General features: G+C 35.3%; 1 protein-coding gene and 2 long non-coding RNA genes across 3 annotated transcripts; 2 read left to right on the top strand and 1 right to left on the bottom strand.

Moving 5' to 3' along the window:
• Nucleotides 1–479: 479 nt before the first annotated feature.
• Nucleotides 480–115,706, bottom strand: LOC121726460 (hemicentin-1-like). The gene is made up of 17 exons (XM_042113845.1): nt 115,535–115,706; nt 83,410–83,542; nt 82,691–82,899; nt 76,613–76,723; nt 56,468–56,671; nt 55,532–55,683; nt 45,766–45,907; nt 38,858–38,988; nt 35,072–35,231; nt 32,566–32,722; nt 30,547–30,686; nt 28,763–28,896; nt 28,188–28,350; nt 18,487–18,631; nt 12,691–12,845; nt 3,636–3,727; nt 480–633 (listed from the first exon to the last, which is right to left on the bottom strand). The coding sequence occupies exons 1-17, from the start codon at nt 115,674–115,676 to the stop codon at nt 523–525; spliced, it is 2,481 nt and encodes an 826-aa protein (XP_041969779.1). The 5' UTR covers nt 115,677–115,706; the 3' UTR covers nt 480–522.
• LOC121726461 lies at nt 17,855–34,615 on the top strand. The gene is made up of 3 exons (XR_006035536.1): nt 17,855–17,930; nt 34,380–34,385; nt 34,604–34,615. It is a non-coding gene; the product is annotated as an uncharacterized LOC121726461 (long non-coding RNA).
• Nucleotides 97,902–119,432, top strand: LOC121726462. The gene is made up of 3 exons (XR_006035537.1): nt 97,902–97,913; nt 111,369–111,372; nt 119,352–119,432. It is a non-coding gene; the product is annotated as an uncharacterized LOC121726462 (long non-coding RNA).
• Nucleotides 119,433–121,896: the final 2,464 nt, after the last annotated feature.

The raw sequence follows: 121,896 nt of genomic DNA, 5'->3' as shown, positions 1-121,896 counted from the left end.
CAACAAGGATCTTTAATTATTATGCTAAAAAAGGAGAGGAAGGAAAAGTAACTCCGTCAAAAAACATGCTCCACAATACTTTTCCAAAAAGTGTACCTTAGGTACACATTTCAATACATTTGGTGACCTTGAGCGGTACTAGGCTGACGTTACATGACAGATCAAAAGGTACCAAATTTAAAACGGTAATAGTATGGGAGTTACGATTCCTTAGTTTTTATTATTCGCAGTTATTATGTTACTATTTTAATGAATTAAAATAGAAGAGATTTAAGTCTTAAGCCCGATTGAAAGAAAACAAGACAGTTTCTATCCTTTTCACCTCTCACATGCATTGTACTAAACAAAATCAATTTCCCTTAAAGTAACTGAAAGAATATTACACAATACTATACCCACCTAACATTTTATCGTATCGATCTGAATCCGATCAATCAAAGACGAGTTCAAGGTCGCTAAGATATATTGCGACGACCAAAAAATCGTTAGGTGTGTTGCAGGTTTTAACACTTGACATACCATCTATATACAACTCTCGCGCACCTGTCTCGCAGCGGTGACGACCTCGAGCGGGCGCGCGGCCGCGATGTCGGCACTCCGCGCTGTCACGCCGCGGTTCACGAACGGCGTGCTCTACGTGACAGAACGTTGATGTACCATTAGGGTCAATTCAGATCGAAACGCGACCCGTAGATGCATTTCTGTGTTGAATTGACAGATTTAAATTGCGTGAGACGTCTTCCGAATCTGTCACATCCATAAAAATTTAGAAATACATCTACGCGTCGCGTTGCGGTCTGAATTAACACTTAAACTATTTTCAATTATACCTTTTTTAAGGCAAAAAAAAAAAGTAGAGCGGGATGAGACTAAAAGCATTGTCTACTAGACGTATGAGATAGTAGATGTTTGCAAGCAGTTTAATGCGGCAGTCCCAGGTCGAACAATCGACCGAAAAACATCGAAACTGCTAGTTTCAATGTTTTTTTTAGCTTACAATAAAATCTACATCCATTTTCATTGGTACCAATAAAAATATTCAGCTGGAAAATTCAGTCAATCAGTAATGCTCTTCGATATAAAAATTTAACCAAAATATACGAAGTCTATTGTTTTGGTATGTCTATGGTTACCAACGTCAACGTGTTAGCCCTAACCTATTTATGTACGTTAACAAGCGTCTAGAGAAATATTTATGAATAAAAGATATTACACAAGGTGTAACAAAACTAAGTGATAATACTTTAGGGTGTGTACGTGTTCTTTGTTGAGAGTTTACTGTGAAAGTAGCAGCTCTGAAAGACCAAAAAATATTTTCACTTTTGTATGGGAAAACTCGTGACTCTGGGGCGCTTGCCCATACAAAAGTGAAAAAAAATTTGGTCTTTCAGCGCTGCTACTTTCACAATGAACTCTTTACAAGGAACACGTACACACCCTAAAGTATTATCACTTAGTTTTGTTACATCCTGTATAAAACGCTACCACACAAAAAATATAATTAAAGTATTATTATAACGATATTAAGCGATAAAAAGATGCACATTAAGCACGATGATAAAATGTTTTCAATATTGTTATAAATATATTTTTAGGGGCTCCGTACCCAAAGGGTAAAAACGGGACACTATTACTGAGACTTCGATGTCTGTCCGTCTGTCCGTCTGTCTCCAGGCTGTAACTCAAGAACCGCTAAAGGTATACTTCTGATATTTTCATAGATTGTGTATTTCTGTTGCCCCTATAACAACAAATACTAAAAACAAAATAAAATAAATACTTAACACGTTGATCGCCAAGCTCAAAGACAGTGTTTTTCATTTCTTTGGACATATATATTTTTTTGTTAAATCATTTTATAATGTGCTCTGGTACTATATTACGGTAAAATATAACAGTATTTTACTTGATTTTCCCCCATTTTCCTTGTGTGCCAAAAACATACACAAGGCCTCTGAAAAAGTTTTGTGTAGAAATTGTGTAGAAATTTTCATCAGATGCCGTGTGTATACTTTCGGAAACACATTTTCCTTTTAAGTTTTTTTTTGCCTTTTTCTTCGTTATTAATTTTTTGTATACATATATTATACAAGAAAAAAAAGAATTTCTATTGATTTAGCATGCTAAAAAACGATTATAATTAAAAAGAATTAAAGTATTTTTTCTGTTAAAATTTATGTTTTTAATTTTTACCATAATTTTCGACCTGTAAGTCGGACAGAGAACCCACTCAGACTGAAACAATGGTGGAGGCCAGACAAATCAGTTTCCATTATAAAATGTACTAAAATGTGTATCCTGTTGGAAACACTGGCCCCGCAATGAAGCGCTGCATGTATTTCCAAAAAAATAAACGTGGCCCCAAGAGATGGCACTTTGTGTTTCCAAATGGCGCTCAACGTGTTAAATCCCATACAAAAAACGTGATTTTTTTGGCCATTTTTGCTCGTAATTAATAATGGTAGCAGGCACTTGAAATACTCAAAATATTCTTTATTATATTTGTACTTTAATGATTAATAATAAAATTAAAATAAAATAATAATTTAAGGGGGCTCCCATACAAAAAACACAATTTTTGGCCTATTTTTCTTCTATAACGGCACGGAACCCTTCATGCGCGAGTCCGACTTGCACTTGGCCGATTGTTTAGATGTTGCCCGCAACTCCGTTGCGATGAAATTCGCGAGAGGACCAGCTGCTCTTTACAGCAGTTCACACGTAAAAGACACAAACAGACACACTTTCACATAATGATTATCGTATATAAAGTGAGTACCTAATAAATATTAACGTACCAACGAAGAATTTGATTCATTGGCAGTTGGTCAAATAATATCAATTCAATATCTTATCTTATATCTAGCAATTCTTGTATATTTATGGAATCTCGGAATCGACTCCAACGATTTTCATGAGTATATAGGGGGTTTCGGGGGCGATAAATCGATCTAGCTAGGAATCATTTTTAGAAAATGTAATTTAATTCGTATTTTATCGAATACCGAGCAAAGCTCGGTCAAATAGCTAGTTATAATTTATAATAACTAGCTATTTGACCAAGCTTTGCTATATATTATATACAAGAATTGCTCGTTTAAAGATATAATATACTCCTACACCGGTTTCGGTGACGGTGGCTAGTTTCATTGAAACCAGGCCTGTCACGCAGGAGTATAGTTTTATTGTGCCCAAGTATGTGCGCAGTACTTACACAAGAGCACTCTCTATTCCTTTCACTCTCATAACCTATTGGGACGGAACCGGAGACCGACACGACTGGCGAGAGGTCAGACGCAGGACCGACTTTTTACATGCCCATCCGACGCATGGATCATCTTACTTGTCAGACAATCAAGTGACCAGCCTGCATTGTCCTAACCAAACATGGAAATAACATGTTTCCAACGCGGGATTCGAACCCACGATCTCCGGAGAGAGCCACGCTCTAACCACTAGACTATGGAGGCGTTCAATATATTATAATTTTATAATTATACAATTTATAATAGTAATCCGTCGGCTTGGTTTGACATAACGCGACCAAGTTACGTATCCGTAACTTGATCCGCCATCCGCCATATTAATCCCGCCATAATTTTCATCCCGAGTAAGCTTTTCTGATAAATACTTACTTCTCTATTAGGTGTTGTTGTCATCTCGTTGTACATTCTTATTGTATCACCCTCTGCCCTCGTGTGTGAATACACCTCATCGACTTTTTTGTCTGTAACAAAATAATTGTATTTAATATTTAATATAATATAAGGGTCAATTCAAACCCCAACGCGACGCGTAAATGCATTTCTAAAATAAGTTTGTGTACATTGAATTGACAGACTTCAATTGCGTGACACGTCAATCGTCATGCATCATGTCAATTCAATTGCGTGAGACGTAGCTAATCGTCATGAATCACGTCAATTCAATAAAAAATAAAATGCATCTACGCATCGCTTGTTGAGCTTAACGCATAATGCTGGATTTACACGGGTGACTATAGCCGCACGATTTACGCCGTACGGCGAAAATCGACTGTCTATTGTCTAATAATAAATATAATAAAGCGAAACGTTTACAAGTGATTATATTGGTACGGGTAAAATTAGGTTTCAAAATCACGTGACCCTGGCGACGACGTGGGAATACCAAGTACACTCACTCTGGGAAAAAAACACTGTAGAACTAATTCACTTAAAATTGGCACATAAAGTTGACTTATACACCACTATAAGGTCAAGTAACAAGGTCAAATGGTACTAAGTGCATTTCGTTCTATACTTGCGTATGGTGTATTACTGGCGTATGACCTTTTAGCGGATTTATAATTATATTTTCTTGTAGTCAATTACAAGTATAATTTACTGGAGCAAGTTTTCTCAAGTATATTTACACCTTTGAAATATATAGGCCATCTTAGCCTATACTGCGCCTATAATCTCGTTCTATACACGACTATAATATAAGTCAACTTATAAGAACGTCTACTACAAACCCAAACGAACTCGGTGTTATAAACTTGGTAGTAAAACCTGGAACCACTAAGAGATAGTTACTAGTGCTGCAAGCCTATAAACTGTGCACTATAGGAGAACTTTGTTACTTGGGTGATACAGTAATCAATGTCTGAAGTCCATTTATAAAGTCTTGAATTTAACATTATTTTCGCTATTGGCACACAGAAACAAAAAAAATACAGGTAAAAATGATTAAAACGCAGCATTTTTCTCTTATCAGTAGACACTTTTGACTTAACAATAACTTTATTGAAATAACCAGAGGACCTTTTCGCTTAACCGCCATAGCTTAACTTTTGAGAGAAAGCAAAAATTGCTGATGCGCCATAGTAAACAATACCAGCTAGTGGAATAATCACTTAAGTGTTATTCATGCTCCAAATAAGTAATGGAAAAATAACTTAAGCGACATAGGTGTAAAAAAGACCGTTTTGAGCGTCGTTCAGTGAAAAGATTTATAAAATAATGCCAATTTTCATTTTGCTAACTGGCCACAATATATATATATATATATATATATATATATATATATATATATATATATATATATATATATATATATATATATATATATATATATATATATATAGTTCATAACTCTATATGAACAAAATGGCGTTTCAGCGACTTTTCCTTTCCAGTGTCGATATATACATATATACAAGAATAACTCGTTTAAAGATATAAGATATGACGTCCGCAAGTCGTAACCAGAGTAGACAGAATGATAGAGTATGCCGTCTTAGAACTGATGTTGAAATTTTTAAATTTGACCTATTATGACGAAAATCGTCGCTAGGGTTGTTAACTTGTCACCTACGAATTTAAAACTATGACATATTCGCTGGACGTGTTCCTCTTTGGTCGTATTGTTGTTTATGTTTTGGCACATGCGATTAAAATTGACAGAATCTAATTTTGAAATCTTTATTTTAAATATTTAAAAATAAATTATATCAGCCAGCGCGAGGCACATTCCGTTCATAATCCTAGTGAAACCCGACGAATTTGACAGATATTGAAACCTGTCCGTCTCTTTGCAGTCGAACTACTGGTCGTTATGTCTATTGTGTCGTAACTACGTTCCGCCAAAATCCGTTGATCGCGATTCGCGCAGGAACTATCGAATAAATATAATCGAATAAATATAGTATCGAATCAATCAAATCAAGGTACTTCATATAATTTTATTACTTTAATATTAATTTACTTAAACTGTCATTGATCGATACAAAATTATTATACTTACAAACGTTGTTATTTTAATAACTAACAAAATCATAATATATTATTTCGTGTTCAATTATATTTTATTAAGTGCCAATAATAATAATGTCTGAATAATAAGATATTATTATTATTGGCATTCATATTTGGAATAGATCTTGGATTGTTAGAAACTGAGGTTAGAAATGTTATTGTAATAATCCAGCTTGACCTTTTAAAATGTGTCAAATGTGTTTATATATAAATTATAACATTTATTTATTGTTGTACTAAAAAAATATAACAGGACTACCTGAATTGGCTATTATAAATGCTGTGTCACCTTTTGTTGTCCTTACAACAAAAAGTAAATAAGGCTTTCCCCAGGGTTTCTTATTTATAATGAATGTATGGAATGTACAACTTGTATTTCAAAGTACAACTTTGAAATACAAGTTGTACTTTGACTTTGTTTTTCAAAGAAAGTAGGTCAAATCTGTAAACATAATTAAAAGAATTCAATAACCTCTTGTTATTTCACGGCCCAGTTATACTTGTACAATTAATTGAAGTGTCGTCTCGGGTAAGGGTAACACAGATATTCGATTCGCACTAATAATTACACCGTATTTTGTAATATTTCTCCATTTAGAAAACATCAGTACTATTCATTTTTAATACAGTAAGAAATAAGTAAACACTTTTAATTGATTTATAAATACATTTTCAAAATAAAGTGTATTTATGAATACATACGCTGTAGGGTCCTTCCCGTTTCATACCACTTATTTTTCATACCGCGGTATGAAACAGCGAAGTACTGTTTTTGAATTGCCTGTTTCGTACCGCGATGCTTGGAGTGGTATGAAACGACGAATTCTTTTTTGGTATGGGTGGATTCGTACAATTTATTAAATATTTTTAGTCTAATCACTTATTTATACTTTCGTATAGAAAAGTGGTAACAAGAAGAAATAAAAAAATATTTTGTATAAAGAAATGTCATTTCTTTCAAAATCAAAAAATATAATATATACTATCAGACTTCTAACAATAGAATCACAGCTTGATTACACGTAGAACTTTAAAATTAACCTAACACTATATTATAATTAATTTTAAATTATCAAAAAGAATATAAATGTACTTATGGTCCGGGAGCTGTCAATCTCAAAAGTATATATCATAGTATGCATTGATTTTTTTGATGAAAATAGATAGTTTAGAAAATACAAATAAAAAAAACGGCCAAGTGCGTGTCGGGCCACGCGCAATATATGTAGGGTTCCGTAGTACCGCTAGTTTTTTTAATTTTTGTATGGTTGTGATGTGGGAGAGCCATGCTTCGGCACGAATGGGCGGGCTCGATTGGAGAAATACCACGGGCTCACAGAAAACCGGCGTGAAACAGCGCTTGCGCTGTGTTTCGCCGCGTTAGTGAGTTTACCGGAGGCCCACCGCCCAATCCCCTACCCTATTCTCTTCCCTACTCTCCCCTGCCATATTACCCTATTCCCCCTTAAAATGATGGCAATGCAACTGCAGCTCTTCTGACGTTGCGAGTGTCCATGGGTGACGGAAGCTGCTTTCCATCTGGTGACCCGTTTGCTCGTTTCATATTCTTTGATTTATTTCAATTGAATGTGTTGATCTTTTTGAATTTTTTACATCATCTGGTTTTTTTAATAAAGCACAATAATACTTGGAGTCTTTTCGTATACCATCAATAAATTGCCCAATATGTATTAGGTTTCTCTGAGATAAATTTATTTAATTTAAATAATCAAATAAAATAATAATATGTAATAAATAATAATAATACTAAATAATAAAATTAAATTAAATAATTTATTATTTTATAATTTATATAATATGTATAGATATTTTGAGCTTGACTGTACTAAATCGACTAATTCAAAAAAGGTCTTCGCTGTTTCGGACGCAGGAATGAAACAGGCAATTCAAAAACAGTACTTCGCTGTTTCATACCGCGGTATGAAAAATTTGTGGTATGAAACGGGAAGGACCCACGCTGTATTTTAAGAATTGTAAGAAACGTATTCCTTAACACTCCTAAAATTTTCTTTCTTTCTTTCTTCTTTCTTTCTTTCTAAAAGGGAAGATGCGATATTTTTATTTTTGTGTTTATTTTAAAGAACGTCATGTAGAATAGACCACAAGTATATTAAAAAAATTAAAACACTAGAATTTACTGCAAAAAATGCCGCTTAGAATCGTCAATTTAAATTTTGGCGCCAAAACGGATCCATAGTCTGTATGACGTCACTACTGTTTGACAGTTATTGACAACCCACCTGATCGTACCTCTCAAAAAGTTGTCTTGCTCCGCGTTCCATTTAGCGTTAAAAACGATCAAAACGATCAAAACGCTCAAAATGGAGGCATTTTATGTGATAGCATGTGTGACGTCACTGAACGCTGATTGGTGTTTCGAAATTCGTTCCGTTTCAAGTTACTTTTAATTCGTAATTTTTGTAAAAAAAAGCAATATTTTATAAAATATTAACCTTTTAAATATAAAAGAAATAATTAATATAAAAAAATCTTCTTATCTTCTTTATATATATTAAACGAGCTTTTGCCCGCGGCTTCGCTCGCGTTATATATACAAACTTTCATCCCCTATTTGAACCCCCTGGGGTTGGAATTTATCAAAATCCTTTCTTAGCGGATGCCTACGTTATAACATCTACCTGCATGCTAAATTTCAGCCCGATCCGTCCATTGGTTTGGGCTGTGCGTTGATAGATCACTATGTCAATCAGTCAGTCACCTTTGAGTTTTACATATATATATATATATATATATATATATATATATATATATATATATATATATATATATATATATATATATATATATATATATATATATATATATATATATATATATATATATATATATATTCTCGTGTCACAGTGTTTGTGCGCGAACTTTTCCAAAACGGCTCAACCTATAAATATATTAATAAAATTTTGTATGCACATTCGTTAGGCTTGAGAATAGTAATTTATCTACGTTTTATATTGATACTAGAGATAATTTATATGGCAAAACAGCGTTTGGCGGATCAGCTAGTTTAATATAAACAGAACTTAATATTTTTCGTCTATATTCTAATTATATAATAAATTTTTATTCGGTTATAACCTACGAATAATGAAACTATATAAATAAATTTATTCGTAGGTTATAAGTTATAACATATCTTATATAAACTGAAAAATATGACTCTTCCTGACATCTATTGGCGAATAATAATACTATTTTGTGAGTAACTAATTGCTTTAACGACACAACAACAGCTAAAGCTATTCCAGCAGATGGCGTTGTTATGTAACACGAAGTCAATGAGTATTTGGCACTATACCGAGCTCGGTCATCCAGGTACTTTGTTATAACATAAAATTCGCTACATCGATTCGTAGCTAGTGCTACAACTAGCTACGAATCGATGTAGCGGTCTACGTCGTAGCGCACCTACGAGCGTAGCACGTGACCTACGAGCTTCATACGTCTTGTTAGCAAGTATTTCATTGTTTGCTGTTATTATTGCTTGATTGTTATCCAGTACTATTGTTATTGTATTGTTATTTTATAGCAAAAAATCGTGAGTTCCTTTGCTGGACTTCATAAACGTAATGAAGCGTTAAGTCTTAAAATTCCTATCTATATTCTACTAAATAGTATGTATATAATATGTTTTGTATTCAATACCGTTCACAATAGTCTGAACGTTCACGTGACCTCCATAGTCTTAAATAATATAAATATTAGCCTTCAAGGTCCAGTGGTTCAGAGTATGCAGGCTCTCGGAAGTCGTGAGTTCGATTCCCGCGTTGGAAACATGTTATTTCCAAGTTTAGTTAGGACGATGTAGGATGATCACCTGACTGTTAGACAAGTAAAATGATTGATGTGTCGAAGGGACATGTGAAAAAGTCGGTTTTGCGCCTGATCTCACCAGTCGTGTCGGTCTTCCACTGGGTTATGAGAGTATAGGAAAAGAGAGTGCTCTTGTGTACTGCGCACACGCTTGGGTACTATAAAATTACCTGGCATGGTAATAAGTCACTGGCATAACCGGTGTGGGAGCTATAATCTTATTATCTTATATCTTTAAACAAGCAATTCTTGTATATATCTATATATATAATTGGAATCTCGGAATCGGCTCAAACGATTTTCATGAAATATAGCATAGGGGGGTTTCGGGGGCGATAAATCGATCTAGCTAGGAATCATTTTTAGAAAATGTCTTTTTATACGTGTTTTATCGAATATCGAGCAAAGCTCGGTCAAATAGCTAGTTATTATAAATATTAGCAATTGTTTCACAATAATAAAATTCTTCGTACAAAACACACAACTACAATCGTGGTAGTTAATTGGAGTGCGAATTTCCTCAGCTTTGAGATGCACTCGTTAAGCTCTCGTAAGTGCAAAAAAATAAGCAATAAGAAAATATACGAGGGCGAGCTTCTAGCATTACGATAGTACATTACGACCAATGATGATATATTATATGAAAAACTCAAAGCAGATATGTTACTACCGCGCGCGTTGTGAAGCTTCAAATACGACCCAATTGGGTCGTCTTTTATTTAGTCTGTCTCTTTTATGTAAATGGCATTTCGTCTCTTTTGTTTCACTTATCTGTCAAATTTGTCAATGTGGTTCGGAAGAGATTTAAACCGGAAAATAGTATGCACGTAACAGATCTGTATAAGTAGAATATCATTGATTACGACGAATTTCTCATAGGTTTTTTTTTTAATTATTTAATACACGTTTTAAATAAATAAGGGACACATACATATCCTTAATTATTATCATTTTGTTCTGTTACACCATACATAGCGAAGAACTAAGTTAAGATTTTAGCTTGTCATTACACTGGTACATCATTTGGCTAACAAAGACAGCAAACTTTAAGTGGTTATATGGAGTATAAATATATTTACTAGTTAAACAGTGATGGAATTAACTATAGTATTACTAGATGACGCCCGCAACTCCGTTGCGCCAAAAGTCGCTTATCGCGTGGGAACCGTAATTGTTTTCCGGGATGAAAATTATCCTATATCTTTCTCCGGGACTCAAAGTATCTCCATACCCAATTTCAGCAAAATCGGTTCAGCGTTATGGGCGTGAAGAGGTAACAGGAAGACAGAAACATTTTTTTTTATGAAATAAGGGGGCAAACGAGCAAACGGGTCACCTGATGGAAAGCAACTTCCGTCGCCCATGGACACTCGCAGCATCAGAAGAGCTGCAAGTGCATTGCCGGCCTTTTAAGAGGGAATAGGGTAATAGGAGAGGGTAGAGAAGGGAAGGGAATAGGGGAGGGTAGAGGATTGGACCTCCGATAAACTCACTCACTCGGCGAAGCACAGCGCAAGTGCTGTTTCACGCCGGTTTTCTGTGAGAACGTGGTATTTCTCCGGTCGAGCCAGCCCATTTGTGCCGAAGCATGGCTCTCCCACGTTTAAAACGTTTTTATTATTAGTATAGATTCTAATTGAAGGTAGAGAGACACGATCGATAGACTGTGTTCAATATCTGTGAACTATTCATACCCAGTATTTATCATTTGCTTGAAATTCAGCTCATAATTATTGCATCCAGCTATTTTGTGAAGTCACAAAGGCGACGTTCAGATTACCAGTTGCTTAATTAGACGCCCATACTGATTGCGTTAGGTTCGTCAAAAGCAACGCCAAAAGAGGCTGACTTAACGCGCAGTGAAGTTTTTAATTTAGGAATATTTTCTCGAATAAATCACTGTTTCAGCCCGAAAATGGGGAGGGAAATTAATTAAACGTAGCATTAGAATTTTAGATTTCGGTTTTGTTGAGTTTTGCATGATAATTGTTAGGTCTCGTAGGATAGAATCTGTTTATTCTATCCTACGAGACCGAGATAAAAAATTTTGATTTTTGATAGTATATAAATAATATACTATCAAAAATCAAAATTTTTTATGAAATAACGTGATCAGACTCGATCAGACTAGAATTTTTTGCTTGAAAACTGACATGATCGAGAGTGTTCTAAGCATAAAGTCAGTATACCTAGGAATAGAGAAGCAAAGGCCTGAGCAGTCGAGATGTGACTAACAGTAACACTGCGTGGTAAAAAGAGACGTGTGATACATGACAGCAGAACTCTTTTTTGGCGTCCAGTCAGCAATTATCGGCACGTTGACAATTTAATCTCATAGAATTCATGTTCAATCAAGCTTGTGTAAGTATATACATACATGTATTTTTTTAGTAATCCAATTTCGGTTTCGTTTGACAGCTCGAGATTGTTGCTCTATTCCGCTAGGTATATTAACTTTATGTATCTAAGTTATTACAATTCATCATCGTATTTAATTGTCTATAATAATAATAGCTCCCACACCGGTTTTGGTGACCAGTGACAGGCCAGCTACGCACGAGTAATTTTATAGTGCCCAAGTGTGTGCGCAGTACACAAGAGCACTCTCTATTCCTTTACTCTCACAACCCAGTGGGACGGAAGACCGACACGACCGGCGAGAGATCAGGCGCAGGACCGACTTTTTACATTCCCATCCGACGCATGGATCATTTTACTTGTCAGACAATCAGGTGATCAGCCTGCATCGTCCTAACCAAACTTGGAAATAACATGTTTCCAACACGGGAATCGAACCCACGACCTCCGAGTCAAGAGCCGCGCTCTATACCACTAGACCAAGGAGGCGTTAGAATTGTCTTTATCATCAAAGGTTGTAAGCATTTTCAAGTAATTTGATCGGTTCAATATTTTTTATTATGATTCCTGATGTTTTTAAGTACTTAAAACGGAGGTTGTTTTTTACTTTCTTAACTTAAAATTATTGTTTAAAGCAAAACAATCTAGATTCTAGATGGTAAATAGTAAATTAGGGTTCTAGAAAATATAGCAAATATCTTACCGTATCGCACAGGTATAATGTCCGGATCTTCCTCCATTTCGGCGTCCATTTTCAGCTCAAATTGTCCACTATAGTCGACTTTCGGCGAAGCGGTATAAGTGTTCATGTCCCTTTTCGTAAATGACTCCATACTGTCTTCCAGATACAGAACGTTACTGAAAAGATACACACTCATTTAACCATGAATAGATAGGGGAAAAAGGGATTTGGTATAGATAGATAAGGAAATACACAAATAATACGCCAAGAAATTATGAGAGTAAAATATGATAGTAAATTTTATTTGTGTAATAAAATAAACCAAAGTTTCATAATAATATAATAGTGTACACAATTTTTTGCTCTTCTTTAGTCATCCGATCCTTGTATTATACGGGTCTTCTGAAAGATACACAGAGTAATACCGAAAATAATTTTGTAAGCCATTTAAGGTCGATACATTGATAAATTGTTAAATATAACTTTTTTTTATCGTTGGGCCTGGGGAGGACCACCGAGGTATGTGGGACTCCCCGGGGCGGACGTAATATCCGCACCCGGGACTACCCACTAGAACCCCAACGGTGTTCCTGCTCCTGAAGGTGGGACTACGGGAAACGCGTGATACACGACCGCAGCCCCACCACCTCTACCTCTTTGGGCTCCACTGTGGAAACATCACATTCCACACTCCGCGACGATGCGCTGGTACACCTATATCAAGTATAACTTAACAATGTATTTAATTTAAGTTTACACTTCTATATTACAATCTAATGATAAGTAAATCTTTTGGTTTATTACTAGATTACGCCCGCAACTTCGTTGCGCCAAAATTCCTTTGTCGCCTGGGACCTGTAATTTTTCCGGGATAAAAAGTATCCTATGTCCCTTCTCGGGACTCAAAGTATCGCCAAACCAAATTTTACGCCGCCGTGGTCTAGTGGTATAGAGCGCGGCTCTTCCCTCGGAGGTCGTGGGTTCGATCCCGCGTTGGAAACATGTTATTTCTAAGTTTGGTTAGGACAATGCAGGATGATCACCTGATTGTCTGACAAGTAAGATGATCTATGCGTCGGATGGGCATGTAAAAAGTCGGTCCTGCGCCTGATCTCTCGCCGGTCGTGTTGGTCTTCCGTCCCACTGGGTTATGAGAGTAAAGGAATAGAGAGTGCTCTTGTGTACTGCGCACACACTTGAGCACTATAAAATTACTCCTGCGAAGCTGGCCTGGTCTCAATGAAACCGGCCACCGTCACCGAAACCGTTGTGGGAGCTATTGCACCAAATTTCAGCAAAATTGTTTCAGCGATTTCGGCGTGAAGGGGTAACATATAGACTCACTTTCGCATGTTTTATAATGTTAGGTATAAATTTATGATATCGTAATTTTATATGAATGTTGTTCTTAAATAACTATAATGAAAGAATGTAACAACGGCCGTAAGATTTTTTCAAGAATCTCATCAGAATTACCCCGGAGTCGCCGGAAGCTTTTTCGTCGGAATGTTGCTAATTAAGAATGCTAAAAAGTGCCCCGAATTTTCTCAGAACGTCCCTTTTTATATCTTATTATATCATTCGACAATAGCTGGGATTACTTTAAGTGGAGTACGGTATTTCAGAGGATTTAAGACTATAATAGCATTTAATGAAAGTAATATTTAAATAGCAAAAACAAGTTAGTAGTTTAAAAAGCTTTATCCCGACTACTACTACATAATATTTGAAATGTGCTAACAAAACTCTTTCATTTGATACCCCACATGCGCCGTCATTTTTTAGGGTTCCGAAGCCAAAGGGTGAAAACGGGACCCTATTACTAAGACTTCGATATCTGTCCGTCTGTGTGTCTGTGTATCTCCAGGCTGTAACTCAAGTACCGCTATAGCTAGAGTTCCCAAATTTTCACAGATTGTGTATAATATTTGCTGCCGCTATAATGGCTCGTTAACTCGTTCGTTATACAGCATGCGGGCAGTCCCCGCGGCCGAGATAACGACCAATGAAAGTTACAAGTCGATACGTGTTCGTTACACCGCCTGCGGGGATTGCCCGCATCCTTCATACCGACCGTGATATCGAGCAATGAAACTCATCGGTCGATATACAGCTTGCGGGACGCGAGTTGCCACGTTTCCGACAGTTCCCAATGGCCGCCATACTACTGCAAAGGAGATTTTTTTTTTATTTCTACCACCCTGAAACTTTTTTAACAATGTTTCTGACGCGCCATGCCTGTTTCTATTTTTCAGTAAAGTTCGCACCCAAAATCTTTTTCTCTTCTCCTTCAGTGACGCCAATAGTTTCTTCTTCAATAAATCACAGACAGTCAAAATAAACGATCAGACATGCCTCTCAAATTTGGTATTATTACAGGACATTTAAAATTTATTTTAGGACATTATTTTACATTTGACATTAATTATTTTGTAATTAGAGATTTTATAAACTGACATTGGCATTACTTTGACATGTTTTTATCAATTTATTATGTTGTGACATTATTGACTTATTTAAAGATTGACGCATTTTATGAATTGTTATTATTATTATATTATTAATTATGGTTATAGGACATTTAATTGATTTACTGATATATTTAATGTAATTATTGTTTTTAGTTTATCAATTTTATAGATTCCAATACATTTAAAAAATAATTTGTAATTTTTGGTAGAAAATATTGTTTATGGTATAAAATGGTACTGAATGGTAGAAAAATTTCGTGATGCTGACAACCCATTATTTGTTTACAATTTTTTTTTAAATTTAAAATTACCTGCAGTACACCTGATGATGATTTTTTCGAAACCGGTCGTGTATTTTAATATATTTACTACAATTTTGTAATAAATATATTAAAATAAAGTGGAATAAGTGCAAGGAAAGTGTATAATTATTTAATTGCAGTCAAAATTGCTCCGCGTAACATCAACAATTTGTTCCATGGCAAGAACGACTGTAACTGGCGACGAACACAGAGGTTCTCCCCAGCCCTGCGGGCCCTATCGACTAATGAAAACGGTTCCCCGAATGCGGGCCCTGTGGCACGTGTTCCAGAAATCTCCCGCACCCCGCATGCGGGCCCTGTGGCATGCGTTTCAGAAATCTCCCGCACCCCACATGAAAATGAGCCATAACAACAAATACTAAAAACAAAATAAATTAAATATTTAAGCTGGGCTCCCATACAACAAACGTCCAAAAACAACATTTTTTTGCTATTTTTTGCTCGATATCAATAACGAAAACACATAGGCACTTGAAATATTCACGAAATACTTAGTTGTTTATTGTACTTTAAATAATAAATAATAAAATTTAAATAAATTAAATAATTAAGGGGGCCTATTTTTGCTCTATTGTGGTACGGACCTTTCGTGCGCGAGCCTTACTCGCACTTGGCAAATTTTTTATGTCTTTACTTTATGTTTCCTTGTGGGAGCCATTATAGTCAATTTAACACGACGTCATAATTTAGCCTAGCTATAATTACTATCGGACAAACATATTGTTTGTTTATAGCTTCCAACGACGCCTCATCTGCCAAAAGATGTTATGAGGTAACAGATAAATAATATCTATTAGTTTAGATGTTATGAGGGAACAGATAAATAATATTATCCATTCAACGAACATACGTGGTAGAGCCATGCTTCGGCACGACTGGGCCGGCTCGACCGGAGAAATACCACGTTCTCACAGAAAACCGGCGTGAAACAGCGCTTGCGCTGTGTTTCGCCGAGTGAGTGAGTTTACCGGAGGCCCAATCCCCTACCCTATTCCCTTTCCTACCCTCCCCTATTCCCTTCCCTTCCCATCCCTACCCTCCCCTATTACCCTATTCCCTCTTCAAAGGCCGGCAACGCACCTGCAGCTCTTCTGATTCTGGCGACGGAAGTTGCTTTCCATCAGGTGACCCGTTTGCTTGTTTGCCCCCTTATTTCATAAAAAAAAAAAAACTGTATGGACCTGTATCCATACAGGTTAAAATCATACCCTCCTTTTGTTTTAGTAGGAGTCGAATAATAATGTACATATCACATTAATGTATCACAATATTAAATTGAAATGCATAATCAATTATGATGTTAATATTATGCTGAATCAATTTCTTTTTGTTTTTGCTAAACAAATTAGAACGAAATTATTAATTATGTAGATGATAAAACTACACACAAAACAAACGATATTTTAATCCAATTAAAATGTTTGTGTTGAATGCTACTAGATGAATATCATACGTAAAATATGAGGAAACTTGATCTTTATAACTGGTAAAGCGCAAAAGTGATAAATGACGCTTTCTAAAGAGGAGTTAGACCGTGCACTACCCAATTTATATTTAGATTGCAAACACTATTTTAAAACAAGATGAGGTTAGAAGAAGTTGGTTTTGCTTTTAAATAATATTTTAGTTAATAGTTAAAACCCCTTACCCTAAATATTTTTTAGGGTCTTCGCGGATAGTAATCTTAATTTTCTATACCTATACTGTATACAATACCAATATTACTATACAATATGTGTATGCATAATACCTAGTATTTCACTAGTTTAATAAGGTTTTGCCCTTATTTTTTTTTACAAAATACGAGAAGCAATTGGGAGTTCCGAATAACTTTTAATCATTGCATACTGAAATCCTTACAAACGGACATCAGCTTCGGTAACAAATACCTGCTCTTTTTAACGTTTTTCATCGTGCGCTTTTCAGCAAAGTGATAGAAATTTTATTTAAAAGTAAGCAACAACAAAACAAACTAGTGGCAGAGCAGCCGACAGGCGACAGCAAACAGCAAATATTTGAATCCATTTCAGTTACGTAATACTTTTTTAAATTATGTTTAACCGAGAAAATTAATTTCCTGCTGTTAACTTGAATCGCTTCTTTCTAATAAATTTTTTATAATTCATGTTTAAAGAGTTTTTGCCGGGATAAATGAGACGGAATAAATACTTATCCACTTTAATTAAGTATCGAATAATCTTGGATGGAAATTAATGAACATACCGTCAATGCAATAACATTAATTTGTTATTCTCATAGATCACACACATGTAATTAAAAATATAATCTCCATAAACGTTTTGTCCGAAGTGTATGGAGTATTATTCTATACTTATTAAAAAAATATCAGTGGTTATAAAATATTACTATTATTTTAGAATTATTTCCTTGGTTATAACACGGTCACATTAACTAGACGCACGGTTTGATGACGTCATTACGGAGCGTGCATGTTATTGCATTCCAAGTTAATTTGACCGTATTGTATATTATTATTTGTTTCTGCACATGTTCTTGGTAAAAGTACGATAAATACATTTCAGATAGAGAGGTCTGAGTAATCCAGCTGAATACCCAATCAATAGATTTCCTACGAAGAATGCCGATACCATAAATTTAATATATCCAATACACAACAATACCAAGAATCCTTTCACGCCAAAAATTCTTCAAAATCGTTTCATTTATGTTTATTCGTAATTTCGCGTTGTAAACGTTTCATATTGGTATAAAATTATTGTAGCCAGGCGTTCTGTACGTACTCGGCTTACAAATCGACAGGTTTTATTATTTGTATCCTGTATTCAAGCGCCCGGAGTAACGAAATATTGTGAACAAAAAGTTTTTTGTAAATATTCGAAAAATACAGTTTTTTGATTTTGTATGAAACAATGATATAATAATAATTAATATATAGTTCTGTACGATATTTGATTGACACAAAAATGCTTATTTTTGGCATGAAAGAACCGACTTTTCTACACATTAAATATAATATTAGTTTGGATTTGGATTTTACTTACGTAGAAGGCGGTTGTTTCCGGTTGTTCCTGGCGAAGTGTCGTCGGTACACCGCCGCGATGATCGCGCAGACTGATGCGCTGAGCAGCGCGATGGTCGCCAGGAGAGACGCTATCATCGGAGACAGAGAGAACGGCCCAACTATACCTGTCGATTTACAAGATAGATCAGCAGGCTTAGCATGGTCACCATAGAAACAATTTCTTTCTATAATGTACTCGGCGAAACGAGGCGGTAGCGGTCATTGACCTTTTTAGTCTAGGCGCTAAATGAAAAATGCTCGCACTGTATTTAGAATATTTAAGAATAAAATTGATCTCTTATAAAGACACAGATTATCACAGACTCATCGGAAACTCTCTTGGTAACTCTTAGAATGATAATCCCCAACTTTTTATGACTTCGAAGTGATTATGCTTCATATTCAGTTCACATCGAGTATGCAAAATACGATATCGCCCTGACTAGGAACATCTGACACTTCATTGTCAATCGCGGTTTTATATAGAAAATTATGACAAGTTTTTTGACAGGGAGTCAATGACTGCTACTGTCTCGATTCCCCGAGTACACCCTAGTCATACGGAAGAATAGATAAAGTGAGAGATTGATAAAGGGAATCCGCCATTTCGTCACTAAAATCTGTCAGTATGTCCAATTTTTCCCGTTTCTATTGTTGTTTTGGTAAGCCTGCAATTTCACAATAATATTTACTACTTAAAAAAATATGAGTCAAAATTTGTTTATCGCGCTGGAACCGTACATTTTTTACGGATGCAAAGCATCCTTTGTCATTTTCCGGAACTCAAAGCTTCCGGAGCTCATACCAAATTTCAGCAAATCTAGTTCAGCGGCTTGGGCGAGAAGATCTGGTAATGTTACAGCATAAAATGAAAAATAATCCGTACAGATATCAAAATTTCCGATTTCGATTATAAAGGGGTTTTCATACGTACGTACGTATTAGATAAATAAATCGCATACCGAGAACAACCTGAAATCGTATTTCGAAATAACATAACTATGAAAACGGTACCGATAGGCTTCAAAATTGTAGGTAGACCTGTGTTTACCCGTTATTCTGGCGCTCAAAATACGACGTATATTCAAACCTAAATGGATCAAAGCACAGCATTAAAGAGGCCTTACCTCTTCACAAATTCCTAAAATAAAACGCATTTTCCTATTTAATTAAATAGACAAAACAACTGGGGTAGATGAACCGTTCTATTAGTAAATAAAACCTTCAGTATTTTTAGCTCCAGTTGAAAATTCGGTAAAAAATAAACGTGCCAAAATGTAAGTTGAGAATGGCTAATGCTGAGTCAGCAAAATACCAAGAATCCTTGATGATGACGGCGATGACTCAGGGGAAATTTGTGTTTTGCATTCAGAATAAATTATGACCGAGAAGTGTTTAATTAGACATTGTTTTTGTATTTAATGGTGGACCCTTGTCATAATTTCCGCAAGAGATCTCCTTTGAATCAGATAAAAATATAATTAGTATACTTATGTTGAGTGGGTCATTTGATAGAGTGCCGTGATTAAGCAAAATCAAATCCTTAAATTCCTTGTAAAAGAATTGTTATGGTAATCTGAGGCTTTATTAAATAGCCTTTTACTCGAGGTAGAAGTTGAAGCAGTAAAGTGAAATGTTTGATACAATAACGTAAATCATGCAAATAAATAAAGTTACAGAATAATTATCTTATATCTTTAAACGAGCAATTCTTGTATATATATAATTGGAATCTCGGAATCGGCTCCAACGATTTTCATGAATATTAAGTATATAGGGGGTTTCGGGGGCGATAAATCGATCTAGCTAGGAATCATTTTTAGAAAATGTCATTTTATTCGTGTTTTATCGAATACCGAGCAAAGCTCGGTCAAATAGCTAGTAATCTATTAAAAAGATAAAACCGACTTCAAAATAAACGTGTAAACAGTAGACGTAAGCAAGGTGTGCCCACCGGGTCCGTGTACGGCCCCGTCGGGTACACCATGCATGTGAATGGAGTGGTGAATATGATAAGGAGGTGTATGGGATTTATGTATGCGGATGACATGTGTGTGGTATATGCCTCGAAAAATATTTCAAAGGCTAGAGAACATATACAGGAAGATTTAGAAAATATAACTAAATGGGCACACGACAATGGAATCATCCTAAGCCTAAAGAAAACTAAATGTATGCATCTACACTCCCCTCATAATCGGAAAGCTAGTGATAGTGAAATAAAAATAATAGGACATTCATATGAATGTTTGCATGTAAACAAATCGGGCTGCAACTGTGCTGCGATCTGTTACGTGGATAATTTTAAGTATCTAGGTCTTAAAATTGATAAACATTTTAATTGGGCACTTCACGTAACTGACGTATGCAATAGATTAAGATCTGTACTCGGTAAATTTTATCAGTTAAAAAGAATACTAAACATAGAGACTTTGGGTGAATATTCGTAACATACTTAAACAGTATTAAAAAATTACAAATAAGACTTTTGAAATATCTAGTTACCAAAAAAGATAAATATGAGTGTAGTATAGAATATGAGAAGTTATTTAAAGTTTGTAAGATTTTACCGATAGACAAAAATACAGAGTACCTAATAGGATTACAGTATTATTATGATAACGAATATAAGGAAACAGTAGAAAATAAATACAACACTAGACGAGTTAGAGAGCAAAGACCAAAATAACCAAAAATATATAACTATTATGGGGAGAGGACGAATAAATACATAGTTCCTAAAATATTTAATAATTTAGATGTGTTAAGAATTGAAGAAAAGTTGTCACCACCATTAATTAAGAAGAAGTTGAAGACTGTATTAATTACTTAATATTAAGTTTGTTATAAGAAGTATAATTTAGTGTAAGAATATTAGTTAAAACATACTATTTTTATATTTTCATACTATTCTTACATTTTTATATTTTTCTTATTTTCTTGTTTTGTAACTTTTAAGTTCTTTAGATTAGAAGATAATTTTGTTTACGTATAGTTCATTATGTATTTTAGCATATATAACTTTATTGATGAGCGCATCTCGTCGTCAAACAATTAGTTTGGTGAGATTTAAAATGTAACAATAATATGTAGATTTTTTATGAATAAATATATTGAAAGAAAAAACTACTGAACCAATTTTCATGAAACTTGCAGTATTCCCTAAGTAGAACCATACCTAGTACAACAAAAAAAGAATTACTAAAATCGGACTTGCAGTTCCGGAGATATGCGAATACAAACATAAAAACATACATACATATTATACACTGTATAATACATACATATTATACACTGTATAATATGTATGTACATATACATACATACACTTTTGAAATTCGGCACATTTATTCAGACGCTGATATAGACCGATGATATAGAACATATACGAAAACTGGGCAGTTCTGCAAATATTACATACATACGCGTCTAATTATTGATAACCTTCTTTTTTTGAAGTCGGTTAAAAATTAGCGAAGGTACGAACAACCCCATTTTAGATTAAAATAACTAACAAAGGACAATACCTCTAATATTGTAGAGGCTCAAGTTCATACATAAAATGCTCAAAATAATATGACAAAACTGCTTAATAATTAAAATCAGCGAGCACTGGTATTTTTATTCGTCAGTTTGTGAAACATTGCAATGCACACGAATAAAGTATATCGGTATGCGAACAGAGCGACACTGAAGAGGAGGTAACTGAGGCCGTATCTCTTTCCACTGCTACTGTAGTCATAAATAATTTTATGGTCTAAAGCCAGATATCCAGCCAGAGCCAGTCAGAACATTTTATACTTTCACATTTAAATTTTGGACCCATCTTTGCACCTTAGAAAATACTTTTTACTACGACAAATTTTGCATAGCCAACTTTTTTTAAGTAACGCAAAAACATTACTACGCAAGGCGAACTATAAAAAATCTTAGGTATTTTGCTGTGCTGCAATTATTTTGCGAAACAAAAGAGAAAACGTGCTGAATTCGTTTGGTTTTAAAGTATTTAAGAAATAGTCTGCGTCGCTTGAAATACAATTAAGGAAATGCGCGAATGCTTTTAATATTAAACTTAAAAGTAATTCCGGAGCACTCAACCTCAATCACTATTAACCTCCTTCGAAACAGAAAACCTTTAGCCGCGACTATTTTTAGCGAAAGTAAAACTTGTTTCCATTGTATATAGCAAAAACATTCATTACCCCTTCAAACCGAAACCTAAGAAAATTGTTACAATTTCCTTACTTTTTCATATAAGTATTATTTTCAAATTATTTATTTGCACATTTTAAGTAATATTACAAAACAATAACAACACAAGGTTAGGAACATACTTGGTAAATAGGCGGCCTTACTTATTCTTTTTTATATTTTTCTAATTTGCTATAAGGACTCAGTCAAAAATATAAGGACCCTGAGCCATTTAAGGCCATGTTCCTTTGAAGGCCAACTGCTAAAAAGTCGTAGTTATCGTCATGGTAAGACATATTCTTTCTACTACACACTTAGATCCATCAAACTTAAGGCCACAATCGCGGCGGCGAGTCGATCGCGCCGCAATTGTGGCAGTGAGATCTCACTGTTTGTAGACTTTGGTTGTCGAGGCTACAATTGTAATTTCCGCACCCTGAAAAACTTCATTTTTTAGTTACATAACCTATATCTATCTCAAATTTAATTACAGGGCATTGTCGTATAGGGATATATGTACAGTACTTATAAAAGAAAATCTACTTATGCCTCGATTTAAGTTAAAATATTGGTAATGTTCCTAGGAAGGCGGTGGTTCCTTATAAGACCCAACCAAAGATTTGATAGTTGGCCTTGCTAGGGAACATGAACTTTACAAGGAACATCTAAAAATCATTAACATATAAACAGTTATTTTTAGTTATAAATGCGTACCTACCGTAAGAATTAAAATAATGTTGTTTTTTATAACATCTTTACTTATTAAGATTATTAAACTTATACACGCATATTGAACATTTTGGCCTTATTGAGAACGGGCCCATAAGAAGGCCATTTAAGATTAAAAAAAATTTGATTGCATTATAAAAAGCATTGTCAATTAGTTATAAGGTGTCAATGTGATACTCATTACTACAATTTTGAATAATTTCCATTAATATACTCTTAGTTAAAAGATGATGTTCAAGCAATATTCGTTATAGTTTTTTTTAAATGATATAAATAATATATTGAGCATCTTAATTGAAAGAAATTATAATGTCATTTTAGTAATAGCAAATAAATAAATACTTGTAACTCTATTTTCAAGCTAAACGACTGATGTATTATAATATTGGCCTTGTTTGGAGCTGTGTTCCTTGCAAGGCCATTTGGAAGAGCTTAACAAAACTTAAGTTTAGACGTGGGAGAGCCATGCTTCGGCACGAATGGGCCGGCTCGACTGGAGAAATACCACGTCCTCACAGAAAACCGGCGTGAAACAGCGCTTGCGCTGTGTTTCGCCGAGTGAGTGAGTTTACCGGAGGCCCAATCCCCTACCCTATTCCCTTCCCTACCCTCCCTTATTCCGTTCCCTTTGCATCCCTACCTTCCCCTATTACCCTATTCCCTCTTAAAAGGCCGGCAACGCACCTGCAGCTCTTCTGATGCTGCGAGTGTCCATGGGCGACGGAAGTTGCTTTCCATCAGGTGACCCGTTAGCTCGTTTGCCCCCTTATTTCATAAAAAAAAATGGCTATTGAAGCTAGGTTAAAAAGAGATTTATAATATAATACCTTATAAAACAGAGCATCACTTGATAATTTGTTTTCTTAATTTATTTAGTTAATAAACGAATAACAAGCCCGTTTTCCTGTTAGAGTGGCCTTACATGGCTCAGGGTCCTTACTTCAGGTTTGTATGTTAGTTTCTCATAATATGAGCACAGATTCGACGATGTTTTCTTAAATTAAAAATACAATCTGCCGCCCTAGCACGGGTATCACGCACGCGCCCTGCATAATACTCGAACTGAGCCAAGACAAACAATAATTGACACAACTAAAACAAAGGCGTATTATAACAGACTCAATTACTCCGTAATATGACCAACCTAATTCATAACGAGTTTCGGTTTGTGTTGTACCTACTGTATTTGTACGAGACCGGGAACATTCGTATAATGAAATGCCGTAGCAAATAACTAAGTTTGTTTATTTGTATTTCGCGATTTCGTGCTCGCATTACGGTAACAATCTTATTGACATTGCTTGTTTTGACGTTTATGTGATTAATGGCTGCTTTCACCACTGATTCACCACTTCCTTATAAGGTGCCAGATAGGCTATACACAACTTATTTAACAGATGCTCCATACTGTCATGCATAGCTAGCACGGCGTTGCCCAGTCGATTCTTCGAAAGAAAGTAATGGCAGTTTCTTTCCCATGTATATCTTTTTCCCGAGCATTTCGTTACCCATCGACTCGGGTTTGACTGGACAAAGACAAGAAACTCTTTCCATAGCAACCAACATAGCAACGGTAATCGTACCACAGACTCTAATATTTTCAGATGTCAAAGAAGCTACACTCTGGCTAGCGAGACTTGAAAAGGCGGACGTGTAGTAACCCTGTCTATAGCCGGAATTATAGTTTTGATCTACGAAATACGAATAATAAAAACTAAGGAACTTTATTATCCGTAGTTCGTAGATCAAAATTATAATGCCGGCTATAGACAGGGTTGCTATGCATCGATTTTTTTAATTTGCCGCTATTTACTCGACACTGACCATGGTTTTATAGCCGAAGTGCCATAATAAAAAAAAGAATCAAGAAAGTAAATGTCAAAAGCGGATAAAAATGGTCGTCATGCTTGACATATAGATTTTCAAAAGCGGAAGAAACATTTTCTCCAATGTTTTTCCGGTAAAACTGTCAAAATAATTTAGATTCTTTCGTTTGTCTACTGACGGTATGCTAAAGCAGCTGATGATGCATCCAACTCTGTCACGTTAAGTGGTGGATAGCCTATCCGGCACTTATCAGGAAGTGGTGAAACAGGCCTTTATTATCGTAAAATGTCAACGTTTTTAATTGGGCCCATACAGTCTTACTGAGGTCTTACTCGAACTTGATGTTATTACTAATTACGAGTTTTTAACGATCAGTCAAAAGTTGTTGGGTGGTAATTTACTGAAATGTGACAACTTTTATATTTAATTAAAAAAGTTATCTGATAAGCTCCAAGCTATTAAATAATTTTATGTAATTTAGTAAGTGACAAGTAACGTTAGTAATAATAAATTGATGAGCGCATGAATAATAATTATTACTATCTTTCTTTTTTGTAGCAGTTATTGGTTATATAATATTAAGGTCTTTTGTATATAATAGGGATCAAATAATAACTTAGCGCTCGATACCAAGTAAAAATATAACTTTATAAATAATATTATATCAAGGCTAAAAGAACCCTAAACATTCTTTTAGTAACGAGTATCTATTAAATAACTTCCACATGGCTGCACTTATGAGTTGTACGAATCGGCGATTCGGACCTCTCAAACGTTTCCATGCCCAATTTGACGATATTCTGTATGCGTTTAATACAGAAGTAGCCCGAACGTTTCCAGAAAATATTGAATATCTCCAAATACTACGAATGTGTACTTACATAATATCAGCTCCGACTAGAGAAATTAACTGCTGCCGTACTCCCGATAACATCAGAATCGAATTAGCTCGATCTCAACAGGTTTTGCTACTTCAGACATAATATACATGTGAGAATATAGTGGCGGCCACAAAGGAAGATGTTCCGACCGAGCGAGGTATTATGCTCGGTCAGCCCTCGTGATTGATTTCAGCTGTCGTATATATACCGACGCACTTATAAAACTTCGATAGCGCGATGCAGGAATGTTAGGCTAATTGTGGGTACCGCGTACCGACTACCGCCACATCCATAATACTGTATAGGTACTAGCGCAAAATCTTGATGTGGCTCAATTTGAAACGAATTCGATCTCAACGGTTATCCCCACTCCTGACACCTATACAAGCGCACGATCGTGCTTCGGGTCGATTTGAACCTAATTTGACTCGTAAGTCAAAATCGTATCAGTTTCGGGGTAAGGCTGCATTTCTACTTTCAATATGTTCAAAAAAAGGTTCATCATGATTAAAAACCTATGACGACGTAGATAAAATGGTTGGGGATTTCTGGTTTCAGCACGATAAAGAGCTAAGCTGCTCGGGCTTTCACACAACTCCCACTAAACATATGTTCAGTTCTCTTTAGAGCGTCAATTGATAGTGGACGAAATCTAAATCGATATCGTGAATCTAAACCATCAAACCTTTGAACACATGTGTCTATCTAGTATAGCTTATTCAGAGTATAATGTCTACAATTTATTCGCAAAGAAATACGAAATAGGGAAAAAACAATGTAGCGATTCCAAATCGCCATGGAATAATTTACTATTATAGCAAATCATTTTTCAATTAATGCTTATTTGAAAGTAAACAGAAATCTCTAATTCCATAATCGAAACAAAAGTGATCATAACTCCCCAGTGATGTTGTAAGCACCAATTAAAAATTACGAATTATCACCAACTTGTAATTGAAATTACAAGAACGGGCGTCTGTTTATTATCTGCTTTTCAAAGTGTTTACAACTTAATTTTACCTCGAAATTCCTTGGGAAAACATTAAGGAAACACCTCGTGGAAATTAATTTTAACTCGCCTGTATTGTAGGTTTTTGCCTGTTAGAAGAAAATATAGAAGGAATGAGGTGAATAAAGGCTACTTTGTGAAGTTATAAATACCCTAAATGTCATGTGACTCAGACATACATAAGCTGTTTTTGCATGACATTATCACAATACTATTCTGAACTCTGAAGTACGCAATAGGTATTGACTATGTGGAGATAAATTTTCATGTATGGAAAGGCGTAGTCACATGTTACATATACGTATACTTACCTACCGTAGCACTTTGACAACGTGTGACTGCGGTTTTCCAAACATGAAAATTTATCTCTACATAGTGAATATTGCATACTTAAGCCTACTTTAGTATTGTATGACATTATTGTCAATTTACAACGAAGGCATCTTGGTAGAGTCTACTGTGTCCATTTACTTGCAACTACATTAGCAACTTTGTTCAGTTCAGTATTCTGAAAATCTTGTTTTATACTTTTTCAGCGTCGTTTTTTGTCGTAGTTGGGTTTTAGTTTTTTACTTTTTATGATATTTGTTCTAATGAGTGTTGTATGGCGCTAAGTAGTAGTACTATGTCAATTGTCGTGTTAAACAGCTGTTATACGTCACGAAATAGCTTCCACATGTCACGATATATCTGTCTTATGCCCGATATTTGACTTGACAGACCTGAGGGCTACCTAGGGCCATATAGTCCTCATATTTTGGCTACAATTTAAACAGTCTTGTGAGCCTCATAAATAGATTTAATAATAATAGAGATTACACAGAAGGCATCAACAGTAAAATAAGGAGAGATGTTGTATATTTTGTATTACAAGATTTATAATATACTTCTATCAAACATCTTTCTTGTACGTAAACTATATAATTGTGGTGACGACATCTGTGGCTCAGTTGGTGGGATGTTGGTAGCTCAAGCCGATGTGGTGTGAAGCGTCCATAGATATTATTATTATATTATATTTTTAATGAAAGTATATCAACTCGCCTGTATATTTATCTGGTGGTCTAATAGCAGCTGTAGAGAGGGTTGTTTCTTCACTCCGCCCTTTAGCGTTGGCCGCGTATATGTTGAGCAAATAGCTGAAGCCAGCATCGAGAGCTTGAAGTGCGAAACTTGGGGTAGAGTTAGAGGAGATGTTAGCTCGAACCTACAAACAAAGTGGAACATCTTAGGGTCAACGCAGACCGCAACGCGACGTGCAGATGCATTTCTTTTGCATGGATTTGAGAGACTTCAATTGCGTGAGATCTCATGCAAACAGTATATCGCGCTGCGGTCTAAATTATTATTTACGTTAAAATAATTTAAAATAACCTCCTTAGGTTATTTTAAATTATATATATAAAAAGTAAGGATGTAAGCTGAGTCAAAAAAATCTCTTTAAGTAAATATAAATGCTAACAAAATGCAATTACAAGTAGCTTATTTACTTACTTAAATTTATTTTAACTCTACAATAATTTGTCCTTCTACTATTATATTTTGATGTCTGAACCTCCATACAATTTATCATTAAAGAAAATTTGATATCAGGCATCATCTTACTCAATTATACTTACAATCATTGAGGGTAATTCAATAACTTCCATGAGGAACCTTTGAGGGAGGCCTCCGTCGTAGCCCTCGAGGCAGTCTACTACTAAACCCTCATCACTTTGGTTCACCGTACAATTTCTTAATGAAGACGGCGAGCCTATCAACAAAAGGTATAAAAATCATACTTTAATAAACGATATTTTATCATAAATTCTACAACATAAATAGAATCGCGTAGAGCAAATATCAACCAAAAGTTGTTCGGTTAAAAATGTCCGAATCATTTTACACGAGCGATTAAATATTCGCATTTTAAATTCGGAAAATTTACACATGTTATGAAATTGAAACTATTGTTTAACACATTTTGTAAATTTTTACGAATATGTGTAAAATAAACGTTTAAATTTTATGTTACTTTGCACAAACTATGTACAAAGTTATTAAAGACGAGAGGTTCCGCGCGGCTTCGCCCGCGTAAATTACGCGGGAGAGCCATGCTTCGGCACGAATGGGTCGGTTCGACCGGAGAAATACCACGTCCTCACAGAAAACCGGCGTGAAACAGCGCTAGCGCTGTGTTTCGCCGAGTGAGTGAGTTTACCGGAGGCCCAATCCCCTACCCTATTCCCTTCCCTACCCTCCCTTATTACGTTCCCTTTCCATCCCTACCTTCCCCTATTACCCTATTCCCTCTTAAAAGGCCGGCAACGCACCTGCAGCTCTTCTGATGCTGCGAGTGTCCATGGGCGACGGAAGTTGCTTTCCATCAGGTGACCCGTTTGCTCGTTTGCCTCCTTATTTCATAAAAAAAATCCAATCAAAACTGTATACATCAACATGTAACATCGAGCGTATAAATTGTCCAATATATTTGCGCCTTTGAAGTGTTACGCCTTGAGGTATATCCAATACAACATTTCATGATGGTCTGCGTGACAAAGCCCCGTAAGTTTGGCAGGCGTTTGTTCGGATTAGGGTCACATCGTAACAATTTGGCATGGCATTCCACTGACAGTACCTACTACCTACTGACACGCTATTGACATGGTTGCACTTGCAGTCTTGTGTACGCATGTGAATACGACTTCCTCTAGGGTCAGATTTATCTGGTCGGTACTAAGTTTGCGCACGTTTATTAAATGTTGTAACCGAATCAAACTCAAGCAACATAACTATAATATTAGGATCTACTTCATTTTATTAGGATGATAAATATAATATTATAAATATGTGAAAAGAAACATTTAGTATTTTCTTGTCGAGATGATAAAGTTTAGACGACATGCGACTTGTTGACACGAGTCACGACATACAAAACCATTTTTTTACTTTATTAGCTGATCACTTAGCCTAGATGCCTAATGTCTACGCTAAGAATATCAATGTCAAGTTCGAAATCAAAATTTTATCAAAAAACCATATCTTATCTCATCGCTTAAAGCTTAGGCCAAACCTATGCGACCAGGCGACTGCGAAGCGGAGCGTCAAGTTGTCAAATGTGTTTTTTGTATAACAAAACACACATTTGACAAACCTACGCGACCAGGCGACTGCGAAGCGGAGCGTCAAGTTGTCAAATGCATTTTTTGTATAACAAAACACACATTTGACAACTTGACGCTTCGCTTTGCAGTTGCCTGGTCGCGTAGATTTGGCCTAAGCTTAAATATTAAATGCGAAGCTTTGTGTCACACCACATTTGGTACTTTTGAACATCTTATCCTTTTCATGAAATGTAATGGTTTTTTCATTTGTGTACAACACAAATATCCTCAACAAAGATAGAAAAGAGTAAATTATTTACCTGCCGCCACAAGTTTATAAACGCACGGTGTTTCTTGTTTGCCCACAGAGTTCGAGGCATAACAAGATAGTTCGCCGAAATCTCTATCCTCAGACGGAGTAAACTTCAGCACCGACTTGTGACCTGACGTCTCGAATGAGCTAAAAATAAAAACAACTTTACAAGATCCAAATAGAGCAGCCAAGTTTGCGCCAATTTGTTTGGAACTCAGGAACATTTCGATAAATTTAATCATATTAATGTATCCGAGCTCGAAGTTTGTAAGTATATTGGTGAATCCTCCTTTTGCACGGATCTTATCGATACACCTACGGAAGACGGGACGTATATAAAATGTTGGTAATTTAAAGTCTTCCCGCTGATATTTGTTTTTGTGTTGCTTTTTCGTATGAAAATTAGAATTATTGATACATGAATCTGATATCTATTTTATTAAATCTATACATATTATTGTCGCTGTTATTCATATTCACATAATATGAACTCATTACATCTTAATGGAGGGTCAAATTGGTTGCACCCGCGATAGCACTTCAAACCTGTTTTGTGGCCCTTCATACACTTGATGAAGGTTTTCATTAATTATAAATCATTGTTAAACTAGTTAAAATGTATCCCTTCATTCAAGGGATATTTTATTCATTCATGCTTCATTTTGCCTGTAGGACGTCACATTGTTACACCCGCGATAGTGGAATCGCCCACGGACTAGTATGTTCAATTAAAATTCTATGACCCCCATAAAATAGGATTAACACCTACTAGGCTGCGTTTCCACCAGAGATGAAGAGGAATGTGTTTTTAAGATCCAAGAAAATCGCTACGCCGAGCGAGGTCACGTCAATAAAGCGATTCTATTGGTTCTCAAAAATACATTCCTCGCAACACATCTCTGATGGAAACGCAGCCTTATAGCTTCTATTGATTAGAGCTGATACTGATGAATAAACAAAAGGTACTCGAATGAGGGCTTGAAACAGTATACTTTTGAGGGATATATTTGCACTTACAAAAATTACAGCGGCATCAGTCGAGCGTGCCCTCATTAATTCACCCTCACAGCCACATGTATCATGTACCATGCATGATCACGGCATAATATTATTGTTATGACAAAATAAATGGAAGCCGTCAGATACAAGTAATAGTATAAATACGAAGGATTTATTAAACCAGCTTTAAATAAGATGGAATCATGTAAACTGACCCGCGAAGCTGAAACCGAAAGTATTTAGGAAAATTGTTGATACGAAGAGATAAGACTGTTACTTTTGGAAACAAAATTTAAAATTATGTAGGTACAGTGTTCTCAACTTATTATCTATCTATCTATCTATATCTATACATATAAATAAAATTGGAGTGTCTATTTGTAATATTAAAATAACCGGTTTTTACTACATGTATAATTATGAATATTTATACGGTACTTACACCAAAATAACAATTTTTAGAATTTTTGTCTGTCTGTTTGTTCCGGATAATCTCCGAAATGGCTGGACCGATTTTGACGGGACTTTTATTGGCAGATAGCTGATGTAATAAGGAGTAACTTAGGCTACGTTTTAACCGATTTCCAAAAAGGAAGAGGACATTTTTTTACTTTTTTATTTTTTACCTATGTATTTAACATTATGTTGACGCGGACGAAGTCGCGGGTAACAGCTAGTATTATATAAAACTCAAAGGTGACTGACTAACATGGTCTATCAACGCACAGCCCAAACCACTGGACCGATCGGGCTGAAATTTGGCATGCAGGTAGATATTATTATGACGTAGGCATCCGCTAAGAAAGGATTTTGGTCAATTCCACCTCCAAGGGGTTAAAATACGGGAGGAAAGTTTGTATATAATATTACTTCTTAACGCGAGCGAAGCCACGGGCAAAAGCTCGTTGGGTAATAAGTTGGGAATCCTGTAAGTTAGGTTAGGTAAGAACTAAACTGGAAATTCCAGTAACCTTGTGACAATAATATCAGATAATCCTTCATTAAGATACCAGACAAAATACATTACCTGGGTGGCAAAACAATGTCTTCGCCGGATCGATTCAAAATCCATTCGAAGCTCGATGGCTCGGGGTTTGAGTCGATGTCACATGTAAATTCTAACGTACTATCCTTCATCGCGCCGTGTACTTGAGCATCTTCTTCCGACCTGCATTGGGGCACATCTGCAAAAATAAATTATTTAAATCTTTGATTTAACTTTAGTTTCTTATTAGTTATTGCCCTCGACTTCATCCTAATATGCATCCATAAAAACGGCCGTAATTATTTTCAACGGCCTTCTTAATTTTTATCAAAATATGTTGTGCATTCACTGTGCCTGTTTGGTACAAAAAGAAAACAAGCAGTTTATTTTACAATTTGAATAAATTATAATGTAGAATAGAATAACCCTTTACGCAGTTTTAGACAGCCTGTAATAATTTTACTAAACGTACACTATACATAAAAAGAAACAATTTCAAAAAAATTGTGGCTTAAATACGTACGGCCATTTATAATAAGACTTCTCTAACTTGCACTATTAGTTAGAGCCAGGCGTTGCACCTTACGTCCATTAACCCAATGTAGGCTATCACGGTAATGCATGCAGTTAAATGTGTAATAACTTTTCTTGATTCATGACGTGGTAACTACTTATTATATTAATCAGAGCCTGTTTTTATGATACTTCCTTGTTTACTTCTTCATATTTGGACCACAAAAAAATACGTTTTGAGTTATGAATGCATGATCATTTAGAACAAAACTGCATTCATAAGTCATAAAAAATATGGGTTAATTATTAATACACAAATGCCTTAGGGCCTGTCCACATGTCGACGTTACGACGTCGTCAACGTGGAATGATATTTTGCCCTTATTACATCGACCATTTCTAGAATAAGGACCTGTTTCACAACCTATTGTGGGATGTTTTCGCAAGCTTTATTTTCGATTCGAGCGAAAGACACAAAATATAGGAAATGACTAAAAATATTCATTGTTTTGTTACCAGTAGATCGTTAAAAAGACCGTAAAAGCTATATCTGAAGATAATCAATTTAAAATTGAAAAGATGAAAATCCGCCAAAACAATATTCGACGCTTGGCACTGCAGGCAGGTGCAGACTAAATTTCATTACGTAACACGATGGAATCATGCGAACGACCAATTATCAGGAAGTGTCATAAAAGGCTGATTAAAAACTCTCAGGGATGCCATGCTACTTGAAAGTAATTTATTGATTAAGTGTGCCCGGCGGTAGCCAGCGTAAAATATTTTTCCAGTGCATTTCACGGGATGTCAGCGCAATTTCCTAAGTCCTAGTTTTTATGAGCTTAAGCGCTAAGATTAAGTCCTGGCAAATCTTTTAGTCTTAAGCCGTACTGTAAAACTTTATTTAAAGAGATGTTTTAAAATGCATTACAGTGAGACGAAAAAGAAGTAATGAAAGCAAATATGCCAATGCGAGATACATTTTCGTTGGAATCGTAGGAGACGGGCAATGCTGTGCTTTCTGTCACAATTTACAGTGAAGAGCGAAAATTTAGAATGAAGGCTGCCGAAAAGGTTTTCTTTGCGTTTCGTACATTTCGGGTTTTACTTTTTATGCAAATTGTAATAAACATAAAAAGCTAACTGGCGCACTCAGAGTGGAACATTAATTACTTAAATGTAATTAATTCATAATTTTGACATATGCCTCATACATTATCTGTCAAACTCTTCATTACATTGAAGCTAAATCCTCATTAAATGTCTCTGAGTATGGCGGTTAGAGTTTGTACCAATGAGTTTCTAAAATACTAGAGTAGCAATGTCTTACAAAAGATTCTCAGAAATGCGTAACCACTTTTTTGTTCAAAAGACAATGTCAAGTCATATATTCGTTATGTCATTATGTATGTGAGATATGCCTGCAGGCATCTTCGAAGTGGCAACGCGTTGCTACCGTAAACTTCCAATCTAGTTACGTTAGTAACATAGAATATCATTGGTTTGTACCATCAAAGAAATTGATTCATAGGCTAGATATCGGACCTACGTCATTCGGCCGGATTAGGTCAATTTAATGAGCCGTGATTCGTGAACACGCCGTGATCGTGATCTGACGGTTGACTTTGACATAAAACGACCAAATTAACAAGTCCGCCATCTGCCTATGTAAACAACTTAACTAATAGCACAAGATAGCACAATGTTTGTCCCATAAGCATAACATTAAAAAACGAATTATTGTTATGAAATCGAGATGTAGTCATATCGGGCACGAGCAATGAACTTTTCTTGTCTGTGGTCCACCATTTCGATTCTTATTAATTAAAAAATATATACATCCAAAAATTAATGTAAAGTATACTTGGCCGTAAAAGAAAACAACCATGTGCTGTAAATCCACTTCTCATGGTCATTTTCAGAAATTTGGATGCGCTTAAGTGAATGCCAAATAAACAATTTTATCTGCCGTACCTAGCTTATAGTATTAAGCAGTATTTACAATAAATAACAGTTTCAATCAACGTATACATACACCGAACTTGCAGCGTAAGTGCATTAGAGGATGCGGCACCTTCGCTATTCTGTGCGAGGCAGCTGTAATCCCCTGCAGCCTTTCTAGTCACGTTGCGGAGAACTAGGGTCAGATCGCTGATCAACACACCGGCACTCGAGTTCTGGTGTATCTCCTTCGACTGCGGAACAAAGGGGGTATATCGCACCGGGAGAATACAATCCCTATATCGTGTCAGAAGAAAAAATAAGTAGTACTTGTTACTTGCTTTTTCTTTTTGTTGAGTTAAAGAGAAAAAAGAGTTAAAATTTATCCTTAATTCTCTTTATCACGATATCGTGTAAGAACAGCTGGAGCGATTTTGATAAAATTTTCAGTTTACCTGCGATAAAAATCGCTAAATACACCATTCCTGTATGCACGATTCCTGCAGGATTTTACTTTGCGCGTACGAAGTCGCGAGGAAAGCTATTCCTTCCTAGGAAAGTTCGAGTATTTTTTTTAAAGTTGATATCGATATTTTCAAAGTAGCCTACGTTATGTTTAATATTATTCACTATTACGATTATAGACAGCACAGCGTAAAACTATTTACAACACGGTCACATTAAGGCGCTGTGGTTGTTGCAACTACGTAAAATGGTTTTTTAAAACACGTTTTTCGTAAAGGAAATGTCATTATTTAAGTATAAAATAAGTACCGTTTTAAAATTGAGAAAATTTCTTTTACGCAAAGGTATAAAATTCTGCTCGATAGAAAAAAATCTCAAAGATGACTGTTATAACCATAGACATAATATATAGGTTTATGGTTATAACACTGTTTTTCATAATTAAATCACTTTATGGCTAAATTGGCTAAATTACACACTTTTTAGAAAAAACAAAAAATGTAGTATATGTGTCGTAACCTAACGTAAACGATTTGATATAGGTATTTGATTTGTGTAACACTAAAAACAAAAGGCTTTTACTCCTATTTTCTATTATCAAGGCACGCGGCGAGCGCGTAACCGCCACTGTACAAGGCGCGCTGATATAAATGTTATTTTAATGTCCTTAACATCGATATTCGTACTGACAGACATCGACCTGCTTATTTTAGGAACTACTGGGCCTTAACTTGACGCTCGACATAATATTATATAAATAGAGTTCGTCCAATGGTCGAAATTCGACCTTAGTTTCAACGGTATTAGGACTACTACCTATATTTTGTAAAAGAATATTGACTTTATCATATTTTTTTCAACTTTTGTCTCTGGGACTCAGCTGATCTCAGACTGATCGTGTAAGCATTGTCTAATAGTATCTCAGATTCAATAAAAAAACTATAATCCATTTTCAATTTGTCAACTTCTTGTCAACAGACTTCGACCATGAATAAAAAAGTATAATTCGTATGTATAGGCTTGTCAATCAAAAATCTGTCATCTTCTTAAGTGTGCATATTGTAGTGTGTGTAATGTTTTATTTGTTAAAAAATGTATGATAAAAGCATAATTTCAAAATAATATTAGCTCGATGCACTCCTTCACCATATAAACTATAACTGTGCAAAATTAACCGTTACCAAAGGATATTTGGATTCATTTTAACCGACTTCCAAAAGGAGTAGGTTATTATTTAAATCTATTATAGCTATAGAGCGATGAAGTGTTTTTTTTTTGCTAGAGTCTGTTAAAAATACAGACACATTTTAGCACATTTTAGTGAAAATTATTAATAGTTCTCTAACGAGTGTTGGATAAGACATTTTACATCGAGTTAATATAAATTATACGCTTCTCAAGTTGAAGTTAAAACGTGAAGCTAGGACAACTTTATATCTTAAACGAGCTTCGTTATAATTAACTTCTGGTGGCACATAATTTTAACATTGATTTACTTAAATATTATAATTAATCGGTCATTTCTTATTTCTAGTTAAAGCAACCACGCCTTAACCCAAAACTTTTCGTAAATATTTTTTACGTTTTTCTCTTTATGACATAAACTATATTATAATAACCTGCAAACCTTCAATAAGAGAGCTTGTTCCCTCTTAAAAGGCCGGTAACGCACCTGCAGCTCTTCTATTGTTGCGAGTGTCCATGGGCGACGGTATTTGCTTTCCATTAGATAACCCGTTTTTATTTATTAAACAAAGAGCAACAATGCTGTATATAAAAATATTGTTTACCTCGAAAACAATACAGAGGTAGGTAATTATTATTTCTGAAAAACAGAGGCCATAGAAATACGACAAAAAGGTAACGTGTCTTTTTTCTCGTGTCAGTTTATCCACCTTAAGCCCCCCTACATTGACACGATCCAGTGAGGCTAAGCGTCAGGGAATCACATCTTTATTATCGCGGTGTGGAGATTGTGGGAACCATCTTATCGCGATCTAGGCGATGGCGTCGTGCCAATATGGGGAGGCCTTTACTTTTTACGGCGCTGAGAGAATAAAAGTAAACTTGTGTACGTAATCTTTCACGAGATTATTTTTAAATAACTTTAATGTTTTTGATTATAATAAGAATTTTCTTTCAAGTATATATTTGCATTGTACTATCAGAGAAGTTGATTCCTATGCATATCGGGGACCTAAGTAAGTTTGGTTGCGTAACGTCAAACCTTGCTGACAGATTACAATTTACATTGAATTGACATATTCGACCAAATAACGTTGGTCTATCAATTGCATAAGAATCAACTTCCTCGATGGTACATATAACCCTAAAAGGCTATTTTGGCACGTACACAATTTGATCTAACACCGGCATAAAGTGCGCTTGACAGAATTTCTCACACGACGTCTTATGAATATTATGCATGTAATATTTTGTACTAGATGACGCCCGAATCTCCGTTGCGCAAAAATTCGTTTATCGCACGGAAACTGTACTTTTTCCGTGACAAAAAGTATCCTAAGTCCTTTCCCGGGACTCAAGTATCTCCACACCAAATTTCCGCAAAATCGGTTTAGCGGTTTGGGCGTGAAGAGGTAACAGACAGATAAACATTCGAATTTATAATATTAAGTATGGATGGATGTAGTAAAAAAGAAATAAAATATTATTAATTTTTATTTTTGAGTGATAGAGCCGGCTTCGCGCCTCATGACAATATCATCCACGTGCCATCAGATCCTTGTATGTTTAGTTTCAAAATAAAATTGCTGGTGATGATGATATGTGATAAATATGATGAACAAAACATCTCGATAGGTCCCTTGGTCCCAAACGTGACGGTAAGTTTCAACTACTCTACAGAATGGACATAGCGAGCGATAAATTTTATACCCGGAGGGTTTTTGTTATCTTGTAACTATCAGTATCGTATGACGACAGCTTTATTTTATTTTCTTAATATAATATACGGTTATCATATCACAAAAGATGATAATATTAATATATTTATATATTTTGAAAGTAGATTCTTTTACTTCGAAGAAAAAGTAAGGTATATATTATGATTATAAAATTATGTCAGGCTTATAAAATACAAGAATACAAGCTGTCTGTCCGTCTGTCCGTCCGTCCGTCCGTCCGTTTAGAGATATAAGATAGGCGCTCACTAATTACTCGCTGAATTAAGGTTAGCTTAAATTATCTGGACTTACCGTATATCCGAACTGACCCTGATCACTACATCTGCATATAAATACACTAATAAAAATTAACTACATCATAAAATCAACAAAAATTTTGAAAATGCAGATATATTCTTGCACTTTGATCTTTTAAATATTGTTCAAAACAAAAATCAATAATAAAGTTTTATATTCAGATGTATTTAATCATATTATTTTTATGCACTTACCCCTTTATACCATGTCAGTTTAGTTGCAGCAGGGTTGGCCTGGACGCTGCACTCGAAGTAAACGTCATCGCCTTCTTTTATGTGGTTCGAATTCAAATTAGATCCCATTTTGAGGGTCAGTATAGGAACATCTGAAATAAAGTCTTTATTTTAACACTAATTACGCTTATTGAAAAATAACGTAAAGACCATTTGCACCAGTCTAAATTAAAGTATACGTGGGAGAGCCATGCTTCGGCATGAATGGGCCGGCTCAACCGGAGAAATACCACGTTCTCACAGAAAGCCGGCGTGAAACAGCGTTTGTGCTGTGTTTCGCCGAGTGAGTGAGTTTACCGGAGGCCCAATCCCCTACCCTATTCCTTTCCCTACCCTCCCCTATTCCCGGCAACGCACTTGCAACTCTTCTGATGCTGCGAGTGTCCATGGGCGACGGAAGTTGCTTTCCATCAGGTGACCCGCTTGCTCGTTTGCCCCTTTATTTCATAAAAAAAAGTTAACCCTGGGTAATATTATGTTTTTTCTCTCGCTCCTCGTATCTATGAAAGAAAAGACGCTAAAGCCTATGTTTAAGTGACCCTAGGTAGATATTATGTTATTTCTCTCATATCTGGAATTTATAAAAGACAAGGCATGACGCATAGGGTCCACGTAATATTCCGAATTGTCAGTACATTGGAACATTAATGAGTGAAAACTCGTGTACCAAAAGAAGAATGACAAAATCACAATGCTTTTCATGATGACAAATACGAAAACGATATGTCTGGTTCAATCTCGGAATATTGTTAGCAAGCAGATATCGGACATACTTTCATGTCGTCACATTAATTAACGGGTAGATTACATTGTGACAGACAGCCAGACAGAATAAATACAATTAGACATGATATCCTTTGTATGAGTAAGTATTGTTTTGATCAACGGGATTCGGATTCGCTCATTTCATGATTGATTTTCTGTTTTTGTTTACTCTTATCTCGTTTTGAAGGTACAAGTTTTATGATTATGATTAGTCTTGTTTATCCATTTATTATCTCGTACAGAAATGTCACCAATATAAATGAAAAGATTAATGCGAATCACCTCAATTTATATTTCGTTTAGGTCGTTCATCTTATTCTAACTTCGTCTATTCTTAGAATATCCACGAGATCTGGCATAACAGAATGTATCTAGCATTGTCTAAACTCTAAGTTCTATATATTTTTCTATATATTTTATGTAGCATATGACCTTCCATTTGAAGTGTCTACTGCAGTGATGACGAATGTGCAAAAAAATTTAAATTAAATAAAAATATTGCAATGGACCCTTTATATTTTGAAAATAATAGGAAAATATTACGCTATTTGTTTTTTACGAAAATTTAATTTTAAATCTTATATGATAAAAGAAACATGTGTATTGTGTACTCGTATAATATACCGTACTGTCACTTTCCTGACAATGTCGTTTAATTATCAATTTGCACGTGACCAAAATAGAAAGCGTCATCTAATCTCACAACAATGCCCTCCACGTGCCAACATCCCCTCGTATTTCTATACTCTCATTATAAACATAAACATGTAACAAATTTCATGAAATCATTAATAATTTCTATCGCAGCGCGCCATCGCTTTGAGCTCTTTACATTAGAGTTAAGCGGTAATGAAATAATCTTCCATAACGCGCCGAACACACGTCGATAATCAACGTGTATAGACAAACATTCCCGAACTGTGTGTTTAGACTTTAGTGTAATCCTTGTTTGATTATATTTCGGAGGTGTCAATACAATTTCGTTTAACTACGAGATGACTTTGTGATATTATAGTCAAATGTTATCTAACTTGAAACTATAGACTAGTTAAACAAAATTTCACCAACGTTAACATAACTTTAGTCATTCTAGTTGCGCGTTCCGGAGATGGAAGATGAAGTTTACAAAGAATAACATGATTAGTAAAGGCACGTGTTATGATACTTTCTTCGCGATAGAAACGAGGTGAAAGGAAAAAATACATTTTTTTTATTAAATAAGGGGGCAAACGAGCAAACGGGTCACCTGATGGAAAGCAACTTCCGTCGCCCATGGACACTCGCAGCGTCAGAAACGCTGCAGGTGCGTTGCCGGCCTTTTAAGAGGGAATAGGGTAATAGGGGAGAGTAGGGATGGGAAGGGAAGGGAATAGGGGAGGGTAGGGAAGGAATTAGGGTGGAGGATTGGGCCTCCGGTAAACTCACTCACTCGGCGAAACACAGCGCAAGCGCTGTTTCACGCCGGTTTTCTGTGAGAACGTGGTATTTCTCCGGTCGAGCCAGCCCATTCGTGCCGAAGCATGGCTCTCCCACGCTTACAATTATTAGATGGTTCAGCTCTATGCAGGCCACTTCTATTATTCGTTCAGTAGAGAGACTCACAATATCCTTACGTTCCTTAAATTTAAAATTGTTTCTGATTAAAATTAAAGAGCCGCCTATAATGGCATTTTCTCTACTGAACGAACTTGCTATCTGGTGATCATTGAAGTTGAAAATGAGTTCATGTGATCTAAACCAATGTTCAGATATACACATAATATCAATGTTAAATTCCTTCAAAAATAACTCAATTTCAAGTTCTTTACCTACCATACCTTGTAAATTCTGATGCACCAGATTAATTAAATTACAATTATTTTCACTTACTATATTTGAATCTATTAAATTGGTAGGATTTTGACTATTTAAAGGTAATTTATTTCTGCAAGAGATTTCCTCCATTGTCTTATTATCTAATTTAAAGAAATATTTGGAACATATTCCAATTCGTTCAAAATATGACTAATATTCTGCTCAATAAAAGCAGTAGTCGAGGAAGCCAAATACTTGGCTGATTTTATAAACAAAAAGTTAAATAGCAACTTGGCTATACGTCTTTTATAAAAATGAGATAAGAAGTACTTATCTCTTTTCATAGTAGATAATTTCAAATCTAAATTATTAATATCTACAACCTGACATTGTGTATGCGAGTCATTTAAAATAATATAATTATTATTTACAGCTGTTTACATTAAGCTATTCAGCTGATACCTGGCTCACGTATTAATATATAGATACTAAAATATGATCGCACATTTATCAGCATGCACACGCCGAACGCGCCGCATTTTAGAATTCTTGGTATGAAATGATGTGTATCACATCATTTCATACCACGAATTCTAAAATGCATCTCATACCTCGCTCGTTCGTCTGCACCGTACGCGCCGCATTTCCTATACTACGCGGTGCGTTTGACGCGCGGCGTGTACGGTGCTGAGTGCTGACAAAATTTGTCAGAACCGTATGCGCTGTACGAGTTAATGTGCGATCAGCTTAAATTGATTGCTAATAAGACTCATGAATGTTAAATAATACTCATGGATATTTTTAAAAGCTTTTATTTAACTTGCTCTGTATGTATGTAAGTATGTATGTTCGGGTGAAACCTTGGAACTCAATTTTGGAGTAGATATGTTTAACCGATCGAGTTGAAATTTTGCAGGCACGTTTAGTTTGGATGACAATACATGATATTGTATGTGACATCACTCTCAATCCAATATGGCCGACCATCCAAGATGGCGAAATAGTTATTTTCTATGCAATTCTACAATATGGTTATTAATTGAAAGGCTTTTTGAGAGTAACTCGAAAACGAACGTCATGTCATACTACATCCAATATCGCGGCTTATCCAAGATAGAGGTATAGTTATTTTTAATGCACTTCTGCAATATGGGTATCAAATGAAAGGACTCATTAAGAGTAACTTCGAAACGAGTGTAATGTCATTCTACATCCAATATGGCGTCTCATTCAAGGTAGGAAGATATAGTTATTTTAATGCACTTTTGCAATATGGGTATCAAATGAAAGGGCTCATTGAGAGTAACTCGAAAACGAATGTAATGTCATTCTACATCCAATATGGTGGCTCATCTAAGATAGGGGAATAGTTATTTTTAAAGCACTTCTGCAATATGGGTATCAAACAAAAAGGCTTATTGAGAGTAAATTGAAAAGACATGTCGTGTCCTGTCGTGCCGTGTCGTGTCGTCGTCGTATCGTGTCGTATCGTAACATGACGTGACGTGTCGTGTCGTGTCGTGTCTTGTTATGTCAAGTCAAAACCAGCCGAGCATTGGAAAATGCCTGGTTGAATCCGGTAAGTTTTGTTAAGTGATATTTAATTTTTAAGTCGTAAAATTAAGTACGATTTCTTAAAGACTTAAATTAAGTTAATCAGATTTTAACAAATTCTTGAAACAAAACAAACTACTATCAAGCAGACTTAAGAAATCTAGTCAGAGATTTAATTAGGGTAAAAGCACTAATGGCAGACGCTTTAAGGAAACATGGAACATTTGAATGTTGTAAAATATATATTTATTAAAATAAAGGATTGATAACTTCTTCCATGTCTTCAGTAACTCTTACAAAATAAAACTATTATGATTATTCACTGACAAATCAAGAAAAAAATAAATTATTGGTCTTTTTGTAAACTTACTCACAACAACTAATAGATGACATCACAGTAAACGAACATCACTAATAGTAGACACCAAAATGAACTAATAGTTGACATAGAACATTACATCACATTTAACTTTTTTCCTATTATTAGGTCTTTATTTGCCGTTTTTTCATTTACTTCATATACTTCATCATAGTAACTATATGCATATGAAATATTATCCACGTTGTCTCCAGATTCTTCGTCCATGCTAAAACTATCTTTCCTTTTATTTTTATTTTTCATATATTTTTTCCTAGCAAATTTATTTTCAGTCTTTAGTCTCCATGCTTCTTTTGCCTCTTCTTTTTTCTTCTTTCTTTTCTCAGCTCTCCTTTTTCTTCTTTTTACTGCTAAAAAACTAAAGCAATCGAATTTTAGATCAGACAAGGTCTAATATGTCAATTTTTAGGTACAGTAGTTCTAATTTGTTAGCTTGTTAATAGAATTATATTTTCAGATATGTAATATTAATGATATTTGCAGTAGAATAAACTACAAAATAACTTTAGTATGTATTGCAAAATGATGATATGAGTTCCATGTCATCTATGAGGTTTTTTACATTTTCAAGAACTAATAGTAGACACCCTTTATATTGTTAGGGAAAATGGATAAAAAATCATAAATAAACATTAATTAGTGTAAACAACATGACCATTAATCCAATGAAATCAATAGACATTGCAAAAAATCAAATAAATGTATTCAAAACTTACGTGCAAAATTTCGCCTTCCTTAACCTATTTGCTAAGAAACTGCCGAGCGCGTGTTGACGTGGTCACATTTTTTACGAAAACTGATCCCATTTTAAAATTTTGTTCCCTAAGGCGTCCCTAATATATTTTTTCACGTCAACAGAATTTGTAAATAAAAATAAATTTTATAAGCTTCTCAAGCTAGAAGCTTATAAAATTTATAGTGTTGAGAAAAAATTAGACTAATTCTTATTTTTATGGTATTTTTGTAGTAAGTGTCATCTATTAGTTCCGAGTCTACCATTAGTGCTTTTACCTTAAAAAACAAAAAATAAATTATAAGCAAAAAACTTTTTGAAAAAAAGCTTTTATTTAATTATACTTTAAAAAGAAGAAAATAAATTTCCCCTTGAAAATTCTAATTATAACCTCAGTATATTATACAATTTGCATTATTATAAAAGCTTGAAACATTCAAAAAGTTAGTTTTAATATATTATAAACGGAGAGAATTTTCTGTATCCACGCAGAAACCTATTCGAGAAACACAAAACCTCTTTCGAGACTCAAATATAATGACTTACAAAATAGATACCAGCCATGTCCACGACTATTACAGGAATCTTCTATGTGCAGAATATGTCCCTCAACTTACCTAAAGCGTGCGAGTAGCTGTGTTGGTTATCCATACTTCCATATCCATAGACTATATCCATACTCTTACTAATATTATAAATCCAAAAATGTGTCTGTCTGTCCGTCTGTTACCTCTTCATGCCCAAACCGCTGACCCGATTTTGCTGAAACTAATATTTTAAATGCGAAAGTGTGTCTGTCTGTCTGTTTATTACCTCTTCACGCCCAAACTGCTGAACTGTTTTTGCTGAAATTTGGTATGAAGATACTTTGAGTCCCGGGAATGGACATGGGATGCTTCTTATCCCGGAAACATGTACAGTTCCCGCGCGTTAAACGAGATTTGGTTCAACGGACTTGCGGGGGCCATCTAGTTTAAAATAAATTGTATTTTGGTTTTAGCTTTGTGAAGTAACTTTTGTTTTCATTTTGCTAGTAAACCTCTCAGAAATTTTATAATAATTCCATCACGCTACATACTGACTAGAGACATAATGTTTCTAAGTGCCGAATTCCAATAACATCCACGAGGTTTATTTAGAGGTAAACAGAAGTATGATAATATCTTAATGCTTTCTTGAAACACCTTAGTTCATTTATGTTTGCAACATAAATGAACTAAGGTGTTTTAAGACCTCAAGTCCACAAAATCAGACAAGAATTAACTTTGATATAATATTGTGTATTACAATATAATTTCAACAAATAATAATAAAACATAATGTTCAGTTTGTTGCAATATCTTTAAAGCTACTATGTCAAAATTGCATTCAAAGTTTCGCTCCGCGCATTTTTGCCTGTCCTGTAATTTTTTTGTTTTGGCAGTTAATGTTGTATACCTCTGAGGTACAGAGTTTATTATTAACAAATCACGCGACAAGCTTTTATTATCATGCAAATTGTATAATATATTGAGGTTATAACTTAATAGTTAGAATTTTCAAGGGGAAATTTATTTTCTTCTTTTTAAAGTATAATTAAATTAAAGTTTTTTTTCAAAAAGTTTTTTTACTTATAATTTATTTAGATTAAGATAATATACTTACAATGTACATTCAGTTTCCAAGAATCTTCAATGACTGAGTCAGGTATTCTGGGGTTTTCGGCCCGGCACAGAAGCTGGCCCTCGTGGTCCTCAGCTTCAGGGATGAAGTTCAGCACACTGGTCGTAGAGTTGGTGTCCGAAAACTGCAACAGATTATACTATTTTTAGTTGCCTAAAAAGTAAAGGTTTAAAAAATCTTTGATTAGCCACTTTTAAGGAAAATATAAAGTATTTGATGAAAATGGACACGTTTTATTAAGGAATCAAAGAAAACGAGCCGAGATTAAGGTTAATTAGTGATATTATAAATTATTATAAAATACGTAATACTAGCGACCCGCCCCGGCGTCGCACGGGTACTTATAAAATATATAGCCACTAAAAAAATGATTAAAATCGATAGAATATGATCCTTCACGTGGTCTACTTCTTATCTGTTCCAAATAACATAAAAATTGCTCCACTAGTGCGCGAGGTAAGCCCTTTCAAATAATTTCCCTCGTTTTTTCACATTCTCCTATTAGTATTAGCGTGATAAAATATAGCCTATAGCCTTGCTCGATGAATGGGCTATCTAACACTGAAAGAATCATCAAAAACCGTTGCGTGGTTTTAAATATTAAAGAGAACAAAGGGACATGAGGGAAAAAAAAGCGATTTTGTTTTATAATAAGTATAGATAGATAGAAGATAATCCAAGAATTTTCCGTCTAGAGATAGACTCTAAATGGCAAAAATTGAAATCTAATACAAAGTCTCTTCAGTGTCTCCACTAAGTTACTAAAAGGTTCTGTTTGATTTTACCCCTTCGTTCCGGCATAGTACAAGGAGGGGAAGTAAGTTATCTTCATACAAAGGCACCGCGCGCGGCTTGTACTATGTGTGTGCCATAGCATCAAGGCGTCGCCACGTACGGCACACAACAAAATCTCGGCGGTACCAGCCTCTAAAACTCGCCAAAACACCAACGTTATTTTCTATTCGAGCATAACACATTTTGAATTTCTTATGACACCTCTGCCGAGTCGAGCGTAATAAAAACATAAATGAAATTACAAGGTGCCGCGTCCGCACACTTCAAAAACTTTATCTTCATGAATTCCTAAGCATCTAGTTATTTCTTAGAAAATTTATTTGAATATTCATTTTGTTAGTTTATTTCATGTTTCGTAGTAGTAATTATGAACCATGCTGCAATATATATCGGAATTACTTTTTCAAACTTTGATTCAATAATATGTAATCTTATATAAGTACTTAAGTATAAAATTCTCGTTTCACAATGTTAGTTACCGTACTCCTCCAAAACGGCTTTACTGATTTTTACCAAATTTTATATGCCTGAGAATCGGCTACTGGGTACTTTTTATAATCATTAGTGCATTTGTTGAATAAATAATAGTAAATTATTACGACTCGAGACTGACGTCGGCCATAATTGTACGTGATAGCGATGGACGTTGCCATGATGATATACTTATTTAGTCACTTCAATAAAATAATATGGGTGAAATACTTTATATGACAAAACAACGTTTACCGGGACAGCTAGTATAAATAAATAAATTAATAAAATATCTTTTTATTCAAAATGGGTATCATGATACACTTTTTGAAAGTCGAACGAAGAAACTACGTTGCCTACCACCGGTTCGAGAACTACCCTATATTATTAATACCCTATATTATTAATACCCTATATTATTAATAAAACAATAATAGTTATTGTTTTAGAATTATTAAAGAACAGTAAAATACAATAAGCTCGACACAGCTCGTACTCAAGTCTCAAGTAACAAAACAATCATCATCATCATATCAGCCTATAGTCGTCCAACAAAACAATACATAATAATATTTCAGCAATATTTTCACCCCTTTTGCCTACTACATGCACCTTAAGGCGAGGATAAACCCCAGTTTGTTATTCCGTGACTCCCGGTTTACCTAGTTCCAATATAATAACGAAGTGTTAAAAAATATGAGATATAAAGCACAATATTTAAAATACCTTACACCATAAACATTTTAATAAAACGTAATACTTTGGCTGTAATTAATTTACAAACTCACCTCTGAAAAAACTCTATTTCGTCGAAATATAAGTATTAACTAGGATAATTATACATTTTATTTGAATAAATTGTTAGTAAATCTATATTAAAACTTCTTTAACCGAACAATTTTGTTTCTTAATATTTATTTCCAAAGATATTTAAAAAAAACATGAAAAATAGCGAAGATCCGCCAGAGTTGTTACAGTTTTATGCTAAGCTAAAATGAATCTTATTGCGATGCGTATACGCTTGGTCTTTGGTTGTGTGCAAGGTTGTCGTTTTTGATTGAGATTAATCCCTGCCTTAAGGCCATTCCCTGAGCAAACGACCTTGACCATACATTTGCCGCATTGCTTGCCGATATCGCACACAAAATCCTATTTTTTTACTTATCTTAGTTCAAAATTGACCTAAAAAAATCAAACGGCGAATATGTTGTAAATGAAATTGTCGATCTATTGGCGTGTGTTTCAAATAAACTTAATTTGTAAATACTAGGGAGATACTGAATGTATGCTTGAATTTGTCTCTGAATTCTGAAAGAATCTCGGAATCGGCTCCAACTATTTTCTAGAAAAGGAAGGAAAAGGAAAGAAAGAAGAATCATTTCTAGAAAATGTCATTTTCATCGGATACCGAGCAAAGCTCGGTCAAACAGCTAGTTGTTATTACTTTGGAAGCTGATATCATGAGTATAATAAACAAAAATAGGAAATTAATAACAGAGAAAGGAATGTTCATATTATGCTGAAGATAATTGCTGTATTTTTATTATAATTTTGTAGCTTTTAAATTATGAGTTAATAAGACTCTAAAAATGGTAAATTACGACATCTCCGTACCCGGAGCGCCTTAATTGATACTTTCTCATTTACTCAGCACTCCTAAAATGGTAGTTTACAAACTTGGCCGCAGAACTGCCGTACTTACATTTGCAAGTGGTAAATTGTCGTGAAGTATAAATCAACGATTCTGAATTGCTCCTATGCGCCAAGTAATTCATTTTTATGGTCGACTCATGCAGAACTCTTCAGTGCATATATGCATTTATTTGCATTCATAGCTGTGCCACGGCCGGTTGGATATTTGAAATTAATTTCTGTTGAGGTAATTTATGCAGTGGGATATAGGTTAATGAATTTAAGCAGGGTTTTGTCTTAGTAGGTTATTAGTAGAACTTGATTTATGTACATTTTTCCGAGACAGAGAGAGAAAAAATATCTGTTAATAATAATAATATCTATGGACGCTTCACACCACGTCAGTCTGGCCCCGTGCTAAGTACCTGAAGGACTTGTGTTACGAGTACCAGACAACGGAAATATATTTAATACTTTTATACTATACATATATTTAAGATTTTTATTATATGATACACATATTTAATACACATCCATGACCCAGGAACTTTGAAAACTTTTTGTTCCATCAGCGGGATTCGAACCCGCGACCCCCGGCTTGAGCTACCAACAGCCCACCAACTGAGCCACAGAGGTCATCAAGTTAGTAAATACAAATTGGTTTTAACAAGTCTGAAAATATTATATCTCTACAAGTCTCATCAAAATCGGTGCACGCTTAGTGTCTAAACACACTAGGCTGAATTACGCCGGCGTAAATTCCACCGCGTTTACGCCGCGTTTCAAACTCATACAAAATACGGGCGGAACGCGAGAGACGTCACGACACACTTTTCCGTCGCGTATTTGTATGCGTTTGACATTTGCGGCGGAATTTACGCCGGCGTAATTCAGCCTAGTGTGTTTAGACACTTAGGGTCAATTCAGACCACAACGCGACGCGTAGGTGCATTTCTAAATTTATATATGGATTTGACAGATCAGCAAGACATCTGACGTAATTGAAATCTGTCAAATCCATACAAAATGCGGTCTGAATCAACCCTTAGGGTGAAGCCAAACGAGCGTAATTTTGTGAGTCGTGAGTCGCAGAATTTCTGCCGCGTTAATATCTTTTCATACAAATCATGACTCACAAAATTACGCTCGTGCGAATCAAACAGGACTATTGTATGAAACTGAATGCAGCAGAATTTCTGCCAGCCGAAATTCTGCGACTCACAAATTACGCTCGTTTGGTTTCACCCTAAGGAGATTATCACACTGGCGATTAGCGAGCGATTTGAAAGCGACGCGACTGCGCAGCGCACACGCCGCGATGACGCCGCGTTTGCGCGGCGTGCACGCAGCTTACCTTCGGCGTTTTGGACACTCAGCAGCAAAATGGATTCTGACGTCACTCCCTAGACGAGTCTACTATATATAATAATAATCTGTGTAGACGAGTGTACAAAATGGCGTCCACGCCACGCTGCGCTGTCGCGACGTGCAAGCCGCGCAATCGCGGCGTGTGCGCTGCGCAGTTGCGTCGCTTTCAAATCGCTCACTAATCGCCAGTGTGATAAGGCACTTAAATTACGCTCGTTTGGTTTGTGGAAAAAAAAAAGGAAATAAGTTAGGAGTGTGTAAACAATCCTATAATTCCATCAAAAATAAATAAACTCACAATAAAAAAATACTGATTGACCGATCTCGATAAATTTTATGTCGGTTTCATCAAATTCATGCCCACAAATAACAAAAAAAAAAAAACGATGAAAATGTTCAAACAATAATACTTACGTTTAAAGTACCCTGGGGTACTGCAGTACCCCATAAGCAATGTACCGCTTCCACTTGCAAGCAAGAACTTCGCCCGACTGAGGTATCAGCGCATCACCCCGTCCCACGTAAATACACGGACGAAATTTTTGTTAATTTTTTAATTTGTACCCCAGGGTACGGTTCTAGGGTTAATATCAATAGACGATCTGTCTGAAAACCCTAAATAATATTATGTTAACTACATTCAACAAAATATACAGATGTAGAACACAAATTAAGGCCAAGTTACTCCTCTGATAAAGGTAATTTAGGAGACCCCTTACGGCAGCTACGACCTCCACCCGATGACTGGCCATACTGCCATTACATTATATTATATTATGTACAGTAGTCATACAATATACATAGAATACCCCTATAACAGTAATATACCTGTTTAATGCCTATACTACGAAACGGTCTGCTTCTACATAAATTTAAATTTAAATTCCGAACCAGTAGGAAACTAAGTCGGTGAGTCCGCGAGTGTTGTTCGCTATTGTCGGCGCTGTATTTGTTTCAGCTTCTGTTTAAACTTAATCTTGCTTCTGTAAATTATAATACTACACGGATGACGGAAGTAAATTTAATTTTGCTGTTAACGGATGCGAAGCAACATCACGGATCATAACATAGAATTAACAAATCTCTAAAATTCACTTTGTAAATTTCATTTCAAAAATGAAAATTACGCGATAATTAAATATTATTTTGACTCGGATTTGTTTGCGATGCCAATTAATTGTTGTTTGAACGTCATCCGAGCGAACTCTTCACGCGCTCAAAGAAGTAAATAGGACTTTACATTAATTTCGAGAAATTGTGGATGTAAAAAGGTAATGAGAATGACAAGTGCCATTTGTGTATTTAATTTGAGGCCTCTAAATTAATTTTCCGAAATCTAGGGGCACGGCAGTGCCCCCGCCAAGCTTTTTAGCAAAGGCACGGCCGTCCCATACTTTTCTCGAAGCGGTTCGCGGCTATTTCATGACCCCTTTATCTTCGATGTCAACAAAGCTAGGGATATAGAATTTCGGCCACTAGGAGCAAGTATTAAAACTAGCTTAACCTCCAAATTACATGAGATTTCGGTGAATAGCTTAATAGTTACCGATGGTCAAAGATACTACATTTTGTCACTCACTGATTGACAGATCATCAAAATTCTAGGGTACTTCTAGCAGACTTAGAACCTTGAAATTTGGTATCCCGATAGGTCTTTATTCACAATGAAAGGAAAAAGTATGAAACTGGCCAAGTACGAGTCTGACTGACGTACATAGGGTTCCATACGGTACCGTAAATTTGTATGGGAGCCCTCCTTAAATAATAAGTTTTAATAATTTTTATTAAAAATTATTACAGTAAAGATACAACAGAGTATTTTCTGAAATTTTCAAAAACCTTGATGTTACCATTATGGATATAGAGCAAAAAAGGGAAAAAAATAATCGTGTTTGTTGTATGAGGCCCATTAATTATTTATTTTATTTTAATTGGACTATTATTTTTTATAACGATACCAGAAATACATAATTTGTGAAAATTGCAACTATCTTGCTATTGCGGTTCTCGAGATCCAGCCTGGTAACATACGGATTACAAAATAAGTTGAAGGCTTGCTTCAACTTATTTTGTAATTTAAATCAACATTCAATAAATGTATCAATAGTTTTCTTTATTTTATAATTATTATAGTAGCTTGACAATGAGCACTAGAGAAATAATCAGTGACTAATTGGATTTATTGGGTACCATTGGCCACATACGTCGTTACATACTAAAACTTAACTACGCTTGCCGTCTGTGTAAGTATGTTACTCCTCCAAATATGCAGTTATATATTTTGTTTCTCTTGTGCTCATTGCCAAGCCACTATGATAATTATAAAATAAAGAAATCTATTGATACATTTACTGAATGTTAATTTAAATTACAAAAAAAGTTGAAGACTTGGCTTGAATGTGATCTGAAAACTTTTTGCGACAGAAGTATTGTATAGCTATGCAATATTTTGCTTGGCTCCTTTTACATTTCATGTTTTTGGTGAGATAATATTAAAGGAAATTGCAACAATTACTCAGCGCCTTGCTCTATATCTTCTCAATATACAAAATGGCGATACCACAATGGCGATATTTACCCCTTTAAAACTTTCTTCTATGCATGGATTTTAATAGTTTAAAAAGCACTATTCAAAATGAACTATAAAATGTATTATTGTACAAATTATTTTTCCACCTCAATAAACACTAAACTAAACTTATAGCACAGAATATATATTTTTCATTTGTTTTTAACGAGGTAACTGATATTTTATCAATTATTTCGGGAGAGGCAATATTTTCCCCGATTTAATAAACGTGTAGCACATGGTCTTTTCAATATTTATGTAATGGCTGATATAAAAATTTATCCCGAGCTAGCTTCTGCTGATATATTAAAAGTCCATGGGACTAGGACGCCTTTTATTTGCACAGGATAAGAGACCGTTGAATATTTCTATTCGATATTTTCATTTCTGTTTGTTTATATCTTTTGATGTAAGTACAAATAAAGGATATTGATATATTCTGTAGCATTTCATATCTCTACTGCCATAGCTTATAACTTTTTATTGGAATTGTTTCATGCTATATGAAAGTGTGGTATCCTGACAAAATTCAGAAATAGGCAGATTCTTCATGTAATGTGTGATCTACTAGTAAACAAAATAGCTTAGCGTTGCCTTAAAAGTCGTAAATGAAAACATGTATTAAGAGGGCGACTAACCCAAAAATCAAACATCGTCCTTCTCTCTTCACACTCACGCCCGTCTTTCATATGCCAGGTGAAAAAGAACGACGCGGATTCATCGCCAAATTAGTTTTTTCTCAATAACTCGATAAATATACAACATTTTAAAAATCCGCTAGGTCGATCTCTCAACGATAGAATTTTATACAATGTGTTAAAATATTAACTTAGTTCAATGCACGGTTATGGCAATAAATGACAAATTTGTGAAAATTAGATGCATCTTTGTGATTTTTTTCTATCGAGAAAATTTTAAGATATCGTGTTTTTGCTCAGATCGAATTCTCGGAAATATAATGTACCTAGTATCCAATTTTAGTAAATGAAACAATTCGGGGCTTATTATTTAAAATGAATTATAAAATCGACACTTTAGGGTTAGTCGCCGCCCCAGCTGGTCAATAGTAGTATAACGTAGTTCCTTACTAATATTATAAATACAAAAGTGTGCCTAACTGTATATTATGTGTCTGTGACCCCTTCATGCTTAAATGATGATGAATGGCCTAGATGCCTGATATAAATGGTAAAATAAAAAAATTAAACCGTTGAACTGATTTTGATGAAATTTGGAATGGAGATAATTTAAGTCCCGGAAAGGACGTCGGATAGATTTCAATCCGAAAAAATTTACGATTCCCTCACGATAAACGAATTCCTGCGCAGCGGAGTTGCGAGCGTTACGGCTTGTCCACATCTCTACGTCACGACGTCGGCAACGTGGAACGGTGCAGTAACGTGGCACGTTACGTTGCGCGTTGACGACGTCGTCAACGCGGAACGATGTGGTAACGTGGCACGGTACGTTGTCGTGATGTGAAAATTTACATCAACGTAACGTGAAAATGCACGTCACGGTGTAACAAATTTTTACGTCTTTTTTTTCTTAAATCTCTCTCTTCGTCTTTTAACAATAGCAGAAGCAAAATACGTATTGTGCGGTCCATAATATCTACTTAGGTAGTGAAGAATGTAGCAGTTTCACAAGGCATGGTGACGTACAATGTTGCTACATCGTGACGTGCATTTTTACGACGTTGACGTAAAAATGCACGTCACGTCACGACAACGTACCGTGCCACGTTACCGCACCGTTCCACGTTGACGACGTCGTGACGTGGAGATGTGGACAGGCCCTTATCTAGTGATTGACGTTGTTTACAAAAAACAACGTCATTCAATTTATAAGAAAAATATAATTAATAGCATTTTCTCTGTGTATTGAAATACTATTATGTAAACCAATGGAATATTTACAATACCACCGTCTGATTGAAAACAAATATACATCCACGAGAAAGAAGCGTTTTAAAATTAACATAATATAATGTAGACAGTACTTTGGGGGAGGCCTTTGCCCAGCAGTGGGACAGCATAGGCTTTTAATAAATAAATAAATAAATAAATAAATAAATGTAGACAGAAATTGTTTTTTTTTTTTTCACTAACCGTATAGTTTTCAAAACAAACTAAATTAACAAGGTATTCGATTTCGACGTTTTATATTTTAACGAGCTTTTGCCCGCGGCTTCGCTCGCGTTAAGAAGTATTATTATATGCAAACTTTCATCCCCTATTTGAACCCCTTGGGGTTGGAATTTATCAAAATCCTTTCTTAGCGGATGCCGGATGACGTCATAGATCCGTCCAGTGGTTTGGGCTGTGCGTTGATAGATCACTATGTCAATCAGTCAGTCAGTCACCTTTGAGTTTTATAAATATAGATTTTTTTAATGAAAACAAATATCTGGAGAAATACCACGGGCTCACAGAAAACCGGCGTGAACCAGCGCTTGCGCTGTGTTTCGCCGAGTGAGTGAGTTTTTTTTTTTTTATTAAATAAGGGGGCAAACGAACAAACGGGTCACCTGATGGAAAGCAACTTCCGTCGCCCATGGACACTCGCAGCATCAAAAGAGCTGCAGGTGCGTTGCCGGCCTTTTAAGAGGGAATAGGGTAATAGGGGAGGGTTCCGTCGGCGACGGAACAAAAAGTTTTTCAATGTTCCGGGGTCATGGATGTCATTATTAAATGTGTGTATGATATAATAAAAATCTTAAATATATTATGTATAGTATAAAAGTATTAAATATATTTCCGTTGTCTGGTACCTGTAACACAAGTCCTTCAGGTACTTAGCACAGGGCCAGACTGACCTGGTGTGAAGCGTCCATAGATATTATTATTATTATTCGAATCAAATATATTAATGTAACTATCAATTATCAAAATATCAGTTCTAAGTACTTACAGTTTTCGCTTTTCGTCTCAATGGCTTCGTTCCTTTCAGCCACGTGATTTGGGCCTCTGGCCTGGACCCTGTGGCCCTACACTCCACCTCGTAGCTTCTGTCAGCTGATAGCTGCCGGTTTTTATTGACAATCTGAACCGTAAGTGGTCTTACTGCAACAAACTGCTATGTATGTATTTGATGTTAACAATTAGTCTACAAAGTATGTTTTATGTCCACCGACGATAAACGTAAGAAGTTGTCGTAGTTCTGAATTTAACACTTCTACATTTTCAGGCTCCTTTAGTGCAAACGAACCTTTATGAGAAGTGGTAACAACTAACACTACAATACTACCATATTGTGTCAAATATCTTTACTATTATTTTGTGAGCGATTGATCAGTAAGGCTGGTTTTATAGTTATGCGTTTCGCAGCGCCGTTGGAGCGCGCGCGTTCAAAACGTATGGACGAACGGCGCTGCTCAAGCGCGCGACTTTAAAACGCAACTACTACCCCCATACATCTTCGAACGCGCGGCGTACCAACGGCGCTGCCGAAACGCTTAACTATAAAACCAGCCTAAGAGCTGGTACACATTGGGCGTTTTGAAGCGCGCGATAGGCGCGCGCTTTGCTAATGCGCGTTTTGAGAACCCCGGATTCCATTGAAGCGTACACTGTATGCAAGCGCGCGTTTGACGCGCGCTTGCATGTGTACGCTTAGTAAAGCGCGGGCCTAACGCGTGCTTCAAAACGCCCAATGTGTACCAGCTGTAATATTACGATCTTGAAAAAAAAAAATTAAGAACATATTATTTAAAAGCCAATTATTATTGTGCGTTTACATTGGAGTCGTTCTCATTTAATTCTAAGCACTTTCAATCTACCTACGTATAGCTACCAAAATCCGTCCGTTTAGTTGATAACAAACACTATTACATTAGATTGTACTCACGGTTGATATCCAATATCAGGAGCTTCGTGAGTGGCTGGGCCAGATTGGTATTCGTAGCCTGGCATATGAGCCGCGCGTTCAGATGCTGTCGACCAATGCTGGGGAACTTTAGCGTGTTCACAGTCACTCCATTGGATCCTCGCTCGAAGGAGTCGTCGATAACCGTATTCTCCAAATACCAGATCACAGTTGGTCGCGGGTCACCTAAACAGAAGTTAAGCTTTAATACACAATATTGGGTCAACGCATTGAGCCAGCGCAATGGACCAACGTGTTGAGTACGGAATGCCGCTACCAACTTACCGCCTAGTACTCCTCAAATGTGGAGTCTGTCATTAATTATGGATTAAATTGCTATGGGTTAACGTTTAAAACGTATATAGAGCAAATTAAAAATATACAAATAAGGTTTTTAAAAATAATGGTAGACAAAAGAACAAAAAATAAATACAAAGACGACTATTGTAAGCTATTCCAGGAATGTGAAATTATACCAGTAAGTGAAAAAGTGAAATATTTAATTGCGATAGAAACATATTATAGTGATAAATTTAAAATAAAGATAAATCATAAATATAGTGTTAGAGAGTCGAAAAAAGGAAAGTTAGAGCAAATAAAAGTAAATAATTATTATGGGGAAAGAACTAGGAAGTATATAGTGCCTAAGTTATGTAATAAGTTTAAGTTATTAAGAGAGGAAAAGAAAATAAAGTGTAAAAAGAAATTAAAACAAAAACTCAAAGAAATGCTTGGATATACTAAGAAAATGTAATAAAAAAAATGTAGTCTCATTCTCACACACAAATACCGACACACACACACAAACACACACACACACACACACACACACACACACACACACACACACACACACACACACACACACAGAGAGAGAGAGACACACGCACACACACGCACAAACACACACACACACACACACAAACACACACTTTTTAGTTAGTTCATAATTATGTTACTTGTTAGTATTATATTTTGTGTAATTATTGTATTACAATTGTAATTTTTTGTGTTTGAGCGGAACGCCTACAAACTGCTTGTTCAGTTTGGCGTATTAATGTATACTGTAAAACAATTGTAATAAAGTGAATAAAGTATTTAAAAAAAAAAAAAAAATGCGCTGGCACAATGCGTTGCCCTTTATGTGTGTGAATGTGTTAATAATAAATATATTAGGATAAATATAGTTTTATATTTAAAGTTTGTATATATATCTGTATAATATTTTAGATTGTATTGTACTTAGGGAATGCAATCTCGTTCTCGCAAGATCTCGGCCTTTTTAGCGACATTGATCTCAGACGAAAAAAAGGCGAGATCTCGCTAGTTTGACGAGATTGCACTTGAGCATAAAAACGTCTTATTTGAAGCGCGGACTGACACGGACGGAGTTGCGATCACGAAGTTAAAACAAAGAGGAGCTGGCCTAAGCAACTTTGCACTGTGATTCTCAACTAGGTCCTGAACGTAGGTCCTGAATTTTAACTTCTCTTTGTTTTGTTTGTTATAAAATAACTATTTTATTACTAAAAGATTTGTGTTTGATAATACGCTTTTATAATTCTGGACGTCACGTTTTCGTGGACGCCGGCTTCCACGATAAAACGTTGGGTAATGGGATACGTTAAATGCCCTTTTGATTTTACGCACCGCGGACGTTTTGTGCGGTTCAGAAGTGTAAACGTTGTGATGTCCTCTAACGTGCACAATAAAAAGTTATCGTTGACGGAAATTTAAAAGCGTCTCCATATTTTTCCATTTACTTTACTTCCCTATGTTATCGTTTTACCGCGGATGGCCACGATATTACCCCACGTCTAAAATTATAAAAGCGCATTAGAAGAGAAGACTGGCTGTTTCTATAATTTGTTATTTGATAGATAGTAGATACGTATGTCAAAGTTTACTACTTAAAAATTATAGAGAGATACTTACATCAAACAATGTTTGATGCATAAAATTCTATTGAAAAAAGTCGTGAAAATGGATGTTAATCTTATAATACTTATAATATTGTTACCTTGTGTGTGATATTATATAAATCCCCTACTCAATACTAGATGGCATGAGGTGCGCAAGTACATACTCGAACCTTCTAGAAAGGTCCAATGTTTGTTTACGTGTTTACCGTTTTTTTTTTGCGTGTTTACGTGTTTAGTTGTTTGTTTTTATTGTGTTACATGCTCGAGCCTCCTAGAAAGTTCCCACGGTTGTTTACTTGTTTACGTGAATCGGGAACTTTCTGGAATTCGTCTCGCCATATAAACCATTCTTAGGTACCATCGAGGAAGTTGATTCCTATGCAATTGACAGACCAACGTTATTTGGTCTAATATGTCAATTCAATGTTAATTGTGATCTGTCAGCTGGGTTTGACATAACGCAACCAAACTACTTAGGTCCCCGATTTGCATAGGAATCAACTTCTCTGATAGTACTCTTCTTTAAAACTTAATTTCAAGATCAATCCTGACTTTAGTCACATTTGCTATGACAATCTTTTTTTATTGCTAAGTTATGGTAGCAAATAAAAGTATTTTCTCAAGCATAGTTAACATAAAAAGTACAAGTTTATTTATTTATCGTCGATGAAGACACATACAACGGCGGGTATTTATTACATATTTAAGCCATAGAAAAAAAAATCACACATGAATCACAATACTATGTTTTATAAAACTGTAAGTAGCGAGACCTGTTTTCGTAGAAAGTCTTTTTGTGTAGAGCCAAAAGATATTATCTTTATCATTCCATGTTCATTTCATTCAATTTTCTATTTTATCTTAGAGCCTGGGGGAATAATATTCAACGAGACTATAATACTTGAGACAACATATAATTGAAAAGGGAGTCGCCCTTTGCGTATTGACCGATGAATCTGAGGAATATTTCTTTTTATGGCCCTACTAAAATGAGTTCTTCTTTATTTCGTCGGAAGTTGGAGGCTTTAGAGAAATAAATAATAGACTTAATCATATAATGTGGAGTGAAAGGTCACTGGAATAATTTCGAAAATGTTTAGTGAAAAAGAAAAAGAATAGAAATAATAACAGGTTATGGTCAATAGTCGACATTCTGTAACTAGTACAATCAGACAAGTTGATTTATAGGCAGTTGGCGGACCTACGCGGTTATTTGGTCGCGTTATGATATTGCCGCTGCCGCTGCGGGGCCGTGTGTAGGGGCCCATAGAAATACAAGGATAAGGACCTGTTTCACCACTTCCTGATAAGGCTATCCACCAATTAACTTGACAGATAAAGTATGGAAAACCTGTCAAAAAAGTTGTGAATAGCCTTTTAGGCAATTTATCAGCAAGAGCAACAGGCCCTAAGTACCTATTGCAGCGGCGTATGTGTAAACTACAGTCAGCCACAGTGTAAACAGCCTCAGTCATGGTTTGGGCTGGGTTTGACATAACGTGACCAAATCACTTTGATCTGTCAACTCCCTATGAATCATTTTTTTCGAAAAAACATGTTTTAGTCGTATTCAATTATTCATATTATTACTGCACGGGAACCGCGAGGTTCCCGCTGTGTCTGAACAAGCACTTACTCTTAATATAAGTACTTAAAAATAAATAATTAAATCACGTAGCATAAAACAAATGAGTACTTACTTAATTAATTATTTATAAACATAACCCTAAAAATATGAAATTAATTAAGTAAGTACTCATTTGATACCAGAAGAGACCCGAATCCGTCTGTTTGTCTGTCACTAGTTTGTAACCTTGAGGTATGAACCTCGAGGGCGAGAGGAAGAGGATAGGGTAGACGAGACAGCGAAAATCTAATTTGAATTTAAAAAAAATCAAAAACTTTCTCAAATCACGTCACATCAAAAATACATGCCCATACAATAAACGCAAATTTTCCGTTCGGCACGGAACTCTTCGTGCAAAGTTCTATACTAGACCAGTTTTATTAACCAATTTAGTTTCTAAAATTTAATCACACCGCCTCAAAATAACTTTCAAATTGACGTTTGATAAAGGTTGTTTTACTATTGACTTCGAGGATCTCGTTTTTAAATGAGACTCAATTAAATTGAATCCTTTGTTCTTATGTAAATAGTAGCGAATTCCAATTATTACTTCATATAGACTAATTAATAGCTTTTTATCGATATTCAAATTTGATATAATATTAGAATTTAGATTTATTAAGTTTTCATAGGTGATTTACTATTGTTTACTGAAATATTAAATTTATTTTCTGCAATTTGAAACTAATTTAGTAATACTAACAGAATGAAATGCCAAGATCGATTGAAACGTACCTATATTATGTGATAATTCAGAGCCTACAAAATACTACCATTCCAAATTTCTTTTAAATTTGTCCAGTAGTTTTTGTAAAATATATATTTACACTGTGGTCGAGTAAAATATTATTCCATGCTTATGTTACTACTACTATGTGTACTAGTATGTTCTTCTTTTACAATATTATCTGTTACTAGATAATCCAGTGTATCCTTATAGTATCAATTACCTCCTAATATACAGTGTGTAACAAAAATAAGTGATAATACTTTAAGGTGTGTACGTGTTCCTTGTAGAGAGTTCACTGTGAAAGTAGCAGTGCTGAAAGACCAACATTTTTTTTCACATTTGTATGGGGAAACTCGTGACGCTTGGGCCCTTGCCCATACAAAAGTGAAAAAAAAATTTCGTCTTTCAGCGCTGCCACTTTCACAGTGAACTCTCTACAAGGAACACGTACACACCCTAAAGTATTATCTCTTATTTTTGTTACACCCTGTATAAACCTTCTCTGGACTTCCAGTTTCCAAGACTAAAATGAGCTCAATCGGTTCGGCCGTTTTCAAGTTTTAACGAGACTAACAATATCGAAAGTTAATTTTTATTTACATAGATCGCGTGGGAACTATACATATTTCCGAGATAAGAAGTATCCTATCCTATGGCCTTTCTCGATTTAGTGGTTTGGGCGTAAATAGGTAACAGACCGACAGACAGATTAGATGGACAGGCAGATAAACTTTCGCATTTTTAAAATAATTAAGTATGGTATTATGTATTATGTATTATGGATATTATATGGAATATGGAGAAATACCACGTTCTCACAGAAAACCGGCGTGAAACAGCGCTTGCGCTGTGTTTCGCCGAGTGAGTGAGTTTACCGGAGGCCCAATCCCCCACCTTATTCCCTTCCCTACCCTCCCCTATTCCCTTCCCTTCCCTACCATCCCCTATTCCCTTCCCCTCCCTACCCTCCCCTATTACCCTATTCCCTCTTAAAAGGCCGGCAACGCACCTGCAGCTTTTCTGATGCTGCGAGTGTCCATGGGCGACGGAAGTTGCTTTCCATCAGGTGACCCGTTTGCTAGTTTGCCCCCTTGTTTCATTAAAAAAATGGATCTTAATTCAATTAATGCTCCTATTTCTTATTTTATAGCGGCATGTTTCTGTTTTCTACGTAATTAAATTAAATGTTGACTACGAAAACTAGATTTGCCCTTCCGAATCACTAATTTGAAATCAGTCAGGGCAATTATATGGACATTTGTAGACGGATTACAAAGATCAAAGTCGGAAAATCCGTTTACTTGATGTAAGGATCAAAGATTTTCGATACACGATAAACCCTGCTCAAGGGCGCACTTTGCGAAAAAACAAATTTCAATACACAGCGGGCTATGTCAACCAAAAGAGTAAACATCCCTTTATTTAGTATATCGTTTCTCGCTTTTGCTTTTAGAAATGTACGCAGCCCTATAAATATAAAATATATAAAATGCAAGGATTTTATAACACGTTTTTCATCAATGTTTTTTGATCATCAGTCTATGCCAGGGGTCACCAAATGGCGAACCGCGGTCCGCATCCGGACCGCCGACCCATTGTGTGCGGACCAAGCATGATGTTATAAGATGTGTGTGTGATGTTATAAGTGTTTTATAATAATATAGCCTAAATACTTCCTCGATAAATAAGACTATCCAATACAAAAAGTATTTTTCAATTCGAACCAGTTGTTGCACAAGTTATTCAGCTTTATAATATACAGTGTGTAACAAAAATAAGTGATAATACTTTAGGGTGTGTACGTGTTCCTTGTAGAGAGTTTACTGTAAAAGTAGCAGCACTGAAAGACGAAATTTTTTTTTCACTTTTGTATGGGCAAGGGCCCGAGCGTCACGAGTTTCTCCATACAAAAGTGAAAAAAAATGTTGGTCTTTCAGCGCTGCTACTTTCACAGTGAACTCTCTACAAGGAACACGTACACACCCTAAAGTATTATCACTTATTTTTGTTACACCCTGTATAAGTACATAGATATGATTATCCCAAAATTTAGACCTGCTATTATAAATAGGGGGTTTAAATTTTGGTAAAATGATAAGTCGTACGAAAAAAAAGTGTTTTAATATTTTTGTAGGAAATTCTATGATCTACAATCTTGTTCTATCTTAGTTTATGATAAAATATACCGTTTAAAAAAAACGAGAATAACCTAATTTTCGTGACTTTGAATAAAACTTTTAACAAAGAGAATTGCCGGGGACTTTGAAGGTTTTACTTGTATTGGTGTACTAAAACGTCTCTAGAATTTTTCAGCTCTATGCGAATTATTCCTAGGTCGAAAGTTTCTTTTCCTGGATGGGTTTATACTTTATAATATTATTGTCATGACGTGTACGCGTACATTCCATTTTGAGTAATTTAATAATTTTACGAGATTGACCCATATGTCGTCGGCGTAAAGCTGATGCCAGCTAGGTATAATAAGCTTGTACAATTATGCCAGTGACGTCACTCTACCAAATGCTATTGGATTACGACATCCCGGCAACTGGCGAGCCTCCGGTGCATGACAGCCGACAGGTGAAATATTAGTTACCCGGAAGTTCCTTCATCAGTTGAAATGTTAGATGATAGGATGAAATACTAGAAGACATTCTTAATTATTTTAAACCTAAAAACATTTTCTTCAATACACGGTACACTGTGTTTGAGATATTGTTTTGATTTAAAAATCTCATAAATATCTTATGACTTGATTTAAAGTAACTTCAAACTAAAATCTTTATTAATCTTACAAAACATACTTACTTAATTCATGTAGAAGTTAATAATGATTAATGATAATTATGTCAGAATTTTAAGGCGACGCCTTGATACTTTGGCTGTAGCAATATCGATTTTTCTTAGCAATGACTAAAGCTAAGAAATTAAAGTTCATTGTCAGCATTCATCATGTCTTTGTATTTGAATTACTCATAGCATAACACGATTGGTCAACTTTTATAACACAGAGTAATCAATTACAAAGACCTCTGTAAAAAAAGGGATTCTAATTTTGCCAACAGAGGAGAGTGATTTAGCTCCAATTTCACCAACGACTGTTAAAGTTAACGCCGGAATTAGTATCATGTTACCTCTTTCGATTTTCATATGAATAAAAGAGAAGACATTACATTTTAACAAGCTGTTAACACTAACAGACGTTGGTGAAATTGGGGCTTAAGCTTCCAAAATGTGTACATAGATTGGTTCAAGCATACACTTTAATTTGCCTATAATAGCTTATATGAAAATATATTATATTTAGGGTTTTTAAATTACGCGACAAAAACCATTTTGTCGCTTACGCCCTTTCCATTTCTTGCTGTTCCATTTCTAACCTTCTTTCAACAGTATTTTTAGGGTTCCATAGCCAAATGGCAAAAAACGGAACCCTTATAGATTCGTCATGTCTGTCTGCCTGTCTGTCCGAATGTCACAGCCACTTTTCTCCGAAACTATAAGAGCTACACTATTGAAAATTGGTAAGTAGATGTGGTCTGTAAACCGCATTAAGATTTTGATACAAAAATGGAAAAATTATTTAAAAAATTAGGGGGGGATAGGTACAACTGAAACAAAAAATATTTTTTTCATCTAACCTATGTGAGATATTAAATTACGTGTGGGGTATCTGTGGATAGGTCTTCAAAAATCATATTGAGGTTTCTAATATAATTTTTTTCTAACTTGAATAGTTTGCGAGAGAGACTCTTCCAAAGTGGTAAAATGTGTGTATGTCCCCCCCACTCTTATTATGAAAACTATGTTGTATCGATGTACATTATTATAAAATCTACCAACAAAAATTGGTTTGAACGAAATCTATCATGTGGTTTTTTTATACGTCATAAATGGTAAACCTTAAATAAACTTTCATTAAATCAACTGAAACATAAAAATAAGTCAAAACCCTTTTAATTTCATAAAAATAAACCTTATTGCTGCGGCGGAACCCCATCATGGGCGAGTCCAACTCGCACTTGGCCGGTTTTTTACTTAAACGCGGCGTCACCTTAAATTATGATATTGTAATGAGTATTTTGATTTTTAAAATACAATTAAAATTATGAAACATTTTTAAATTGTCGTTCTGTTTTACATTGTTATGATTTTGATTGTCTTTTATTATATTTTGTGATAAAGAAAAACTATTTAAGTAACTTAAGTTTTCAATTTGGTTACCGGAACATAAAAGGACATACGGATATAAAATGTATCGCAAAGATAAATTTATTGAAATATAGTAACGAATTGATGTATTCATAAAATGGTTCATGATTTTTCATCTCCTTTTTTCTGAATACTGAGTTCGTTAATGAAGCTATAATGAAAGCATAACGAAGTTGCAATGATCAAATTGTTGATGATTTTCTGTGCTATTATGACTTTCATCAAATGTTTTTGGTCACCGTTTAAATCTAGCCTTATAATACAGGTTATTGAAACTACAAGCCTGTAAACTGGTATTGTATTCATTATTTATCTAATTAAAAGTGTTAATAATCAAGATATATTAACCATGTAAGGATAGCATTCCGATTTTCGTAGGACGCGACCGCGACCGAATAAAATTATATTAAAATGCCACTTTATGAAGTAGGCAATATGCTTCATTTTCTACCGACATTGCATTGGTGTAGCATTCGAAGAAGCCGCTGCTTTGCGGCAGCGTAGACCAAAATTAATCCTAAATCATTGTATTAAACAATTTTATTAAACTATATTAATTAATTATCTATTAATTACTAATTTTATTATTAAAGCATTTCATTAGATTTTTATCGGTCCCAGTCGCGCGATTCTGAGACCGAAATGCTAACATTATATTTTCAATTTCTTATATCACATGTGGTATACAGCAGGGCTCGGAAACCGGTTGCAGAAAAAAACCGGTTTCGGTCATTGACCCCAAACTGAAATCGATTTCGGTTAAAGGTTGCACTTTACCGGTAAAAACCGGTAAACGCAGAATACCGGTGTTTCTTTAATTTCGGTTTTGGTATTGAAAATTAACCGGTAATTTGCCGCGCGCGACGTTGCCACCCCGTGCGCAAGCGAAAAGTAAGATTTTGCATCAAGGTATACCATACTGTATACCATGGTTGAGAAGGTGCTGACGGAAATAATTCCTTATAGATATAAGTTTGGGGGTTTAAGCGTTGTTTTAAGAACGGAAAGTATATGTTAATGTGCAAATTATATTCATCAGAATTCAGTAATAGTAATGGAAATTCAAATTACTATTTAGTATGTATGTGTGCTGTAGGATGAATATTATGATTTATGCCTGTTATCGGCAACCATCTCGTTTTTACAAAATGATTATACAGATTTTAATAGGTAATTAGTTTTCTATTAGGTATTTAGCAACTATCCGTTAAAAAATGTAGTGTTTATTTTTTATTTTACTCGATTTAAAAAGTGTATTTGTTTTATAGTCTAAGTCAGCGGCAGGCAACAGGCGGACCGCGAAAGGTCGAATTTCGGACCGCGAAATATTGCAAATATCAATTTAAAATTTTAATAACTTATGGTGTATTCCGAACACTTTAAAGAATTTGCTCCCGTTGGATATTTAACTTAAAAAAAAATTAGTTTGTTATTATTTTTAGCAATATTCCAGGAAAACAACTTCCACCTTTAAGTAAATGGGTGTACGCATAGGCATGCGTACAGCACCTCCCTCCTCCCACACTGCCTATGCGTACACTCGCATGCAAGAACTTGCAAACACCACCACCACACAAGCAATAATGTCGGCAAATCCGTGCAAGGCCCCTCACCACCATGCAGGTTGAAAACCTCGACGCGCGTTTCGCCCCAACACCGGAGCATCCTCAGGATGTGGACTCTACGAACAACGTCCGTTAAGTGCCGTTGTTCGTAGAGTCCACATCCTGAGGATGCTGAGGGAGGTGCTGTACGCATGCCTATGCGTACACTCACTCATTTACTTAAAGGTGGAAGTTGTTTTCGCGGAATATTGCTAAAAATAATAACAAACTAAATTTAAACTATGGATTTCCGCAAAGTAACGCCTGATTCCATTAACAATTTAACTTAAAGTTAATTTTTCAACAAATTAGACAAATGTTAACTAACGAAATTTTTTTGAACTTCCGTCCTCATTGTATATAAAAAAAAATGTTTAAATAATTTTCGTAAAAATTTTTCGCTTCGTGGAGCCCTCAAACATCCTACTTCCTACTAATATTATAAAGGCGAAAGTTTGTTTGGATGTATGGATGTATGAATGTTTGTTATTCTTTCACGCAAAACCTACTAAACAGATTCTAATGAAACTTTACAATAATATAGCTTATACATCAGAATAACACATAGGCTACAATTTTAACCGACTTTAAAAATGGGGGAGGTGTCATGTTCGTTTTTGTATGTTCAACGATTACTCCACCGTTTGTTAACGAATTTTCAAAAATTTTTTTTTTTGGTATATAGAGTATCATCTCAATTTGGTATTATATTCACAAAAGTGGTGATCTGATTAAGGATCCATGGGCGATTTCAAAAAAACGTGTACGGGGTATAAAATTTCATTTTAATTTTTTTGTCGGTTTTTTCTTTTTTTCTATAATTTTTTTTCTATAATGTACTTAATAGGAAATTTAGTTTATTATACAAAAAAACAAAAAAGAACGCGGAATTTAAGGCATTTTCCCGATAATATCAAAAATGACCGTAAAAAAAGTCACCCAACGAAGGTCACATAATGCTACCTTCTTGTTGTTTTAAATTATTTAAAAATTAACTATCTTATTTAGCACTAATACATTTTTGGTATCAAATACTATACAAGTTTTGCAATGTGTAAACAATAACAATAATCAAAGAAAAGTGATTAATAACAGTAAAACTTGGTCACATATCTGAACAAAGAAATTGAAACACCTGCACTTCAACAACATTTCCGCGCTTGTCACTAGTTAGTTTGCCAGTAAAAACAAAAAGACGTACCTATCGATGAAGTACATACGTTGTTTTGCCAGATCGTGCCGAATACTTTCTAGTATTAGATGAATTTTTGCAGAAACGAGCGGTCACAAAGCGGAATCTTCCGGAAGAGTAAAATTTTCGTTTTAAATTCAAATTAATTTTTAAAAGAAATTACATATAAAAATATATAATTGATACCTTCAACTGATACATTTGACCTTTGAGATTTTAAATTATATATATAATCACTACCAATACTGGATATTTTTAAAAATCAATCATTATCTGATCTCAGTTGGGAAGGGGACAGGTATATTTGATGGTTTTCAATACTTTAAAACCTTCGTAAGTTTTTTATTTAGTAAAGTAACAACAATTTATATATGTATTTAAAGATATACTTTTTTCACTTAAATTAATATATTCTGTTAAAAGTTATTTATCTCAACAAAATAAATTAACAAAGTCGAGGGACAAGGCAAAATCAGGGGGTACACATTTTTTTGAAAATGCCCCCATAAGTAATCGAGGGAGCTCCTCAAAATTTATAGGAAAACATGTGGTGACTTCGGTTTCGTGAAAAGTATTCTAAGCATATGCTACAAAGAAAGTAAGATTTTGCACCGAGGTATACCTGGTATACCGTGGTTCAGAAGGTGCTGAAAACTCCTGATTCTTTATAGATACAAGTTTGGGAGTTTCGGCGTTGTTTTAAGAACGGAAAGCATAATATGCTACTATTTAAATTACATTCATCATCGTCCCATGATTATGAGCCTATTATGACCCTGTTATTGGTACTTTTCATAGTCTTTTAGATCGAGACTCGAATTTATCAAGCGATAATTAAAAAAAAATCTATACTTTAATATTATAAACCTGAAGAGTATGTTTGTTTGAACGCGCTAATCTCAGGAACTACAGGTCCGATTTAAAAACTTATTTCAGTGTTAGATTGCTCATTAATCGAATAAGGCTATATATTATAACGCTAATCTAATACGACCGAAGAAACTCAGGAAAATGTGGGAAAAACGGGGGAAATATTAGAAAGGGTTTATCTCACGAACTACTGGAGCAATTTTTATGGCAATATTTACGTGAAGGGAGTATAGCTATTTTTTATGGGAAAATGTACGGTTTCTGTAAAATTCCTAACTATCGCGGGCTAAGCCGCGCGGGACATCAATTTATTATACAAACATACTTAATAAGATCACGCCATAAAAGTAAAAAAAAATAATACTTTGTTTATAATATTTTTTTTTACTTAAACAAAAAACTATAAATTCAAGTAATATTGTCAAAAATAATTTGGTTTCATTTATATCACATAATTGTTTTTATATAAATGAAAGACACATGTATTAACAAACGGTGGAATTTTTTATTTATAAATGAAAAATTCCACCATTTGTTTATAAAAAATGTATAAACAAATGGACTATTTCGATGCTTTAAAAAAATTTTTTTCTTAACTTTATGCTCTTGAAAATATTATGATTTTTAGAAACAAATTTTTTTCTTAATAACAATATTTAATTGTTTATAATCGTTTCTTTTAATATTTCTATTGTTAAAATTAATATTGATAGTGAAATAGGCTGGAGGCTGGAAGGTTTCTGAAGATAAAAGACTTTTTGCGAGCCTAGCCTTCGAATTTCAAAACTATGCACCATTTTGTGACGGGAATGAATCGGTAGACAAGATATTTTAAGAGCCCAGAGATGCCTAAAATAATCCCTGACCTGATCCTGAATGGTGATGATGATGATGATGATGAGGGAGTGATGACTAGAAGAGCGTAACAAATCATACAAATGAGGAAAATATGTTTGTCAATATTAGCTCAGGACCTACTTCCTTCGGTGTTTCAAAAAAAAATCTGGTCATCAAATTTAATACTTTTTTTATCTCGATCACAACCATAGTGATATTTAAGAGATTTCGAGACAGAGCAGTAGTTGATTGATTTTTTTAGTTGTATAAAGGCAAATGAAGGTTATTGCTTATTGAGATTAATTATCATAAAGCATTCTAACAATTCGCATAATTAATACTTCGTTTTATTCATTTCTTCAACTTAATTTTCATTTTTAATTTGGGGTCAGTAGAGACCCCATGCGACTACTTGTGTGAGTTTTTTTATGCGCCTAATTAAGGGTTAAATAGAAATATAAAAAAAACGATTATAAACAATTAAATATTATTATTAAGAAAAAAAGTTAATTCTAAAAATCGTAATATTTTCTAGAGCATAAAGTTAAGAAAAAGAAATTTTTAAAAGCATCGAAATAGTCCATTTGTTTTTTATATTTTTTTTTGTAAACAAATGGCGGAAAAAAATTTTTTTTTAGTTACCTATTACATGTCTTTTTTTGAAAAAGTAACTAAGTTAAATTTCCAACGGGAGCGAATTCTTTGAAGTGTTCGGAATACACCATAAGGTTTTTTAAATTTTTAAATTAATATTTAATACCTTAAAAAATAATCAGTGTAACGTGCTCGGTTTTGAAGCCGCGCGCGCTACTTACAAATGCCGCGCGGAGGCCTATTACGGCCGTTAAATTACGGCGTACGGCGGGCACAAGGCGCGGGCGTACGCTTTTCGTAAGTAAATTAGTAACTAATCCATGGTAATCTACTAGACACAACTGTACACGCTCGAGATAAAAATTATACTAGCAGCGCTAAATGAGGTGAGCGCACGTGACAGATGTCCGCTCGCGGATTCGTGGCCCGCGGCGGTCTTTCGACGCGTGCGCCCGCGCCCGTATCCGCCCGTGTTTTAGCGTTGGCCCTCAGGAAGCCAATTCTCAGAACGTGAGAAAATCTCACCTTCGAAAAAATTACCCAATTATGAGATTTTTACGAACGTAACACAGTTTGTGTATTCTCAAAACTTCACATTCGAGATATTCCGTGCAAAGATCGCTCGAGTCGAACGAGTAGGACCGGTTATTTCTACGATGGCGGAATTCGTACACCAATTTACACTCCTATTGGTGGATAGACGTTCGATTGGAAACCGGTTTCTGCACGATACAGTTTGTTGCTGTGAGTTTGTGTATTCTCAGAACTTCACACTAGAAATGTTTCGTGTAAAGATCGCTCGAGTCATACGAGTGCTAGGGACCGGTAGATGTCGGAATTCGTACACAAATTCGCCCTCTTATTGGTGGATATGTAGCAAAGAAGTACAAAATGTCGTACTTATTTGTGTTTCTTTTGCGATATAATAACTTACTAATTATAAGTTAATGTGTTTAAACTTCGTTAAATTAAAATATAGCTGAATTAGACTACATATTTTTATCAGAACTTTTGTTCTATTATATTGTACCTATACTGTATACATCTATATATATATATATATATATATATATATATATATATATATATATATATATATATATATATATATATATATATATATATATATATATATATATATATATATATATATATATATATATATATATATATATATATATATATATATATATATATATATATATATATATATATATATATATATATATATATATATATATACATATATATATATATATATATATAAATAGATTTCCAATTGTGTTAGTAACGCTAAAACTCAAAAACGGCTGAACGGATTGGGCTAATTTTAGTCTCAAAATATTCGTAGAAGTCCATGGAAGGTTTGAAAGTGACACGAAGTTCACCGGGACAGCTACTTTTTGGATAATTACGTTTATCATAATTGTCGTGTGTGTCATAATGTTACTTACTTTACTCCTCCGAAACGGTTTTACTGATTTTTATCAAAACCGCCAGCAGCCACGACCGGCCACGGGCGGCCGTAGACTTCACTATGTATTACAGTCATGAAGATAAAGCTTAAAATCATATGACACCGAAAGTGTTAGCTGTGTTAGCCTCGCCGCGGCTGCCATTCCGGTTTGGCGCGCCGCGCCGCGCGACCCTTGGAGGCCGAGCGGGTGCGCGCCATTCGTGTCCCGACAAGTCCCGACTCCCGACGGAACGACTCGGGCTGCGGCCAGCGGCAGGCTGCAGACAGTCTCGCGCCCGCTTCCGATTACGAAAGTTAAATTGTGATATTACTTATATTACTATAACCACAGAATAGATAATAGTACAAGTACTTACTACTTATAACGCTGTATTAGAATAATAAGTGTTGTTTCAATACTTGCTATAATTATTGATAAGTGCATTAGTCAAATAAATAACAGTAAATTCGGCGACCAAATTATTGTTTGTGAAACGGGACGTTGCCGTGGTGCCATACTTATTTAGTCACTTCAATAAAAATATACCTAAGTAATTGGTCTTTACAAAATATTATAAAGAATAATTTAGTTTTTAATGCTTCAAGCCCCAAGCGGTCATCGGCGACCGCGATAACAATAGATAAGCTATAAATTATAATTGTGTCTCGTATTAACTACCAGTGGAGGGGCAACCCACACCGCCCACGCCTTGCGCCGCCTCTGTTAACTACAAATAATAAAGGTAAGTATATTGCAAAACAACCGCAAAACAATTTGCCAAGATAGCTAGTGATATTATAAAATCAATTATTTTGTAAGCTTTATTTACTAGAATACACTTAAATATCTTCGCACGTTGCAAAATGTGTCCAAGCGTTTTTTTAATGCCGAAACGGAACGCAAAATTTAGTCTATGGCAGGAACACCTCGATAGGTCGATTGGTAATTTGTTCGATTGGTCCCCAGAATACGAGTTATAAGGATCATTCGAACTTGCCAGTAGAAATGAATAGTTCAAGAAATAATTTTACGACGATTTAGTTATTAAATACAAATAATTATATTATATTATGCATTGAGATTTGAGATATTATAAGTACTACGTAAGCATATGGCAAAATAACCGCAAAACAACTTGTTGGGATAGCTAGTGGTGTAATAAAATCAATTATTTCGTAAGCTATATTTACTAGAATACACTTAAATATCTTCGCAAGTTGCAAAATTTATCGTAGCGTTTTTTTAATGCCGAAAGAACGCTAAATAATGTCAATGGCAGAAACTCCTCGATACTCTGTTGGTCCCCAGAATACGAGTTTTACGTATCATTCGAACTTGCCAGTAGACATGAATAGTTCGTGAGATAATTTTACGAGGGAAAAAGTTCACATCCTGAGAATTGCCTCCCAGGACCGAGACACAAAAGCACGATACGACGTCGTATCGTGCTTTTGTGTCCCGGCCCTTAGATCTCTGTATGTCAAATTTAACATTTCTTTTTAAATTAAAAATTAAAATAAAATAAAATAAAACATTCTAAAATTAAAAAAAGATAAGTGAAAATAATTGCGAAATTATCCTATCAACTCCCAAGCGGCCCTAGCGGGCTGCGATAAGTGATAAAAATAGATTTCCAAGAAGTGCGATCGAAGAATTAACCGGTTAATTTGGGTTTTCAAAATCGTTTGTGTGTTAGTAACCGGTAGCCTTTACCATTTGGGTTACGTAAAAACCGTTCGCTTGTTTAACCGGTAAATAAAAGAACGATATATTTACCGGTTTTTAACCGAAATAAACCGGTATTTTCAAACCGGTTCCGAGCCCTGGTATACAGGCTAAATCTTATATTTTGAAACGAGCAATTCTTGTATATAATTGGAATCTCGCAATCGGCTCAAACGATTTTCATAAAATTAGTATATAGGGGGGGGCGATAAATCGATCTAGCTAGGAATCATTTTAGAAAATGTCATTTTATTCGCGTTTCATCCAATACCGAGCAAAGCTCGGTCAAATAGCTAGTTGTTATTAAAGTGAGCATGATTAGCAAATCTAAAACTATATATAATAATATTGTGGCGGTACCCACAATTCGCCTAACATTCCTGCATCGCGCTATCGAAGTTTTCTAAGTGCTTCGGTATAATATATACGACAGCTGAAATGTATCACGTGGGCTCCGGCCTGGCCGGGCATAACACCACGCACGTTCGGAAGATCTTCTTTTTTGGCATCCACACAATACCCCACATTGGTGACAGAGCACGCCTCCTTCATCCTCATCACATAAAGCTAAATGCAGAAAAAAGTTGCAAGCCCGGTTTTGATGTAGCACCTGTGTATAGCACCTATGCTCCACTTCAGAAATTCACCTGTACGTGGAGTGAGTAATATACTTTTGTAGGCTTCAATATGTACGCATCTCTGGGAATGAGGTGGGCCATTATCCGCTCCAACCAGCCACCGCCGGATCAAGATTCAATCGGTTCGAAATTACTTGATCTCAATGGAAAATGAACTTATTTTTTCTCTTCCGAGGCTCTTCGAAAATTTAATCGAAAGTTCGTTAACAGTATGGTTTCGTTAATCTTATTACTGATATACATAAAAAGATTGAATTTTAATGGGCTCGCACATTGGATTGGATTTAAACGATGTTTACGAAGCTTTTGATACCAAATATATTTATTTATTTATTTATTCATTTATTTATTTATTAGGCTTACAATATTATGAATACAAGCTTACATAAATAATAATTAACAATCAGGTCCTTATAAGTTATACAGCATTCGTATCAATTAGAGACTACACAAACTTAGGCGACGCAATATCGATTTTTCTCAGCGATGACTAAAGCTAAGAAATTAAAGTTCATTGTCAGTATTCATCATGTCTTTGTCTTTGAATTACTCATAGCATAACACGATTGGTTAACTTTTATAACACAGAATAATCAATCAAAAATACCTCTGTAAAAAGGGATTCCTATTTTGCCAACAGAGGAGAGTGATTTAAGCTTTCAAAATTTGTACATAAATTGGTCCAAGCATACAATTTAAGTTCCCGCGCGATAAACAATTTTTTCGCAACGGAGTTGCACGCATCATCTAGTAAATTTATATGAAACTGTATCGTTATTTTAAATTCTTTCAGTTATCCGTTACCTGGTATAGAGCAGGCGCTAGGTGGAGTTAAGTAAATTCAGTTGAACTCAGAAAAGCATGCAGATCATGATTGTAAAAGTTGCCAGGATTCGTATTATTGGTTCATTTTTTTATACCCCACTAGGAAGCGAAAAATAAATAGACCAATGCGACTCCTGAGGGCCTAGTCAAGTGACAAGCGATTATCGTAAACGCCAACAAAATGTATGGGATTCGACATTAGTATTCGCTAGCGAAGCGATGACTTATGTCAAATCGCATACATTTTTTTGGCGTTTACGATAATCGCTTGCCACTCGTCTACTAGGGCTGGTATCATTTTAAAATCATGCATTTTTGAGTTCAACCCCATTCACTGAATGCGGTCCTTATATTTTGTATACTCAACTTCACCCAGCAACCACTCTATCACGTATGTAAGCTCGTGAAGTGACCATAAAATAAAAATTGCAACTTATATAATAATAATATGCACTATCAAAGAAGTTGATTCATAGGCCGATGGCGTTCCTTCATCAGTTGATCGCATTAAATCAAACCCACAGACGGAATAGAATAACATTGAATTATCTGACCAATTGACGAAGGTCCGTCAATAATTGCCTATGGGCTATGAATCAATTTCTTCCAATTCTTTTTTTTCTTTTTTTTTACGAAAAAGGCAAACGAACAAACGGGTCACATGATAGAAAGCAACATCCGTCGCCCATGGACACTCGCAGCATCAGAAGAGCTGCAGGTGCGTTGCCGGCCTTTTAAGAGCGAATAGGGTAATAGGGGAGGGTAGGGATGGGAAGGGAAGGGAATTGGGCCTCCGGTAAACTCACTCACTCGGCGAAACACAGCGCAAGCACTGTTTCACGCCGGTTTTCTGTGAGAACGTGGTATTTCTCCGGTCGAGCCGGCCCATTCGTGCCGAAGCATGGCTCTCCCACGTATCTTCCAAATCATCAAAGTAATAATGACTCAGAAAATTCCGCTATATTAACACTGAAAATCCTAATGCTTTTTCTATCAGCAGGTTCCAAAGTTACAACGATTCCCAGTAAAAGTCTCGAAAGTTCAAAGTGATTACTCGCTTGATTAAATGCAAGGGTATCTAAGCTCGCATTTATCTGAATTTCAGACAAATTATTTTTTTAAAAATATATAGGTACTTACAACAAAATTAAAAAACATAAACAAAACTTGAGTTGAAAAAACACAATGAGAATTTCAGCGAAGCAATTATTTTCTTTTATCAAACCCTATATTTAATCAAAACATTTTTGAAGCATTTTTTACGATACGTCCACAATTTTATTAAAAATATAAAATGTATTTAATGTTTTTATAATCCAATATTCAATTTATATTATAATGTACAAAATTTTACAAACATGAAAAATAACAAAAAAAATCAGGATGTGAAAATCCCAATCAATAATTTTATATTAGATAATCGTTTCTCGATTGCGTAATAACAACGTTTAAATGTTTATTACAGCACCGCAAAATTTCATTAAATCTGCTACATTCAGCCGTGTTAAATTATTTTAAAATTACCAGTTATCAATTCGATTAAAAATAGATTTGGGAGTTAATTTATTTTATGGTCGCTTTGTTGTGTCCATATCATTATTTGTAATTGAAAACAGTTGTAATTTATTGGATATTCTATTAGACTTGTAAACCTACTAGTGCCACATTCGCTATCGTCCAATATATTCTATATTACAGCTTTGCTTACCAGTTTTTTAAATACGGATTTTTTCCTGCTCGTTACCTCTCTACGCCTTCTTATTAACAGCTATTATTATTTGAAGTTAACACATTGAAAATCATTTCATTGCTATCTGCTATCGACTGTGGGATTTATTTCAATAATATTTCAACAGCTATTTTACAGCTTCTTTACTACTTCAAAATAACTTACCACCGTATACTTCACAGAGCAGCTCCAGAGTGTCTCCCTCATCGTAAGGCTCCAAGAGACGCGTCTGGTCCCTCGTCCTGGCATCCATTATGATGGGTCGATCCGGTGGGGCTTAAAAAATGACAAGAAACGTGTATTCCAGTATGCAAACATTTTAAATCTAAATACATGAACGAAATTCACTATAAAATATAAATGTCGCAATAATTAGTATTCTACTGTATTGCAAGATGGTCCGGAGTCTCTGGTGTCCTGAAATACAGGCAACGCCCAGTTTAGGCACCAGTCTACCACAAAACCTGTGTTTTATGTAAAATCTTTAATAATGGTGTAATATTCGTGGTGAGAAAATAAATTTATTATTATTATTATTATTAAATATAAAATTTCGTATGAATACAGAGCTGAGAAGATCAAAGCCCTAACAAGGCTTTGCTTCCTGTAAATCCTACCTCTCGTGTACCTGGCAAAAGTAAAGCAAAGCAGTCGGAGCAACTTGCGATCGGTCGTCACGATCCATTGCAAAATATGATTTCAGATTTGTTATTTTAGACAACAAACATAAGAAACCTCTACGAATTTTCCTCTTATTAACCAGTTCATATTATTTTGTCATGGATGAAAACGTTCGACCCACGAATAAGTAGCCGGCTAGCCGCCTTTAGTATTATTTATTTATTAACACTTTATGCACAATGTACCATCGAGGAAGTTGATTCCTATGCAATTGACAGACCAACGTTATTTGGTCGAATATGTCAATTGAATGTTAATTGTGATCTGTCAGCTGGGTTTGACGTAACGCAACCAAACTACTTAGGTCCCCGATTTGCATAGGAATCAACTTCTCTGATAGTACAATGGCGGACTTAATGCCATAGGGCATATTATACTTTTTACATAAAACAATCTAAATGTACGTCATTTTAATATGAGGTCAGGTGCATACCATCGCATACACAATTCATAGTTCCAGATGAAATTAAATTTGTACGAAACAATTCGGAGAAAACTAATTTCCTGGCATTGTTAGAGGTATCGATACGCTAGCCGCTGCCAAACCACGAACCGACAGAATTATGGTCACGTCCACACAAGCGCTCCTGTCACCTAGTAATAGCCGTACAATTTCATATCGTGGGCAGAAAGGTAATTGTTTTCTCATGCTATAACAAACAGTGTATTAAAACAAAAATTAAAAAGAAACTATCGAGCATTTTTTTGAGTAATCGTGTTTTCGCCTTGAGCATTTAATCTTCATGAACTGAAGTTACTTGTGTCAAAAAATCAGTTTTCTAGACCTTACAGATTTTGAGATCTAGGTTAAAGTATGTAGTCAAGTTAGGGTCATATGCGCTCTTAAGTACAGAATCATTCTGTAACTCTTTATAAATAATATAATATTATAATATTATATTCGTAATTACTTCACTTTGTAGACTCTAGACCTTAATTCGTCTTAAAAATATGTAAGTTCAAACACTTCAAAGTATATTCGTAGTCTCAGCCCTCAGCCAGGCCTCAGCAATAATTCTTTGCGAATATTTAATTTTAAAGGTTGTTAACAACGTCTTACAACGGTTAGTTTAAATATGAAACCTACACCTAAAAGTTAAAATTAAACGGCTAGATCAAACATCTTCGCGTCAAACAACAGTGCGATGTAGATAGGTGAAAATTTAAATCTCCTATTGACTAGAGTACATTAACAAGTATATGGAACTATTCGTGCTAGCTATATCGCGATGTAGACGACCAGCAGCGACATCTATTATTATCTATAGAAAAAAAATAGCAAAAAATCACGTTTGTTGTATGAGAATTGAGAGCCCCCCAAAATATTCAATTTATTTTGTTTTTAGTATTTGTTGCTAAAGTAGCAAGGGGGCGCGTCCACAAATTACGTGAGGTGTTTTTACAAATTTTCTGATCCCCTCCTCTCCCCGTGGTTAGATTTCGTGAGATTAACGTGTTGGATTATTTGACAGTCAGTAGATGTATCATGTAATTCTCGTTTATAAGGTCAATGTATGAATGAAATTATTTTCTTTGGAAACGAATTAGGGTGGGTTGCACCAGAGGCGTTGTTATAGTTATTAGCTAAAGTTAAGGTTATCGTCACATATTAGGTCCATTATTGACTTTAACAAGGGATTTGACAGTTCATTTGACATTTTTATAGGTAGTTAAAGTAAGTTGGTGCAACTTACTCTTAGGTGGGGTTGCACCAGAGGCGTTGTTAAAGTTAAAGTTAAGGTTTATAGTTATGGCTAAATTTAACTTTAACTTTAACCTTAACTTTGACCGGAGAAATTGACAAGATGTCAGCTGATCCAACAAGGCTATAAATGAATGTGGGCCAGCAACAGCGCCCCCTGCTGGTAAAGGAGAACTGTCAAAAATGGCGTTTTTGTATGATGACAGCGTTAGTTCCTTTTTTCGCCACGTGCATTTAAAACCTTGTCGAGCTCTATGGTTATGGTTAAATATGGCGTCTTGATGGCGTACATTTTTAACTTTAACCAAAGATTTGACGTTTTGCATTGTAGTTAAAGTTATAGTTAAAGTTAGTTGGTGCAATCTAACCTTAATGAATGATCCTGATCGTATTACGATTACAGTACTCCCAAATTAATAATGCGCATGGAAACCTTAAAGTCTAGTAATAGTGTTCCGTTTTTACCCTCTGGGTACGGAAACCTAAAAGTAATTCACCAAAAAAAAATGAACTAAAAGAAAAACAACATAAACCAACTTACAAAAAGAAATGAAATCCCACCAAAAACATTTTCATGTTAAAATGTTGCCAAGATGAGAACATATAGTTCGTGGTGTCAAAAAGTAGTGAGATCTTGGCAACATTTTAACATGAAAATATTTTTGGTAGGTAAAATATACCCTATAGCCTTCCTCGATAAACGGGCTATCTAACACTGAAATATTTTTTTACATCGGACCAGTAGTTACTGAGATTAGCGCCTTCAAACAAACAAACAAAATCTTCCGCTTTATAATATTAAGTATAGATTGCGATAATATGATTATATGATATTATAATATGAGTCCTGCGCCTGATGTCTTTTCTTTCTCTTTGGTTTTTTTTCGTCCTACGATGGGTTTTTAGGATAAAGCACAGAGAGTGTTTAGTGTACTAGTAGTATATTGTACACTCACAATATCCTTGTTTTTGAAAACAAATATACCTTTTTTTTACATGGGGAAATGCTTCACGCATCAGGGGTATGTGAGACTCCTGCGTAGTTTACCCACTAAAACCCCATGATGCTCAACTCCTCGCTTAAGGCAGAGTTGCAGGTATGATAGAACTTTACCAGCGATCATCTACAAGGTCATTTTTTTTTAAACCTTGTATTTGAAACAAATATACCTAGGCCTACTAATAATATCTTATTCTCTATTAAAACTTATTCCGATTCATAATTAATTAACTTTATCAAAATAACCTTCATTAAAGCTCCGACCTTTAAAATTTGTAACTAAAATTAAAAACATTTTTGACTTTGTTCTTTGCTCGAATTCGTTCGCGAAATTACTATCGAATGATCAAATTCTGTACTATGATGACATTTATTACATTCCGCAAATACCAAACTTACTTAGTTCAAAGGCAACTAATTCCAACGTCGAATTAAATTAAATTACAACCTATTATGAAAATTCGTTAATTTAAAGCTGTGAATTTCTTACTCGGTCTAAATTAATTTCGTTCCAGGAAAAACGAAATTGTAGTATTTACTACTAATAAGGAATATTGATTACCGAGCCATTACAATCAACGGGTTCCTAATTCTCAGTAAACGAAATTCGTATCTGCCTATTTTGGAGTGACAATTACGTCATTTAAAATCTTAACGTTATTTAGTATTTACGCATTCAACTAAATAATACAATACATTTTATTATTTAGTTGAATACGTAAATACTAAATAACGTTAAGATTTAAACATAATTCACTAATAATTTGTAAGTCAGTATAATTAGATAATTATACTAAGTATAACTTTTCTATGGCATTAGAACGAGATGTATGGGAAAACTTGGGGAGGTCTTTATCCAGCATTGAGACACCATAGACTCTTTAAAAAAATCGGCCAAGTGCGAGTCGGACTCGCGCACTGAGGGTTCCGTACCGTTATAGAGCGAAAGTAGGTAAAAATTGTGTTATTGTATGGGACCCCACTTTACTATTTATTTTATTTTAATTTTATTACTAAATATTATATACATATATAATATTAAATATTATATACATATATAATATATATAATATACATATATAATATAAAATACATATATAAATTACAATTTTGTGACAATTTCAAGTGCCTGCATGTCGCCATTATGGATCACGAGACAAAAATACAAAAAAAAAATCACGTTTGTCGTATGGGAGCCCACCTTAAATATTAACTTTATTTTATTTTTAGTATTTGTTATAGGGGCACCAGAAATACACAATATGTGAAAAGTTCAGCCGTGCTAGCATACGCCAACGAGATATCTCACTCTACACGTTTTCTCGATGTTAACTGGTTTATCTCTTCATCTCCATTGACCCTAACATGACATACATTTTTTCTCGTACGTCTGTCGTCAAAATTAGAGATAATTTTGTTTTTTTTTATATGTGCTATTTTTGTCTATATACTAACGAACAATATACGAACGAGAAATTTGTCTCTTGAGTCTCGACGTACGCATGTTAGCAAAAAAGAGATATATATCGCTATCGACAATATCACTACGCTCGAGAGTGAGATGTCCACGAGATATCTCGTTGGCGTATGCTAGACGGCCAGATGTCTAGATATAGCGGTTCTCCGGAGACAGATAGACGGACAGACAGACGGACAGACATCGAAGTCTCAGTAATAGGGTCCTGTTTTACCCTTTGGGTACGGAACCCTAAGAACTATACTCGTGAAACCAAGATGAAGATGTTCGCGGCAACTTTGTTGCTAAGCAATTTGTTTGTCACGACTCACGCGGGAATCAAAAGTTGAAGCGCAAAAAAGCAACAGACGTACAGCCGACATTCTTTCGAAATTATAAGTAGTATGAATAATGTAGTACTGTTCCAATGCTAGTTATTTTAGCACTCGGAAGGACGTGTGAAAGGTTTCAACCACAAGGTCTGCGCGAGGCGTCTGAACTTCACAATAAACAGCGAGAGATACGCTATGCGTCGTGAATAGTAAATCAAGTGCGAATCCTTTGTTGCGGGCTATGAAATAGCGATACTCGATTCTTGGAAGTGGGAACTATGTTACTACTAGCGCACTTTACCGCTATACATCCTTTCTGAATGCAAAAATATCGGTCAGTAAAATGTACATTAAAAGTTGGCTTTAAACGCTACGTTTTAGCGTTCTTGTTTAATCGATTACAAGAAAATTGGTAAACACTCAAGTACACGTAGGTATTGAACAATTGAAATAACTATTCGTCGCTTATGAAACATATCACGTATTTGTTTAACTGTCATTCAAATGTTTCTAAAATTAGGATACACTATCTGTGGATACACTACAAGTATTTCACAGATTTTCATTAAGATTCTTCTGAAGACACACTAAAGTCTAAAGCCGCGCACTGTAAAACTTTGCAGCTTTGGAATGAACTGTCACCAGCAGTATTTTCGGACCTATACGACCTGCAAACCTTCAAGAAGAGAGCGTATTCCCTCTTAAAAGGCCGGCAACGCACCTGCAGCCCTTCTGATGTTGCGAGTGTCCATGGGCGACGGTAGTTGTTTTCCATCAGGTGACGCGTTTGCTCGTTTGTTCCCTTATTTCATTTAAAAAAAGAATCGCACTTTTGTCACCACCGTACGCGTCAAACGCACTGCATAGTATACGAAATGTGGCGCGTACGGTGCGGACGAAGGTACGATGGTTTACATGATTTCATTTGAATAAAACGAATTCTAAAATGCGGCGCGTTTCGCGCGAGCATGCAGATAAATGTGCGACCTTTAAATCATCTAGCTGTTGCCACTCGGCCAATCAGATATTCAATTAATTATCATTATCAGCTATTGCAAAATAAGCTACTTACTTATGACTGTGAAATTGATCCTTAGGTTCCTAGTAGGTGAGTTCTTGAAGTCGACCCTGCAGCGGTAGACACCGGCGTCGGCGGTGCTGACGCTGTCGATGAGCAGCGTCGCCGGCGCAGCCGTAGCGCGGAAGTAGGCCCGGGTGCCGAAGCCCGTGGGGGACGACCAAAGCTTGGGCTGAGTGGCTATGCGGCCTCTGACGTCGTAGCTGCAACATTGATAAATTACCACATGGGGTCCAATCTAAAGGCAGACAATCGATCGATGCTGGCCCACTACAAGCCAGCGCAGTTGTGTAGCCGGGGTAGTGGTGTATGATGGCGGACGGTGTAAACACCAAGTGGTCGTGGTCTACAGTTGGTCTGCAGTGGTCCATCATTTTGTTGTTGTGTTTGCTATTGTATACTGGGAGCTTAAAGATGCCTCTTCACAATGGTCGATGCTGGCCCACTACAAGCCATCGCCATTCTGTAGACGGGGTAGTGGTGTATGATGGGGGACTATGGTCATGTTAGTATGGTGTTTCTACACAATGGCGATGGCCTTTAGTGGGCCAGCATGGGCTATCGTAAAGAGGCACCTTTTTGTTGTTTCGATTGTTAGCTATTAATGCCTGATGGCAGATGGCATTAATACGATTTAGTATAACCACCGGCCGCGAAGTGCAGCTTCGTTCGTACGATTTCATCTCATAAGTAGAAGCAAGCAGCAAATTTACCTATAAAGTGGTTCCCAGTCAGCCTCCTTGAACCATAGCACCATGGCCACCTTGTCATCTCCAGACAGCGGCTGCGTATCGCACGGCAGAGCAGCTTTCTTCCCCAGCACACCAGCCACGTGGGCTGTGGGGACTGAAACAAAAACACTCTTTAGACTTTAGTATATAAAATGTCCATACATAGCATAGGTGCACATGTCAAGAATATTACAGTACACATTATAGATTTGTGAAGCCTGCAGGCATCATTCTTTTTGCATAAGAAAACGTATAGAATAGGTTCCAGCACCATAGTTTGTCAAGTTAGAGGGTACAAATTTCAGATTGGCAGTGCCACCATTCGCAGCATCTTCGCTTGCGTGGCAGTTCTCATACAAACGTAATACCAAGATAATTTTCCATACGAGAATATTTACCATAGCTGAGTTAGTATTTAGCTTAAGATAGTAATTACCTAGGTTTCTGTCTAAAGATTCAGTGCAGAATATTTACATACCAAAAAATATGAACGATTACAATTTAGTATGTAAATATTGTTAATTGCGATGGCACCCGGACTCTTAATAGAGAACTACATTTTTCGCGATCCTTTACAGAAATCTGCAATATTTTCGTATAATTTATACTATTTTCTATTCTTATAAACCCTATTCTTATGAACCTAACATAAATCTATTAAGTCCGCTAAAACAAGCTAAACCAACTTTCGCCTTTAGAAAAATTCCATGATATTTTTTTTCTACTTGGACATTTCGGCCTCAAGCTGATCCTGGCTTTAACCTCGCCATGACAATCAACAGGCTAATTCAATTTGTGGAACGCGAGCTGGATGATTAAGGCGTAGTCTGATTAAGTTTCTTGTCAGTCGCTTGTAGATCAAAGAAACTTATTATACTTATAGGGTTATATTCGCTGTTTATCTTCGCCGAAATTTCCTTGTTCAATAATGACAGTTGTGACTACACTAACTTACCTTTTATCATTTACATTATATCTACAATAACTGTCGCAATTACAGATCTTGACTTTAATTTTTTTGTAATGAAGAGTGTATCAAAAAATGTTGTTGTACAAAAAGTAAAAAGTCATTCAACCGACCGCTCAGCGCAAATTCGTCCATATTAAGCAATTTTTATGCATGTATTTAAATAATATTCTGTACTACAATTCCAATTCCAAAATATTATCTTAGTTGATTCTAACTCACCGTACTATGGCCGCTTGCTATGAGATGCTTTTTTGAGAAAGTTTACATTCATAGTGGAAACTTTTGACAGCATACACTAGTGTCGGATTCACCAAACGATCGACGGAGTAGAGACAACAATATTGATACATAGAATTCCATATTTTTGTTCACTTGACATAGGCATTCGGATATCGAAATAAAATATTTTCGCCCAACAATTTTAAAGGCTTTCAAAGAGCTATATTTTACAAGCTAGTTTGGAATTGAAGCATATCGGCCGTACGAGGGTTTTATTATTATTTTTATAGTCATAACTCACATCCCGTATAAAATATATGTTTATTTACTCTCGTGTAATAATACATTGATAAAAGTAAATAAAGAGTAAGTATAACATAAACATGTACTTTATATTTTTATAGCAATTCACAGAAAATAAAGTCTTTTTTATTTATTTAAAAATATAGGTAGACTAGTTAGAGCGCAGATTAACAAGGTATTCTGCAAATGATCTGGCTGAAACAGTTAAAATGCAAAAAAATAATTTATAATATATTGAAATATATATTTAGGTATAGGTACTCAAAAACTGAAAAGGAAACTAAGCTTACTGTGTAGTAAGATAGGTTTCTTTTCGATATGTGAAAGCTTCTCTTCTGCGCGAATTTGAAACACAAATAAAAACTAACGAATATTCGGGTAGTTTTAAATAGCTACATCAAATTGGACAGCTGTCACCAGTCTACACGTGACCCTGCTTTTTAGCTGCCACGCTACATCCGCTAAAAAGTAGCTAAAACTTCGGGAATACGAAGGTGTTCTACTAAATTCTAGTTAGTGAATCAAGACGGTAAATTAATACGTCTGACGTCATAGTCCAATCATACAGAGATACGGCAGGGCAAACACCTGATACTGCGCGAGTGAGTGCCCCACTCGGTGAAGCATACAGAGCACTGGACCGAGACTCTCTCAGGGTATAATGTGACCACGGGAAGTAATTCTTTGCAATATTGTATTTCTGTACGAGATTTATAAACTGTTGTAGACTTGGTTTAGTACTCAACTTTATTTATTTGAAAATACATGGTGTTTATGTTTAAAATCATTATAAGTTGAAATTATCTTATAAATGCTTCTAAGCGTGACTCTAAGATGTAGAGAGTTTTTAGTGAATCATCAATAAAAATGACGAAATTGAATAATATTTAATTCTGTTCAATGAACATTGCTTATTGTTGAACGTTTTACCATTAGAGAAACTGATTTTAGGGCAGATGGACTACAAAAATAAATTTAAATCTGTTGACTGGGCTTTCATGACACAGTCCGACCAAATTACCACGCCATAATAATAATTATACTGTGGTGGTCCTACGCAATTTGGTCGAACTGTTATATGAATTAACGAGCTTTTGCCCGCGGTTTCGCTCGCGTTAAGAAGAATTATTATATACAAATTTTCATCCCCTATTTGAACCCCTTGGGGTTGGAATTCATCAAAATCCTTTCTTAGCGGATGCCTACGTCATAACATCTACCCGCATGCCAAATTTCGGCCCGATCCGTCCAGTGGTTTGGGCTGTGCGTGATATATATAAAACCTTTGAGTTTTATCTATATATATATATATATATATATATATATATATATATATATATATATATATATATATATATATATATATATATATATATATATATATATATATATATATATATGTATATATATAGATTTCTCTGATAGAATATTGTAATTGTAAAGCATAATATTCATATGGCAGGGTCCTGATAGGTAGATCCAGAGGCGCTATAAATTCCAAGCAAACACATTTATTGCCGAAGGCTACGCCTCGAATTGTGGGATCATTCACATAATATATTAAAGGTATCCCGTATCATTTAGAAATAATTAAAAAACTAAAAACTTTAGGCGAGATAACGTGGTGTTAGGTGAGTTCCAAATTAAAACCCCTGATACTGACCTACTGAGTCTTAATAAAACCGGGGATGTCAGTGTACTGGGTTTTATTTGGGAAGCTATAGGTATTTTTCAATGTTTACTCAAATTAAAATGTATAAGTACTACTCTGATTGATTGTTAATAGCTTCCACATCGATATCGATATCGGCATTTAATTTCATCGAAAGTAAATTCGCAGAAGTCATTTTTATAGTGTCCAAGTGTGTGCGAAATACACATTACATTAATATGCTAGCCGACGTTGGATCATCTTTTTTGTCAATCAGCCAGCACTGTCCTAAGTAAAAATTAAAGCGTTTTTGTTGGTTCCGCCGCAGGAATCGTGCCCACGACCTCCGAGATCCTAACCACTAGGCCACAAAGGATTTATTCACACATTATTTGGTCATTGTTTTGTGCGTTTTAGCCCGGCCGCACATTGTCCGAATTCTGATCAGAAATAGTTGAATTTCGCCGGACCGCCACCCCGCACACTATCCGAAATATCCTTCCGGCGAGTTCGAGCTCACTCGGCTCAGTACAAAATGTAAGAGAGAGCGCGGACGATCAACTGTTTCGTATCAGAAATTTCGAACAATGTGCGGCCGGGTTTAATATGCGTGACACATTATAATTGAAAATAGTAGGGAAGTTACCTAACAAACATTAATCGATGATTTAAAAATATTGAATCACTTCGTAAAGGAATTGCAATCGAAATTATCGATTTCGTACTGACATTTCAGTGGTGCCGGCGATTTAAGATGGCCGCCCTTTTTTATCGATTTGATTTCGATTCAACAGAATCAATGTCTATTGACATAAGTTCCGTTTTATGCATCTGATATTTTTCAAATGTTTTCGTAACAATAATTTTTCACAGTTAATATTTATAATTTTATATTAAGAGGAGTCCACACCGCCCTTTTTTTCATACAAACGTTGTCCCCTGTTTCCTCCCTGGATAATTCTAGTAGAGTTATAATTTTTTTCCTGAATATCTACGGCCACTAATACGATGTCCCTATGTTTTATTTTTTTTTCATAATTTGATTATTAAATAAGATACGAACGTTCAAAAACCCAAAAAAATGGCCAGATTTTCCGCTGTGTTCAAACATCCAGAAAACAGATTTGGCTAGATTTTACAAAAAAAAACACAGGAACACAGCTCAAGCCTTTCTTTAATCTTTAATGAAAAAAGTACTTAAATCGGTTAAGTTTTGGAGAAGGAATCAGGGGACAACGAATCGTTGATTTTTTGCAGTTGTCTCTATCGCGTTCTGCGGTATAGGCTTGAGGTAAGGGAGACAGCTATAGATATTACACGTACTTTTTTTTCATTTCTCTAGCCCCTGGTGTATCCTCATAATAAGTTAGCATTTAGCAACTTTTCGTTTTTATTCATTTACAATAATTATAGGAAACATTTGTTTTTGTAGATGGAATATAATTTATTACATTTTGATTTTTTTTGTTTTCTTGTAAAAAAAACCCGTAGCAAGGAATATGTAAACTGTCACCCATATCATCTTAAAACGCACAAACTATAATATTAAATCAAACTATAAACTTGATACAAGTACTTTGGAATTTTAATTATTATAATTTTATATTGGTACGTAATTTAACCAACCTAATCGATACTATGTTATTAATTAACGTCAAACATGTAATCACGTAATTGGCTAATTTTAATGTGTACCTACTCTGCTCACGATGACCAAATTAATAACGGTAAATATTTGTTATGTTTTATACTAAAAGAACTACTATAGGCAAGTTTGTATTTGGCAGAGAGTCACCATTATGTGCTTTCAGAAGTTTCAGAGAAATTTTATAGCAAGACTATCTGACGCCCGCAACTCCGTTGCGCCTAAATTCCTTTAGCGCGTGGGAATCGTACATTTTTCGGGATAAAAGTATCCTATGTCCTTTCTCGGAACTAAAAGTATCTCCATACCAAGTTTCAGCAAAATCGGTTTAGCAGCTTGGGCGTTAAAAGATAACAGACAGACGGAAAGATACACTTTCGCATTTACAATATTAATAGTAGAGGAGAGGAGGGTGCTATTTTTGTAGTCACTCGAGCGTCATGGAGACCTAGTAGGTTTTGTACACTAGGTAAAGCTGATAAAAAAATAATAAGAGCTTTTTTTTATTTTAGCGGTGGATTCAGAAACTGCAGCCATTTTAAAGTTTTGAAAAAGAAAATATTATATTCAGAAAATTGCTTATAAATTATTAATATATTTTAGACAACAATGACTAAATCATTTAGTTTAGAGCAAAGTAAAATATGATCTGCGAAGCTTAGTTAAGAAAATATGAAGCTTTATCCTATCCTACTTCCTACTATCCTACTAGTCCTACTAATATTATAAAGGCGAAAGTTTGTTTGGATGTATGGATGTGTGGATGTATGGATGTTTGTTACTCTTTCACGCAAAAACTACTGAATGGATTTTAATGAAACTTTACAATAATATAGTTTATACATCAGAATAACACATAGGCTACAATTTTAACCGACTTTCAAAATGGGGGAGGTGTTATGTTCGTTTTCTTATATTCAACGATTACTCCGCCGTTTGTCAACCGATTTTCAAAATGTTTCATTTGGTATATAGGGTATCATCCCAATTTGGTATTATATTCACAAAAGTGGTGATCTGATGAAGGATCCATAAGTAATCGAGGGAACTCCTCAAAACTTATAGGGAAATATGTGGTGACTTCGGTTTCGTGAGAAGTATTCTAAGCATATTATGCTACCAACAAGTAAGATTTTGCACCAAGATATGCCTGGTATACCGTGGTTCGGAAGGTGCTGAGAGAACTCCTGATTCTTTATATATACAAGTTTGGGAGTTTCGGCGTTATTTTAAAAACAGAAAGCATATGCTACTATGCAAATTACATTCATCATCATCATCATCACTACCATATTATACCATTTCATAGTCTTTTAGATCGAGACTAGAGTTTGTCAAGCGATAATTAAAAAAAATCTATACCTACCTAATATTATAAACCTGAAGAGTATGTTTGCTTGAACACGTCAATCTCAGGAACTACAGGTCCGATTTAAAAACTTATCTCAGTGTTAGATAGATCATTTATCGGCTATATTATATTATCACGCTAAGACTAATACGACCGAAGAAACTCAGGAAAATGTGGGAAAAACGGGGGAAATATTTTTTATGGGAAAATGTACGGTTTCTGTAAAATTCCTAATTTACGCGGGCGAAGCCGCGCGGGACATCTAGTTTTTTTTATATTTTAAAATGTCTCTACATGCTTACCTAACCTTTGAAGCTTTTTGGGGTATACAGTATACTATCTTAATCTGACAGATCCGACGACATTTCAATATTTGAAAAAAAATTTTTTTTTGGTTGGGCTATGTCCCTAATATTGACAGATCACGTGTCACCTACGGAACGTGAATCTTGATATTTGATAATATTGTGTCGGTTGTGTTTCGCGGAGATAACGACTCTACGCAACGATTTTAAAGTGAAACTTCTTAAGGCGCTGTGGTTGTTGCAACTACGTAAAATTGGTTTTTTAAATAACGTTTTTATTAGTAAAGGAAATGTCATTATATAAAATATGATACGCGCTGATATGAATGTTATTTTAATGTCCTTTACGTCGATATTCGTACTGACAGACATCGATCTGCTAATTTTAGTGACTACTGGGCCTTAAGACCATCCCCCGAGCAAACGTCCTTGACCCTAATATTATATTTCACGCGTTGCCGAGATCGCACAAAAATCCTATTTTTTTACTTATCTTAGTTCAAAATTGACCTAAAAAATGTTAAAACAGGGAATATATACTTGTGAGAATAATGCGTGGTGGCCACAAAGGACCGAGCGAGGTGGTATATGCTCGGTCAGGCCGGAGCCCACGTGATACATTTCGCTTTCGTAATATGGTAAATTACGGAATCTCCGTAGGGTAAGGGCCAAGATGCGTTGAAAGTCAAATTTAAATGTCGCGTCTTGACAGAAGGAGTTGTATTGCGTCACGATTTCGGACAGAAGTTTCACTTCTGACACGTGTACTATACACGTTCTTTTTGTAGGCTCTACAACAGAACTTGTTATCGTAAGTCGTCCATTATCGCCGATAGTTACCTACAGCGAAAGTCCGAAATACAAGTTTGTTATTATCCAACGAACTCGGAAACTTGGAACAGGTATCACGGTCATATCACATACAAGACCAAAGTTTTCCACTCACTTTGTTGAAGTCGTTCCAATGATTCAATATTTCACACTAAAACAGTAAGGTCCCGGTGAAGTTTAAACAAATTTGGAAATAATAACTTGAAACTAATAAATCAATGTTATTTAGTTCGCCGTTTTTTTTTTTTTGTTTTTTTTTTTACGAAGTTCCTTATCGCACGTTCGGCGTAAAGGAGGCTAGACAGAGCCATATTTGACCTCGACACTTTTTTATTAGTACCTGCATGGTAGGGGCAGAGGGCGTTGATAGTATTCTTGTGTGTCAACTATATGGCGTTTTTTTGAGAATAAACAGCGACGCGTTGTTAGTATTCCTGGGCGTCAATATATGGCGTTTTTCTTCCAGTAAACTCAGCGCAAGCGCTGTTTCACGCCGGTTTTCTGTGAGCCCGTGGTGTTTCTCCGGTCAAGCCGGCCCATTCGTGCCGAAGCATTGCTCTCCCACGTAGTTTCCTAAAATAACGCAGTGTTCACATAATGCGTTGTCAATGTGGAAATCACCTTTGAGATGAATGAATCGTTCTTGAGATACAGCCTGGACAGTTGGACACAGACAGACGGACAGACATCGAATTCGTAATAATAGGGTCCCGTTTTTCCTCTTTGGTACGAAACCCTAAAAACGATAGAGAATATGTTCAAAATATTTGCAAAAGTTTCAACTAAACTTTTAAGAACATAAGAGAATAAACTCAATGAGAATACCAAATTAAAATATTATAATATTATTGTGATGTAAAGTTGTCCCAAAACGTCTCGAAACTCTTATAATATTGCGATTTCCTAAAATTTCATATCACGTGAGACGTGACTTCATATCAAAAAGTAATTAAAATTACACAACTGAGCGTAAACTTTCAGAACGTTATCAATATGAAATGAACAGAGTATTTTTTGTGCTCGGTAAAGTAGAAAAGTTCTCACAATATGCTACGTTTCTTAGTAATTTCTAAGAGCGCATTCACTAAGAAAAAAATCTTGAAGTCTTCACCATTGTCGAGTATTTGCGAAATGCTCAAAGACATTTTTTGATTACTTTACTTTATTTTAATGAAGAATTTGACAGAATGTGTATTACATAGCAAGTGCATTTAGCAAAAGGTATCTTACTGCCCCCCTAGACAAGTGGCAAAACGCTAACGCTAACGCTACAAAATGTATGGATTTGACATTAGTATTCGCTAGCGAAGCGATGACTTATGTCAAATCGCATACATTTTGTAGCGTTAGCGCTAGCGTTAGCGTTAGCGTTAGCGTTAGCGTTAGCGTTAGCGTTAGCGTTTTGCCACTTGTCTAGGGGGGCAGGCCGGAAGCGGTCGAAACATCTTTATAAATTGTTCAGTACCTTGAAGAGAAAAGACACATTTTTGCTTTTAGAATATTAGTAATAAGTAATATATTTGTGAATATAATATAATATTACATAAAAAAATATTATTTACTACTATATAATATAATAATATGACTCCCGAAACTCCGTTGCGCTTAAATTCGATTATCGCGCGGAAACCATAATATATTTTTCCGAAAAAAAAAGTATCCTATTGTCTTTTCCTGGGATTCAAAGTATCTCCATACCAATTGGTTCAGCGGTTTGAGCGTGAAGAGCTAACAGACAGCTTCGAAATTTAAAATATTAGTATGGAATGGCATATATCTATATATTAATACGTGGGCCAAAAACTTTGTATCCCTTTTGACGAAAAATGGGGAAACGTAGGTGAATGAAATTTTGCACAGATATAGTTTATATGGTGAAGGAGTGCATCGAGCTAATATTATTTTGAAATTATGCTTTTATCATATATTTTTTATCAAATAAAACATTACACACACTACAACACACACACTAGAAAAAATTACAGATCTTTGAGTGACAAGCCTATACATACGAATTGTACTCTTTTATTTCTGGTTGAAATCTGTTGACAACAAGGTGACAAATTGAAAATGGATTATAGTTTTTTTTTATTGAATCGATACTATAGACAATGCTTACACGGCTAGTCTGAGATCAGCTGAGTCCCAGAGACAAGAATTGAAAAAAACTATAATGAAGTCAATATTTTTTACAAAATATAGGTAGTAATCCTAATGTCGTTGCAAGTAAGGTCGAATTTCGACCATTGGGCGATCTCTAGTACCAAAAAATATTTAAAGTATTCGTTGTTTCCATGTTAGTACAACTCGTACTCGTAACATAAAAGTTTCAACAAGTTCCTAAAAAAGGTTTCACGAGAATCCCATTTCCATTTAGTCGGAAGAGCTATTAATTTCGTTGTCTGATCGAATCCCAAATACTTTGTTTGTACAAGACTTTTACGAGCGATCTTATATATCTTGTATCAAGGGCACAGTCAAATTAACTTCGTGGTGGAGTTTTTTATCAATATTAAATCTGTATTTTCCTTAATATAAATAAATGAATTTGTTTCTCTGCTTAGCTAATCTATCTGCTAGTAGCCTTATTTAGATGATATTAAAATATCGAAGCTACCATAAATATTGTTCGTAAGAAGCCCGTTTGTTATTTGTATTACTCCAAATAACCTCAAAATAATAACCTCCTCGTTTTTTGGAAGTCGGTTAATTATATTATTACCCACTTTTCTTAGTATTGTTACACGACCAAACGCGCAAAGTTATATAATAATTCAATACAATTGTCAAAGCGTATAAATTTTCGCATCACTGATATAATAATCTATCTCATCAAAGTTTTACTCCCAATACATCTCAATGATTCAAAACAAACTTGATTTATTACTTTCGATGTCGGAAATTGTAGAATCGAACAAATCAAAATCTTCATGAATAAATTGTGTGTGTGCAAACAGCGCCTGGAACACAACTATAAATATTATAGTAGCGCAGAATTTAGATCCTTTGTCAAGAGGTCCTTATAAGATAATGGCCGCAATGAAACCTAAGATTCTCTCAGATATTGCTTTGTTTCAGAAATACGATCCTATTTACGTTTAGGTATCACTGTACTGACTTAATTATTTGTAACTACAATCATCAACACTTTACAATATAATTTACAATAGGTACAACCTGTATTGAATTGAAAGTAACGCATCGATGCAATGTGAGTTGACCCGTAGTCGTAACAGAATCTTCTTTATATATAAAACTCAAAGGTGACTGACTGACATGGAGATCTATCAACGCACAGCCCAAACCACTGGACGGATCGGCCTGAAATTTTGCATCCAGGTAGATGTCATGACGAAGGCATCCGCTAAGAAAGGATTTTGATAAATTTCAACCCCAAGGGGTTAAAATAGGGGATGAAAGTTTGTATATAATAATACTTCTTAACGCGAGCGAAGCCGCGGGCAAACGCTCGTTGAGGCATAAGTTCCTAAATTTTAAGCAAGGCTCTGTTTCAATAGTTGTGGTTTTTAGTTAGTCAAGAATTTTGCATCTTTGTTATAATAATTAAAGTAGTTACGTTAAAAACGGGCTAATTTTAAAAGTGCCCACAATTTTAAAGAATCTTCTAAAGTTTTCAGATTCTTCGATCTTCCTCGCTGAAGCTATTAAGTAGCTGGATGCCAAAGAAAATAAGAGTACCTATTATTATAAGAGTGCATATTAATTTATTGGGTCTTTTCAGAGATTTTACGATCATGATGTTTTAAAAATATATATTTTTTCGTAGTTTGGTACTCAAAATATTATATTATACTATCAGGAAAATTTATTTTATACGTGGGAGAGCCATGCTTCGGCACGAATGGGCCGGCTCGACCGGAGAAATACCATGTTCTCACAGAAAACCGGCGTGAAACAGCGCTTGCGCTGTGTTTCGCCGAGTGAGTGAGTTTACCGGAGGCCCAATCCCCTAATCCCCTATCCTATTCCCTTCCCTACCCTCCCCTATTCCCTTCTCTACCCTATTACCCTATTCCCTCTTAAAAAGCCGGTAACGCACTTGCAGCTCTTTGATGCTGCGAGTGTCCATGGGCGACAGAAGTTACTTTCCATCAGGTGATCTGTTTGCTCGTTTGCCCCTTATTTCATTTAAAAAAAATCATAAGCCAATGGAAGAGGTGAGTTATTTGGTTGTTTGTTGATATATTATATCAGGTTAATGTAAGTTGCAATATTATGTCTGTTGTGCTTGACATAACAAAACCAAATTAAGTCGAGCCGTGGTCTGCCTATGAACCTATTTTTCCGACAGTACGATGTAATATTTAATGTTAAAATTTTATAAATTTTCACTTCAAAAACGGTACGTATCGGAAAAACAATTTATACACAAAAAATTGTTTCGAAATAAACGATCATCTCGAGGCCCAATATGTTAAGGCAAGATAAAGTACTCGGGATGTGTGCAGAATTATAATTTCCCGTGAGGCTCGCTTCAAACTTTTTCCCATACACGCATGATCTACTTTAAATATTGACTAGCTACAGCTACAAATTAGTTCTATGAGCATCTGATATACTACCCAAATATCAGATGTTAGTGTTTCTGTTGTCCTAGTGTTTCTGAATTTTATAATATGCCTTGGCAATATTAAATCCAGAAACACCGTGCTCCATTAGCTTTGTCCACACTGTGCCTTTTTGTGTTCATCAAGGGCATGCGTTATAGCGCAGTCAACATCGCACGTGAGGCATGCCCGCGACGCTATGACACTTTTCTTTCCAACGTGGGTGGATTTTGACGCATTCAATTATTGAATATGCCAAACGAAAGTTGAATAAAAAGATGATGGAAATAATTGAAGATGAAATTGCATAGTGTGGACATAGCTATTCGAGGCATTTTAAAAATAACCGCCTTTCGTTTTCACTTGGCACAAGTTTTTCTGTCAGTCAACCTGTTAGCACATGCCGCCAAGTACCAAAAGTCATAATTATAATATATAAAGGATTTTTTTCGTATTAAAAACTCGATAAACATTCGATCTCTTAATAATATTATTATGTTATTTTCTCTTCAATTTAAGACCATTACTTAATCCAATCTCATGTCGAATATCAAGTAACATTAATCCAAGATTAGGTCTGGATTATTTAGTTAATGTTTGGATAAGTTACAAATCGGGGTATACGGCATTAATAATAAATGCCTTTGAATACTCGTAATGGCTACAGTTTCTAACCTTACATAATACATCACCTGTAGAGGCGTAACGTGAAAAATGTGCGCTCAACAAGTTAATACGATTGAACGTAATAGGGCGATGCGTTCTCTGCGAAAATCTGTAGTATGTACGCTCAATATAAAGGGCACTTTGTTATTTTGGAACTTAATTACAGTAATTACAGTACTACATTACTGTAATAAATATGCACGAAAAATGCTTAATGTTGCTGAAAGAAGGTAGGTATTTTATCTACCTTCTTTAAAAAACTAGGCCTTTACATCCGTTGTGGATGATCTATACAGTGTTTTCAGAGCGAAGTAACCACTCCTCAAATACTGTAGTGCCTGGGACAAGATTTTTAAATGTCCGTATGGTTGCCCAAGCGCATACGGCATTCTCGCATTATAGTCGGCCTAGTCCAGAGGAAAGAACTAGTCAATACGTCTGGGACCAACTATGTGCGGGTTTCCTCACGATGTTTTCCTTCACCGTACGAGCGTCCGTACTATGTACTTGAGAACAGAAAATGTCTCATTGGTACACGCCTCCACCCGGGTTCGAACCTGCACCCTCTAGGAGTGCGAACGGAAGGTTTACCCATTAGGCCACGGACGCTCACCTTCTTTAAGCAAAGTTAATTTTTGGGTACTTTTGTGGGATGGGTAAAAACTGTGAAACTCGCGTCAGATTCTCGTGCTGATCGAAAAACCGTACTACGGTTGGAGAGTTATAGTGTTGTAACATCGAAATCGATTAATCGAACAATCGATGTTTTTTTTTATTGTCGATATTTTTTAATCGATTGTAAGGGTTTCGAATAATTAAAAAAACGACTTTTTAAAAATCGATTTTCATAAAGAATGGGTTAAAATTTTAATCGATTGTAAGGATTTCGATTAAATATAAAATCAATTTTTAAAAATCGATTTTCATAAATAAGGGGTTAAAAAAATAATGCACAACGTTAATAATCAAGTTTTTACTTCTTCCGGCACTCCCGGAGTGCAACACGTCTTTTTTTATATAATTATTTTGTAAATCGATCCAAAAATATAATATTGTGAGCATGTTTAAATGTAAATACTCAGAATAATAAAAATATTATTTTTTTAATAATCATCATCTAAATCTAGAACTGAGGAATTGCATAAGAACTGCTTTTAAGACGAAATTAATTTAGGACAATTCTAATGAAATATGCTTTTACAAAGTTTGATTAATTTTGTTTAATGTTACAACACGTGGCAAAATTCTCATACGTATCCATAGGAAAAGTTTTGCAGGATGTTTCTAAAGTAAGCCCCCAGCACTTAAAATTCACGTGTCTGTTAAAAATTTAATCATTGTTTCCTCTTTTCGCTGCAAAACACTCGTTCAGCGAGATTAAAATTAAATAATAATATTAGATATACCTACCTATTAAAATTCTTAACATAATAAATACAATATTATAACTAATAGTCAAGTATTTAATATCTTACGGCCGTTCTCAATATTTGATCTATCTCTGGTTTTGTCCTACTAGAGATAGGAATAGCTCACATTAGACATTAGAGCCATATAATTTATGTCAATTGTGAGCTATTCCTATCTCTAGTAGGGCAAAACCAGAGATAGATCAAATATTGGGAACGGCCGTAATTATGTTAAAAAATGACAGTAGTATTTTAACACTAGAAGCCGTCTATATATTTTTCTCCGAATGTTGTACGAGTATGTCCCATGAAATTTCATGATGAACATTTTAGAAGAACCCTTATCCCCGCTTAGGCTGCCTTTCCACCAGAGCTGAGTGGAGCTGTGTTGTGAAAACCAATAGAATCGCTTCATAGACATGACTTTACCATGACATCGCTCAGCGCGGCGATGCTATTGGTTCTCAAAAACACATTCCTCGCAACACAGCTCCGCTCAGCTCTGGTGGAAACGCAGCCTTACACTGGGCTGTACACCTAGCTTAGACAACTAGGGCTAGCTTTAAATGTCACATACCTGCTTCTATAAGACCTGAGTATGTTAAAGGATAACCTAGTCAAAGGTCACGAAATACATTGTTTATATTTTTAGAACGCTATTTGCGTCACGATTTTAGTAGGTAGGCGTCCGTTTCTTTATGGAAATAAGCAGTCTATAGTAAATAGTAAGTAAATGATGGACTAGATGATAAAATTCGTTTATCGCTGGCAACCGTACATTTTTCTGGGATAAAAAGTATAATGTGTCCTTTCCAAGGACTCGGAAAGACGATATCAAATTTATCAAAATCGGTTAAATGGTTTGGGCGTGAAGAGGTAACAGACAGACAGATAGATACAATTTCGCATTTAAAATATTAGTATGTATACACGTGTTCTTTAATTTTGTCACAAGAACCTCGGATATCAAAGAAAGACGTCGACGAAGGGATTGTAAAATTGTATTCACATTCGAGCGAAATTAGAAATGTCTTTAAGTGATTCTCGGATTAAATTGGAATCGCAAATTAATTTTAATTTATTATAATTTGTAATTAAAAGGTACTCAATTTGTGCCCAGCGGCGTGTGAAAGTGAGCCCAAGAGTCTGCCTTGCTGAAACGACAATACTCAGAGATCAAAGTAAAGTACCTATGTAATTTGATAAACATTCTACTCAGAGAACTTGATTCATAGGCAGATGGCGGACCAACGTTATTTGGTCGTGTTCAAAGTTCAAACACAGCAGATCACGAATTACATTGAATTGACATAATCCAACCAAATGATGTAGGTCTGTCAACTGACTATGAATCAATTTCTTCGATGGTACATAAAAACCTGTGGCGGTGCCCACAATTCGCCTAACATTCCTGCATCGCGCTATCGAAGTTTCGGAGAACAGCAAGATATATACAACGTCTGAAATGACGTCAGTGGGCTTCGGCCTGACCGAGCATGCTATCTCGCTCGGTCGGAAGATCTTCCTTTTCGGCCGCCACGAACAACGTTAAATTGGTGACCACCGACAAAAACACGCATCCTTCTGGACATCAATCATCATCAACACTTCCCGTCCCTCCGCACCACGTCAGCAGACATCAAGCATAACCGGGTCGCCTCGACCATAAGCCGCGTTGGAGGTCCGCGCCGGTCGAACCCGCGTCTGGCTTGAACGGGGCAGCCATAGGCTACAACGACCGGTCAACAAGCAGAGCACGGGGTCCCTCTCCTGGTCATTGCACGCGTAGCTTCGGCCCACACCTGACAACACAAGCGCATCGAAGAATACCACAGGTCTTCGGGGGGGAGTGATGTGGCGGTGCCCACAATTCGCCTAACATTCCTGCATCGCGCTATCGAAGTTTCGGAGAACAGCAAGATATATACAACGTCTGAAATGACGTCAGTGGGCTTCGGCCTGACCGAGCATGCTATCTCGCTCGGTCGGAAGATCTTCCTTTTCGGCCGCCACGAACAACGTTAAAAACCTACTGTACTAGAAATAGATAATAAATAATATTGGCTTTCATTCACATAAATGTGTGGCAGAGTTTTTAGTTACTATCTCAAGTAGACATTCTCCATACTTGATATGTCAAGTGTTGGATAGCCTATTCGGCGCTTATCAGGAAGTGATGAAACAGGCCCTCAGAGTGGTGGTAGATAGCGAAGTGTAAGTAATACTTGTATTAAACATACAATATATCATTTTTAATCCCTTTCAATTATATTTTAAAGAAATAAAAATAATTAAGAAAAATATAATTTTCTAATTTTTCTTGTGATAATTTTCTAACTTAGGAATTGCTCTCAATAGTTTTAAAATATAAACGTATGATTTCAATGCTATGCGGTAAATATTATACAGGCAGCATCAAAGAATATTTGAATACAAAGTAATAGGAAGTTTGACCGTCCCCATAGATGACGATCGAACATTATAAGAGGTTATCCAACTATTGTCAGCTGAAATGGGATGTCACTGGTCTTTTACTAGTTTCCACGAAATGGAGCCGGATAATAACTTTTTTAATAAATCTCGTTGGAATCTTATATTTTAAGATTTTCTAGTTATCGCATTTTTGTAGATATCGCTCGTGTGAAATGGAGTTTGTTCTCCGTTGTTTGATCAAAGGCTTTTTAGACACGGTATGACCGCGATTATATTTTAGCTTGAAAGAAAATTTGAGTGGCATTGCATTTTTTATACAATAAAAAAAGTATTTTTTTATTGTATAAAAATAAAAAAAATCTCATAATTCATGGAAAACATTGACCCAAAGTACATCATACTAGTAGAAGTTCAAATATTTTGTGTTTAGAAAACCGCAATTATCTTAAAACATTGTTACAATGTATTCAATTTCTTAAAACTCTTAGCTACACAGGGCTTAGTCAGTTAAATTTAATTGCTGTCTTTATGTCTGTTGTTGAGATAATGCTATCTATACGCACAATAAAGTTGTAATGGGTTTGATGTCTGCGAGATATTTAATAAAATTGTGTCTAGGTAGGCAGACTTTTATCAAAGACTACCAAGAATTTATTGTTTAGGTCCAACATTTAAATATTTTATGCTTCATAGTGATTATAATAAATATTGAAGATTTCTATAACAATAAATCTGTAATGTAGTCACGAATAAAAAACAATTGCTATGACCGAGTGTTTTAGCAATGGGCATTATCCAAAAAAATCACATGTACTTTTTATATTTTTTTTCGTTAAAATAGAGTATTTTAAGAATATAAATTAAATAATTTTGAAATTCATTGGCTAGTTTTTTCTCAATAAATTTTTAAAGTTTCGCTCTGACGTCATCATTGGCGGCCAATAATTGACCTCTGCAGTATGTTTTTTTCCTTTCAATCTTATTTATAATGGCTGGTTCGTCAAATGCAAGTTCTTCATTGAAGGTCAAACAAAGGTTAAACATATTTGTTCAAAAATATAAGTAAGTAACTAATGGGTATTTTTGTCGTTTATATACAGAAAAACGATCACTGACCTTATTCCTCGAAATGTTTTTGTAATGAGCAAAATTAAAAAAATGGACAATCCCCCATTGTTTTTTATTCGTGACAGTCAAATCTATTAATGAGATCTACTGATATAATTTCAATTTTAAAAAAGTTTATACCTGTCGCCTGTCGGCTACTGTATTTACTGTTTATAGTTTTCTACCTTATCATTTGCGCCTTTTTACTTTTTTTCCCACCGTAGCTTAAAAATTATTCCTAACTTCTAATTTAATTTCTTTTCATACAAAAATGAACATTATGAAATATCACCTCACACCCGGAAGTTACATCTTAAATCATAATGCTGAGGTTAAGTCCCTGTAGAAACATTTATTTGCATAATAAAAACCAAGTTACGTTTTAATTTGTCGTAAAAACAGTATGGCCTTTTGGGAAACGCGCGATATGAATTCATAATTCTACAGTTATCTAAACACCAAGGATTGCTCGTAAAAGTTGAACAGTAAAGATTTAAGAGTGAAGCTACACTGTTCGGTACGCAGCGGCACGTCGCGTCGTTGGTACGTTCTGCGTTACGACAACAAACATACTATCAGAGATGTTAATTCATAGGAAGATGGCGGACCTACGTAATTTGGCCGCATTTTGTCAAACCTAGCTGACCGATTAACCCTTAATTCACTTCCTGAGTCACATCAAAATTTTAAACGACCATAATTCAAAAGTCTTAGCAGCTAGTTTCCCCCACGTCTCAGTACCTTCATGTAGTGACGCGGGCGACATGGTGCCGAGAGGATGAGTGCATACATACCATATTTGGTGAGTTATGACGCCGAGTGAGTCCCAGGGACTCATACTAGTGAATTACATTATGATTATTTTTATACATCAAAGTTTTGAAATGTTGATTTTTCACCGTTATTATAATTTAAATTATGTATGCCAATGTGCTTTGCGCTGCAGATAATAGTGAACAATGTCGCGTAACAACGGTTCCCGCATTATAGCACGAAACTAAAGGTCGTAAGTACCAAGACTGTTTTTGATAATTTCTTACTTAAAAATTAAATACAACACTAATATTATTTCCTTTAGCCATTATTTTATAAAGTGTGTGATTGTAGTAGTACAAGTTAATTAATGATAGTAACTCAATAAGTGTAACAGATATTTGTTGAAAAGCCCAGAAAGATTCATAATTTCGAAAAATATAACTATCGAGTCAAAATAAGTGAATCGTGTTTTCCGTTAGGCAAATATCAGATAACAATACAATGATTAAATAAATCTCAATTTCATTCAAGTCAATCGTCTTCCGGGATCGTAATATTAATTAGGAAACATAGCAAAATTTGGCAGCCTGCTCTTAATGCGCCACACGTCGGATACATGACGTCTCGAGTAGGATAGCCTTTATACTGGGCTTTACACTTGCTGGAATCTAGGCATCGACACAAACCATCAATCTGACATATATTATTAAATATTATGTATACAAAATGTCGAAGCGCATAACATTAAATATTATTATTAAAATGATTCAAACCAACACTTTTATCAAAATCTATCATCTAAGTATTTTAACCGACTTCAAAACAAGGAGGTTATTATATCCATCATAATAATTAATAAAAAAACAAAACTACAAACATTTGCATATTTTGCGTTTGATATCAAATTGTTTCATAGAATAAGATAGTTCCCAAATTGAGGGGCCATATAAATTACATCAAGGGTCTCTCGTATCTCCAATTTGTCCCAATCAGGAAAAACTTGTTTAGATTTGTTGAATCGAGACTTTAAATCGAACCATTTGGATCCAACTATTCATTGAATTCTCTTTTTTAAATCAAGGTTTGAAGCTTTCCTCGCGATATTTTCTTTCACTGCTCAACAAACGATGTTGATACAGTCGAGCGAACGTAAAAATTGAACATTTTCAACGCTGGCTCCTAATGCTTAATGTCCTTGAAGTTGAATCCAGAGTTTTACAATAGAAGTGATGATTTCAATTGAATGTATACAATACGAGCTTTTGCCCGCGGCTTCGCTCGCGTTAAAAAGTATTATTATATACAAACTTTCATCCCCTATTTGAACCCCTTGGGGTTGGAATTTATCAAAATCCTTTCTTAGCGGATGCCTACGTCATAACATCTACCTGTATGGTAAATTTCAGCCCGATCCGTCCAGTGGTTTTGGGCTGTGCGTTGATAGATCACTATGTCAATCAGACAGTCACCTTTCTACCACTTTTTCTTCACCCAATAATCTATCTTTATCTATATATATATATATATATATATATATATATATATATATATATATATATATATATATATATATATATATATATATATATATATATATATATATATATATATATATATACACAAATAAATATTATCACGCTAGCAGCATTACGCTATTTTATATGCTATTATTTCTATGCTCTTGCTTTTAATTTTTAAACATCGCATAATTGCTCTAAGTTTTGATAATCACCTTTGTAGAGATTTTAGAATTTTAAATCAAACCCAATAATAAAAAGATGGAATATTATATGTTTTTCAATACTTTGTTGCAACAATAATGGTCACGTTCACGATCACACAAACGGATTTTCTTATCAATCACACAATTGCAATATTCGAATGGTAAAATAAAAGTTTAGGCTTTTTATACCAATGCGTTTTATGGGTCTAAATTCCAGAAAAAGGAAATTGAAAACGAGTAAAGCATTTAAAACAACACTGGTTTTACAGTAAAAAGTTTAGAAACGCAATGAAAATGGAGCAAAACGGACGCGGCTGAGCACGAGCTCTAAGTGTGCGCGCAAAATGCTGCCAATACGTGTTTTTACTATGCTCCATTCAAGAGCACTTTAATGGTCTCAGAGTTTATTTTAAGCTGCAGTATCTAAACAACCACTGAATAAAGTCTGGCGGAATATTGATATTGCGTTATTAAAATATCTATCTATCTATTAAGATATCCTCCGTGGTCTAGTGGTATAGAGCGCGGCTCTTGACTCGGAGGTCGTGGGTTCGATTCCCGCGTTGGAAACATGTTTTTTCCAAGTTTGGTTAGGACAATGCAGGCTGATCACCTGATTGTCTGACAAGTAAGATGATCCATGCGTCGGATGGGCATGTAAAAAGTCGGTCCTGCGCCTGATCTCTCGCCAGTCGTGTCGGTCTTCCGTCTCACTGGGTTATGAGAGTAAAGGAATAGAGAGTGCTCTTGTGTACTGCGCACACACTTGGGCACTATAAAATTACTCCTGCGTAGCTGGCCTGGTTTCAATGAAATCGGCCACCGTCACCGAAACCGGTGTGGGAGCTATTATTATTATTATTATAAGATATCTAAAGCTGTGTACATTGTAGCGTTTTAGCTGCACTCAATATGAGACTAAATATCAAATTTGATTCCGAATATTTAGCGTGTTAGCGTTATTGCAAATTAATGCAATGCAATGCGATGCATTTTTAAAGGGTCATGCATAAATTAACATTATTTACATTATAAGAAGAAACACATTGAATTAACATGTTGGCCTTTGGCTTCCTATTCCAAATTTTCGAATAGCATTGCCTCATCACTAATCCTTAAAACTTGTAACTTATTTACTTCATAACCTAGCTAATATATCTGGCTACACATATAATCCACAGTTTATCTATTTTAAATAATTTTTCCGGCCCTAAAGCCTCCATTTAAGCAAAAAAACGGGAAGTTTTTTCATGTCACTTACCCTATTCTTCCACTCACGTCTTGTTTATTATTTTAAACAACGATCTCTCACTTGGGATTACTTTGGGAGTCCAGCAGGTAAAAGCTAAATACTAATACCCTGATGATGATTCATATGGAAACCGCTCACGCTTCGCATTGTCTGACATGATATGCGAAATATATCACGATTTCCCGTTAGCTATAAATATCGATACGTTTGTAGTGCGTGATTTGTCACGGCACTAACAGATTTAGATGAAATCGCTGTTACGGATTAAATAGAAATGGATAAAATAAATTATTTATTTGTTCAAGGCGCAGAAAATAATATAAGTTTATCATTTGATAACTAAAATGGACTGTAAAAACTGAAAATGTAACATAAGTAATTATTGTCAAAGGAAATGTAATTTAATTGCGCATACTACCCGACGATTTATATAATCTAAGCCGATCTGACAAGCGTTGTTTTGCAATGCAGTATTTCATAATATAGCATATTTTCAGGTTAAAATTTTTATCCAAATCGATCTAGCCGTTTTGAACGAGTTTGGCAACAAAGACTGCGACACAAAATTTTCATATATAAAATAAACAATGACACATAATGACAATTAAAAAATTTATTCGAGAACCTTTCCGATCGTTTTTTTCACTTACTTTAATTTAGAAGTACACAACGATTTAACCTAAATATGGAAATTAGCTTTAAGCGTCGAAATTATCGCACACGGTACAACCTACACAATATTTTGCTCTCAAACATGACGGTCTTAGTCTTAATACTACGCGATTTATCATTTGAATATTCAGAACACTTCAACGGGCTTCAGTTACGAATAATTTCTCAACTTCTTATTCGATTAGAGATATTTACAGAGATATTACTCAGGTTCATTTGAAAGCGTCTAGGGGCGCCTAGATAGCTAAAATAGAATAGGAAGGAGCCATCATTTATTGCTTATTGTTTCATGTAGAAATTAATAATTAATTATTATAATATTACGCTTAGACAAAATCCTACGCGCCATTCAACACCCAAGCGGTTGAATTCGACCGCGATAACAATAGAATAACAATAGATTTCCAAGAATCCGTGATCGAGGGACAGGGAGTGTAACAAAGTTATTATACTCAAACTCAAACTCAAACTCAAAATTTTTTATTCAGAATAAATTTTTTCAAATATTCTCTGAACGTCGGGGCTACACAGATGCCTACCACCGGTTCGGGAACTAACCCGGCGAGAAGAACCGGCGTAAGAAACTCGCACAATAAAACATAAAACTACTTATACTGTGTTTAAAAACCACAAACGAGTACAAAGTAAAGAGAATTTCCATTGTCATTCTTTTGTTATATTGTTGTATTGGCTCCGTCATGTTTGCTGACAGCAAATAAACAGCGCTCAGGAGTCGCGGCGCGTTCGCCTGTTACTTGTCACACGCCGAATATTCCAGACGTTTATGTGGAAAACACCCAGACGTTGTTATTTGAAATTCTAAACCGAAGACATACGTAACACCCACCCGCAGACCGAATCAAAATGGGTTATAACGTCTACGACTTGCAAATTTCAAAACTGCCACGTCAGTTTGTGTAAATAAAGAAACCATTTTAGGCTACCTTGTGTTAGAATGTTGTTTACGGCTGACAATGTTTGTTTGTAAAATAAATATGTTTGGGATTCTACAAGAGATATAAACTTATGAAGTAATTTATTTACTAAAAAATATGTCTGTTTATTATGATTAACATTTAAAAATTGATCAATGTTGATCTGTTGTTATATTGACTACGAGCATACTCGTACATAATATACGGGTAGTCAATAATATAGGTATTATCACGTACACGATACAAAAGATTAGATTAATAAGTTTATGAATCCGATATTACGATCTATACCTATATTGGAACATATCCACGTAGGAAGGAATGTAATATTATATTAGAACATATTTTATTATTTACATATTATGTTGCTTTCCTACGCTGAACGTTAAATTAAATTAAAAATCATTTTAATCATGTTATTACGATATTTTATAATTTTACAATATTTTGTATTGCATCATTATAACAAAAATAATAATCACAAGAAATGTAACCTTGGGCGAAGCCTTTGCGTAGCAGTTGTATGGGCTTTTAAACAAAATATAATAAAAAAAATACTAAACATCGGAATTTATTACTACACTACACGTTGAATCTAATATTACGATGCATCACTAGCAAACAACTCCAACGGTCTTGAAAGTATTTTCAAAAACCCACACAAATAACGCGATAAAACTTATGCCGCAGAGAAATTAAACACGAGTATTTTCGGCGTACAGGCGACAGTATCTGAGCGTGAAACGTGAGGAAATACTTTAGCTATGGCGCCGAGATAATAGTCTCGAGACGGCAGCTGTGTTGACGCTTCTTTGACAATGGATTCATTACTCGATATCATTAAAACATGAGTTTATCAGGGACATTGTCTATTGTAGACAAAGTCCTTTGAGTATTAAGTCTCAGATATTAAATTCGGTTCGTTAACACGTGATGAGTGAGATCACCTTGATGAGTGGCAGTCTTCCACAGTGCGTTTTTCGCGTAACTTTCTGCCGCGCACTGGAAAACTCTGGAATGAACTGTCACCAGCAGTATTTCCGGACCGATACGACCTGCAAACCTTCAAGAAAAAAGCGTATTCCCTCTTAAAAGGCCGGCAACGTACCTGCAGCTCTTCTGATGTTGCGAGTGTCCATGGGCGACGGAAGTTGCTTACCATCAGGTGACCCGTTTGCTCGTTTGCCCCCTTATTTAATAAAAAAAAAAAAAACGTGAAAGTGTTGCGAGGCGGACGGGCGTACACAGCAAGGTTGCTTCGCTCGAACAGAAGAACGAACTTGCTATACACAACTATAAAAAATAGGAGAATCATGCTGAATGATCCTAACAAAGACTCCATTTTTTAGATTCTTAACAGGAATATTCATTTTGCGGCTGATTTTTCTCCAAGAATCTTCTCTCATCCCTCTGTTAGTGGAATTGGGATCCCTGGCATCCCTATGTCACACATTTGCGGCGTATAAACTTATTAGTTGTTGACTCTGATCGTTCATTTTTGACCGCGGCAAAAACCAAAACATGTGACGTCCACACTGCGCGAGGCAAACGACCGAGGCGCCTTTGAGCATTTCAAAAAACCGACACCGCTCGGCTCAGCCGCGCGCGCGCTCGCCCGAGCGTGAGCATGCGCCCGCCTCGGGCGAGCAACGTCCACACCAAGCGAGCGTACGGCGCATGCCGCGCGAGGCAGGCCTCGCCCGCGGCGGCTCGCTTGGTGTGGACCCGCCTATTCCCTCTTAAAAGGCCGGCAACGCACCTGCATCTGATGGTGCGAGTGTCCATGGGTGACGGAAGTTGCTTTCCATCAGGTGACCCGTTTGCTCGTTTGCCCCCTTATTAAAAAAAAAAACAATATTTTAAGCTTTTGCATAGCTTTTATCGCGGGCTTTGAGCGCGGCAACCGAATCAAGAAATCCCGTAACGAAAACAACCTAACACCCCGCACTCCGACCCGCACGGTCCAGTCGGTTTTTGTAAATCATTGGTGATTTGCTTACCTTCTTTGAACTCTATTTAAATATTTTAGAAAACGTAATTTAAGGTAGAAGTGAAACTGGAGTTTTCTCAGCGAGTTAGAAAGAGAAGGGGATATTGTTCTCTCCCACACTGCACTGGCAGTCTCCTTCTGTATTACGATCTTCAATCAAATAACGTACCTTGACGTAATTAAAATATTTTCAGCCATCCCATCCATAATTTTAGGGTATGGATGGGATGGCTCAAAATGTTGCTCTGCTAAACAAGTTTCCACTACAAAATCGACCTAATCTCATTTTACATAAGAGTCACCGAAACATACTCAAATCCAAGAGCCATCTAATAAGCAATAACCGAGTCGGTTTTAAACATGTATGACCTAATTTAATTTTTCCATCGCTTCGGAGTCGGCATTGTTTAGTTCAGGTGAGGTCACCGATAAATATGAAATGATATCGCTTTTGTTCTGCAGAGTTTGTTTTTCCGTGGGAGAGCCATGCTTCGGCACGAATGGGCTGGCTCGACCGGATAAATACCATGGGCTCACAGAAAACCGGCGTTAAACAGCGCTTGCCCTGTGTTTCGCCGAGTGAGTGAGTTTACCGGAGGCCCAATCCCCTACCCTTTTCCCTTCCCTACCCTCTCCTATTTCTTTTCCTACCCTCCCCTATTCCCTTCTCTACCCTCCCATACTATCCTATTCCCTCTTAAATAAGCCAGCAACGCACCTGCAGCTTTTCTGATGCTACGAGTGTCCATGGGCGACGGAAGTTGCTTTCCATCAGGTGACCCGTTTGCTCGTTTGCCCCCTTATTTCATAAAAAAAAAGAGCCTAGCACAGTATAATGTACAGCAGAGTGTCAGCGGCATCCTTGCTCAATAAATAATAATAAATACATGTGGTTCTCGAGGACTGCCGCGGTAAAACATATTATAATGCAATAATTGTATTTCGCATACGTCTTGTCGCATGCACACAAACACCGTGCCGGTGCACGGCAACGCCGCACCGCTGTGCCGGTCGGAGTGGAGTGGGTTAGATTTATTTTCGTTACGGAATTTCTTGATTCGGGATAAAAAAGTTCATACTTTACAAGTTCATACTTCCGTAAGAAAGATTTTTCTATGTTTTTCTATTATTAATCAAAAATCCTTAATTTTAGCTGCATTGAAAATATTGTACGAGCAGTACAATGTACGGCAGTGTTCATAGATTTTTAAATGTGCGTCTGCGGCAAACGAATCGAATAGGCTCCGGACGAGCTACGGGTTTTGAAAAATCATAAAACGTAAATGGCTTAAAAAAAATGTTCACTTTTGTCTGTGCATTTTTAATGCATGGATTTAATGCAACGGTGTGGGGAGTATTATTATAGTAAAGTATAATAAACTGCTACGCAATAATCGTGTAGCATCTGGCTAGCTAATTTCGTAGGCCCGTAGCTAGCCTCTACGCCGTAGTCTCTACGCCGTAGCCTCTACGCCGTAGCATCTACGCCCGTAGCCTCTACGCCCGTAGCCTCTACGCCCGTAGCCTCTACGCCGTAGCCTCTACGCCCGTAGCCTCTATGCCCGTAGCCTCTACGCCCGTAGCCTCTACGCCCGTAGCATCACTACGAGGAAGTTAATTTACTTTGTATACAGTTTGGCTATATTTACCTATACATAGACGTCTGGGATCCTCATCGTTTCATCAATCTGAAGTTTCGTAGATTTGGTAGCGAGAGACCGCCTAGAGTTTGCGCTAACTTGTTCTGCTAATTAATTAGACGTCACCTAATCAAATTTGATCCAAGGAGCGATTATTATCATGTTCGTCAGTTTATGAATCTTATTTTACAAGATATTGATGTGTTTATTATACGAATAAGATTTTTAACATGTGTTTTATCCTCTTTTCCACGTGTGATTTCCTTACGTACTTAGATCGTATAACACAAAAATGTGATGGCTTGAATAGTCTTAATTATAACTGTAACTAACTTTTTCGTTTTAAATCACATGCTAAAAGGCTTTTTACTTCAGGAACCCTTATTATCTCACTAACGAAGGATTTTAATAATGTTGCATAAGAAGTTGGCGAGTGAAATGAAAAAGCTGTGAATATACGGCAAGTGGCAACACGGACCTTTCGTTGGCCGCAACACATTTTCGCGCGCCTATTGTCACCATATTGCAAACCAGCCTCGTTATTTGTGGCACGCCTCGAAATTTAACCCTATTCAAAGTGAAACAAGACTCGAATTTGCTCGAGAGTAGTTGACGAAAAATTATTGCAAAGACAACGTTGCTCTGTAACAGTTGCCTCTGTATTTTGCGAGTGAAAATAAGAATATTTCTCATTGCGTCAGATGCAATAATGGGGCCTCTGTGGTTGATATTTGAACGAGATAGTGTCACAGGACCACAATTCATAATATATAAGGCCTTATCCTTACTAATACTATAAATATAATATCTACAGCTGATAACTTAGATAACGGCTGCCGTCTGAAACGTTATATTGAAAAGAACAACAAGTATTTTTTATAGTGGTGTGATAAATTTTCACAAAAATAATTAAAAGACATTAATAATAGATATTAATTAAAACGGATAACCAAAACGTGGATAGAATAAAGGTAGCTGTTAAGCATTAGTGTCCTAACCCACAATTTTTTTTGTTGTTAAATTTTGAATGCAGTCTTGTTCTAAATCATCTAAGGAACATAACTGCATTCATAACTCAAATCGTAATTTTTGTGGTTTAGTACACGAATGTTTAACAGCGTCCAGATATGATATTATGTTATTTGAACAAAACGTCTAACTACTGAGTAAATAATTTAATTTTGTTTGCTTGTTTCAAGTTTAAGATCTTCTACTACTCTCAAGTGAATTCTACTGAGCTATAAAGATAACATCGTCCCTGCTAAAGTGGTCGTACTACTCTCAAAGCACGGTCAGTTACTACCCATAAAGCCTTAAGTGAGTGAGCCATCGATAAAGAAACGGAATGTTTGTTTTAAAGCGAAAACAACAACAACGGAAAATCTTTACTAATATTCTAATTTACTTAAAAGGAAAGATTTTTTAATAATAAGTTGCCGGAACGAATTTGATTATGTTGAAAGCTGAATACAAAATAAAAGTGTATCTATCGCTTACTATCTACTGAGCCTTTAGCCAAGTTATTTTCTTAATTTCTTTAGAGAATCGGTGATCAAAACGTAATAAAATAAAGTCAATCGTCGACTGACGCTATGTCATTTTTATACATTTTGATCGGCGATTCTAAAAAGAAGGGATAAAGAAAACGTCTCGCCTTAAAGGCTAGGTTCTTTTCATATGAAAAGTCATGGTCAACAACTAGTTGCCTTAAATCGTACTTAGTCTACAACATGACTGGTGAGACATGTTCAATACTTAAGAAGAGTACTCGGTACTCGATTCTCATTATAATTATGTAATAAAATTAGGTACTTAATTTTTTTCGAATTTCCTTTTAAATAAATGAATCATGGACACTAAGTAATTAAGTAGGCATACTTATGCGGCCGGCGCGGCGGCGGCGTGCGCCACCAAAGAAATACCGCGCCGCTACCCTTCACGCGCGCGATGTCCATGCGTTAGCTAAATAATTATTTAACTTTAAGCTACATTTACTCAGTGATCAATTGATATAATTTTTTTATATTATTTTTTTCATCTAATATAATAGCCAAATGTCACATCCTCGAGTATTGAACATGTCTCACCAGTCACGCAGTATACTTCGAAGCAAAGCAATCTTAACAAAACATTAAGTTAGGTTAGGTTCCGTATACATGTATCACATTACTTAACCTTTTAATCCCCAAGCGGCCGGATCCGGCCGCCACAGATTATACTACAGCCATTCCGTCTACACCCAAGCGGCCGGATGTGGCCGCGCTCTTTCGTTCGATTGAATTACGTATTTCGTTGACTTAGAGACTACTTTTGTATGAAGAAGTTTGGTTAGTTATGATCTACGATAAATTTGCCACATTCTGCATGCAAAATATTATACAATCTGTGGTCGACGAATATTTGTCAGTCATTTGAAAATCGTGAATTTTTCGTGTGTGTTCTGCCATGTTGTGTTGTTTGTTTGATATTATTGATGGATTTAACGAATGTAAGTAGTAAAATAGTTTAATTTATTAATTATAATTTATAAATAGTTTTAGATAATCATTTGAAAGAAATACTTACATCGTAATAACTTCTAGTTTACACGAGAAAATTTGGTTGTTATTTATGTGATTTGAACGCGATTTGTTTAATATTTTTGTAAATAATTGACGTTAAAAGCGTATATTATCGTGTACAAAACGATTTAGATCCTAGTAATAGTATATAATGGTATCGTTTTAGTAAAATAATCAAGATAAAAATTACCTATTTATAACGGCTTTTTGCCGGCCGCAGCCATTTTGAACTTTATTTGTATTGCACTAAGGACGAAGTTTGCTTGTGTATAATACCAAAACCGGTTTTTATTACTCTTATCTCTTATCTGTTTATTGATAACAAGTTAAGTTATTTCAAAGAATTGTTTACATAAACAGTTTGTATAGCTCTGTGTTATGGAGATTATAATAATGTATTAATATATTTGTTGCGAAATAGTTAGAAACATAGATTTCAAAGTTTACAGTGATGAGACAAATATCACATCTGACTAAATACTATATTATGATGGCTTGATAGATAGAAAATTTAACATATATTATAATATTTTTCACTCAAACATAAAATATGGATTAGATGTAAGGTTATTACATTATTTGTACAAAGAGGGTAGGCCGGGTGCCATTTTTTTTTTGCAAACCACGTACCCTACATTTTTGCAAAGATTTTGGCACTTACTGAAGGGTTAAAGTAATAAAATATAACTTGAAACATTAGTATCAATCGTATAAGTAATTAAGGGAAGTCTGAACTATGCCGCAGTATGTGACTTTAAAGTTGAATTGTTCAAAAGTCGTTTAGACGTATCACATTAAAGGGTTCGACCCTTAAGAAGACACCCGGAGTACAAGTGAATTCCTTCCTTTATACTATACGTATTTATATTTTGGTGTCGAGTTAAACATTCCTCACGTTTTCCGAGAATCAGTAACGTATGACTAGTGTAAAGTAATAACAGTATAAATTTGCTATTCAAGTAATTTCACTGTGCATTTTAAAATTAATTCTGCTCAATACAAAAGATAACTATAAGTCTTTAGTTATTAAGTGATATGACATAAGAATAAAATTCATATAAATGTGTATATTTGTATGATTATATAATATAATTTATATTTATATAGTGGGATTGAGCTGGCCACATAAGCCGCATGCACTCCGACCGCTAGGCAAGGATATCGACAGAGCGGGCGAACCGAAGACGGACGACGAAATCGTGGCCGGCCAAGGAAGAGATGGTGCGACGAGCAGGATCGACAAAACTGGAAGACTCTGGGGGAGGCCTGTGCCCAGTAGTGGGACAGCATAGGCTATTTAATTTTTTTTATTATAATATGAATTTCACATATAAAATATTGACTTGATTTAAAGACTAGTTTATATTAAGGGATCTCTATCTATATAATATAACTAGCTGTGCCATATAAAGTATTTCGCCCATATTATTTTATTAAAGTGACTAAATAATTATGTCACCATGGCAACATCCATCGCTACTCCGTCGTACAAAACAATGGTCGCCGTCAGTCTCGAGTTGTAATAATTTACTAATATTTCTTCAACAAATTCACTTATCAATATAAAAAGTAGCCAGTAGCCTATTCTCAGACCTACTGAATATGCATATAAAATTTGGTAAAAATCAGTAAAGCCGTTTCGGAGGAGTACGGTAACTAACATTGTAACACGAGAATTTTATATATAAGAAGATATAGCGTCCCTCTAATTATAGATTGCGCTGTAGTCTATGCCTTAAAAAAGCAAGGAAATATACGTCCAATAGCCTAAAAGTATTGTTATTACTATTATATAATTGAGCCTAATTATTGTAGATTAAATATCTATTTATATATCTATTAAACATCTATTTAATATCTATTTAAAGACTGAAGAAGAGTGCTTTTTGTCAAGAATCTGGAGCAAAGTTGTTTACAATATTGAGAGGCAGTTTTTGCAATTCCTCGAAGCTGGAGGCGTATGCGCCTTCAATAAAAGCCCCACAAAACATTTTCAATTAAACTATAAACATCTTATTATTAACTTGATTTCCGGGTAACCTCGGAGAGTTATTGCTTTCAACATTTCACGAAAAATGCGTTTTTCAGAAAATGCTCTTGCAGATTCGATAAAAAGGATTTTTGAATCATTTTTGAAAACAAAACATAGAAATATTCTTTTCAATTTTTATTGAATTCTTCTATAAACATTGCTAACGTCGTTTTTAGCGCGCTCACTTTGACAAAATACGTTATTGAATTCTACAGAGTATTAAAATATTTCAAAAGTCCAACGCGACTTCGGTCCGCTACCATTATTTATATTGCAAGGTTTGCTTTTAAATCGACAAAAATACGTCATACAAATATGAGCGAACTGTTGATGCATAGTTTAATCCAAGATTTTCAATTATTGGGGGCTTTACCGTAGTTTACTTAACGAGATCACTATAAACAAAAATTGTTGTCCCATTTTCACCTATTGTTACAGTAAACAATGCCAGTAATGCTATTGAAATCGAAAGAATTCTTTGAATCTCATAATCGCATTGAAGTACAAATTAAATCTATACTATTGTTGTAAATAGGTAAGGTTTGTTTGCATGTAAAAGGTTCTTAAATTTATGATCTAATTTCGATAAGCACAGCTAAGAAGGCCTCTTTCCATCGTTATAAAATAAAGATACAGTTTACAGGATTTCCTTTTGAATGTCCGAAAATGGCGAATATAATAACATCTTATTAAATTAATCTAGTAGTACCCAGATAATAATCTAAGTAAAGGTACTTCCACAATATTCAAAGATTAATGAAACATCCGCGTTGGACATGGGTGCTTAAATATTTATTTTCATACTTACTGAGCTCCGAGCTTCAAAACTTGCCTCTACCTTTTTCTGTTTGTCAGTCTCACCCACTTTGCAACTCAACGAAGTTTGTATTGAGATTAAGTACTTAAACCATGCTTATACGACATTTAATATTCGAGCTTGAGAAGCGAAATACCACGTTTAATTTTAAGATATTAAGGAAGATACAAAATAAATCGAATAAGAAGCCGAGTTGAAAACAAAGTCACAAAGAGCTTGAAACCACAAATAGTTGCAGCAAAAAAACTTTTTAAAACAAAGAAATACTCACTAGGCATATCCAGATCGCTAATAAATTCCTCGGTCTCCACAAAGCCCCGTCCAAGCGTTGTCATGGCAACGAGAATCACAAGAATCCGCATATGCACGCCCCCCGGTTCCACCCGGGTATACAGAGTCCGTATTCCCTCCATTAACTACCACAAACTTTTAACGTCCTTGCACATCACTATTTACAATCGAGTCCCTATAAAATTAATTAAATTCTCCCAAAAATATTAAAAACTCTTTCGTCTTTTTCTTTATATTTCCCTCTAAAATTATATTTTACAAAAATTGAATTAATCACTTGATAAGATTAAATATTAATTGGGATGAAGTTAATACACTTAAGTGCGGAGCTTGAGTGCGTACCGGGTTTCGCTGGCGAGAGACGTGCGTACTTGCTAGCGGCCCGCATTACACTGATCGAAATCCGATAGAGAGGCTATATCATATGCCACGTGCTAAGCTAGATTACAGCTTTAATGTGACTTCCAATGGGAGCTGAATATTAAATACTAGGAGCGGACCCGACTTCGCCCGAGCTCGATTACACAATGGTCTCTCGCCGCACGATTTACGTTTCATTCTCTCTATAAAACTTTACGGTTGGCGCTGAAGATTTGAAATAAGTTTGGTGATTTTGAATTTCTGAGAAGGGTTGAAATAATTCCCAAAGAAGTAGTTTTAATAGTGGGAGAGTTTTGAAAACTAATTAAGGCGCTGTGGTTGTTGCAACTACGTAAAATGGGTTTTTTAAAACACGTTTTTAGTAAAGAAAATGTCATTATTTAAGTATAACATAAGTACCGTTCAAAAATTGAGAAAATTTTTCTATACGCAAAGGTACACAATTTGAAAAATTCTGCTCGATAGAAAAAAATCTCAAAGATGACTGTTATAACGCTGTTTTTCATAATTAAATCATGTTATGGCTAAATTACACACTTTCTAGAAAAAACTAAAAATGTAGTATATGTGTCGTAACCTAACGTAAACAATTTAATATATTTGATTTGTGTAATACTAAAAACAAAAGGTTTTTACTCCTATTTTCTATTATCAAGGCACGCGGCGAGCGCGTAACCGCCACTGTACAAGGCGCGCTGATATGAATGTTATTTTAATGTCCTTAACTTCGATATTCGTACTGACAGACATCGACCTGCGAATTTTAGGGACTACTGGGCCTTAAGATTTAAAAGTATTATTGCTAAAGAAATGGTGACATAATATGAATATGTGGAATATTCGATTACGAGCGTTTAAGAGCTAGACTTGTCTAACAAACAGAACGTCATACACAATACGTTACATTTCTGTACGTCGGTCGCCGTAGACGCGTCACGCGACGCTCTGACATTTTGCACCATATCATTTTCATAACCCATGTTACCTCCCCTTTTTAACATTTGGGTAAAAATTTAAATATAATAAATAATTAATATATTTTTTTATTTCTGAGTAAATTTGTTTGAATCAAATCTTTTGAGAATGAGACTTACCACCGGTTCGGGAACTAGCCCGGCGAGAAGAACCAGCGTAAGAAACTCGTACGGCGGCCCACTTTTTACCAGTGAGAAAAATTAGTCTTTTCTAATCTAATAATTACAATGTCATGTAACTTAATATTATAATATGTACAATAAAATAAAAAATCGGCCAAGTGCGAGTCGTACTCGCGCACGAAGGGTTCCGTACCGTTATAGAGCAAAAATAGGCCAAAATTGTATTTTTTGTATGGCAGCCCCCCTTTAATATTTATTTTATTTAAATATTATTATTAATTATTAAAGTTATCAAATAACTAAGGGCTTTCTGAAAATTTCAAGTGCCTACCTGTTGCCATTATTGATAACGAGCAAAAAAGGCCAAAAAATCACGTTTGTTGTATGGGAGCCCCCTTTAAATATTGATTTTGTTTTATTTTTAGTATTTGTTGTTGTAGTGGCAACAGAAATAAACAATCTGTGAAAATTTCAGAAGTCTAGCTACAGCGGTTTTTGAGATACAGCCTGGTGACAAACAGACAGACAGACATCGAAGTCTCAGTAATAAGGTCTCGTTTTTACCCTTTGGGTACAGAACTCTAAAAATATAAGCATGCCAAATTATACTTCTGTAATTAGTGCTGTATAAATAAATTGGTAAGGTCTATTATTCTCAAAAGACGCAATAAAACACTCAATAAAATTAGATTAATGGTGATTGAAGAGCCAGAGAAAAGTTGTTGAACCTAAAAATAAATATTCAATTACAATATTGATAGAAGTGTTTGGTAAACCAGTTGAAATTTTAGAATTTATTAGGAGAACTAATTAACGTGGGTGATCCATGCTTCGCCACGAATGGGCCGGCTCGACCGGAGAAATACCACGTGCTCACAGATAACCGGCGTGAAACAACGTTTGCGCTGTGTTTCGCCGATTGAGTGACTTTACCGAAGGTCCGATTCTCTACCTTTTTCCCTTCCCTACCCTCCCCTATTTCCTTCCCTAACCTCCCCTCCCCTATTACCCTATTCCCTCTTAAGAGGCCGGCAACGCACCTGCAGCTCTTCGGATGCTGCGAGTGTCCATGGGCGACAGAAGTTGCTTTCCATCAGGTGACCCGTTTGCTCATTTGCCCCCTTATTTCATTTAAAAAAATTCTGTTCTTTTATTCATTTAGTTAGGTGGCCCGATAAGTTTCATCTAACTTTTTTCTTATTTAGTCCCTGGACTTCCATGAATGTTAATTTACGACTTACCTAGGGTTAATGACTAGTAGATTGGACAGTACTAGTCATTGGAAAAAGCACAAAAACACCATATTTATTAATGTTGCTTTAAAAACTGACTGTTTTTCTTTAAAAACAGGCGTTCTTTTACTTTAAAAACAGGAAATTTTTAAAGCAACATTCATAAATATTGTGTTTTTGTGCTTTTTCCAATGACTGGTACTGTCCAATCTACTAGTCATTTACCTTATATAATTATTAGCCAAATCGGGTGACGGTTCAGCCGCTCTAGAGTTTTAGCGAGACGTAACAAACATTATAATACACTTTAATTTTTAAAAATTATTCCAAAAATCTAGCAATTGATATTTATACTATTTCTACTTATACATACGATTAATTAGAGGAACATTTTGACTGTGAGTCTATTTATTTTAATGCAAAGATAGTTTCATTACGTAGGTATAATGAAGCTAGAGTTAATTAATTATGTCAGCGACTGGACTAATTTAGCCCGGGGTGCTTCCGAACGAAATTGTTGTTCTAAAGCGTTTGCCTACTAAATAAGTACAATTCAGTTGTCATCATTTACCAGTCCCTTTTAAAATAGCAGACTTAGGGCCAGTTTCACCACTTTCTGATAAAGTGCCTAATAGGCTATTCACAACTTTTTTGACAGATTCTCCATACTTGATCTGTCAAGTTAATTGGTGGATAGCCTTATCAGAAAGCCCTTGTGAAACAAGGTGAAACAAGCCCTTATTATTACTATTCATAATAATTTTTCATCAAAAACTAAGAGTGATCAAATAGGTACTTCATAATTCAACAACACCAACGCAACATTTAGGGCTGATTCGACCAAACTGGAGTAAAATTTTACTCGAGTATAACTGTTTCCTAATCTAAGAGTAAGCTGGTTTTGCGTTTTTCCAACTTCTAATCCAAGAATGAGGTAATTACACGGGAGTAAATATTTACACGGGCTATTTTGGTGGAGTAAATATTATACTGAGAATAGTTGCACAACAGGGTCTCAACTGTCACGGTCGGAGTCATTGTGAACTATTGTTGACATTTTATTTCATACTCTTTGAGTAACTTGTAGTTAGGGAGGCGAGGTAGCTAAATGGCGAAATTCAACGGCGCTGTCGAGACCTATCAAAATCGAAAGATAAAATAATTTCGAAAAGCTCGTATAGTAAAAACCATTTTAGCGGTGGGTTTGGCGTGTACGGTTTTTCAAAAATGTTAAAAAAAACAGTTACTTGGGCATTTAACAGTCTGTTAGGGCCAAGGTATCTCTCATATCTTAAACTGCCACGCTCGAGTATTACCGAAAATTCCCCTATTCGCCTCCCTAACTATTGGTATAATGCAAACGATAATATCCTAGAGTAAATTAAAGGAGTAAAATTATTCTCATGATAGTTATACTCGTGTAACTTCAAGTTTGGTCGAATCGGGCCTTAGTGTGCTAACTGATTTTTTTTGTGTTTAAGAGGGCGACTAACGCAAGGAATCAAACATCGTCCTTCTCTCACACTTCTTCACACTCACGCCCGTCTTTCCTATGCCAAGAAAAAAAGAGGTAAAAAAGGACGACACGGAATCATCGCCAAGTTAGTTTTTTCTTAATAACTCGATAAATATACAACTTTTTAAAAATCCGCCAGGTCAGTGTCTCAATGATAGAATTTTATACAATGTGTTATTATATTAACTTAGCTTAATGCACAGTTACGACAATATATAAAAATTCGTGAAAATAAGATGCATTTTTGTGATTTTTTTCTATTGAGAAAATTTTTAGATATCGTATTTTCGCTCAGATCAAACTCTTGTAAATATAATGTACTATCTTAGATGTTTAGAAAATGAAACAATTCAGGGCTTATTTTCAAGTATAAAAATGAATTATAAAATCAACAATTTTGGGTTAGTCGCCCCCTTAAGAAAAAAGTATTTCTGATAGTGATTGATACCAATAATAGTATGTATTATTTAAAAAAATTACAGCATGCTCATAAGAGCGTGCTGTAATTTTTTCTCTCCGCAGTCTCCGTGGCACATAATATTAAGTACAAAGAGTAAAGACACGAAAGCTTTATTAATTATAGGTTATTTATAATTAAAAAAGAAAAAAAAAGAAATTAATTGCTTGAGTACCCGCACTCTCATCCAGGGTATCATCTCTCAGAATAATTAAGCTTCGTAGGGTTGTGTTTATTTGCGCAGATTTCTTCGCTACAAAACTTTTGCTCTTACATCAGCAATTAAAGTCATACAAGATTCAAGATTCTCGTAACATAAATGTTAACTTTAAATTGTTTTGAGCGTGCTCATTATCTATACTATAAAGAGTAGTTATTTTTAGTACCAAATCGGTTTTTGAAAGGTTTTATGGTAGTTTTCACTACTAAACTCCACGCACACACGGGGAAAAATTAAAGCTTGTGTTTCGCGGATTCCATATTTATATTATAATTATATTTTATGAATATAAAATAAGTAATTTTAAGCCATCGAATTCAGGGTGAGTATCAAATAAGTCAGAGATTTACAGCATTTAAAATACTTTATTATAAGATGAATTTTTCATAATAATCCGTACTTGACAATTGACCTTATTTTCCTGTTCTCAGGAATTGACATTGCATCATAGCCTCAAGTGCATGTTCTGCAGAAAATTATTATCGAAGGAAATCCATACTAATATTATTATAAAAACGAAAGTGTGTCTGTCTGTCCGTCCGAATGTTACCTATTCACGCCCAAAGCGCTGAACCGATTTTGCTGAAATTTGGTACGGAGCAACGATATCAAAATACTTAGATACGACGTATGCCGTCAAAATTGTAGCAATGTTTTTGCATGCACGTTCTAATTCTATGGTACGGAGATACTTTGAGTCCGGAGAAAGAACAAAGGATTCATTTTATCCCAGAAAAATGTACGGTTCCTGTGCGACAAACGAATTTTGGCTTTAAGGAGTTGCGGGCGTAGTCTTATATTCATACAAAATTTATTATTCGATTAATTTAAGTTTATTTGAAAATTGAGCGCTAGGCTTAATACATTCCTCTGGCAATAATTTATTACAACTAGTATGATAAACTTGGCCAACTTCTTATGTCATTCTAACTTATCATGTCATATCTAGTCAATAAAAACATACGAAAATATTCGGCCAATGTCAAAAAATGTCTTATGTCAAGATAATGAGTACAAGAAAAAGACAATACGAGTATTGTAAGCTAATAGGGAATTGGGGATGAAACTAATTTGTACCGATATAAAAACAAGAATAAATTGCCTGCTCCCAACCTTACTTGATTGGGACTGTATTATTATAATCAAGGCTGCCAGCCCTTTGGCCGTAATAAAAGAAGTTTTCCATATACTATTATGTAACCACGAGTTCATTAGTGGATTTCATTATTTTTAATTTCGTTTTGACTTACCGCGTTGCAGAGTTTTCAGCAAATGTAAAAAGCTGTGATGAGGCTATATATTATCTATAATATAATAATACTCCCCACACCGGTTTCGGTGACGGTAGCTGGTTTCATTGAAACCAGACCAGGTACGCAGGAGTAATTTTATAGTGCCCAAGTGTGTGCGCAGTACACAAGAGCACTCTCTATTCCTTT

The sequence above is a fragment of the Aricia agestis genome, chromosome 4 (genome assembly GCF_905147365.1).
Source record: "Aricia agestis chromosome 4, ilAriAges1.1, whole genome shotgun sequence".
In the NCBI taxonomy this organism is placed as follows: Eukaryota; Metazoa; Arthropoda; class Insecta; order Lepidoptera; family Lycaenidae; genus Aricia; species Aricia agestis.
This window is presented reverse-complemented; position numbering and strand designations above follow the sequence as displayed.

Bases quoted from the DNA above. Each gene is read 5' to 3' on its own strand.
- LOC121726460 (XM_042113845.1), bottom strand. From the start codon at position 115,676: ATGGAGGGAATACGGACTCTGTATACCCGGGTGGAACCGGGGGGCGTG. The intron at 55,684-56,467 runs GTGAGTACAATC...AGTTTGTTGCAG, and splicing joins CCTGATATTGGATATCAACC to TAAGACCACTTACGGTTCAG. The intron at 28,351-28,762 runs GTAAGTATAATT...CTTTGTTTGTAG, and splicing joins TTGAATTACCCTCAATGATT to GTTCGAGCTAACATCTCCTC.